Source organism: Malus domestica, chromosome 07 (genome assembly GCF_042453785.1).
Source record: "Malus domestica chromosome 07, GDT2T_hap1".
Lineage (NCBI taxonomy): Eukaryota > Viridiplantae > Streptophyta > Magnoliopsida > Rosales > Rosaceae > Malus > Malus domestica.
In genome coordinates this window covers 1,343,810-1,487,988 of record NC_091667.1, presented here as the reverse complement: position 1 = coordinate 1,487,988, position 144,179 = coordinate 1,343,810, and the positions used below count along the sequence as shown (strand labels likewise).

General features: G+C 39.0%; 4 protein-coding genes, 4 long non-coding RNA genes and 3 pseudogenes across 15 annotated transcripts; 8 read left to right on the top strand and 3 right to left on the bottom strand.

The window, feature by feature from the left end:
• The first annotated feature begins 6,622 nt into the window (after positions 1-6,622).
• Positions 6,623-7,317, top strand: LOC114825756 (protein HIGH CHLOROPHYLL FLUORESCENCE PHENOTYPE 173, chloroplastic-like). Its single transcript, XM_029104786.2, has 3 exons — positions 6,623-6,662; positions 6,823-7,026; positions 7,111-7,317. The coding sequence occupies exons 2-3, from the start codon at positions 6,838-6,840 to the stop codon at positions 7,222-7,224; spliced, it is 303 nt and encodes a 100-aa protein (XP_028960619.1). The 5' UTR covers positions 6,623-6,662; positions 6,823-6,837; the 3' UTR covers positions 7,225-7,317.
• Positions 7,318-8,319: 1,002 nt separating this feature from the next.
• LOC139197522 (uncharacterized) lies at positions 8,320-12,038 on the top strand. The gene is made up of 2 exons (XR_011582971.1): positions 8,320-9,133; positions 11,225-12,038. It is a non-coding gene; the product is annotated as an uncharacterized lncRNA (long non-coding RNA).
• Positions 12,039-13,321: 1,283 nt separating this feature from the next.
• Positions 13,322-18,986, bottom strand: LOC103428381 (disease resistance protein RPV1-like; annotated as a pseudogene).
• A 1,223-nt stretch (positions 18,987-20,209) lies between these two features.
• Positions 20,210-22,720, top strand: LOC114825732 (uncharacterized). The gene is made up of 7 exons (XM_029104754.1): positions 20,210-20,437; positions 20,543-20,573; positions 20,665-20,728; positions 21,095-21,138; positions 21,267-21,392; positions 21,761-21,920; positions 22,563-22,720. Exons 1-5 carry the CDS (start codon positions 20,210-20,212, stop codon positions 21,317-21,319), a joined length of 420 nt encoding a protein of 139 aa, XP_028960587.1. The 3' UTR covers positions 21,320-21,392; positions 21,761-21,920; positions 22,563-22,720.
• A 101-nt stretch (positions 22,721-22,821) lies between these two features.
• LOC103428393 (mitochondrial metalloendopeptidase OMA1-like) lies at positions 22,822-24,018 on the bottom strand (annotated as a pseudogene).
• A 15,977-nt stretch (positions 24,019-39,995) lies between these two features.
• Positions 39,996-45,168, bottom strand: LOC103409969 (putative disease resistance protein RGA4). Of its 2 annotated transcripts, XR_011582970.1 has the most exons (3): positions 44,691-45,168; positions 40,344-43,211; positions 39,996-40,212 (listed from the first exon to the last, which is right to left on the bottom strand). XR_011582970.1 is itself a non-coding variant. In XM_029105033.2 (2 exons), the coding sequence occupies exons 1-2, from the start codon at positions 44,994-44,996 to the stop codon at positions 40,608-40,610; spliced, it is 2,910 nt and encodes a 969-aa protein (XP_028960866.2). In that variant the 5' UTR covers positions 44,997-45,168; the 3' UTR covers positions 40,219-40,607. The 2 variants fall into 2 exon arrangements, 1 of the variants encoding a protein (XP_028960866.2); XM_029105033.2 differs by lacking the exon at positions 39,996-40,212 and having other exon boundaries at positions 40,219-43,211.
• A 2,908-nt stretch (positions 45,169-48,076) lies between these two features.
• On the top strand, positions 48,077-50,433 carry LOC139197633 (uncharacterized). Its single transcript, XR_011583206.1, has 3 exons — positions 48,077-48,367; positions 48,451-48,503; positions 49,527-50,433. It is a non-coding gene; the product is annotated as an uncharacterized lncRNA (long non-coding RNA).
• Positions 50,434-57,870: 7,437 nt separating this feature from the next.
• Positions 57,871-108,059, top strand: LOC103420493 (cysteine-rich receptor-like protein kinase 10). 7 transcript variants are annotated; one of them, XM_070824296.1, is made up of 8 exons: positions 58,020-58,907; positions 105,220-105,293; positions 105,447-105,590; positions 105,703-105,824; positions 106,741-106,951; positions 107,034-107,271; positions 107,397-107,547; positions 107,630-108,059. In XM_070824296.1, exons 1-8 carry the CDS (start codon positions 58,204-58,206, stop codon positions 107,957-107,959), a joined length of 1,974 nt encoding a protein of 657 aa, XP_070680397.1. In that variant the 5' UTR covers positions 58,020-58,203; the 3' UTR covers positions 107,960-108,059. The 7 variants fall into 7 exon arrangements, with proteins under 7 accessions (XP_028960863.1, XP_070680398.1, XP_028960864.1 ...); XM_070824294.1 differs by lacking the exons at positions 105,220-105,293; positions 105,447-105,590; positions 105,703-105,824; ... (2 more) ...; positions 107,397-107,547; positions 107,630-108,059 and adding exons at positions 59,304-59,692; positions 61,045-61,176; positions 61,348-61,469; ... (2 more) ...; positions 62,238-62,391; positions 62,516-62,986 and having other exon boundaries at positions 58,089-58,907; XM_029105030.2 differs by lacking the exons at positions 105,220-105,293; positions 105,447-105,590; positions 105,703-105,824; ... (2 more) ...; positions 107,397-107,547; positions 107,630-108,059 and adding exons at positions 61,045-61,176; positions 61,348-61,469; positions 61,609-61,819; ... (1 more) ...; positions 62,238-62,391; positions 62,516-62,986 and having other exon boundaries at positions 57,871-59,692.
• Positions 65,555-67,932, top strand: LOC114821744 (uncharacterized). Its single transcript, XR_011582533.1, has 3 exons — positions 65,555-66,154; positions 66,740-66,814; positions 67,475-67,932. It is a non-coding gene; the product is annotated as an uncharacterized lncRNA (long non-coding RNA).
• On the top strand, positions 76,380-77,723 carry LOC108170462 (uncharacterized). Its single transcript, XR_011582534.1, has 3 exons — positions 76,380-77,028; positions 77,230-77,351; positions 77,524-77,723. It is a non-coding gene; the product is annotated as an uncharacterized lncRNA (long non-coding RNA).
• Positions 108,060-135,116: 27,057 nt separating the features above from the next.
• LOC103433811 (cysteine-rich receptor-like protein kinase 25) lies at positions 135,117-138,577 on the top strand (annotated as a pseudogene).
• The last annotated feature ends 5,602 nt before the right edge of the window (positions 138,578-144,179 follow it).

Genomic DNA, 144,179 nt, shown 5'->3' with positions numbered 1-144,179 from the left:
TGCCTTCGTTTATGTCGAAATGTGTTAAATGAATAAACAGTCATCATAAATATGTTCCTTAATACTCACACCATTTATTTATTTCATCTATTAAGATGCATAAACAATTTACGATTCAAAATAACTTCTTCTAAAAATTATCATTTAATAAAAATTAAAAAATAAAACGATTTAATTATAAAAATATACAATAGTTTTAGGATAATAAATAGCCCCGGGTTCAAAACAGCTAATATTCTCTGTTACGTAAAAAGACAGGTTTCCCTCAAAAAAGTAAAAAGACAGGTGTCACAAGGACAGTGTAGGAAGAGAGTGGGCAAAGGCTTTTTGGGCACAGCAGATTTGAACTCGAAGGATCAATTAATTAATTAAGCTGATGTTTCTTCTCGTCTGTATCTCATCATACAAGTAAGTCCCGCTTTTCCCTTTTTCTATTTTCCGTCTTCTGTTTGTTTTCCGAGAAAAATTTCCAAGGAAAACGAAACCCTTCCTAATTTTTGGTTTGGAATTCGAATGCAATTGCATTAAATTTTGCGTCTTTGATTTGGGTATTTGCAGAATTTTGAGAAGACTCATTGGATTATACAAGTTTGAAGGCATGGAGGATGTTTTTGGGAGCAGGAGCAGGCTCATCTGTGCCCCCTGTTTGGTTTCGGAGAAAAAACAAGCTCAAATTTTCTCGCACATTTTCTCAATTTTTGTGTTGGAATTGATAGGTTGCGGTGAAGGAGGTTATCGAGAAGGTTCTGGCTGGGCTGATACGGCCTCATTTCGTTGTGGCAAATATTGGAAGTGGGTTTGGATTATATGACATTTCCAAGTTTGTTTGTGTTCTTGCTCATATAAACCCCTTAATCTTAATTATGGATGAAGTGGAAGAGTGCATCCGGCGTGTTATGTGACCGCCGGATGCCACTGAAGCTCAAGGGAAAATTTTATAGGACGGCAATAAGGCCGGCGATGCTGTATGGCACAGAATGTTGGGCGGTGAAGCATCAACACGTACACAAAATGAGTGTAGCGGAGATGAGGATGCTTCGTTGGATGTGTGGGCACACGAGAAAGGATAAGATTAGGAATGAGGATATCCGGGGTAAAGTAGGAGTAGCCGAAATTGAAGGAAAGATGAGAGAAAATCGGTTACGGTGGTTTGGACATGTGCAAAGAAGGCCTACTGACGCTCCGATTAGAAGATGCGACTATGGGACAGAGGTTCAGGGCCGAAGGGGTAAAGGAAGACCTAGGAAAACTTTGGAAGAGACCCTAAGAAAAGACTTAGAGTACTTGGATCTAACGGAGGATATGACACAGGACAAAACACAATGGCGTTCTAAGATTCATATAGCCGATCCCACTCAGTGACTTGGATTTTCCAAGTCTCCAACCGAAAAGTCTTCCTCACTCGGGAAATTAAGGGAACACTACCTCAACCTACATGCTCCACTCACAAAGCTTCAACATACAAGCTTCAACAAAAGAAAATTCAAAGAACTTAGCGAAGAAGACTTTGGTGTATTTAACACAATACGTTGAAATGAAGGAAAGCTTATTTATTAATATCCCCGATAAGTTACAAATATGTACATATACTTGAGTCAAAATAAAAAAACAAGAGGGAGCCTTCACAAAGGTTGCTTAGGAGAAGTCTCAGCAGTCGGTAGAGCCCCAGAAATAGAAGGCACAGAAGGGGGATCATTCGGAGCCTCAGTACTGGACAGAACCCTAGAAGGAGGAGGCATCAGAGGTTGATCATTTGGAGCTTCATTACGCGGTACAGCCCCAGAAGACGAAGGCAATAAATGCCTTTGGAATAAACCCACAAATCTCTGATGATCAAGTAAAACCTGACCATCAGATTCCTTCATCTGGTCAAGCTTCCTCTTCATGTTTGTAGCATAGTCATGTGCGAGCCGGTGCAACTGTTTATTCTCAAGCTTGAGCCCTCTAATTTCCTGTTTGAGACTCATCACTTCAGCCACCAATGATTCAACTTGGCGGGTTCGAGCAAATAGGCGTTGGGCCATATTAGACACAGAACCTGCACACTGAACACTGAGAGCCAGAGAATCCTTAACAGCCAACTCATCAGACCGTTTGGAAAGTAGTCTGTTATCTTTGGGAGTGAGAAGGTTCCTGGCCACTACCGCAGCGGTCATATCATTCTTCATCACGGAATCCCCAACGGTAAGAGGACCAGTAGGGGAGACGAAGGATGGACGCCATATGTTGTCTGGAGAAGGCGAGGCTGCCTCTTCAACAAGGTTCAAGTCAAAACGACGGTCGGAGGGGCCAGACATTTTCAAAGGTGTTGAAGAGAGAAGAGGTCGGACAAATCAAGATCTTAGAAGTGCAAGAATGGAGCTTTTACTGGTGGATATTCAAGTGTGCTTTGGAACTTAATGTCAGCCCCTATAAAAATCTGCACTCGACGAAGCTTCAGAAATCGAAGAGGCGCCTGCTCAGAAATCGAAGAGGCGTTTGCTTTCTCAAAAGCTGGGCTGCTCAGAGACCACGAGGGTCGATCTCAGAAATCGAAGAGGTGTTTGCTCTCTCAAAAGCTGGGCTGCTCAAAGACCACGAAGGCCGATCTCAGAAATCGAAGAGGCTTGCTTTCTCAAAAGCTGGGCTGCTCAGAGACCATGAGGGCCGATCTTAGAAATCGAAGAGGCACCTACTTTTCCAGCCTTGTCAGCACCTGTCACACGCACACTCAGCTTTATGGGCATTCTGTCGAAGATTTCTGGCGAAGTAGAAAGCACATGAATCGTACTGTTCAATCACCCACTTCCCACACGCAACAGTAGCTCATGGGTACCACAGATAACTTTGCCAAAGTTCTCTGACAAAGTTGAGAAACGTGAAGCTTGCAGCTCCCACTACATCGCTCTGACCAAGAAGGGTAAAAGAATAGCAAAGAAACAACACTAACAAAGTTTAGACACATAAATTTTGAAGGTCTAGCTACCATATTATTACCCACAAGGGTAAAGGAACAGTACCACTGCTGGATAATTGGAAAGTCCCGGTGTGTTAACCTCTGTGCTTCGTGGCAAGGTAGACTATCAAACATGCCCAACCTTTACTCACATTTGAGAAAACACTCCCAACAAGATTGCTTGCCCCAAAATCGAAGAGGCACCGCCCTCCGAATCTCGAGAGCCAGACTCCCAACATGATTACTTTCTCAAAAATCGAAGAGAGGGTAAAGGAACAGTACCACTGCTGGATAATTGGAAAGTCCATGTGTGTCAACCTCTGTGCTTCGTGGCAAGGTAGACTAGCAAACATGCCCAACCTTTACTCACATTCGAGAAAACACTCCCAACAAGATTGCTTGCTCCAAAATCGAAGAGGCATCGCCCTCCGAATCTCGAGAGCCAGACTCCCAACATGATTACTTTCTCAAAAATCGAAGAAAGGGTAAAGGAACAGTACCACTGCTGGATAATTGGAAAGTCCCTGTGTGTCAACCTCTGTGTTTCGTGGCAAGGTAGACTAGCAAACATGCCCAACCTTTACTCACATTCGAGAAAACACTCCCAACAAGATTGCTTGCTCCAAAATCGAAGAGGCACCGCCCTCTGAATCTCGAGAGCCAGACTCCCAACATGATTACTTTCTCAAAAATCGAAGAGACACCGCTCTCCGAATCTCGAGAGCCAGACCCCTAGTAAGATTGCTTTCTCAAAAATCGAAGAGGCATCGTTCTCCGAATCTTGAGAGCCAGATCCCCGACAGGATTGCTTGTTCGAAAACCGAAGAGGCACCACTTTCCCAACTTCAAGAGCTGGATCTCCTTGGATAAAGCTTGTCTGTAATCTTCACACACAACATCAGCTTTCCAGATACCACAGACCACTTTTTCAAAGTGCTCTGACAGAGTTAAAACATGTGAAGCTGGCAGCTCCCACTACCGTGCTATGACCAAACAGGGTAAAGGAATAGCATTATTACTTGATGTTAGGGAGACTCCTATATATGTCGACCTCCATCCCCAACGGACAGGCAGACCTGCAAAAATGCTCAACCCTTCATCTTATCTGAGAGGGCACTCCCAACGAAGCCTTTCGAAATATTCAGCTTTATTTCCCCCCGATAATACCTCTGTAAACAAGATATACTAGAGCAAGAATATCTCATATCATCAGGGTTAAAAGCAAGAGTATCCCATATCATGCGTTTTCCCTGTCTTTTTCTTTGACCTTGTTCTTACTTGCAAGACAAGGAGAATGAGAGCAATCAGTCAGCACTTGGAATCAAGCTTCCAGCCAGGAACTGACTGCCTGGAACCCCTTACCTGATTACTTACCTGGCATTGCTCTCGAGTACTCATCTTCAACATCTTATGCTTCCAGGGAAGATACCGCATCTGTCTGAGGAACAGATAGAGCAAGTGAGAAGGATACAAGGAAGCATGTGGAGACAAGCGTAACAGCACACGTGCCGATACGTCCACTACTCTGTCAAAAGCAAAAGTATCCCATATCAGCAGGGTCGAACGTACTCTAGATTTGATGGACTTGTTTTGACCCTCAAATTCTTCAATCGGCCTTATACTCTGGAGGAAACCAGAAAACCCTCCAGTCCAGTTCAAGAATAAGCATGTGGAAAGTTACTTCTTCAAAAGCAAAAGTATCCCATATCATCTCTTCTCATTTTTCTTCTCTTTATCCTTCATGTTGCCTGCAAGATAGGGAGAATGTGAACAATCAGCCGGAGCTCTGATTGCTTACCTTGTCTGTCACCTCTTTCAGCAGATCCCCTAACTCGGCGACTTGGAGGACTCCTACTACATGGTTTGTATCGCGCTTGACCAAGCCTGAAACTACAAGTAAGCTTCAAGTGAAATTGATACATTACCTTGTGCATCTCCACCAGTTACAGATACCACCCCTGGATGGAGGAAGAGTACTTCCAGAGAAGATGCCACATCTACCTATGAGACAGATAAGGCAAGTCAAGACGATACCACACTCCGGTACTTAGAAGTTTCGTGGTTACGAGATCATTCTCCCACAATATTTCCTAATGTCATTGTACTAAATCATTCACTTGTACTCACTAAAGGAGAGCTTGAACCTATGTATTTGTGTAAACCCTTCACAATTAATGAGAACTCCTCTATTCCGTGGACGTAGCCAATCTGGGTGAACCACGTACATCTTGTGTTTGCTTTCCTATCTCTATCCATTTATATACTTATCCACACTAATGACCGGAGCAATCTAGCGAAGATCACAAAAAGTGACCGTTTTCGCTACCTAGGATCTATCTTGCAAGAGAACGGAGAATTAGATGGAGATCTCAACCATAGAATACAAGCTGGATGGATGAAGTGTAAGAGTGCATCCGGCATGTTGTGTGACCGTCGTAGGCCACTGAAGCTCAAGGGAAAATTTTATAGGACGGCAATAAGGCCAGTGATGTTGTATGGCACAAAATGTTGGGCGGTGAAGCATCAACACGTAAACAAAATGGGTGTAGCGGAGATGAGGATGCTTCGTGGGATGTATGGGCACACGAGAAAGGATAAGATTGGGAATGAGGATATCCGAGGTAAAGTAGGAGTAGCCAAAATTGAAGGAAATATGAGAGAAAATCGGTTCCGGTGGTTTGGACATGTGCAAAGAAGGCCTACTGACGCTCCGGTTTGAAAATGTGACTACGGGACAAAGGTTCAGGGCCAAAGGGGTAGAGGAAGACCTAGGAAAACTTTGGAAGAGACCCTAAGAAAAGACTTGAGTACTTGGATCTAACGGAAGACATGACACAAAACCGAGCGCAATGGCGTTCTAGGATTCATATAGCCGACCCCACTTAGTGGGAAAAGGCTTTGTTGTTGTTGTTGTTGTTGTTGGGTTTGTGGGTTTTAGAGATTTTTCGGTGAATGCCTTGATTTTTATATGATTTTTGATAGTGGGTTTTGATGCAGATGTGATCAATTTGAAGAGGAGGAGGAAGAGGGCGATTCCGTGCACGAGTCCAATCCCCAGCCCAATTCTGTATGATCCTCTAATTTCAAGTTTCCTTTCTCTTCTGATTCCAAAAGCATGTTTGGGAACGATTAGGGTTTCAATTTTTGCTTTAATCTTAGCCGAAGGAACATACAGGTTGTGGTGTTGTCATTGCGGTGGATGATTTGGATGAAAGTATGTATCTTGGAATTTTTTTGCTTGCAGTTATTTAGGCTTAGACTGAAGAAAGTTTAGTGGAATGAGATACTTATGAGTAGTCAATTTTAGTAGGATTGTTGTTTCAATCTGGATAATGAACGATGTCGTTTCCTATTCGGTCCGTCCTTTGATGTTGTAGCAGATTTGGAATTTTGTGAAATGTTCTTTATTAAGAATGAAGTGCCACAGATTGAAGACGGTCGTCGTACCCAGTGCACAAGGCTCCCGCTTTACGCAGGGTCTGGGTGCTTTACCGATATTTTTTGTTGTTTTCTCTGTGTTAACTCTGCTTTTACTCCTTTAAACGGTGGTTGTTGTCATTTTCTGTCTCTCTCATATCTGTCTTGCCATTGACTGGGGATGTGGGTGATCCTGCTACCCTGTCCTGTACGCCGCAGTACAAGGCTGTAACAAGAATATCTATTGCACTACTGCAAGACTTCTACAGGGTTGATCAAAGGGGTCTACCATCTTACTAAAGCATTTCAGGTGTGATCATTATTGCCATATCCTTGAAATACTCCTTTTTGACATTTAGTAATCTGTTTCGGTTTTGATGTCCTTAAGTTCATGGGTTGGTTCAATGTTGGATTTGAATTTTACCCTTCAAGAGTTGCTTATGTGAACCTTTTGACTGTTTGCATTGCAGGACTATAACAACAAAATGGCGCAATTACGAGCAGGAAAGAGTAGCAAGAGCAAACTTACAATTGTAAAGTTCAAGACTCCGGAGTCAGTGGATGGATGGGAAGTTCATCAGGGGACTTACTTCAGGATGTGGTTGCTTCTAAGTATGATGGAGGAATGGATGCCAAGTTCGAATTCACTTTCACCGGAGATGCTGTTTTCTCCGGTAAGAGAGACTAAAGTAGGGTTTTGAGGTTCGAAATGGAAACCAACTATTATTCCTTCTACTCTAGTTCTTGCTGCATTGTAGGATATGTTTTCACCAGAGGAAGGTATTGAACTGTCAAAAAAGCTTTCACTTCCTTTGGGTCGGACCCTTGACTGGTATGCCATATTTGCATTCTCAAATGGATCTACTAACTAAAAGCAGCTTTCCAAAATGAAATTCATGGTATTTTTCTTATTATTAATTACAAGATTTGGGTAATAAAATTCATGGTATCCTTCTTATTATTAATTACTTGGAATTTGAACACAAAATGAATTCGTGTGATAGAAAATCATTGGCAACAGAAATTACCTGATGAATTTGCCGTGCATCTACGACATTCTAGCAACATTTCATGAATTTGAGAAGCAAGCTGTGCAAGTTCAGTTGCATTCTGTTTACTTAATTTTTTATGTTTTTTCTTTTGCTGTTTGGATTTAGGACGTAAAATATTTTTCTTTTGCAATATTTGTAGGTGGATGATGCTATCTGGGCTGTTGAAAGTGCCACATTGACAGCTGAGATGGGTGGAAAGAAGCTAATGCACTCATGGAACAACTTAAGCTCAAGCCTCAACTTCAGACATTCAAGTGTGGCTTTGCGATTCTGCTACTGTATATACACACTTTCCCGGGTTTGAGGATTATCATGGTGCTTAGGGTTTGAGTTAGGTGTTTGAATTAAATAACTTTGGGTTTAACCATTCTATTAAATCAGTAAGTTTGTTTTATGTATCTTATGGTTTTAGAATTGCCTGTGTACAAAGGATTATCATGGCAGCAAGATCATGTCGCTTTTGGGAAGCTCTTTTGACGGCCGCCGTTGTTGGAGGTCAGTCTCTTCCTCTGCTTCCACTCGACTCCATTCATTTTATTTTTTATTTTTCATCATAAAAAATGAAAAATCGCTCGGGTTTTTTATTTTCCAATACTATTACGTATACTTTTTTACTTTTGGAAATGAGTTCTGATTTTCCAGTTCAGTGGAATCACCGACGCCCCAAAATCACATCTCAAAGTCTTCGAATTTCAACCCGCACAAGCACTGCCAAACAGGTAGCAAATCGCTTTGACATCTCTCTCTCTCTCTCTCTCTCTAAACATGGGTTGTTTTGTTGTTTTGGATCTAATTTTGTTATATTTTTTTTTCTGGGTTCTTTTAAAAGTATGGATTTAGCGTCTGTGGAGTAATATTTATGTCAATATTTCTATCAGATTAAGTAGACCTTCTTCTATATATCATTGTGCAGGAGTGGATGAGCTTAACGATGGTAAGTTGTCGAAGGACGATATGAGAATCAACTATGTACCATGCCGATCATCTTTCATTTGTTCATAGTGCTGTAAAGTAGGATGTGACTGTTTGTTTTGGGTTTGTTTTGGGGTTTTTTGTGATTTTCTGTGTTGTTTTTGGTGTAACAGATCTGAAAAATGTGTAGGGGCATGTATGACAGAATGTGAAAATTGGGGTTCGTCGGTTTGGGTGTTGTTGCCAACGATCCCGCTTCCGACAAGTCTCTTATCCAATCCGTCTGTCCCTCACTCTCTCCGCATCTCATCATTTTCCTAACTTTCTGTTTGTTTCCCGATAAAATGATTGAAAAGCAAAGAAAAGAAAAATGAGCTTAAATTTCTTTTCGTTTTTCTGATTTAAAGAGGAAAATTTGGTTCTATTTTGCTTGATTAAATGCCGGTTTCGCTCCTGCTCTTCTGTTGCAATGCAATTTCCTCCTGGGGAAAAATGAGGTTTGTATTATATGCATATTAATGCTTTAGCTTAGAGTTTGCGGGTTCCAGGGGACAAGATATTGTGTCTGGCAAAATTCTTCCTTGGAGTTGGCATTCCTGGCTATGCTAAAGACTTACTCAACCACATCGTTTTCAACAATAGATGCTAATAGTTTTCTTTAACACTAGGGCCTTTTAACTGAAGGGCCCACTTGACAACCATATCGTTTTTTTGTTTTTGCAGAGTTTGTAATAATTTTTCTTTGACTGATCTGTTGATAAGTTTGTTTTTGTAGATGCCAGAGAACTACATGGAAGATCTCTGTGTGAATATCAAGGTCTGTACTTTTCCCTTTTTAGTTCTTGGCAATACTAGCATCTTCAGACTTCAGCTTTTCAAAAATAAACCTATAACATATTATAAGTATGAACTGGTGTGGGTTAATAATGAACTTAGATATGCGGGATAGAAGATGGAAAAGAAAACTTAAGAAACCAATAGATTCTGATTACAAATAAGTAAATTTTTTGAAGAAAACTTAAGAAAGCAATAGATTTTGATTGCAGATTAAAAAAATTTAAGAGACCGGTTCAATTGGGTAGCTGAAAAAAAAGGAAAGAGAAGAAAAATATTAGTAAACATTCGGTACGTTTTAAGAATTTGTTTTGAGTTATGGAGACCATTTGATTGCTAAGGAAATCGAGGAAAAGAAAACAAAGAAACTAAGAGTTGTCTGAGTTGTTTATAGAGAGAGGACTTAGAAAAGACAACAAATATTTTAATTTTTGTAATGGTTGTCATGAATTTCCTTAGGACTAAACAAAACATAATCAGTTTATTTGCTTTACTGAGAATAGTGTTTATTGCGATTAATTTCGGGTATGGGGTGCAAATATTGGTGTCCTGAGCCGTATCTAGAGTAGATTTTGGAGTTCATTCGGTCGAATATTCGGTTACTCCAGTGCATTGACAATTAATAGACGTAATTCTTTTTACCATTGTTTGTGTATAATTATGCGACTTATATGCTAACAAAGGTTGTTTTGCTTCCAATACATCAACATATATTAAAAGGAAATATTTAAACAGTAGAAGCTAGGAGGCTAGCCCCTCGTGCCCATATTATGTTACTTGAAGAAAAAACATACAACCGCGCGGGGGGAGGGGGGGGGGGGTGGGCATAGTACCTAAAGCCCAAAGATCAAAATCAAAATGATGTAGATGTACAACCACTCTAAGTAGTCAACATGGCCATCACATATTGAATCTAAAAGGCTGACACCCCATTCACTGCATATAAGACTATAAGGTCGTATCCAGTGCACAAGGCTCCCGCTTTACGCATGGTCTGGGAGAGGTGAATGTCGGCTAGCCTGACCCCCCCATTTATGAGGAGGCTGCTCCCAAGTCTCGAATATACTGAAAAAAAAAAATTGAATATTTCATAGTTTATATTGAATTAGGCAAGTGTAAATTGAAACAAGTTAGAAAATGAACCTTAATCAATGGCAATGTTTGGGATGTGAGCAATCTTTGGCCAGTCCTCACCTGTTTCTTTCTTGCACCTTTCGCTTAACATGGGGCAACCAGAAATGTACAATGCATTTAAACAGGGGAGTCCACGAGTCCCTTCTGTGAAGTTAGATTAGGACAATCCCAGATCCTCAATGTAGAAAGACAGGGAAAAGAAGGCAACGACAGATTTTTCATTGAAGAAGAAGAAGAAGCAGTGTAGAGTGTCCGCCTTCCACCATCCCTTCAGAACAGGGCACTTATATATGTAGAGGGACTTCAGGGAGGGAAAGAATGAGATCCTCATCATCTCATCACTCATACTGTTACTGCTCTCATTCCTGATATGTACTCCAACTTCCACAAATGTGAAAGATGAAGAGACTTAAGGGAGGGCAAATGATCCAAGGGTGGAAGATGTTGGCATCTCTCACATGTATACAATTAGAGATTAACAATATTTATGAGAGAAGAAAACCAACTCGCAAACCTTACACCACCATAACTTGCCATGATCAACTGCTTTAGATTTGAATGGGGTTGCAATACTTACATTGACATTATAATATCCTCCTCATCAACTGCCTTTACATCTGCTTTTTTATGCTTATTTTTTATTTAGTATTTTAGGATGTCAATTTTATTTAAATGAACTAACAATGTATTTTTCCTAATAGATTACATATTTCTATATTTATGTATAATTTATACTCTTAATAAATATTTATTAGATAATATGAGAATATTAAGGGGGTAGTGTAGCATACCGGGTAGCAAGCGTACAAAATGCTGAAGAAGAAAATTCGACGCCTTTATTGAGTCATAAAGTTGTGCCCTTTTGTTCTGTGTTGTAATACTGTGTTTAGTTATTTGGGAACTGTACCATTGTTGAATAAGTCCTTCACTTTTGTTTCAGATGCTGACAGTTCCAAGCTAGGCAAAACACCCATTGTATCGGGGAAGTATCCGAATAAAGTGAGCAATGGGATTGCTGGGCCAAGCCAGGAACCTGCATGGCTGAAATCAATATACACAGAGAAGGTCCCTCGGTTGGAGACTGCAGCTAACATTCATCCTAGCTTTAACTACGACCAGCATGAGAAACGCATTATGGACACAGAGTTGCACACAAGTGCCCAAAAAGAACCTCGTTTCGATGAGTTGGAGAGCATTGTGAGGATCAAGCAGGCCGAGGCAAAAATGTTCCGAACACGAGCAGATGACGTAAGAAGAGAAGCTGAGGGGCTGAAACGCAGAGCAATGGCAAAGAATGAAAAAATTGAAGAAGAATTTAGGAGCAGGATAGCAAAGTTGCGCTTAGTGGAGGCAGAAGAAATGCACAGCAAGAAACTTGAAGAACTACAAGCTTTAGACCGAGCGCATCGTGAATACTCCAATTTGAAGATGAGAATGGAAGCGGATATAAAGGATCTTTTGTTAAAAATGGAAGCGACGAAGCGGAACCTTTCTTTGTGATTGGCAAACGAAGAGGAGGCCCTGTAAGAGTTTTCGATGTGGCAAGTAACCGTAACCTCATGTGCTGATAGTTTTATGTTGTACCTTGCAATGTAGTGGTTTTATAGCTCCAATTAGAGTATTTTTCATGGTAGTTTCTATTGTATTTGTTTATTAAACCACTAACCAGAATCTGTACAGAGAGACTGCCTTATTTCTTTTATTAAGTTATAAAGCAGTGCACCTATTTATGGTTTTTGGAACCAATTCCCTCATTCTGTGCTCCTTCATGTTCGTTGTCGTTGATTCTTTTTTTATCAATTCAATTAAATATCTCAAAAGGGCAGGAATCACTTTCAACGTGTAACTACAAACGTCATGTCGTATAAAAATTCAGTTGGTTGTGCTGCTTTGTGTTTTCAATCTCCTGTCTGACTTCTCATGTTACTTTTGAGTCTTTACTTTTGAGTCTTTGACGTCGTATCATTTCTTTAATCTAAAGAAAGGGATGGAATTGCATACCCAGCGACAGTGTTTTGGGTTTGATTTCTGCGTTTGTGCCTGGTGCCCACGCGTCGATCATCGTGGGATGCTCCGCTTCGACTATGCATCGCCTTCTGCATCTTCACCGCTTCTTCCCCTCTCCCTCCTTGCCTCATCTGCTAAACGACAACCTTCTCGACGACACCCTCTCTCTCCTACCCGCCTGAAAATATATAGTACGAGATACAATCGTAGACAACTAGACAAACTGATGTCATAGTATCAATCATATGTCTAGATAAAGTAAAAGTGGAAATTGCTTTAGTCAAGCCACTCATGAAAGCGGAGAAAACACCATTGGCCATCAAAGTTAGAATATTGTTCCAAATTGTAGAACAAATCATGGAACAGTAATCTAGAAGTCTAGTGCAGTTTGCTGCAACCTGTCAATTGTATCAAAATGGATTCCCCAATCCGTTTGGTCCAAATTAAAACCTAACGCATTCAAAATCCTCGTGCTAACAGATTTCCCCAAGCAGCATGTCAAAAAGCGATATATGAACATAAATTGTTGTGTGTTGAATATATCCAAAAAATTGCAGAGCACTAAAAACTGCTAGAATCAGTAGGGGATTAGTTAACTGAATGAATCCGAAAGACTTACAAATGCCATTGTCCTGTAAATCCTTGGAAGAAAGTAAAAGTCCATTTTGTTGTTCATGGTGAGCAAGCTCCATTAGCTCTGCTATCGCAACAAACATCTGTTTTGACTCAAAACGTGAGGAACAACGAAAGTATTAGCCAAAGAAAAACGCAATTGTAGCCAATCCAACTGCTGGAAGTATTCCAGGTTGTGGTCATCCCAAAAAATAACCGCTTAATATGACAACAAATGAACCTTCCTCGAAATACCGCTCATCCAAAAGTGTCCATAGAACACAAACTTACTCATCCAAAAGTGCCAGTCAACAATGCTTTTTTTTTTCTTTTTTTCTTATTTTTTTTCTTATACCAACACAACATAATTACAAGAAACGAAACCCAATTACAATATGCACACAGCCAAAATATCGGCCACCAGGGAGAAAAAAAATAAAAAAAAATAAAAAACAGACTGTTGAGCCCAACACAGAAAAAAACAAAAAAAAAACTAAAAGAACCTAGTATCTTTCAACCAACTCCACCCCGGAACGCCACTTTCCACCCATCTGAAACCAGATTCCCCTGCAATTATCTAAAATCAAACCAAGCTGAACCTCAAAAAATGGCCACGAGCAACAGGTAAGGGGGTGGTGTAAACACCCATGCCAGGAGCTCTACACACCTTATGAATTCTACAATGCTTAGAATCACCTCAAACTTTGTACAACCAGAAGGAGATAAATCAGGGATTTAAGTTGACAAATGCTGACTGGTAGACCCCTTAGTATTCTAGGCCCAAAATACGAAGCCCAGTTAGATTTCTAATTGACAAGGGCAGTTCTTTAATTTTTGGCCCGGATAAATTAAGCTCCGATAGTTTCTTCATAACTTCTAGAGGCTCTGGAAACATCTCAAGATTCGAGCAGCCAGAAAGATCAAGGGTTTCTAGAGATTGCATACGTATGCTGCTGGCTAGAATCTCAAGTTTTTTGCATCCATTCAGATTCAATAACACAAGGTTTGTAAGGGTCGAAATAGATGGGTGAACCTTAACTAAACTTGTACAACTTCGAAGAATTAGCTTCTCAAGATTGGGCATCTCTGTGAAGTTAGGGGTTTCCTCAAGGTATAGACAATAACTTAAATAGATGAACTTCAACTTCTCCAGCTTCTGTCAAAACATTTAGGAAAACATGCATTAATTGATAAGACATCTCATAACCCAAACATTTAAAAGAAACATATATATGTAAATGATGATTGTACGTACCTGGATTCCTTCCCAAAGTCGTTCAATGTGACTATATCGCATGTCAATGTCAACAAGATTTTCGAATTGACAACTGGATGGCAAAGACTTGCGAGGGAATCCATGCCAGGAGAGGCACCTCAACTGACTAGAAAGAAACTCTAAGTGCCCATTCAGGTGTTGTTTGCCATAATGAGGTCTGGAATACATCTGACTGATCTTAAGAAGTCTTAGTCGAGTCATTTTAACAAAAGCTGCAGCATTTAAGTATTCATCATTTGAGATCGACATGGTTATGCTTTCAACTGCTTCGGTACCCTACGCAAATCAAAATGAAGGAAAGAACAGAGAACCATAGTTTAGAATAGGAAGTTAATGCTTGTTTCTTAAGGAGCTATTTGATAAAATTTCGTTTTTAGATTTTACCTTTTGTTTTGATTATTTTCCAAAAATCTGAAAAATTGAATACACATAACTTGTTTGGTAAATGTTTCCATTTTTCAATTATTAAAGAGCCGTTTGATAATTATTTCGTTTTCATTTTTCAACTTTTGTTTTGATTATTATTTTTTTTTGAAATTTGAAAATTGAAAGCACATACCTTGTTTGGTAATTGTCTTCAATTTTCAATTATTAAAAAATGAAAACTAAAGATTAAAAATTGAAAACAAAAATTGTTATCAAACGGGCCTAAAAAATAGATTTTGATCAAAAGTTGCAGCTTTCTACTAACAATTGCATAAGAAAAATATTTCTCACCGTATTTTGAGTTAGCACATGATAAACATCTTCATAACTTCACAACCTACTTTGTTTCCCAGGCTCATTGGATTCTTGGCGGACAATTTCCCTACCCATTTCCACTAGTAAATCATGAATCTCCAATTTCCCCTCCTTTGAGACAGTTATGAGAGCTCGATCGAACAGAACTCTTATTCCTGTATGAGGATATAGAAACCACAACTGTCCAGAATTTCGGTTGCATAGTCTTTCTTCATCCCTTTAAAGAAACATGCAATATCTAGAAAGATGTCCTTCTCTGTGTCATCTAGTCCATCGAAACTTGTTTTAAGCACATCATGAATTCCCCTTTGCGGGATTTTCCTTATTTTTTCTAACACATTCTCCCACTCGGGTACAATTTTGTTATCAAGAAATGCTCCCAAGACTTTGAGTGCGAAAGGCAGACCTTGAGCATATTGTATGACACGACTCGAAAGATTGTCATAATCTCTGGTGGGTTGGTTTGTTCTGAAGGCGTACTGCCTAAAGAGTTTCAAAGCTCCAAGATCACTCAAAACATTAGGCCTATATACAGCATCAGCTAATCTTAGTAAATGCCCCACTCTAGTTGTTATAATGATTCTACTTCCACCATAAAAGGAATGTTGCCCTCCAAGTAAAGCTTCAATTTGATCTAATCTGTCCACATCATCCAGAACAATAAGAACTTTTCTCTGACCTAGGCTATTTAACATCACCTGGAAACCTTTCTTCGAAATGTCGGAACTCTCCACCTTGTTGTTCGAGATACTAGATAGAAGTTCTGCCTGCATATGTAGTGTGCCTTGCTTCATGAAACCTTCCCTGATATTTTCAAGGAAGCAACTAGCTTCAAATTGACATGAGATTTCATCATAAACAGCTCTAGCGATGGTTGTTTTGCCTAAACCACCCATACCCCATATTCCAACAATGCGAACATCATTCGTTTTAAATCCAGGATGATTTAATAATACACGCATTTCAAGCATATGAGAATCCATTTCAACCAAGTCATTATCTTTGCTTGATGTTGATGAGATGTGGATCAATTTTCTAGAAACATCTTCCACAATCTCCTCAATAAGCTTCGCATCATCCCTGTCACGTTTAATAAACAATATAATAACAACACCGAATAACAATTAATGGGTCCTTTTGGTAATTATCTCGTTTTAAATTTTTTTTAAAAAAAGAAAATCTAGATTTTGAGTTTTCAAATTTTGGGTTTTCAATTTTTAGTTTCACTCAAAATAGTTATCAAACAAGTTTTTCAATTTTTCTTTCATGGTATAATACAGTTCCAAAAATCAACAATTAGATCTTGCAATATAGGAATCTAATGGATCTTTAAAAAAATCTCAAAAAATAATAGGAAATTAAAACAGTTTAGAATTTACCCAAAGTCTCCCGAAACCCAGCCGGGTAGATGGGGGGTCGTTCTAAGAGCGTGTCTCCAGCTCCGAACCATTTCCACTTCGGCATTAGAATCGAGATCATGCTGAGCAAAAGCTTCCGCAAAACTTCTCTTGAGTCCACGAACATCAGATGGATTAACTTGGTAGAAAATGGGGAGCACAATCTGGTTCTTGGTGTTCTTGGATTTCCATATTTCCACGAGTTCTTTCAAGCTCCAAGTGGAAGAAGCATAGTTTTCAGATAAAACTAGAAGCGAAATCTTTGACTCTTGAACGGCAATCAGGAGCTTGGTAAGGGGGTCGCCTCTTCTGAGCTCTTTGGCATCAATGTAGGTGTTGATTGATTTCTGACACAGAGCTTTGTAAACATGGCTGACGAAGCCCCTGCGAGTGTCTTCCCCTCTGAAATTGATGAACACATCGTATTTGCTTAATGTTGATGAGAATTGCATCAATTTCGTAAAAACATCTTCTACAATTTCCTCAATAAGCTCTGCATCATCCCTGTCAAAATTAAAATCAATATAATAACAACACCAAATAATAATTATTGGGGCGTTTTGATAACTATTTTGTTTTTAAATTTTTTTGGATCTAAATTTTTAGTTTCATTGAGAGTAGATTTTAAATAGGTTTTCCATTTTTTTCTTTCATGATATATAATAGTCTGAAAAACCAACAATAGATCTTGCATATGGAGATCTAATGAATTTTTCATCCGTTTTGCACAAATTTAAAACAAAATATTTATGCCTAAACATTACAAAAATCTCAAAAATTAATAGGAAACTAAAACAAATTAGAATTTACTTATAGTTTCGCGGGTCCCAGCCGGAAAAATTGGTGGCCGTTGTAAGAGCGGATCTCCGACCTAGTTTGGGAGTGAGGTGCTTAAAAAAAAAGCACCTATGAAAAAAAACTGTTAGGGTTTTAGGTGTTTGGTAAACTGAAAAAAAAGGCTTATTTTGGAAGCTGCTGTGAGAATAAACTGAAATCAAAGGAAAAAGCTGAAGCTGCTATTTGCAGCTTTGGAAAACTGGCTTTTTTTCAAAGCACATGGGGCTACAGTGCTCCTTTAATGAAAAGACCCACTATCAGACTGTTTTTTTTTTCAAAAGCACTTTTACAAAAAAATTTACCAAACGCTCTGCTGATTTATTTCACAGTCGCTTATTCTCACAGCAGCTTTTTTTCAAAGCACAGCAATACCAAACCAGCCCTCCATCTCCCAACCTCTAACATTTTGGAGTTAGAATCGTGCTTATGCTGAGACAAATCTTTGGCGAAAGTTCCCTCGACTTCACGAACGTTAGCCTGATCAACTTGGTAGAAAATGGGGACCACAATCTGGTTCTTAGTATCTCTGCATTCCAAGATTTCCATGAGTTCTTTCAAGCAGCAAGTGGAACGAGCATAGTTTCGAGAGAAAACTACAAGCGAAAGACTTGACTCTCGAATCACCGTCAGGAGCTCGGGAAGGCGGTCGCCTTTTCGGAGCTTCTCAGCATCAATGAAGGTGTTGATCTGTTTCTGCAGCAGGGCTCCTTCGAGATGGCTGATGAAGCCTTTGTCAATGTCTTCCTCTCTGAAATTGATGAACACGTCATATTTGCTTGATGTTGATGAGAATTGCATCAATTTCGTATAAACATCTTCTACAATTTTCTCAATAAGCTCTGCTTCATTCCTGTCAAAATTAAAAACAATATAATAAAAACACCAAATAATAATTATTGGGTCGTTTTGATACTATTTTGTTTTTAATTTTTTTTAATCTAAATTTTTAGTTTTCAAATGTTGGCCTCTAGTTTTTAATTTTTAGTTTCATAGAAAGTAGATTGTAAATGGGTTTTCCATTTTTTTCCTTCATGATATATAATAGTCTCAAAAAGCAACAATAGATCTTGCATACAGAGATCTAATGAACTTTTACAACCGTTTTGCATAAATTTAAAACAAAATATTTATGCCTAAACATTACAAAAATCTCAAAAATTAATAGGAAACTAAAACAAATTAGAATTTACTTATAGTTTCGCGGATCCCCCAAGCCGGAAATATTGGTGGCCGTTGTAAGAGCGGATCTCCAGCTCTCAACCTCTAGCATTTTGGATTTAGAATAGAGGTTAGAATCGTGATCATGCTGAACAAAAGCTTTGGCGAAAGTTCCCTTGAGTTTACGAACGGTAGCCGGATCAACTTGGTAGAAAATGGGGACCACAATCTGGTTCTTAGTATAGCTGCGTTCCAAGATTTCCACGAGTTCTTTCAAGCAGCAAGTGGAAAGAGCATAGTTTTGAGAGAAAACTACAAGCGAAAGCCTTGACTCTTGAATCCCTGTCCGGACCTCGCAAAGGCGGTCGCCTTTTCTGAGCTCTTCGGCATCAATGAAGGTGTTGATCGGTTTCTGCAGCAGAGCTCTGTAGAGATGGCTGATGAAGCCGGTGTGAGTGTCTTCCCCTCTGAAATTGATGAACACGTCGTATTTCCAACGAACGTCAGAAGAAGAAGAAGCAGCCATTAAACGATCGCAACTGGTCAGCGATGATTGAGCAGCTAAGACTAAGAGTGATGTAAGAACAGAAATACTCAATTGATCTACAAATTGGATCACCGAAAATTGGTCTAGTAGATATGAAGTCAATGAGTCGATGCAAATTAGATCACTCGTTTTCACTTCTTCCAGGAATGGACATAGGAAACTTCACTGTGAAAGGAATCTGTATACTTTGGTTTTGTCCCAAGAAAATGCAAGGGAACATGGGCGGCAAGTGGGCGATTAAAATAAAATATAAAATATAAAAAGCAAAGCAAAATTACACATCCAAGCTTTAATCCAAAGAATTCTCACCTAGTAGTCCAAAGCTAATTGATTACTATTCTGTTAGTCCAAAAACACTCAACTTATCCAACTATTTTACGACATTCTCAAAGATTACTTCTACTACTACTTTACAGGTGAAACATGAAAGGGTAGAGAAAAAAAAAAGGTGATTCACTAGATTCACTACAACTGACATACCGAGTAATCTAACAGTAAGTATCAACTAGACCAATCCCAACGGTATCACAGATCATATGATGAAGCCTTCAGTAAGATAACATTGGAGGTCACCATCATCTTTTCCGAGGAAGCATCATTGAAAAAAAGCTCTCAAATATGATCACCACAATACTAAATTTTTTTGTGATAGGGACTGTCAAGTGTCTTTATATAAATACAATTCCCTTTCTGGAACCCAAGAGTTAATGAATGGTTCACTTGAGCAAGAGACCAAAGTATTTTACCAACCAAGTAACCGTCGTCATAAATTTATATAGTAAACAATTCCCATTGAAAAATTTCGAGACGATCATCAATCCATTGTTTGGAACAATTAAACAGGGAACTTTATAATCATAAAAGCTTTTATCTTTTCGATGAACTGGGGGGAATATCATGGAAGCTTTTTCACATTAAGATAAACTCTTAAATATTTCCCAAGGCTCTTAAAACATTTCAAAGAGATTCCACGAGCTTATATGTCTTAATAGGACCAGACCACTTAGTGGGATAAGGCTTGGTTTTTGTTGTTGTTATTGTCGTCCTAATAAAACAACCAATTTGTTCTAACAAACATAATTGCAAAATTTGCATTTTAATTTTCAACTCGGAAGAAAATTTGGTGTAGGACGGCTTTCTGATTCACATAATACCGTGGAGTGGGGAAATTATGAATCAGCAACAATAGAAACTCGTGAAACATGGCGCCCCACACCCCCACACCCCTTATTTGCAACCAGAACACAGATGCATCCTCATTAAGCATCAGAACAAGAGAGCACTAACAAGAAATGTTCAGAAAAATCATAACATCTCTATATACTAAAACCCAACCACGAGGTACTGTGGATGACCAGTGGGCGGACTGTTTTGCCCCTCTGTTTTATATCGATTTCCCTTGCTGCTCCCCGCGTCCTCATCGTGCAACTTTTCGTTGGATTTTCTTCCTCCTATAGTGTTATACACGTGTTGCTCATCGTGGAAGGGAAGAAACATGGAAAAGCGGGCTCTTCCATTTGCTTCCACAGATTTCTCGAGCTCTCTCTCAAGCTCCGAATCGCTGGCCTCCGCAAGAAGGTATTTGTCTCTCACTTTTTTTTTTCAATTCGAATTTTGTTTGAATGAATGTTGGATCTGTTGCCTTCGGGAAGAAATTTTAACCTAGAAAAGCTTGATTTTCAGGAAATCGCCAATTCGAAAGCTTGGTTTCCTGGTGAGTTCTACGACATATTTGTTGAAATTTATGTGATTTTAATTTTAAAAATCTGGGTTATTTTGTTCAATGGTTTGCTCCATCTTCTTAGCTTTCTCGCTAGAGATCTCTACCAAGGCTGCTCCACCATACTTGCGTCCGCTCTTTCAAACCAGGTACGACTTCTTTCATTTTCTTTTGTTTCTGGGAAAATTTAGGGCTTGAAAATGTGTAGAATTGTAGAAGTTAAAGCCTGTCTCAATCTCTATGTTGGTCTATACACAATGAAATTGAATTTTGTGTTTCAGCATACCCTTACTGGAATTTTATGATTTGGGATAGTGGCGATTTGAAACCGTTAACTGGGATGAGAATTAGAGTGATTTGAAAACGGAGAGCAAGGAATTGCAGGTGGGTAGTGATAAATGATAATGGTGGGGATACTATGATGATAACACAAATTCACTATTTTGCACAGAGTTTTGAAAGTTGATTTCTTTTCTTTTTTCATTTTGATTTTTGATTTTTGTATTTTTGAACAGGTGGTGTTCTGGTTTGTCATTCCTTCTCATCACTTCTACAAGAGGTTAGTTTTCTTTTCTGCATTTAAAGAGTGTTTAAAGAAAAATTGTATGTAATTGATTTTCTGCTATAATGTTTTGAAATTCCTTATTTTACTTGAATGTATTAGTGCTTGCTTTTGCTTTCACCCAGGTATCAAATTCGGTTTTGTTTGTATGGTAACATGGATTGCTCAGGTTACGTAGGAGAGGATGGAGGTGAGAAATACAATTGGGAAAGATATGCTGAGAGGTTTACAAAACACCTTTGAAGCTGTCGGTGAGGATTCTTCTGTTTAGAAGTAGGAATTTTTTAATTTTTGTGGAATCGATGTTTTGTTTTTTGACTGAGTTTATAAAGGATTGCTTGGACAAGTACAGGGTTTGGGATTGAAAGGTTGGGAGAGGCCACATATGGGTTCAGAGAGAATATTTTTTTTTAATCTCTATACATGCAATTCCCTCTACATTAGAGGATATTTTCATATTATTTTGCACATAATTTTATTGAAGGGTTTGTGTATAAAGGTTTCATTAATGGGGATTTCTATGCAATGACTACTTGGGATTGAAAGGTTGTTCCAGCGTTTATTTTAAACTTACTGCAATGACTGTTTGCAAATTTACAAAATTTGTGTTTAATTTCAGTAGCTTGAATGGAAGACACAATTCCAACACCTATCAATCAGGTACAACCGTATAAAAAGGCAACAAAGATTAAAGTCCACGTGTGTAGAATGTGGAGACCGAGAATTTCATGAATGACTAATAAAATTACAAGTCTGCATTGTATACTGGTTGACAAAAGGTGAGCAATCATTATGTAATGATTTTAATTAATAAACCATTAGTTTTGCCCATTGAAAATTGTCGGAATAAGTTAAAGGTAAGGGTCACCAAATCATACTATTTTCGTTGCTATTTATTTCCTTGCTGAACATGATGAAGTGAATCTCTTCATTTGCATTCTTGCATTTAAATTTGCATGTCAGTTTATGGTAAATAATATTCAATTTTCATTGTCTTAGATTCTACTGAGTTACAGTTTTATCATCTATTTATAAAATCCATTTAGACTCACAATTTTTTTGTGTGGTAAAACATAAACTGAAACATTATGTATATCCAAGATTGAAGAAGAAATTTAAGTTAAATTAGATGGACATCCAATACTACGGGTGATGTTGTCAGGGTTGTAACCATATCAGTAGTCGATTTTATAAATAAAGTGAAATACAAGACTAACCCAACAGGTATTATAAAATAATGTAGAACTACTTTTTTCTCTCTCTCGGTACTCAACATATCATTCCTCACTTGGCCAAAAACGATAGATTATCCCTCATGATGTGCTTTCCATGTTTGAATATTTTGTTCATTCAGTGTCAAGTGTTTTCTTTTTGTGTATAAGAATATCTCAGGTACTCATTTGTTTTTTTCTTTCCTGTAGGTGGTACAATAGTTCTATCCGATGATGGTCGCTATTTTTCAAAGGATGCTGTGGAATTTCAAGATTGAAAACCGCTGGCTTTCAATCTTTTAAAACAAATTACCTTTGTAAGGTATCAAAACTATAATTTTTCTATAGCAAATAATTTTTTTCCTTCACTATGGTAATTTTGTTTAGATTAATTAATGTTACACTGATACTAACTCAAATTTATACATTGCTATAAGATCAATTTGTAATCCCGCAGCAACGCGCGGGCATTACTAGCTAGTTTTAACTAAAATGGACTAGAAACTAAACTATAAAGTACTGTAATGTACCTTCGGGAGAAAGGAAGCCTCAAGAAAAGATTGGACATTGTGTTGAAAACATCAGGCGTAACGAATTGATAAAGTACCAGTTGCAGAGTTGCAAACCACAGGTTCTTTGTAATAGTATCTGCACAAGGAAAAAAGATCAACTTTTTAATCTTATCTTCACACAATTCTACAACTATTAACCAAACAAATCAAATTACACTTCAACACAAAAACTGCTTTTACAACATTAAAGAACTAAACAACATCAAACAATGAAATCTCCCCACCTCATGACCAATGATCGTCGCTATCTCGGCATCACTTCTAAAATGCTTGAGCAATCCCGTGAAGACAACAATCTTCCCACCCGGCAAGCAAAATGCATTGATAACAGGCCGATCCACTACCAAAACCTCCCAATTCAATTGATCCAAATGTGAAGTGGCAGCTTTCAAACCTCTCTCCGTACTCGTCCTCCTACTCTTCTCAATCCATTGATCATCAAGAATCTCATCCTCACGGGACCAATTCCCCTCCTCCGGAGCGTCCTGCAGTGCCATCAAAGTATCCTTCCCACCACCTTCATGCACTAGCTCCACTTTACCGGACGCATAGTCCACGTCAGTCCAGGTCACCTCATGGCTCAACCCTCTCTGCAAAACCTCAATTATATCCTTGGCAATCAACCGAATCCGCACGCTATCCGGTTGTATGGCGGGCAAAATGTCCCCCTTGAAACTCTCTTTCATTTTCTGGAATTGGGTCTCCCCCAACCTCTTCTCCAAGGCTTTCGACAAAATTATAAAATGGGTTCGCTTCGTGTACGGAATCGTCTCCAAATTCCCAAAATACAGTGATAAAAAACCCAGAACCTACAAGACCCACAATGAAAACGTTCCTGGGATTCTCAAACCACTTCCGGGGGCCTCTCGGCTTGAAGTGGTGAACCCGGATCCGGTCGACATAGTAATATCTCTTAGTGCTATCAAGAAAGGGGCTTTTGTACTGTGTTGTTCTTGTCATTCTACCAAGTTGTGGAATTGATTGGTGTCAAATTGAAGAACTGGAGGAAAACCCAGAAAACTTAGCTGTGCTGGATGCAAGAAGAAGAACCAGTTGAAAAAACGCGAGAGATGGGCTCTCTGCCGGCGGCTTTGGGGGCAATCCTCGCTGTGAAGCCGCGGAAGGCGTCGAGTGCGAGCTTTGCTCTTCTGTAGGATCCCATCACGGATTGGGTGTATCATACAAACGAGAGAGATGAAGGTTTTCTTTACAAAGATTTGAAATCTTGGAGAGAAATAGGTTTTGGATCGGCGGGTTTTGTGGGTTTAAGCTTTGGGATGAGCGGGAACTAGGAACTTGAGAAGAAGCTAGGACTCTCCATGTTGCCGCGACAAAGGGCTACAAGAAGGAAATGCGGTGAGAGGGTGCCAAAACGACGACGTTAACGTCTCATAATATAGTTTACTCGTGTAGCACTGCACGTGTACCTTAGGCCATTTGATTTCGGCGGTTTATAATCGGCTTTTGTATTTGAGTTTTTGCCAATTTTCTTTGTATTCTACTTCAAACATATTTAGTTTAGAATATTACTTTGTCAAAATTTTAACGTAAGACCAAATAGTTATTAATACTAGTAAAAAAAAAACATAAAATGAATCACCTACAAACATGTAAGACAATGTAAAAATTGTCGCATATGATAATAAATTATGGTTTTGAAATATTTACAATATCACGTCTCTTCTTAATGATACAATGTCACATTGCACCGTTTTCATCAGTTGCTAGCATCAAACGCTTCACTAGCTCAACCTTTTCTTTAGACAACATCTAGCATGTACACAATCGTATGTCGATACTCCAATACGGCAACCTTCCGATAATTGGTTGTAGTTCTACAGTTGTACATTCAGCGTATGCGATTACACGTAAGGAATACAATTTTATAATAGCATTTGTGCATGCATGATTATATCGGCACCCTAAAGTAAACTTACAGCAGAAATAGCATTAGAAGAAAAGAAACGAACACTTGTCTTTCTCACTAGTAAATAGAAAAGTTACAAAAATTAGATGGTGTTCTTACACTCCAAATAAGTGCTCTTACACTATTAAGGGCATAAAGAAAACAGAAAAACAAAACTGAACAAAATTGAACAATAAAGTAGAGAAAAGGGTCGGCGGAATACGCTATACGCATAAAAAATGATATCGTTATAACGAGCCAAACGGGGCCCACAATAGCTTTTAGTACCTACACTAAGATCAACTGGCGTTTAGTACCTACACTACACCAGTTGAAACCACTGTGAATGCAACCTTTTGATATTATTTGTTGCCCACAACAGCTTACTTGAAAGGAGCCGGTTTATATCGCGCGTCACCATCTGTTGGCGCGACCTCTCCCACCACCACTACCACCAGCAGATCGGTTGTTGGAATACCTATCATTTCGAAAACCTCCTCCACGACCACCGCCTAACCTTCCACCACCGCCAAATCTTGTATTCCTTGATTCTTTTTCTTGTAAATCAGGCAGTGATTTCAACACCGTTATGCTCACATTAGCTGCATTTTCCTGACCTGCACCCAACATAATACGACCACAACAATCAGACTTCAAGACATCAATACAACAAAATGAATGATACGTTCCATCTGTAGAGATGGCTGATGAAGCCGTTGTGAGTGTCTTCCCCTCTGAAATTGATGAACACATCGTATTTCCAACGAACGTCAGAAGAAGAAGAAGCAGCCATTAATCGTTCGCACCTGATCAGCGATGATCGAGCAGCTAAGATTAAGAGGAATGCAAGAGCAGAAATACTCAATTGATCTACAAACTGGATCACTAGAAAATGACCTGATCTATACCAAGTCAATGAGTCAAAGCAAATTAGTTCACTCATTTTTTAAATTTATGATTGCGCAAAAAGAACAAAAGAAAGTTATATATTTTCACATCTTCTTCCAAGAAAGAGCTGTCTCGGTCAAAGAGATACTCAGATTGGACTTAGGCTGGTTTGGTATTACTGTGCTTTGAAAAAAAACTGTTGTGAGAATAAGCGACTATGCTATGAGAATAAGCAGCTGTGAAATAAATCAGCAGAGTGTTTGGTAAACTTTTTTGTAAAAGTGATTTTGGAAAAAAAAGCAGTCTGATAGTGAGTTTTTTCATTAAAGGAGCACTGTAGCTCCGTGTGCTTTGAAAAAAAATCAGTTTTCCAAAGCTGCAAATAGCAGCTTCAGCTTTTTCCTTCGATTTCAGTTTATTCTCACAGCAGCTTCCAAAATAAGCCATTTTTTTTTCAGTTTACCAAACACCTAAAATCCTCACAGCTTTTTTTCATGGATGTTTTTTTTTTAAGCACCTCACTCCCAAACCCAACCTTAGTGGAGTGTGCCAAAATGCACACTGAATTGTTGATAATTTACCGAAAAGTCACATTCCATTTTACTTTTCATACGTCTTTTAATTTTTGACCGTTGGATCGAAGAAAATGTGAAGAAAATCAATAGATATAAATTAACAGAGAGTGTGTGAGAAGTAAAATGGAATGTGTGGAGCCTTTACCAAAAGTTTCTGATCTTAATCACGTGAAGTTTCTTAGTGAGCGTGCTAAAACGCGCACCTACACTCGTTTTCAAATATATCATTACGCAAAAAGACAAAAGAAAATTATGCTTTAGGTGCTTTCACATATTCTTCCAAGAAATTTCGGAGTAAAAAGAATCTTCGTACTTTGGTTTTATTTACCGAAGGAAACGCTAAGGTCTCATTTGGCAGTTCAGACTGTACTGATTATTTTTGTCGAATATGATTAATAGTCACCTGATAGAACTGATTAAATTAGTTGGACGTTTAGTGCAGTATCGAACTAATAACTGTATTATTTATACTATGTTTGGTTTTATACCGGATAAGAGGAATCAAACTTAAAAAAAAAATTAAACTAAAAAAAAAAAAATGAATCCATCACTTTTGTTCCCAGTTCTCTCCGCCGCACCCCTCAAACTCCCTCCCTCTCTCCCCCTTCTTCTTCTTCCCCGACTGTAGAAGAATCTCAAATTGAAATCATCTCTCCGCCGCACCATGCTTCTTTGCAAGACCCAGTTGCAGGGGAGGACGGCAAGTAGGCGATGAGGAAGGCCACAAGGAGAGGACGACGAGGAAGGCAACAAGGACTAGGAGAGTAGAGATGGCGAGAGAAAGCGACGGCGATAGAAAGCGATGGGGAGGATGGCGATGGTGAGAGAATGTGACAGGGAGTACAACGACGTCGAGAGAAGGCAAGAGAGAGAGAGGGCTGACTAATAATCCGAGCCTTTTGATTGGTTTTATTAGTCCAGCGTATACCGTATTAAATAAGCAGATCGGTTAATTTAATCTGCCGCTTATTTAGTACGAGTGAACGCCAAACACCTGCATTTGTATAACTAGTCCTATCCGATCCTTTATAATATCTGCCAAACAAGGCCTAAGAAATGTTGGGCACTGGGTCAAAGTACCCGGCTAAGTGTACACTTGCCTACCTAACAACACTTGCATACTCGGTCAAAGAGATGTTCAGATTATAACTTAGTGGAGTAGGCTAAAATGGACAATGAAACTGGTGTTAGTTGGGAATGTATAGGCCTAAGGCCCACGAGCGTGTCCGACCGTAATTCCCTCGTCTTCTCTTGATAATTTCAGTTGCAACATATTTAAAATAACTTTTTGATACGAGTGAGGATCCTCGCCGTATCCTCTTTGTGAGAATTATGGGGATCTTCAAATTACATTGGTTCATCGTATATCATGCGATCAGAAATTATTATAAATTTTTTAATTAAAATTGAATATAAACAGTACCAAACAAAAACTGACCGCACAAAGCCTGATGAACAGATGTAATTGGAAAATCCTCGGGTCATGACAAAGAGGATCCATCGAGTATCCTCTCTCCTTCGATACATAATTTTTATGCCTAATTTTTAGTATCACCGTATCATATCATAGTAAATTCAAAAATTATCTAATAGCATCCAATGTCTAAAATATCAAATGCATTACTTTACATTTAAAATTTATTTATCCAAAAACATTAATAAAACACACATTGAAATTAATTCACGCCAAAAAGACAAAAAAGACTCCAGTGCATGATTCACGGTGGAGGTAGCCACACTACAACAATAGGGATAAGAAAATTATGTTTTATGTGTTTTCACATATTCTTCCAAGAAAATTTGGTGTAAAGGAATCTGCTTTGTCTCGGATAATGGATATCAGTTATTCATTACCCCTTTGCAACTGGTCTTGGGTTCCAAGATCAGGGAATCAGGCAGTGGATTTTGTTGCGTCGTTTTGGTCTACGGTGTCACGCCCCGATCCAGACATACGTCCAGGATCGACACGTGACGACACCAAACCCGTATATCTAACATACTCCGCCTCCTGAATATATACAAAGTATCATTCAAGATCCAGATGTACAATAATTTTTCGTATACTTTATGGCTGCATCTAACCTCTTCGTTAGACTGCCTACGTACCCTCATTAGGGATCAAGCCATTCGTAGTTCAACATTTCACTATTCTCGAACATTCATCACATAGACCACTAGGTCTCAACATAACACCACAATTCAATTATGCGGCACCTCAAGGAACATTTAAATAAGCACAATAATAATCTCTAGTCATAACGTCATTCATCCTCACATATGCATTCCAACACCATCCAATTATCACATCAATCAATAATGCCAATCACCATATCATCAATAACACATACAATTCATTGGAATGCCGAGCTAGAGCGACACAGTTCGGCCGAAGCCTACATCTCTGAAGCTATCTTAATCCAAACTCAATAAAACACAAGGTGAATACGATCCGGGACCATCACTCAACAGAATCGCGAAAGGCCAACAACCATAATGTACGACGGCTCAAAGAAATAAGACAAGCACAAATTACTTAATTCACAAAAGCTCAACAAAGGGAAATTAAGCACAAATACTAAATTTAGAACTAATCAACAAAGCAGGAAATGAAACAATATCGAAGCAACAAATCTCCATCACAATGGTTAACGGTCCATTACTAGTCCTTACCTTTCATCACAACATGCCAATCATACAAGTCAAACCATATTTCAAATATACATGCCAAACCCCATTTCATAAACATAAATCGATGTCTAAGTATTGGAAATAACAATTCAATAGAAAACATATTCATAAAACCAATTCATATCCACACAGGATCATAATTATGAAAACATAGGTAATCACCAATATCACCTATATTAAAGTCACTCACATATGTCACAACCATCATCAGTACCAAGCCAAATCATGTAAATAAACATATGTCTACGGCTAAATATATAAAAATCACATTTCACTAGAAATTACCTTTATAAGACCAAGACATAATCACATATGATACTAATATAAGAATCAAGGTAATAGCTATATCACATATACACAAGTCATGCTCTAACCAATGTAGCCTCACTAGACTTCACTTAATATTCCGTAGTACTAATTTTATTAATTAGGACGTTTCATGACATGTTGCCTAAAAGTCAACTCTCGATCAACAGTAGGGTCCACAAACTTACGTAATTTGATTCGAAAGATCCGCACCTCGGATTTCCAATCCGTAACTTTCCAAAGTCCACATTATGCTCAAATAACAACATACTAAAATCTCAACGCGATATGATGGTCGGATCTATGCCAATTTCAAAATTCAAGTGGTGGTGGACATTTTATTTTACGAAGTTACAAATCTAATTCGGAAAGATCCATACGTCGGATTCCTGATCCGTAAGTTTCTATGATCCAAAAATATTATGTTTTATCACGTATTAAGGTTTGGTGACGATCCAACGGTCGGATCGTCGAATCATATTTTGACCTAACCACATATCATAATGAAATTAGGTTCACACAATCAAACCATATCATAAGGATATCAATTATGAAAACAGGGTATCTAATTGAACTTAAAAGGATACTGTCGGCCCACTGGCCAAGCCGCGGCCAAACGCGCCGCTGCGGGTGGCGGTCGGCCGCCCCGACTTGCAGGAAAAATTCAACCATTTTTAAAAATTACCAAAATTTACAGAAATGAAGATCTCAATGAGTAGAGAAATTTTTATACCTGTGGCCAAGTCCAATTTTTCCTAGAAAGGCTCCAATTTTGCTAAAACCGCACGAACCCTAAAATTGGGTGTGATTCGATTCGACCTCCAAACTTGCTCTGACGACTCCACCACTGCTTGGGCTTTGTTCCTGGGTTCTAGGAGAGTGTATTGATGGTGGCAATTAGAAGGAATTGCTTCAGAAATGGGAGAATTGACACAAGACCCGCCGGTGTCACCATTGCCAAATGTCACGGATTTAACCCAATTTCCATTGAATATTAATAGGAAAATGGAGGGGAAGAGGTATAGTGATGATTGCTAGTGGAAATGGAATGAAATTTGCATGAAAAATGGCTCACAACCGCCGGAATTTCACCGGTTTCGAACCTGGTTAGCACGGGTCAAGTGGGATCCGGCCGATCCCCTTCCTCTCTTCCTCCCTCCATTCCCTCCTTGCTCTCTTCTCTGGTTGGTCCCTCACTTCCCTCCTCTTTCTGATTGGGCAGTAGCCCTTCTTCTTCTTTCTTTTTTTTTTCTCCCCCTCTCCTTCGCTGCCATTAGGTAGCCATCCTCCCCCCATCCTTTTTTTTTCTTTCTCTTTTTCTTTCTTCCTAAATAATTTCTCCACTCCCATATAAAAAAAAAGGATATTATATATTTATGCATGGTTGCCAACTATATATAAAATTCTAAAAAAATAAATCTTGAAATCAATAATACGAAAATACGTAATTTAAGTAGTGAAATCCGGGGACGGGATTTCACATATGGAGATGAGTGACTCTGTTTGAGTTTAAAGACCCCCATCTTCATTTGTTAGAATCTTGAATAAAGATGGTTTGCCTTGTCCTCCGTAGGTTGTTTTTATGGATTCATGGGGGAGGGTAGACGTTGGTGCCATGCTTGGCGGTGTCCTTGTATGCCTTGTTCTCATATTTTAGCGTTGTATTTGCCGTCTTTTTTTGGTTTTCATTTCTTCTTGGTTAATCTATCCAGCTTTCTCAAAAAAAAAAAAAAAAAAGGAATCTGCTTTGGTTTTGACCTAAAAAAATGTGAAGGGTCAAAGTAGTATGTTGAATCTACAGTTGCCTACCCAACAACTTCTTAGTAAACCGGAAATATATCCCAACCTTCCTAGAGTGCCTGGAAATAATAAGAGATTAATAGTTGTTTGGCTTCTAATTTGATGTAGTGGTAGTAAGGGTATTTCTCTGAAAACTTTGATGTATATATGCTTTTGGCTACAAAACTTCTAGAACTTCACAAATCGCTTATGAAATAAAAAAAATAATTGACTAGATTTGAACTTGCATAATCTACGTTTCCACTACACGTCATTGTTTCGCTCGTGTTCTAAGGTTGAAACTGGATTTGAACATCGCAGCAACAAGTAGAGGAGGCTAAACTATTACAGAAAAATGTGTTTATTCCAAAGCATTAATAAAACAAATATTGAAATTACTTCACGCCAAAAAAAAGTAATACAGTGAAGGATTTACAGTGGTGGCAGTCAGACTACAACAGTAGGCCTTTTCACCCTATACGTTCTTACATTGGCTTTTATGTTACCAGTTGCAACCACTTCAGTTGAAATAGCGTTTTCTACTATGAATATTGTCAAAACACCAATGCGTAACAAAATAGGAGCTCAATGATCAAGTGATGGCTTGATTGTTTACATTGAGAGAGATGTTCTTGCTTTTATTGTTAATGAGCTTATTATGTGACGTTTTCATGGCATGAAATCTCGTTGGCAACAATTGTAACTGTTTGTATTGATAAATAATGAATGACATTAATATTCTCTAAAAGGATTTTGTTGTCTACATGTCACATCCCAACCCAGTCCGCAAAGTAAGATATTGTCCGTTTTGAGTCACGCCCTTACGGATTTGTTCTTGGGCTTCCACCCAAAACGCATCTTACTAAGGGAGGTGGGCATGTACCTATATAAGGCACATCACCTCCTCTCTCTCGGACGATGTGGGATCTTACAATCCACCCCCTTAGGGGACCGACGCCCTCGTCAGCACACTTCCTACTGGGAAGTGGCTCTAATACCAAATTGTCACATCCCAACCCAGTCCGCAAAGTAAGATATTGTTCGCTTTGGGTCACACCCTTACGGATTTGTTCTTGGGCTTCCACCCAAAACGCGTCTTACTAGGGGAGGTGGGCATGTGCATATAAAGCACATCACATCCTCTTCCCCGGGCGATGTGGGATCTTACACTACATTTTCTTGGAACCTTTACCTTTTTAAATTTCGCCCTTTCCCATATAATTTCTGACTTCACCACTACTTCAGTCAACTCAAGTCCTAGTGGTTCTTGTCTATAATAGCAATATCCCTGCTGTAAATGGTGACTTCAATATAAGATACACTCAGTATAACAAAAAGCATATATAGAGATGATATATGTATGAAAAAATGGCAATGGTTGTGTTGCCGGATGATACTGAAATACTTAATCCAATTCAAGCTCCTTCAGTCCATAAAAACAAATATTTATAATATAATAATGTTGACATATGGACTTGAGAAACGACACACCGCCAACCAGGAAGGTGCAGTGAAAGAGAGGAAAAGAGGAAAGAAACGAACACAAATGACAAAGATTATCCAATAGATTATAACAATGACTATTCAACTATCAATAATGCGTTATTTTTTATTGAAATGTGGAAGCATATGAGAAGTAGCATGGCAACAACCACACAATAAACAAAAGTGTTTAGAGAAGATATATGTATGAAAAAATGGCAGTGGTTGTGTTTGTGTTGCTGAACAAATGATACTGAAATACCTAAATTCAAGTCAAGCTCCTTCAGTCCACAAAAATAAAAATTTATAATATAATAATCTTCGCATATGGACTTGAGAAATGACATACCACAGGCCAAGAAGGTGCAATGAAAGAGAGAGGAAAAGAAGAAAGAAGCAAACACGAAAGGATAAAGACTATTCAATAGATTATAACAATAACTTATTGGAGGCGATTACAGCTATTCACCTATCATTGTTTTAGGTTGAAATGTGGAAGCATCTGAGAAGTAGCATGGCAATACTTTGTAAGTTGTGAATTTGTTTGGTCGTGGTCATGGGTAGGATGCAATTCTTAACCATGGTTCGCCTCCAGTTGCCCCCTTTTTGGAAAAAAAAAACAATGGAGTTTTAACGAAACACTCCCTGTACTGTTCATTTTTAACGAAAACCCACATTTTTACCTTTACTTGGTACTATTCACTATACCTTTAAAAAGGGCTTTTCTTTAAAATGAAAGGTTTTTTTGGACTTTTCATTATTTTTTCTAAAAAACAAAAGTGATTAGAGAAAAATCCCAAATGTGAAAGGATAATTAAAAACAATAGTCAAGATCGGCGGTAAATGATTCAGCCATTTACAAAATTCAAACTTAAGACCATGATCTATTAAATCTAGTATTAACTATTAAGTGATGCTCTAACATAATTCTTAGAAATTTCAAAGAGGCATATGTGGGTGGATTAATTTTTTTTTTTTAATTCGATGGTGTTGACCCTAAAAACTACTGAGTCTATGTGACGCGCAGACCGAGTAATTAATGAGCTAACTACGTCATTCAGTTATATGCGGGGCGTGCCAACTCGACGGTCGAGCTTGGCCGGTGAGTAAAATTTGCTGATGTGGCGTTGAGTGCGCTATTGACTCCTGAATCTTGCGATTGCGGCTGAGGAAGGAACAATTCTCGGCCTTTGGGTTCTAGAACCTGAAGACAAGACTGCTAGTTCTGTGAAGTTCACAAATCGTTGATGCCGGATTCGGTCACGGTAATTATGTTCGTAAAGGTATAAGCACGTCGAATCTACTCCAAAGTATTGGCGTAGAGGGCGCCGAAGGGGATGACCGTCTTGAGGTAGAGCAGAGGTCACGGGAGATGAAGACGGCGCCGACGATGCGGAAGATGCGGACGAGAAGGAAGGCAAGGGAGGAGCAGAAGGAAAGGGTGTAGAGGGCACGGATGGGGATGACCGACTTGAGGTAGAGTAGAGGTCACGAAAGATGGAGACAGTGCCGACAAGGTGGAAGACGCGGACGATGAGGAAGGCGAGGGAGAAGCAGAAGGCCTTGTGGGAGAATGATCGAGAGATTGAGGTATCTGTGCTTGTGTGTGGGAGAATAGAGAAGAGAGAATGATCAAGAGATCTGTGTGTGTGTGGGGGGGATAAGGGAGAAGAGAGAAGAGAGAAGGATTGAGAGACTGAGGACTCTGTGTGCGTGTGTGGGCTCTCAAATCTTGATCTCTGTGTGCGTGTGTGGTGGCGTGTGAGAGTCTCTGACTCTGTGTGTGTGTGTGTGTGGTGGCGTGTAGAAAAAAAAAAGCATCCAAATAATTGTGTGTGGTGGCGTGTAGAGAAAAAAAGCATCCAAATAATTTAAAACCGTGTCTCTGACTTGACAACTTTTACAACTTTTAACAAGATAAAAAGTAATGGTGGTTTCATCAAGATTCAAAACCGTGTGCCATGCGTGATATTCTTTCACATTCTCAGAGGTGGAGTATCAGATCATCACACATTTTTTGACCCTTCGAAAATTGAAAAACCTCTATTACACCTTTTCGTTTCTTCTTCTTCAATTAGCCCTTTCAGAGCCATTCCAGAGCCATTCCAGAGCCATTTCAGAGCTTCAAACTGAATAAATGGATCTGCAGCTCGCGCCACTCCAAATTAAATGTTAAATACCTTCTTTCTCTCTCATTTATTCACAGACGGCAAGCTGCAGAGGATCGTCGAGGTTTTCCTACTACGTACGACATCGAAAGTTCCATATTTGTTACATTTGTGTAATTATTATTTTATTGTTGCTCCATGCAAATTCTATTTAGCCTTTACACAAAGGGTTCCATATTTAAGGTAAGTTTACAAACCTATATTTTTATTATTGTAATTTATACAACAACAAAAAAATTTGTGTGGACCCGTGCATGTGATCTAAGAACCAAATAATACTTGCATGTTAATTTTTTGAAGTAATTAAGTAATGTTGTATAATTATTCCCTAGAATAATTTTAATATGTTTAATGTTATTTATTATTTTATTATCAAATTGGATTATTATTCATTAATATTAGGTTTTATTATTCCATATTATTTTTATAATTACTTAAATTCTTACAATCATTTTCTTTACTTCCTATTTAATACTTCCTATTTAATTCTTTTGTAGAATAACTTTACTTCCTATTTTCTTTACTTCCTATTTAATATGTTTCCGTCACTACTATATTTTTTGGCCAAAAAATAATTGCCTAATTTCCATGAAAAATAAATATAGGTACGTTTAAGATGTCCAGTGGAGTTACTAAACGTGATTAAGCTTGGGAACATGGAAACCCAATAGACGGAAACAAACATGACACAATTTGCAAATATTGTGGTCGGGTAATGAAGAGTGGTGGAGTGACACGACTTAAGTACCATCTTAGTGGATTAGATCCAGGAAATAATGTCCAACAATGCGATAATGTCCAACAATGCAATAATGTTCCCCCTATAAGTGAAGGCATTCATCACCACATTATTAAAACAGAAAAAACACCAGAAGGAAAAGAAAATACATGGAATGGAAAATATTTGAGCTGGGCTACGAGGAGAAGTCATTGGCCAAGCGGTTGACAGTGATGATGATGACGATGAGGACGAATGTGATGATGACATGGGACCTGAAGAACGACGCAGTTTCAAACAAGCATTACGTGCCTCCAAACAGTCAACATGGGAAAGAGAACACCTTCATAAAATTCCTAATAGAGCACAAGGTTCTGGGACAAGTGGTGGTGCACAAATGAGATGGGGAGCAAGTGTTAGAGAATCATAACCAACACCACCAATAGCCCCAAGTTTATATAAGTCATCCAAAGCACGTCAAAAGAGTGTTTGGAGTTATTTCACTGGAGGTAATGTGAATGAGAGAATGAGGCGTCTAATTAGCAAGTTCTTTATCTTTGAAAATGTCCCTGCTGAGAAGGTATCATCACATCATTTCAAAAATATGGTATTGGGATGTCAACAGACCGGTGTTGGAGTACAACCTCACACTCCCTATGACGTAAGAAACAAATATTTGGAAATGGAGTATAAAGACATTGGCGAGTATGTTAACAAGTTGAGGTCAAAGTGGGAAACTAGTGGTTGCACAATCATGTATGACGGATGGACTGGCCCGACCAGATTGTCTATCATAAACTTCATGGTATACTATCATAAACTTCATGGTATACTCCAAGGGAAAGACAATTTTTTTGAAGTCTGTTGATGCTTCAGACCATATAAAGAACTACAAGTATATTTACAAATTATTGAGGGATGTAATCATGGAGGTGGGAGAGCATAATGTTGTCCAAGTCGTGACCGACAACGGTTCTGCATTTGTCAAAGCTGGAAAAATGTTAATGAAGCATCATAATGTGTTTTGGACATATGTGCAGCACATTGTATTGATCTCATGTTTGAGGCAATGAGGAAGAGAGAGAATATTGCTACTGTCGTAAAAAGAGCTAGAACGATCACAAATTATATTTACAATCACGGTCGGTTGTTGGCAAAGATGCGTGAATTTTGCAAAGGAGAAATTATTCGTCCAGTTACCACTCGATTCGCCACCAACTATTTGCATTAGACAGCCTACTTAAGAAGAAAGCAGGGTTGAATCAACTATTCACTAGTGACGATTGGGCCAACCACAATTTCAGCCACTCAAATGCAGGTCGTATGGTGGAAAGTATAGTGCTTGATCATGCTTTTTGGACTCAATCAGAACATGTGTGCCAAGTGTTTGAACCTCTTTACAAAGTTTTACGGATCGTTGACACATAAGTGTATCCTACTATGGGGGTAATATATGAGTTGATGCGTGTAGTGAATGATGACTTGGAAAGAAAACATGGTGCAAGGTGGGTCATAAAGATAATTGATGACCAATGGCATAAAACATTATACCACGATTTGCATGCAGCAGGTATAAATTATGTGATAATTTGCAATTCATTTCTTTAGTTGCATAAGTATTATTTCTCTTATTAGAGTATGTGTTTCTTTGAACAGCATATTATTTGAATCCTCGATACCAATACAGACCCGGTGTTGGAGATGATGGTACCCTTATACGTGCTGTACATAATGTATACTCTAAATTAGACCCTGCATCACCAGCAAATGGCCAATTTGGAAATGAGGTACACAATTACTTAAATTATAATAATTACATTATTGGATTAAACTAACACGATTTATTAAATTCAGCTCACATGGTTTAAAGATGCAAGAAGAACTTTTGGAGAACCAACATCAGTTGCTGCTCAAACAAAAATGTCTCCTAGTGAGTGTAAACATATTTCACTATCAGTTTATAATAGAATTTGTTGGAGTTATTAGGCTTATCAACATTGTTTTTCATTATAGCTGAATGGTGGATCATGTATGGGACTGATGCACCAACTATGAGAAAGTTAGCAATCAAAGTATTATCACAAACAGCTTCCTCATTTGCTTGTGAAAGAAATTGGAATACATTTGCACTCATACACACAAAGCAAAGAAATAGGTTGGCTCATAGTAGGTTGGAAAAATTAGTTTATTGCTACTACAACGTGAAGCTTCAAATTCGAGATAAGGAAGCAGAAATAGATCATGTCGACCGTGGTGACCCACTAGATGTGTTTGATATTGTTGTTGAAGATGATGATACAGAGGGTAACCAACTTTATCAATGGATTAAACCTCTTCATTTAGATGATGATGAAGGCAACCCAGCTCCTAGAGTTATTAAAGAAGCACATAATGAAGGGATAAATGTAGAAAGAGTATTAGAGGAGGAGGTGGGATCTAGCAGCGCTGACTTTTTGGAAGAACTTTTGCACTCAAGACCAAGAAACACTGGAATTCCACCTTTTTCCAATCCTACACAACCACAAGATTATGCTGATAATAATGATAGCTCTAGTACAAGATCAGGAGACTCACCTACCACCGGAGGTGGGAATAATGAAGGATATAGTGGAGCTGGAAGTAGTGGTGGATATGGAAACTATGTTAGACCACCTCCCGGATTTATGAGCCCCTTCACTGGTGAGGCAAACTTCACGCATGCAACACAGGATGAGGACCATGGCAGTAGGCGGGCAGGACCAGGAATTGGTGCCATAGGGAATGACTATACTCGTAGAGAAAGAGGCAAGGGGATTTTGTCAAGTCAAGAAGAGAACTTGTTATCTATAACTTCGGACTCTGTTGGAGTGGGAAGTAGTAACTATGGTTATACTCATAACCAACCATTTCCCTACCCTTCATATCCCATTCTTGTTGGGATGGAATCGAGCGACTCATGGAAAGAATCCGAGACTCAATCTTCAAATGATTTTGCTTATGGACAACGTCAACCAATCTCGGATCCATATGGGCGGCATGTTAACAATTACATGCAAAACTATTTTGGGGATTTATCATTTGATGACTACTCTTCACAATACACTTACTCTACACATAGAGATGATGAAGATAGTGAAAAATTTGAACCTCATAGGAACTCTATGTGGTACTAAGTGACTCATGTATCTTACCATGCAATGTATAAAGTGTAAAATATTGTACTAATTCATTATATATAAATTATTATGGCGTGTTTAAACTTCTTTCATTAATTACTACATATTTTCTACACTCACAATGTTTGCCAGCTCGCTATATAATCAACTTAAATCAGTTAAATCCATCATGCAATGCATTTCCTTCCATTTTTTGTGATAAACTAATAGATAATTGACTAAATAAACATCCTGCAAAGTTTCAATAAAAATTTCCAAGTTTTTCTTACAATTTCCGTGGTTTTTATTCAATTTTTATCGATATTGATAATATCCCGATATTTTCGTCAAAATTTCAGTGTTTTTGGACTACCGATATTTCTGATATCATCAATATTTTATACCTTGGCTCTACCTCAAGACGGTCATCCCCATCGGCGCCTTCTACGCCCTTTCCTTCTGCTCCTCCCTCGTCTTCCTCCTCGTCCGTGTCTTCCGCCTCGTCGGCGCCGTCTCCATCTCCCGTAACCTCTGCTCTACCTCAAGACAGTCATCCCCATCAGCGCCCTCTACGCCTTTTCCCTTTGGTTCTCCAATTCCGCCTACATCTTCTTATCCGTCTCCTTCATCCAGATACTCAAGGCCCTCATGCCCGTCGCCGTCTACTCCATTGGCGTCGCCTTCAAGAAGGACGCAATAATATCGCGAAATATCGATATTATCTCGATATTTTGACGATAATCAAGTGGATAGGTGTAGAAATATCGGACTCTCACAAAAATGATAATATTGGCGATATTTCGCCGATATTATCGATATTTTAGACGTTGATGTGGAGGCAAAATAGGAAGCATATTGTTTAACAGTGTTTTAGGCAAAAATGTGTTTATAATATATATATTGTTGTAGTCATATTTAGAATAGGAATGTGATTGTGTAAATCCTTGGGAATCTGGGAATGTATCTTATATTCCTATTAGGACTAGATTACCTATTAAATGTTGTAATCCTAAAGGGAAAGGTCTTACCCTTTCTACTACTATAAATAAAGGCACAATAGAGTGAATCAAACACACCTCACAATTAAATCAATCTCTCTTCTCCCTAAAGCTTGCCACACCCCTCTCTCTCTCTAACCCTACATCGCTCAATCAAATAGGCCTACAACATATATATATATATATATATATATATATATATATATATTTTTGCTTTCATATCGTAATCTTTTTACTGTTCTTTGTGTATAATTGTGTCACTTATACGTTATAACGTGACAAAAGTTGTTTCGCATCCAATATATCAATATATATTAAAAATAAATATTTAAAGAAGGCTGGAACCCAGTCGAAGCTGGGGGGCTAGGCCCTCACACCCATATTATATTACTTGAAGAAAAAGAAACATACAATGGGAGAACATAGTACCAAATTCTAGATGATCAAAAGCAAAATCATATACAACCACTCAAAGCAATCAACATGGGCATCACATATTGAACCAAAAAGGATGGCGCCCCATGCACTGCATATGAGACTATATAATTGAAAAGAAGGAAATTACATCAACAAAAAAAAAATGAAGTTAGTGGGTGAGAAAGCAAAAGTGTGGACGACGAAATCTTTGCTCCATATTGTATGTCATCTAAAAAGAAAAATAAAATGTTGGTGATGATGAATGAAGAATAAAATTTAGAAACGAGATTCGCATTTTGAATATTTCATAGTTTATACTGAATTAGGCAACTGTAAATTCAAACAAGTTAGAAAACGCACCTTCAATAATTTGAATGTTTGGGATGTGAGCAATCTTAGGCCAGTCCTCACCTGTTTCTTTCTAGCATCTTTCGGGCAATCCCAAATTTGCAATGTATTTAAACAAGGGAATCCACAAATCCCTTCTGGCAGCGATGCCAAATTATAGCAATTACTAATTCGAAGTTGTTGCAGTGACGTGAGATTGCTTATTTCTTTTGGTAGTGATGCCAAGTTCGGGCACTTTCCAATGGAAAACGATTGAAGTGATGTGAGGTTGCCCATCTATTCCGACGTTATACATTCTAAATCTTCAATTCCATCAAGTGACAAATGCGTTAATTTGGAGAGATGAGGGGAAGAAGAAGAGGCAGAAACATCAACATCAACACTAACATCATGTGTAATATCAGATGCTCCTCTAACAAACAAGGAATGAACAACCCTCGAGCTGGGTCTACTGAGATATAATGTATGCACATTCGAATACAGAGGCATGGAAGTTAGATTAGGACAATAAAAGATGCTCAATGTAGAAAGACAGGGAAATGAAGGCAACGGGAACGGCAAATTTTCCGTTGATGAAGAAGAAGCACAGTTATGAGTGTGCGCCCTCCACCATCCATTCAGAACAGGGCAATTTTCTATGCGGAGTTTCTCCAGGGAGGGAAAGAATGACGTCCTCACCATCTCATCACTCATACTATTACTGCTCTCATTGTCTGATATGTACTCCAACTTCGTCAACCTTTCAAGTTTAAGAGACTTAAGGAATGGGAAATGATCCAAGGGTGGAAGATGTTGGCATCTCTCACAGGAAGCCAACGTGAGATTAACAATATTAATGAGAGAAGAAAACCAACTCGCAAACCTCACACCACCATAATACCGCACGGTCAACCCCTTTAGATTAGAATGGGGTTGCAATACTTCCATTGACATTATAATATCCTCCTCATCAACTGCGTTTACATCTTCTCTTTTTTTCCAATACAAACCCAACGAACAGAGATGTTGCTTTTCCTTCAGAAGTGCACCACCATTTGATTCTGACTTCACATCTTTCTTGTGGCCCAAATTTCTAATAACTAACTTTCTCCTTAATTCCTTAAGCCTCCCCAGTTCACCAAGACCAGCACTGTCCCTCAACAAGGAATTGCTTTTGCTTAAAACAAATCTATCCAATGTGCAAAGACCATTCAACTCACCAAGTCCACGTGGCATTCGAGTCAAATGAGAACAGCCTTCCAAGATGAGATGCTTTAAGTTGATCATTTTTTTAATGTCTCTAGGCAATTCCACAAGCTTCCGACATCTTGTGAGATCTAGTGTTTCCAAATTCGAAAGTCCAACTATCCAATTTGGAAGTCTTTCGATGGGATTATCACTAAGATCAAGATATCTCAAATGTTTCACTTTTTTAAGACAATTAGGTAATGTTGTAATTCCTAATGTATTAAGACTCAACATACGTAATGACTTAAAATTTGAAACAATTGTAGCACAAAACGAATTACATAATGACCCATCTCTATCAATCCAATACTTTTGGCAAGGAAAAAGAAAAGTTCGCATCTTATTTGCTTTTAGCAACAAAGTTGGCACTTCCCATTCCAACAAATGAATATTAAAATTGAAAGATACGTGACAAAGTTTTTCATGAAAATTCTTTTGGTTCATATCAACTACGGCGCTTCCGACCCCTGACACTAAGATTGCAAGTTCATTCATGAGATCGTGCATTTTACAAGTTATTATTATACCAGACTCATGTGTTTTTTCTTCTTGAAAAAATGATCTGCGCAACAATTCCTTGTAATATTCAAACGCAACATCCTCCAAACACTCGTTTTCGTCAGATGACTTAATGAACCCTTGCGCCACCCAAAGTTTAATCAATCTCTGTACGTAGATCTCATAATCAGGTGGGAACAAGCTACAATAAGCAAAACAATGCTTCAAATGTGATGGGAGCACATCATAACTCAATTTAAGTGTTGGTAAAATTTCATTTTCTTTCTGGCTTATTTTTGAAAGTTTCTTTTCTTTGAAATTCAACCATTCTCTTTCGTGATGTTTGGTGCGCAACATCCCACCTATCGTCCTTATAGCGAGTGGAACTCCCTGACATTTTCTTGCAACCTCCATCCCAACTTCCTTAATTATTGAATTCTCTAGCTCTTTTCCATCTATAAAAGCCATTTCCTTAAATAAAGACCAACTTTGCTTTTCATCCAAGCCCCTTAAGGTGTATGGTTTAGCTGTGTCTGATGTCGTCGCAACGATTTCACTACGAGTGGTTATTAGGATTCTACTACCTTTTCCACCACCCATTAACAAGTACTTCAAGCTAAGCCATTTCTCTCGCTCCTCATTCCACACATCATCCAGCACAAGTAGGTACTTCTTCCCATCTACTTTTCTCCTAAGTTCATTTTGCAACTGCTCTATCCCATTATGTTCGGATTGAAGGATTTTCTTAACAACTATATCCAACTCAAATACATTAGAGACACATGACCATATTTTCAAATCAAAATGATTTTGAATCATCTCATCATCGAATATGAGTTGGGCAAGTGCAGTTTTCCCCAATCCTCCAATTCCAATTATGGAAATAGTTGACACATTCTCAGTTGAGATGGGATCCAACAAGAGTTGGATAATTGCCTTTTTATCTTTATCTCTCCCTATAATAATATTTTCTTTAGGGACAAATGAGTGAGTGACCCTCTCTCTCCTTTTAAATCGTGTATCTTCACGATCTACTTCTAAGTGAAAGGTTCTACGAGATGCAACCTCACGAAGCCTCTCATTAATATCTTTTATCTTATGACCCATCTTTAGCCCAAAAACAAGTTGATTTGAGCTAGAAAAGAAAAGGCCCACCTGTAAGAATTTGAGGAGACATAATCATTATTTCGATAAAATGGTATTAATTAAGTTAATAGAGTTTTGTAACGGTAGGTTATATAAAACATTCTACAATAAAACTGTATTAATTAAGTTAATAGAGTTTTGTAATGGTAGGTTATATGAAACATTCAAAACAATAATGTAGAAGATTTATGACTTTGGATCCAGTTTGACTCAAACCATATTAGTTTTCATTTTTTTTATTTTATAAAATCTCTTGATTTTGAAAATTCCTTAATTTATGGACTTCAAATTTTATAATAAATTATTCCTTAAAAGGTATAAAAGACACAATAAATAGTAAAATTTGAAACCAACAGAACATTAATCTACTAAAAATCAAGTGGTACATTCGAAACACATAAAAACAATGTACACATATAATTGGGTGCTCATAGACACGAATCCATATAATTGTTATATATATATATATATATATATATATATATATGAGTACATTTTGCATAGAAATGTATCAATGAGACTAAAAAATGCATTCAACTCAGACAAAAAAAAAAAAAACAATTGCAATTTGTTCCCATTACATTGATACGGATGATATAATAGTAGTTACTTGTTAAAAGAATGTACCCATACAATTGCCATATATAATTATGGTACAATTCCAACATCCTCCCAAAAGAAAATTGTTTTAATATGTGTGTACCCCTATTTTTTTTTATAAAAAGAATGTACCTGTATAATTAGATGAGTACAATTATATATAAGTTTCAAAAGAATGTACTCATTTTGATTGAAAAAAAAAGAGTATCCATATGCGCTCTAGCAAATATAATATACTCATGATTAGGATAAAATATGGAGTAAATTCAGCCATAAGAAATTCATATTTAAATTTCAAATTAAAAGGATTCTAGGGATATCAAGCCGCAATAAAATTCCTTAAATTGTGTAAATAATCATTTATCCTAAACAGAAATGACATAAAGGGAAATGAATAAATGAGTTTTTTAAAATTAAAAAAGAAAAAGGAAAATCTGACATGAAATTTGATTAATTTTGAGAATTTGATGTGGACATAAGTAAAAGGACTTCAATAAAAAATTTAAAACCAATAATATTTCAATAAAAAACATTTGTGACTAGGAACCGATCCTAATTATTCCTATCTTTTATCTTATGACCCATCTTTTACCCCCAAAAGACATTGATTTGAGATAGAAAAGAAAAGGTTCATGTAAGAATTTGAGTAGAAAATCATTATTTCGATAGAGCTATATTAATTAATTAAGTTAACAAAGTTTTGTAACGGTGAGTTATATACGAAACATTCAAAATAAAAATGTAGAGGACTTGTTATAGTTAATTATGACTTATTGAGAGACATATTGTATTCCTAATAGGTGGATATAGGCTATGTGACTATAAAAGGTTCTACGAAATTCAGCGGCTCTAAGCTTCTTGATTTGAGCTAGGGAACAAGAGGCGTACCTTTTTTAACAACTTTGTATTGCCACGCATAACTTGTCTTCGCTGAACTTCAGTATTAAACTCATCGAGCACATCATCGGCTTCATAAACTGCATCTTCTACGCTTTGGAGCCACAATTTAACTTCATTATTGTTGGCTTGCTTTTGCTCAGCGTCAAGAAGAACAATTTGGAATCCAACAACTGTCTCCTTAAGCTTCTGGAGCTCATCTTTGACACCCCAAACCAATCCAATCTCTTGGAAAGCAAGGGAGCCTAGCCTCTGGGTGATCCGTCCTGCAATGTTGAAGAGAACTCCTTCCGCCATTTCTTGGATTCAAGACAAGCAAAAACACATGCAATGTCAATTAAACGAGAATATGGTTTTGCGTAGTGAAAAATGTATCCTCCTTCTCGTCTTTATATGCCCTTCTCATCTGACAATCCGTGCACCATTCCATGTATAAAATATAAACAAATACTTGTAAATATGTACTGCTCTTCTATGTAATTGAAAGTTTGACTTTTGGAGCCATTTGCAATTTTATAGCTATCTTCAGTACTAATATTTGGATTTGGATCCCATCTGAATTCAAATTGTGCGGATCTTAGAGATTTTTGTATTTTAGCCGTTCATGGTATATCGTGCGGTTAGAAATTATTTTAAATTAAAATTAAACATAAATAATATCTAATTAAAACTGATCGTACTATCTACAATAAACAATTAGAATGTAAAAACCCCTAAAATTCCCCAAAATAAAATCCGTAAAGCATCCTCAGCCCTAATATTTCATCTATTCTCACAAATTATAGCCGTTGGTTCACTTTCCTTTTCATTTCGTCCACTTTTGTGTTCCCACGACCACGTGGCCACCCCATAAATCCAGCTCCCCCGTGTTCTCTCTCCCACTCCCGGGGGGCCCACACGCTACTATAAAATCAAAACAATGACTTGTGAATATATTACTGCTGGTCTTTATAATTGAAAGTTGACTTTTAATGCCAACTGGGTCCTTCACATTGTGTTGGTATTTTTCAATTCCATTTTTCGAACTTTGGTTCCCGTAGAAAATTAAAATTTAGACCAAATTAGATTAACTATCGTCGTGGTCATAAGATACTTGCACGATGGCTCATGGGATAAAAAAAATTAGTATTAAACTCGTATGATCAAGACTGTTAACAAATTTAATCTAGACGTAAGTTTCTATTAAAGATTTGTTAAAATGTTGGGTAGAATTGTATTTTCATGTCCACACCAACCAAAGAAACATTTTACCATTGCTAATAAACTACACCCAAGGTCGTCTCTAACATTTTAAGGGCCATGTGCGAATTTATTAAAAAAACCCTCTTTATTTGAAAAAGATAAACTTTGTTCGACAATATATTCATAAGGAGTTCAATAATCAATATTCAAACTTAATTAAAATCAGCATCTCATTCTTACTAATTGAATAATTTTTCAATTACCATGAAATCATGATTTAGGGTTTATTCACGAAAAAATAGAGCAAGATAAGGAAATATGCTTGTTTTTGTTGAAGAAAATAACACACAAGTTAGTTTTTGTTAAAAAAAAAAAAAGTGGAAGACGGTTAATACAAGTAATACACATATGATAGAGAAAAGTGAAAATTTAATATATTAAATATAAGCTTTACTTAATCAATTGTAGTATAGATAAAATCACATCTTGTTGATTTTTCTTTTCAGTTAAGAACTTTCTTATTAGAAAATTTATATGTAATATTTAGGAGAATCCAAAAATTTGAGCCCCGTATCATTGCACTTTTTATACACCCCTAACGCCTCCTCTAGCTACACCCTGACATCTTTAACTGATCGACAACGTGAACTCCGGTACCATCGACCGTCCCCGCTTTTCCCAATCTTTTCCTCTGTCTCCCTCTCTTTCTCCTCTGTCTCCTCGGTTCCCTCCCTCATCTTCTCATCCTGCTCATGGCAGTCCCTGAATACAGATCAGGATTCAATTCTGCAAACAAATTAGCCCTTTCGATCTCCTTTCTGCTGTTTTGCAATGAAAGCTTACTGAGCTTTGTTGTAGTGCCATGCCAAGGATTTGGTTTTCCCCAAAATTTGGCTGACTAAAATCTGCAGAATTTCCGATGCTTTTACACATTTGGTCCGATAATGCTCAAACTTCTTGCAATCAAGTCTAAGTTTCGCTTCAAAATAATCAAAAACAAAAGACCCAAAAAGCACCAAATGTATTAAAAAGTTAGGACTAAAGAAACAGAAAATCTCGCTGCCAAATCGACAAAGAACCCAAAAAACTCGCTGCCAAGTCGACGATGAAGCACGTGGCCACCCCATAAATCCAGCCCTGCCCTCCCCATGTTCTCTCTCCTACCTTCGGGATAAAATTTGTGTGGAATTTGATTTGGCACTGAATTTTATTAAGTAGCATCATAATCTCCGCACAAGTTTTTCTCATTCCGAACCCACATGCTATTATAAAATGTAGAGGAGATTCCTCCTTATCTTATGTAACGGACAAAAAAGAACGATGCCTTTTGTTCCCAAATAGTTTTAGGTGAGGTTCGGAAAAGTTCCTCCTAGGCCTTTAGATATGTGTGTATTCTATGTAAGAACGCATACTTAAATGAAAAATTAGTTCTTTGTATGAACTTCTCTTGTTGAGTAAATATCCTTGCTTGAGTCATTCTTAATTTGTAACGATCCTAATTAGAGTAAAGCCTTTAGTTTCTCTAGGTTCAATCACAACACGAGCCTGAGCACCATCTGAGAACTCAACAAGGGACACTTGAGAGTGGGGTGTGAACCCATGTTCTCCAAACAACAAAAATACCACAATTTCGTCATGCTCCAACTTCATCATTTTTGAGCCAAAGGAGAAAGCTAAGGGCAGCAAGGAGATTGCATATAGCGGCCTCAATCCTTTTGACAAAAAGCACCTGATAAGGGTGAAGCCTGGATTTAGGGTGAAGAATTCCTAATCCTGTGGCCAACAGCAGTGGTAGACAAGTAAGATGCACTGCAGGATATATGGGGTGTAGCTGCAGAACCAAGAATTGAGGGTGCACCTTGAAATGGTTCTCTTGGAACTTAAAACAGAGCATCAACTTTGTAGCTGTAGTCAAAGCATCTCCCGGATCCCATACAGGCCAAAGGTCAAGGCTGGAAAAAAATCCCAAAAATCCCAAACCAAACCGAAAAAATCCCGATCCCAAACCAAAAAAATCCCAAACCAAAATTCCCGAAATTTTCGGTATGGGATTCGGTTTTGCATCTCCATTTTTTCGGTATTACCATACCGAACCGAAAATAAATATTATATTATATATATATATATTATTTTTTAATTATAAGAAAATTATTTCAACCGTTCATTGTTTTGGATTTAATCTATGCCGTTCGTTTGTTTTTAGGTCTGATCTCCATTCTCACATTTCACTTCCGTGTTATTCCATCGAACTCGAACGCAGCCCTTGAGCCTCCCTCACCGAGCGCTCATCTCCAGCCCTTAACCCTCTCTGTGTCGAATTCCGGCCAGTCACCAGCCCACCACTACACCATACTATCGTCTCTGACTCTCCAGCCTTCCTTCACCACACAGCCACCGCCACACCACCGCTCTCTCTCGCGATCTCTCTCTCTCGGGGCGATTTTCTCTCACAGACAGAAGTCATAGAACTCTCGATCCCAAATTAGGTAATTAATTTAGTGTTTTGAAATCTAATTTCTGTCTTCCTTTTGAAATTTAATTTATGGTTTGGAATTAATTTTGTTTGCAGAGTTCACTTCTATTCAGTTTTGGGATCGTCTGCGGAAGCCATACTAACTTAAGGTGAGACGTCAACATATCTCTGTCTTCTCCTTCTTCAATTTTTTATTTGTTGGTATTTCTCTGTTTTTGCTAAACTTGATTTTAGGGTCTAAAATTCAGAAGTACAAACCCATTTTAACTGCTAATACTAGGAATTGCTTCCTGCATCATATGTATGATCGATTGCAAGACTAAAATAGTCACTTCTTAACCAATGAGCAAAAATTTTTTCATTTCGTTTAATGCATTGTTAATTTATAAGTCCTCACGTTGATTTCTTGAATTTAGCTTAGCATATCAAAGAAAATAGACGCAAAGTTACTTACAAGAGGCATATCCACGTGGTAGTTCATATGGTTGAATGCAAGTGAAAGGGGCTCGAAGGGCAAAACCATTCCTTTTTTGGCTTGATTTCTCACTTGCTTATCAGTACGTGACATTGGTCATTTTGTATTAGACAATGAGATGTAAGTTTTATGCACTAGGTTTTGTTATAATGCTTATCTAGCAATTCATTGTTTTTACAGCTAGGTGTGGTAAATAGATGAATGAGAGATGGAGTAATTCATTATTTATAATGCATATGAAAATTAAGATCCACAAGAAATATAACAGTATACCTTCTGGATTGGATTGTCGCTTGCTCTTATTTTCAACGTCGTCATTATCGATTAAGGTTTTATTATCTACAATTGCTGCAATTTAGTTAAAAGAGAAAGCAAATAATCAGAACTTAAACCAATGATCATGGTTTACTAGTAGTACCAATGAGTAACTTAGCACATGGATTTGTAGAGGTTCAGAGGTTATATATTTTAATGATGCAGGACAAAGTTTTGGAGTATTTATTTGAGTTTCATTTATTTAGCATAAATATACTTCTTCGCTTCATTCGGCGATCTAATTTGTGGTAGAACCCTTATGAACCTTTATGCAGGACAAACCCTTATGAACCTTTGCAGTGATGTTTTTTTACATATATCTTGTTTTAAACTTTTATATTTGTGCATACAAAATTGAATAGGCAGATGCTATTGTGCACAGATGGGCAGTAGGCGGCAAATTGGTTATATACTATGGAAGTATGAAACTATGTCAAATTTGTGCACAGATTAGTAGAAACGCCTTGCCAGGTTTTCAATTCGAATAGAACTCGGCCAGAAAAGAAGAAATCACGGAAGAAGCAAAGATGGAAGAGATCACGAAGCAAAGATTGAAGAGAGCGAAGCAGAGATTGAAGAGAGCAGAGATGGGAGATAAAGAAACCCAATCCGAAAATGGGTCAAGAAGGTAAGAAGGAAACTGGGTCGAGAGGTGTGGAAGACTGTAGAACAAGCAGAGCATTATTAAAAAATAAAATAAATTTACAAAATTACCCTTGAGTTATTTTATGCATTCATTTTTCATTTTTTTTTATTTTTATTTTTAGGCCGAGGGGCAGTTTTGTCCAATTCATTTTGTCGAACCCGGTGACACCAAAACTGGCCTCCGACTTTATACATAAAAGATTATTTTTAAAGCTCCCTTCTCTCTCTATCTTTACATTCTCTTTTTCCCTCAAACTCTCTCATGTCCTCCGCACGCATAGAGAGGTCGAGAGTATAAATAAGAGCAAATGCTCCCGGTTGTTATCATGCAAAGGAATTAGCTAGTGTGCATGCAAGCTAAAGTAATATGTTTATATGGAAAGAGAGAGGAAAATTAGGGGTTTGATATGTGGAGGTTTGAAGTTAGGTTGTTTTGTCAAAGCTCGAATTATCGAGGTGAGTGGTTTATGTAATGTGTTACAAATTATTTATATTTTCAAATATCTCTATTTCAAGTTAACCATGTTAGATTTGTTGAAATGCTCTCGGAATTATTAATATAGTGATATGTAGATATTTGGAATTGTTCATGGAATATGAGAACTTTAGTGTTGCATTAATATGAGGGATAAATGTAAACTGCACACGAGGATATTAGGGCATAATGGCCAGTAGGGGTCACGTGGTGGGTTACTATTTATGAAGGTGTTTGGACCCAAAATTACACCTTCAGCCTGTGGTATCAATGCCGTTAAGTGGGCAGGGTTCTAGACCATTAAGATAATTTTGTTGGCATTACTATTGATTTTAATCGTAGTAATTATCTTGAAAATATCCTTAAAGCTTGCAAAGATACACGTGAGATTTTATTACAAATAATTAAGGATTTTATCGGGTTGTGGAGAAATTAAAAGAGATTGCACAGCTGGCTGCTTGCTAACCCCTTACAATTAATACAGCAGTAGAGAGAGTCATGGAAGGCTTGCCGTGCAGCTTGATATCTAATCAGTTGCACAGTTCCATATTTGAATGGATTTGCATACAGAACCATGTGGAATAATGGGATAAAGGAAAATTATGGTCTTGGATAATGATGACACAAGGAACCTAAGAAGGCTAGGCCTTTTCTATGATGTTTTGATGATAAGATAAAGCATGGCTACTGATGGGTTTTTTATGAAGAGATGAGAAGCCTAGGTGGGCTAGAAGTGTGATGTGATAAGCCTAGATAGACTTTTATTAGGTTTGAAAAGTCTTGGAACAAATCTCACGTCTCAGTTTGAAGGATATGCCTTGGTTTCTGATGCGATAATCATATTTTATTCAACGAGTTAGAGTTGCAGTCGGACTTTACACAATTATCTAGCCGTGCCAAGCAAGTACTTCAGTCCTATAAATACAGCTGCAATGGCAACGGAAAAAGTCATCTCTGATTCAACACACAACTGTCCTGCGCAAACCCTCGCTCCACGCGAAACCTCTCAACAACCTTGAGATTTTTATTTTCTTTCTCCACCAACACACCTTCAATTTGGATAAACAGCACTATGAAGGCAATCGGTGAACATCTTTAGTTTGGATAAACAGCTCTGTTGCTGTAAAATCAGCTGTCTGTGGAGCACATTTAATTTGGATAAACAACACTGCGAATGGGCCGAATGGTTACCTATCCAAGTCTTGGTCAAGAAAGATTTTCAAATCCTTATTGGCAGAGGTCGTCTCATTAGCCTTCTCGGCAAAGTGAGGTGTTACCAGGTTACTACATTCACCACATTGACAGCTGAATTTGATATTGAACTTCGCAGAACTAGCAGCCTTGTCTTCAGGCTCTAGAACCCGAAGGCCGAGGCGTGTTCCTTCCTCGGCCGCAGTCACAAGATCAAGAAGTCAGCAGCGCACCCAACGCAACATCAACACATTTTACTCCTCGGCCGAACTCGGCCATCGAGTTGGCACGCCCCGCACACAACCGAATGACGTAATTACCTCATTAGTTACTTGCCCATCGAGTTGGCACGCCACGTAGGTTTGGTAGTTTTTAGGGTCAACAGAAGGATATAATGAACATGTAAAGGAATGATGTGATATGACACTATGTGCATAATGATTTGATATTACTATTGTATTTTTTATAGTGACTAAAATAGCATCGCTTGACCAACATATTACATATTTTACTCACTAAGTGACGATGGTTGTTGCTCACCCCTCATCCTTTTATTTTACAGATAAGTTATTTGGCAAGACAGGTGCTAAATGAGTTGAGATTGTGTTAGATAAAGGATTTAAGAGTTTTCTTATTTTGATCACTTTATAAGGATTTTGTAATAATTACTTGTATAAGATAACCTTAAGTTTTTGTTTTTCGTTTTTACTTTTACTTTAACTTGCGCGATGAGCGTGAGGTCTCATCTACCTCGGTCCGGGGTGTGACATTTGATGATAAAGACAATGACCCACCGAGATGCCTTCAACACCAACTCACATTTAATATGACACCACAAACAATAAAAGTTGGCAATTTGGGTGGGCTTAATCAAATTGGTTAACGCTTTTCTTCTTTGCATCCCAAATGGATGTCTCTTTTATAATTTCAATTAATTTACTTTAGAATTTTTTAGGAAATTTGGAAAGAGATTTAAAAAAAAATATAAAATACTTAAAGCTAACAAAAGGTTTTGACGTAAAATATAGTGCATTGTTTTTAAGGTTCGTACAGTCGATCTCGCTTAATACGATAAAGCTCAGTTATTATTATATCAATTTTATAAAAAATTTAAACTTGTATCAATAGTAAGTAGTAAATTGTTGTAGTGATTAGAGCATTTTTTGCAACTCACTACTTATTTATTTCTTTCGAAATTTTATACAATTTCTTGGTAAGTTCGTCCCCTTCGTTTCCAAATTTGACTGAGCATGTCTAGTGACATACTTGTCAACGCGAAAAATTAAAGTTGATGGACTTTAGACTTTCCAATAAAGACCATCTGCCCTGACGTTTCAGATTGCAAAATATTACAGATTGATTTTACGGTAGAAATTCAATTTTTTTATTATTATATTAGAATAGGTTGTTCAACATGTGAAGTTAAAATGATCACACGCGCTCCATGTCACTTCGTTGTGTTTGCTACGTGTTAGGCTTGAAAATTCAGCATACATGAAGAGACATTTTGAGAATGAGTCACACATTGTTGGGAGAAAGAACTTTGCATGAGTTTATAAGTTAGACTACTTTGATCTTCATATTGCTAATTGGTTGTATGATGAAACTTCAACTTTCTTCATAAAGTTTTGTTTGTACCATACTTAGGGTCTCCGTATTTAGATCTCGTATAAATACTCGGGGGACTCAAATGTAATTATGTAATAAATGAATGGGCAAATATGTAATAACTGAAGAGCCCTTATTCTATAAAAGGACCCCTCACTCTCCTCATTAGGGGAAGCCAATTCTTAGGCCATGAGAAGAAGCTATCACCCTCACAATCCTCTCACAAACAGAGAAATACAATATCAGTGTGGATGTAGCCCGAACATTGGGATGAACCACGATACATCTTGTGTTCTTTACTTTCTTGCAGATTCACGGTCGGATTTACGTTGTTATAAGACCTCCGGTTTTGTGCATCAACATTTGGCGCTGTCTGTGGGAAACGATACGAAAAGTTGTGTTGGTTCTCTTTCATTTTTTTTACCTCCGCCGTGAATCTGCAAAATCCAATAACCCAAAACCTCACATTTTGGCTTTTCCAGAAAACTTTTCGCTCAACTATATCTCTTTCTCCCAAATTCTATCTTGCTCTTTCGTCTCCATTATGATGTCGTTTTGCGAGGTCGCCAAGCTTAACACCAGAATCTTCTACAGAACGTACGGCCGCAGACCGACTAAGGTCCTCCTCATCATAGGATTGGCAGGGATGCAGGACTCGTGGGGTCCACAGATACATGGCCTGACGGGGACCGTTATCCTCAATGATGACCAGAGAGCGGTAGCCGCCGATTGCTCCGACAATGAGGCTGGTTTTAGCGGCGGTAGCATCGATATGTGCGCCTTCGATAACCGGGGCATGTGTCGGAGCTCCATCCCCACCAAAAAATCAAAATAATACACGTTCTGGATTCCACCGACCCTTTATTTTGTTTATTGCTGTACCTTCCTTGTTCCCTGTTTCTGGCTTTTTAGCAGAACCACCGCTGCCTCCGTCAGCATTTGGGATCTGGGTTTTCTGCATAAGACATGGGGAGCTTGGACGAGAAGGTGGTTGCTATGATCATGGTGGGTGGGCCCACTAAAGGAACTAAATTCTGGCCATTGTCACTGAATATACCGAAGCCGCTTCTTGATCACCTATATTATGTGATCCATCCCCTTAAGGTTTCTTTGAAAGATCTCTACAATGGAACATCCAAAAAGCTTTCTTTCGCACTCAACAAAATCTGCTCCAAGTGCAAGGGTAAGGGGTCGAAGTCAGGTGCTTCAATGAAATGTCCTGGCTGCCAAGGTTTTGGAATGAAAGTCTCTATTAGACATTTTGGCCCCTCGATGATCCAGCAAATGCTACATCCTTGCACTGCTAGGTCCCGCAATCGCCGAACCCTTCCAAGCCCAACCTCTTCTTTATCCCCGGATTTGGCGTTAACGCAACATGGCAGTTTGTTGACCTCATCTGCCATGTCACCCCTCACTATGACGTCTAGGTGCCGGATCTCGTCGTCTTCGGCAGCTCCTACAAGGATGGCAGTTCGTTTTTCAAGCCACCTCCAGTTAGGTTGCTGCCATCTTGCTTGCTTATCACTGGCAGCACTAATCAGACCACCCACATGGATGACTTTTGTCGACCACCCACAGAAAAGCTATGGATATGTTTGATGTAAAGCAAGTCTGCATAAGCAAAAGCAAGTCTGCCAGAGAGGGTGGAGGTGGAAAGACAGAGAGAGAGACGCAGTGGAAAGAGAAAAGAAAGAATTATGCTTTCTTTAATTGAAAGCTAAAACAATTCGATAATAGCGGTTGGTGCTTTTTTATTTTGTCGACCACCCACAGAAAAGCTATGGATAGCAGGCACGCAAATCTGCAAAAGCAAGGAATAAAGGGAGCAGATCATGCCTGCTGACCAAACCCCATGCTGTAAACCTGCAATAGGAAGAAAAGGAATATATAAAGGAAAAAGATGTCTGAAGGGGGAGAAAAACAAAAAAGGGTGTCGACCACTGGAAGAAGATAAAGAACTCTATTATCTTTGTCAGGCAAAATGATGTGATTTATTTTTCTTATCTTTCGGAGACATCTGTATAACCCCATCAGGGGTAATAAAAAAAAAAAAAAAACCAAAACGGCAAGCCCAAAATAATAGGCTGGAATGTTATGTGGAGGGCCAAGGCCCATATGCCTATAAGAGTCAGGCCCTATGGCTTCAAGTTTATTTTGCACCCTGCCACTATTATCACCAACCAGGTGATCAAAAGTACGTCCAGTACTCCAAACTTATTTGGCACCCTGCCGCTAGTATCACCAACCAGGTGATTAAAAGTACGCATAGTACTCCAAAATTATTCGGCACCATGCCGCTATTATCACCAACCAGGTGATCAAAAGTACGCCCAATACTCCAAAATTATTCGGCACCCTGCCACTATTATCACCAACCAGGTGATCAAAAGTACGTCCAGTACTCCAAATTTATTTGGCACCCTGCTGCTAGTATCACCAACCAGGTGATCAAAAGTACGCCTAGTACTCCAAAATTATTCAGCACCCTGCCGCTATTATCACCAACCAGGTGATCAAAAGTACGCCCGGTACTCTAAAATTATTCAGCACCCTGCCGTTATTATCATCAACCAGGTGATTAAAAGTACGCCAAGTACTCCAAAATTATTCGGTACCCTGCCACTATTATCACCAACCAGGTGATCAAAAGTACGTCCAGTACTCCAAAATTATTCGGCACCCTGCAACTAGTATCACCAACCAGGTGATCAAAAGTATGCCTAGCTCCAAAATTATTCGGCACCCTGCCGCTATTATCACCAACCAGGTGATCAAAAGTACACCCAGTACTCCAAAATTATTCGGCACACTGCCGCTATTATCACCAACCAGGTGATCAAAAATACGTCCAGTACTCCAAAATTATTCGGCAGCTTGCCGCTATTATCACTAACGAAGTGATCAAAAGTACGTCCAGTACTCCAAAATTATACATAAGCATCACTCATGTCAATCATACATAACCATTCATGAGTATCACTCATGTCAATCATATATAAACATTCATGACCATCATTCATGTCAACATTCATGAGCATCACTCATGCTAACATTCATGAGCATCACTCATGCTAACATCCATGAGCATCACTCATGTCAATCAACATAAACATTCATGAGCATCACTCATGTCAATCAGCTTCGAAAGCTCCAGCTTCAAAAGCTTCATTTACAAAAGCTCCAGCTTCATTTACAAAAGCTCCAGCTTCAAAGCTTCACTTGCAAAGCTTCACCTACAAAGCTTCACTGTAGGGTATACAAATACCGCCTCCGAACAACCGCCACTTCGGCCCATACATGGATTGAATTTGAAGTCTCCAGCCAATAGCCTCTATTGACTGAAGACTTGGGGGACTACACTATGTATCATATATTGGGCTTCCACAACTAGACCTCATGAAAAATACTTGGAGAACTTAGCATATTATTTATGTATTGAGGAGCGAGCCCTTATTCTATAAAAGGGACTCCCTCACCATCATTAGAGAGCATCGCCGCCAGCTGAGCAACCGCCTCGCCGCGAGCATCACTCTAGCCCATCACTTATGTATTGAGGAACGAACCCTTATTCTATAAAAGAGACTCCCTCACTTTCATTAGAGAACACCCATTACTTATGTATTGAGGAGCGAGCCCTTATTTTATAAAAGGGACTCCCTCACCATCATTAGAGAGCATCGCCGCTTGCTGAGCAACCGCCTCGCCGCGAGCATCACTCATAGCCCATCATTTTTGTATTGAGGAGCGAACTTGTATTCTATAAAAGGGACTCCCTCACCTTCAACGCCACAAGTCGAGCCAACCAAGGCAACATAAGCCACAAGCCGAGCAGCCTTACAACATGTGCTACTTCTAGTTAAGCATCATTTCACATTGAGCACCGCCTCATATCGAGTATCAGTTCTAGACGACATCTAGTTACTTCGACCCACACATGGGCTGAATTTCAAGTCTCCAGCCAAAAGACTCTATTAACTAAAGACTTGGGGGACTACTGTTTGTTCCATACTTAGGGCCTCTGTATTTAGATCTCGTATAAATACTCGGGGGACTCAAATGTAATTATGTAATAAATGAAGGGGCAAATATGTAATAAGTGAGGAGCCCTTATTCTATAAAAGGACCCATCACTCTCCTCATTAGGGGAGGCCAATTCTTAGGCCATGGGAAGAAGCTCTCACCCTCACAATCCTCTCACAAATAGAGAAATACAATATCAGTGTGGACGTAGTCCGAACATTGGGGTGAACCACGATACATCTTGTGTTCTTTACTTTCTTGCAGATTCACAGTCGGATTTACGTTGTTCCAAGGCCTCTGGTTTTGTGCATCAACAAGTTTCATTTATTTTTTGCTACTTTGTAATTTTTATTTTTCACATATATGAATTTTGCAAATAATATGTATATAGTTTCCTTTACATTGTTGGGAGGAGGGACAAACTGAATCATAGCTTCATTTTTCTAATATTGTTTTCTTTTATCATCTATGTCTTCATTTTCTCTCTTCTTGTATAAGAATCAAGTGCTTCATGAATTGCCTCAGTTGACAAGTTTTGACAATCTTCAATATTACTCGATAGTTTTCTACAACTTCTCTTGACAAGCCTCTACTGATAAAAGTTGTTGTCAATATTCGTTTACGTAAGCTTTTTGCAAATGCCAGTAGGAATCGGCAGATGCTTACCAAGTGCTCGACGAAATGATCAAATGAATTTTTTGTTGTTGAAATTATGATCGAATTATTTGAAAATCTAGCTCCACCCTTGCAAACACGTATATAATGTGAACTATAAGTAATGGATTGCCTTACTGATTAGAACATTTTTTTGCATCTCACTACTTAATGGATTCAGACCTTTACACTCTCCTGGTGCAGTTTAGAATAGCAATACTGTTTCTTATTGAATTTTTTTTACCCAATAAACAACTAAACATATGGTCAGTGGACAGAATGGTGCAATTTTTGAACAAGTTGCAAGCACTTACTAGACGACAATGGCATTGAGACTAAAACCCGTTTGTAAGAGAGGAACTCTTCTGGTCAACACTCAAAATTGAAAGTCAAGCTACCACCCCTGCATTGCTTTTGTTGATGCTCAATACAAAAACCCTATGATTTTATTATCAATTATCAAAAAATGAAAAACATGACTTCCGTTCTTTTGATTTTCTCCATTTTTACTCTGCCCAGCTTTCTGACCAGTACGGAAGCAGAATATCTCTACCACGTATGCCCAAACACCACCACCTTCACCCCAAACTCCACCTTCCAGTCCAATCTCAACCGCCTCTTCTCCACCCTCTCCTCCAACGCCTACCGCTCCACCGGCTTCTACAACACCTCCGTCCAAACCCCAAACAACGCCGTCTACGGTCTCTTCCTCTGCCGCGGTGATGTCTTGGGAACCGACGCTTGTGAAACCTGCGTTGCCAATGCAACCAGCGAGGCTCCCCAACGATGCCCCATCGAAAAAGAGGCTGTGATCTGGTATGACGACTGCATGCTGCGCTACTCGTACGTGTCATTCTTTTCCACCTCGGCCGAGAACCCTGGCGTGTTCCTGATGAACACGCAGAACGTAACGGAACAGACTCGGTTCAACCAGGTGCTGGCGGCGAGTATGAACGAGGTGGCTACCGAGGCTGCCAACGACGCCTACAAGTTCGCGACAAAACAAACGAAATTCAGTGATCTGATTACGTTGTACAGCCTCGCGCAGTGCACGCAGGACCTGTCCGCGGCCGTTTGCGACGAGTGCCTTAGGGATGTCATAGCGCTATTGCCGTCTTGTTGTAGCGGAAAGCAAGGGGGACGAGTTCTGCTTCCGAGTTGTAGCGTTAGGTACGAAATCTACCCCTTCTACACCCAGAACGCCACAGCACATGAGCCCACCCCTACCAAAGCTGTTTACCTGGACGAGTACTGCCCACCCACCACCACCTTCACCCCAAACTCCGCCTTCCAATCCAACCTCAAACGCCTCCTATCCACCCTCTCCTCCGAAGCCACGCGTTACACCGGCTTCTACAATTACACCGCATCCTCTTCCCAAAACCCTTATGACACTGTGTACGGCCTCTTCCTTTGCCGCGGCGACTTGGTCTCCACTGACGAGTGCAAAACCTGCGTTGCCACCGCAACGTCGGAGGCCCTCGAGCGCTGCCCCAATAGAAAAAATGTTATAATCTGGTACGTCGACTGCATGTTGCGCTACTCTGACGAGTCCTTCTTTTCCAGACTTGACGACATCCCTTTAATGTACTTGGGGAACAAGACGAAGGTAACGGCCAACGAAAGCCGCTTTTACCAGGTACTGGAGGCGAGTGTGAATGAGTTGGCCGTTCAGGCTTCCAATAAAAGCAATATGTTTGCAACCAAAAAAGCGGACGTTTCAGGGTCCATTTCGCTGCAAGTGCTTGGGCAGTGCACGCAGGACTTGTCCCCTAGAGATTGCTATTTATGTCTTCAGGGAGCCATAGCAGAAGTTCCCAGAATACAACAAGGGGGACGACTTCTATGTCCCAGTTGCCGTCTTACGATTGAAGTTTACCGCTACATCCTCCGCACCCCCTCCTTCCCACCTCCGCTTCCTCCTCCGCCAGCCTCCATCAGGGCAAGGCCTAAAGGTGCCTTAAACTTATTAATTCGCTTCCTCATCTATCATCTCCATCTCCATCACCACTATTAGTCATGGTCATCATTCCTTAATAATTTGTTGAGAAAATTAGGTTCACATCCTTCTTTTTATTACTCCATTGATTAAAATCTTATTCATTTTTAATTTTTGATCAAGGTCCTTGAGTATTAATAACATCATTAATTATTTGAATAATAAAATATTTTTATTTTTAAATATATTTCTTTAGTGATAAAAATATTACAATTAGTATATTTATATTTATGGCTAAATTTTTTTATCATATATATATATTTTTAGTTTGTACCTATTTTTAATTTGCAAATATTTTTTAATTTGTACCAATTTTCTTTTCATTTTTAATTTGTACCCATATATTAGTTTCTTTTTGTGCCCATATTTTTTGAAGTTTTATTTGTGTTTGTATCCATGTGTATACCGTCACGTGACATTGTATATTTAATCAATAATAGAAAAATTACATATGGTATATTTATGTTTTATGCCTAAACTTTGTATCATATATTTATATTTTTAGTTTGTACCCACTTTTAATTTGCAACATTTTTTTTTAAATTTGTAGTATTTTCTTTTTAGTTTTATTTGTACACATGTATTAATTTCTTTTAGCGCCTATATTTTTAAAAATTCATTTGTACTCATAATTTTTAATCTTTTATCTGTACCCTAATTTATTTATAATGTACCCATTCTCCTTTATTAATGTACCACTTTGTTATATGTGAAATGTACCAAATTTTTTAACACTATGGATACATTCTTTTGCCATTTATTATTTCTTATTTTTACATAGTTTTTATCCATTTATTCAATCAAAATGTTTGAATTTTTTTATTGTAACCGTTTCTAATAGTATTATAATGAGGGATTTTAAATTTATAGGATTATAAATCTCATAAAATATCAAACAATTAATGTCCAAACTATAAAAATATAAATATTAATAGTAATATAATGAGGTGTACAAAGTCAAGGGACCTTGATCAAATTTTGAATACTATTAAGGTTTTAATAAAAAAATGTTAAAGATTAGGAACCGCATCCAAAGTATCCCTTTGATTTTTCATTCCTTTGTTTCGTCAGTTACTTTGATTTCTTCCTTAGTTGTATTCGTTTATTTTGCTAGTTTACATTTCTTTGTCATATTGTTTCGCATAAATATTGGGTTTTGCTCCTATAAATAAACAACAAATTTTCACCCGAATTACAACTAAATTCCACCAAACATTCTCAGAATTAATAAAATTGATAATCGTGTTTAACAATTTCAACTAAAGAAATTAATAATTCCAACCTTGTGTAATACTTTTGTTCATACAGGAAGAAGCAGATTATCTCCTTACATAATCATTATTGGCAGTATTCTTGCTTTTATTGCTGTTACGGTCGTATTAGTCTACTGCTTTGCAAGCAGAAGAGCAGTAAGAAATAATGCTCCAAGTCAAGAAAACGGTAAGAAGTAAATAACATGTACTTTAGTTTGTCATATGAAATCAGAAAGAGTGTATATTTCCTTCACCAATTAGAAAGAAAAAAATGTACTTCCCTATTTCTTAATTAACACTATATTTATATGTTTTTCTAGCTAGTTTCTTACATGTAAGAAACACATTATTTTCTTAGTTAGGGACGACACAGAGACTCTTGAGTCCTTGCAATTCGACTTGGGAACCATTGAAACCGCTACAAACAAGTTCTCGGACAATAACAAGTTAGGTGAAGGCGGATTTGGTGTAGTTTTTAAGGTATGAAAATGTGAATTTATATATACCTTCATGATTTTGTCGTAGAAATTAGTGATTAACGACTTTTACCACACTGTGCTTAATGCTTAGTTCAATTTATAGAACTCTAAACAAGTTTTCTGATGATAAAATATTTCAGGGAACACTTGCTAATGAACAAGAAATAGCAGTGAAGAGGTTGTCAAAGAGCTCCAAGCAAGGTGTACAAGAATTTAAGAATGAGGTTGCATTGGTAGCCAAACTTCAACACAGAAATCTTGTTAGGCTTCTGGGATTTTGTTTGGAAGGAGAGGAAACCATACTTGTTTATGAATATGTGCCTAACCAAAGTCTTGATTATTTTCTTTTTGGTAAGAGTCATCATTTCAGAATTTCTTTGCAATTTCTATCTTAAATTATATACTAATAATAGTATTGTATTTAATTTATGTGAATAGAATCCAAGAAACGTGAACAGCTGGATTGGTCAAGGCGTTGCATGATAATAGGAGGAATCACTCAAGGAATTGTATATCTGCATGAATATTCAAGGCTTAGAGTTATACATCGTGATTTAAAAGCGAGTAACATTCTGTTAGATGAAAATATGAATCCAAAAATATCAGATTTTGGTATGGCAAGAATGTTTGGAGCCGATGATCAAACTCAAGGAAACACCGAAAGAATTGTCGGCACCTAGTAAGTTGCAAGTCATATATATACCTTCCTCTATTTAGTTAATTATCTCTTACATATTCCAATTCTTATCTGTTTATGCATGTAATTTAGTGGTTACATGGCTCCAGAATATGCAATGGAGGGATTGTATTCAATAAAATCTGATGTATTTAGCTTCGGAGTACTTTTACTTGAGATCATAACGGGGAGAAAGAACTTTTTAGGTTTTCATCTGACAAATGGTGCACCGACACTTATAGGAAACGTACGTAAAGTTTTTACTTGAGTTAGCTTATACAAAAATATCTCAAACAAATTAATGTTGGTATATAGAAATTTATAATCAATATATTACTACATTCTTAATTAGCATGAAATTATAATTGCAGGCTTGGAAATTATGGAATGAAGGGAAAGTGTTGGAGTTGATGGATCCGTTGTTGAAAGGCTCATGCAGTCCAAATGAATTCCTGAGATACGTTCATATCGGATTATTGTGTGTTCAAGAAGATGCAAACAACAGGCCGACCATGTCATCAGTTGTTCTTATGTTGAAAAGTGAAACCATTGGTCTTTCTAAACCTGAGCGACCAGCCTTCTTTACAGGGAGATGTATTGATCACCATGATCAAGTAGCAGTAAGTGCTCACAATTGCTCGGTCAATGGCTTGACGATTTCTAATGTTGTGGCCCGTTGAGCAAGAGATGAGGAAATTTATCATTGGAATCCATTAACTGAACTTAGAGACGATTAATTGTATATGGAATGTGTAAACCCAATCTCAAATTACTGTATAGTACTTACTTTACATATGACGAGTTTGGATGCCAATGAAATATATATTCACACGTTTTTAGCACTCGTCACTTAATATTCCGGTTAAATGCAAGTTTCTCGCAAGAATCAGAGCTTTCAGTGAAAACAAAATTGCGTGTAATTTTCATTATTTTGCAGTTTGCACCATTGTATATTTAGCCACCATTCTTAATCCTCTCGATTTAATTAAATAAATTATACAGTACAGTTTACAAACATATCTTTTTCTTGTACTTTTTTTCCATAGCTTCTTGTACATATATGTTTCAAGCAGTGGCGTAACCAGAAATTTACATTAATGGGGTCACGAACAAGAAGCTTCCGACTAAATATACTTTCATTTATAATTGGTAAGTACATGTTCTCATATTTTAGAACGCCGTATCACAACATCATTATTAATAAAGTCAAATACATTTTTCATTGTATATAACCAAGTAATCATTAAACCAGTGATTTTAATTCATTTTTCATTGTATACAACCAAGTTATCATCCAACTATTGATTTTCCATATGATGTGAATTCTTTGCAACATTGATCACTAAACAAGCTCTCCCTATTTTGTAAAGGTTGTAGTTTTGGTAAGTTTGAATTAAAAAAATTATTAATATATGGTGTCTTTGTTTTGTTTGCCTTAGCTATTATAGGGCTTATATAAAAATTCAAGGGGGAGATATTTGAAGTTATTAGGGTCAGTAGCAGCAAATGCCCCTGGCTCCGCCACTGGTTTCAAGTTTGGTTTTTTTTTTTTTAATTTTAACACACATTTATTTAATAATGAAAAAAAAAACTTGACTCCTGTGAAAATTTTCTTAAGCTAATTGATACTGTTTAACATATACATTGTCAAGTTTCTTTGTTTCAAAAATTCAAATCTTTAGTAAGGGAAGAAACAGAAATTATATTTATCCAAGATCAACAGAACAAGTCTTATCAGCAGCAAAATCAACAGACTTTATGTAATTATATTATTATTGAAAAATCATGTTTAAAAGTATATTATATGGTACCCTTTTGGACTTACGTCTCCTAATATAAAAATACTTGATTATTTTGAAATTTTACACAATTTCTTACGTTTCTTCAACGAATTTGACTGAGATAATGACATATCTAGTGAGATACTTTTCCACACGGAAAATTAAAGTTGTTTGACTTCAGACTCAAAGACTATCTGCCGTGACTTTTCAGATTTCAAAGTTTCAATTATTTTTTCCAACATTGCAATTTTTATTTTTCACCGATATGAATTTGGCTAATAATAATATGTATGTTGTTTTCTTAGGCGAATGTTCGCGGTTATTTTAAAGTACGAAATTGCAATGGCATAATTAATATGGGGTCATTGATTGCTTATGACCCCTAACAGCTTTAAAATCTCTATATATATTTAATTGTATATTCGTATTGATCTCTATAAACAGTTATGACAAACTAAATCATAACTTTCTTCTTCTAATTTTGTTTTGTTTTAACATCCATTACTGTGGATGCAAATATTCTTCTTCTTGATCTTGGACGATTTTGCACCTACAAAACAACTAGCACCTTAGGTTAAGGCCAAAAGCCTTACGTGCCCACGATGAATGGGGGGGCTTTGGCCGAAGAACCTCCGATGCCAAAGTTAGAATTTTAGAGAGAAATAGTGTTTAGAGTATTTGAGATTTTTTGTAAGAGAATTGAAATGACTTTTTGGTGAGAATAGGTGCCTATTTATAGGATTAAGCTTACCCATTTTCCCCCTTGGTGTGGCCGGCCTTGATGGTTTTTGTGGTTATGATTTTGGCTTAATTAGCCAATTTATTGGCTAATTAAGTATGAAAGAAGTAAATGGGAGGTTATAAAATTATTTATTTGTATAAATGGGATAGTAAAATGGGGAAAAGTAAGAAAGACTAAGAAGAATGTGAGGTGGCCTGCCACTACCTATTTTTAGGGTGAATGGGATATATTTTGTGATTGATTGGGTAATTTAATTGATGTTTAATGGATTAATTGGGTAATTAATCCATTAATTAACCAATTAACATTATTTTGTAGGTTACCTTGCAAAAGGGGATTTGATAAGATGGACTTTGAATTGGTTACCTCTTTTGGAGCATTTTTTATTTTGTTGAAAGATGATTCTCCGCTACTCGCGCGTAGGAATCTCAATGTGCCTCAAGGGTATTCTTGTCCTTTTTTTATCCAAAGGTCTACGTGTCGCCTTGTGATTATTTTTGGCTCCACAATTACTTTCTTTTCTCTTCTTGTATGTGAATCTATTGTGTGAACCAAATGCTCGATGAAATGCCTCAATTGACAAACATTGGCTGTGACGACCCGTCCCTAATTTTCCTATGTAATTTCTCCCCGAGTATGTGTATTGACGATTATACCTTTATTGGCAAGAGACGTGGACTTATTCTTATTGCTTTCCTTTTTATTTCTCGCTATCGCATTTAAATTGTACACGCTAGTACGAGTATGCGTAAATTTTAAAGTGTAAAATATCTACTTCGAATAGATTTCGATTTCCTTTTATTGTAGGAAATCTAAAAACCTATCCATTGGATTCCTTTTTATCACATCCTGTGCACCTCTCTTCATTATTTCACTCTCACCTATCCCATCTCTTCTTTATTTACTGTCCCCCTCTATCAGAAAAGGTTCTATCTCTCTTCTATCTCTTTCTCTCCCGTATTCTCTCTTCCTCTGCAACGCCATGAACGAACATCAAAGCTCATAGATCGAGCTTGAAACCAACCCCATTTTACTCCTCTCATCCTCACGAACACAACCATACCAACCAAACCAAGAATGGACGAGTTTTGACTCGCCAACTTGGAAGGTCCGAACTCGGACGAGTTGAGTTCGACGTGTTTTCAACCGAGTCACGATGTTTTAGGACTCGGGAAAGCCTCTACGCAACTCCCTAGGGTCTCTAGTCAAGGTTTGAGGAAGCTTTGATGTGAAACAACTCGGTTTTGAGAAGTTCAAGTCTGACATGTGCCTTTCGAGCCAATTTCCGGCCAAACCACGGCGAGTTGGCCATCATGCAAATCAATCTCTTTGTCTCGCTGAGTACTATAACTTTCCTTTTTGTTTCACCCAATTTCGTTGAGTATTGAAGAAGTTATACTCATTTGAATCTTACCCAGTTTCCGGCGAGTCCGACGGATTTCGAGGTGTTTTCCGGCCAAACCACCGAGAGTTAGACATCGTGAGAGGTACCATTCTCTTCGTCTCTTCGAGAACTACAACTTTCGTTTTTGTTTCACTCGATTTCGTTGCATAACGAGGAAGTTATTAACGTTTAAAGGTTGTTCAGTTTTTTGGCCGAATCCGGCCTTCCCTTCCGTTTAACTCCGGTGAGCTGCAACCCAAACCCAGACCCTTCGGGCCGTTCCTGCCAAGCCCAAGACCCTGGGCAGCCCAACCTAACCCTTTATTATTATTTGGTTAATTAAAGGCCTTTGGCCATTTCCTTTTGGGCTTTAAGCTCATGCATTTTAAATCTTAAACCTTTTAGTTTAGGCCTTTAGGCCTAAAATCCTTAAGTCCAACCTATTAATCTAACCCAACCTAATAACCCTTAACCCAGATGAAATATTCCGTTAGGGAATTTTCCATCCGTCAGAGAATATTTCGTCTTTCAGGGAATATTCATCCTGTTGACTTTTGTTGACTTTTCGGAAATTTAAGTAGGACCCTTCTTATGGTAATTCGACGTTCTGAATCCGTTTTTGACGTCTTTTTTTTCCAAATTCAATTGTTATAGTATAGTTTTATTAATTGTACCTTTATGTGCTTAGGGGCAATTATTAATGGCGTTTCCATCTTCGCTAGGTTGCGTGGCTCGTCAGCGGCGAAGTATCTATGAGTGGGCAGTTTGTTTTTATACCTATACATATTATAGTTTCCATAAATGCGTATTTACTTCACTTTTACGCTTATATTGCCAAGTATTTGATATTGTGATATGAAATGTGATAAATGCTGCTATATGGTTGTGATATTACTGTCATGGCATTCATACGTGCTTGTGTACATGCTCATCTTGCTGCACCCGGTGTTAGTACTCGCCTCAGGGCCAGGGCCAGTCCTTCACGTGTATGTTCACATCTGCACCGTTCGCTCACCTTGGATCCAAGTTTAGGTGCCAGTCTTGTCGGGTAGATTGCATTAGGCGATCCGACTTGTATGTGATGTGCTTTTGCACTAGTCTTCACGTGATCGTAGTACTAGAGCATATTGATTACACCCAGTCCTGTTCGTGTCAAAAACCATCTGTTCGAACTTGTGTGTCAGCTTAGATGGATGAGCACTTAGTTATATTGATTATCACATGATTATTATTGTGGCATTTGATATATCATGACTTGGCATATTTCTGGTTATATTGATGTTATATTTGATTACATACTTACGTAGTATGTTTTGAGGAAACTATACTTGTTTTATGGTGAGGGGTTAGTATATTCAAAAGTAAAGGTTTTCGTATAAGTATTGTTTTACTGACCCACTCAAATTGTTTTTTGCCCCTCCAGGTTTAGTAGCGGTGTTTACGCATATACGAGGATTTTGGCAAATCTCAGGAGATGGTTACCTTCAGTGGTGTAACCCTCAACTTATTACTATACTGTCTTATGCTCTGACATCACGTGTGAATAGGGTTCAAACCCGCTCACCTGCACACTCTCTTGATTAGGCACTTTAGGTTTAAATTTACCCAAACCTTCCACATCACTACACTTTATGGCTTCGTCACCCTTCAGGTGTCGGCCAGCACAACTCGATTTGGAGTCCAAGTGGACATTCCAGGTCGGGGTGTGTCATTGGCAGTCTTCAACATTACTCGATGGTTTCTCACTGCTGCCCTTGACAAGCCTTTATTGGTCATAGTAGTTGTCGACATACATTCGTGTAAGCTTTTGGTAAATGTTGGTAGGAATCGGAAAGTACCCACCAGGTGCTCGACAAATTGTCCATTGATTTTTTTTTTGTTGAAATTAAGGCACCATTATTTGAAAATTTTGACTCCACCACTGCAAACACGTATATAATACAATGTTCTAAAAATCGATAGGCGCTAGTCGGGCGGCGGGCAGGGGCCTAGCGCCTAGGCGGCCTAGGCGGATTTATGTAAATTTATTATATATCTTGTAAATAAGTGTCTATTTACACCTAAAAAAAACTATACTTGTATGAATAATAAAAAAAAAAGATAAAATGCAAAAATAGAAGTAGAATAATACACAAATTATATCATTAGTACTTTGATGAATTTGATGGAATAAGATACAAGTTCAAATGATACAAATCTGTAGTACCTTAAGAAAATTTTTCAAAGATGATATGAATTTATAGTGCATTTAAAGAAGAATAAAGGTGCTAAATATATGTTTAGAAATCATTTAATCTTTGAAAACAAAGTATTTGACAAAAATAGAAAGTATTTAATCAACAATTTAAAATAATTACATAAAAAATGGAGGGTGGAAAACTAAGATGCATAGAAGGGAGTGAGGTGGGGCACTATTCATAACGTTCAGACTTTGAGTGTGCTAGGCTGCTAGCTGTACGCCTGTACCCTCATTTTTTTATTTTTTATTTATAGTTGTATCCTCTTTTATATATGTATTCAATCAAATAGAATGCTAGGTGTCCCATTTTAATTGGACAACATTTTAAAATATGAAAAAAGTGAGTCATGACTCATGAATGGTCACGTGGGTGAGCTGAGCATCGAAGAGAGAGAAACTCTTCTTCTTCTTCCTCTCGTCTTCTTCGTTGGAATTCAAAACCCAGAACACCTATTGTGCTCTGGCATTCCTCCTTCCTCATTTTGAAAGCAGAAAAATGCAGTGAAACGCCAAGACCGCCTAGGCCATCCAGTCGCCCGCCTAGGCCGCCCAAGCGCCGCTCGGACTGCTTTGGCGCCCGCCTAATCCCTTCCCCGATTTTCCTCTCGACTATAGATTAATCGCGGTGGCTGACCACCGCCTAGCGCCTAAAAACCGCCAGGCTGATTTTTAGAACACTGATATAATACGAACATCTTGAAATAACTTATCACATGATAGATACGAGGGAGAACCAAGGTATAAAATATCGATGATATCGGAAATATCGGTAGTCCAAAAACACGGAAATATCGATGGAAATATCGGGATATTATCAATATCGATAAAAATAATATGGAAACCACGGAAATTGTAAGAAAAACTTGGAAATTTTTATTGAAACTTTGCAGGATGTTTATTTAGTCAATTATCTATTAGTTTATCACAAAAAATTGGAAGGAAATGCATTGCATGATGGATTTAACTGATTTAAATTGATTATATAGCGAGCTGGCAAACATTGTGAGTGTAGAAAATATGTAGTAATTAATGAAAAAAGTTTAAACACACCATAATCATTTATATATAATGAATTAGTACAATATTTTACACTTTATACATTGCATGGTAAGATACATGAGTGACTTAGTACCAAGGTTCTAAAAAACGCTATGCGCTAGTCGGGCGCGGGTTAGCGCCTAGGCGGCCTAGGCGAATTTAGGTAAATTTCTTATATATTTTGATGAATTAATTAAATTTACTATATCAAATGTAAATAATTATTGACTAATATGTTATTTCTTATAGAAGAAAGTTTTATGTACATATATAATATGCTTGCCTTAAAAAAAAACAAAATATTATCTAAATAATTTATAATGTATATAACATTTATATATATATATATATAATATATCTTAAACTTTTAAAAATATAAAAAACCCACATAATGGGTGGTCTTCATTATTAAAACCATCACACCTCACCCGTTCACCACCTTGGGTCTATGGCTTCAACATAAAATATATATTTGAGATCCCAGTCCATCAAAACCACATCACCTGTCCACCACTTTGGGTCCATGGCTTCAATATAAAAAAAATATATATATATTTTGGACGAAAGCTTCAATATAAAATATATATTTGAGATCCTTCCCAGTCCATCAAAACCATCAGCGCCCATGGTTTTGACAATTAAAACCATCAGCTTTTCCCTTATTTGAGATCCCAGTCCTCAGACTCCTCGCCCTCACATATTGAAATGTTTCAGACTTTCAGTCTCTCTCTCTCTTCGCACTCTTCTCCTCTCCTCTTCATAGACGAGCTTCAGAACATACCACATATTGAAATGTTTAATTCTCTCTCTCTCTCTCTCTCTCTCTCTCTCTCTCTCTCTCTCTCTCTCTTTTCACACTCTCTTCCCTCATCTTCACAGAGAAGAGTTGCAGAAATTCGCCGATAATCTCTCTATCTATCTCTCTTCGCACTTTCTCTTCCCTCAGATTCGTTGTGAAAATTGCTGCAACTCTCCTTCCCGGAGCACAGACACACCACACCCACATCCCACCGTGACCTCGGCGACGGAGCTTCGGCGATATTATCTAATATCGTGATATTTGGATGATAATCACGTGGATAGGTGTAGAAATATCGTACTCTAAAAAATATGATAATATCGGCGAAATATCGGCGATATTATCGATATTTAAGACATTGGGGAGAACAACCTAGTAGTGTAGCGCTCCCATTAAGTGGGGCTACATTTCTCAATTGGTCAAACGTAACACTTAATGGGCCATATGACAAGATAAAATTACTACGAAGAATGTCATTGTAGTGATTTTTCAAATCAATAATACATTGTTCTGTATTTTAAGTTTTTAACTTTTTCACATTGTGGTGAATGAGATATTACTCTAGTAAATCCCAATATGTCGTACTCTTGAAGTTTAAGGAACTTCTAACCTTGTGGGTAATAATCAATAATTTTTTTTCAGGACTTTTTTGTTCGTTGATGCCAACTAAATAATCCTCAGAAAAATTCACACCAAGCTGAATTCCCCATACATAACTGGCGAGTCTGGCGTCACACTCTACCACTCCCGTCCCCATTGCATTTTACTTTGCTTCAAACTACTACTATTTTATATTTGTCTATCTCTCCCTTTGTATTTTTTTACTATGCATTTGATGATAAAGACAATGAACTATTGAGACAGCTTCAACACCAACTCACATTTAATTTGACACAGAAGACAATAAAAGTTGGCGATTCGGGTGGGTTTAATCAAATGAAAACTAACGAAAAGTCTAAAAACATCTTTAGTTTAATGAAAAATAACAAATAAAGGTGTAGTGAATAGTACCAGGAAAAAGTAAAAAAGTGGTTTTTCATTAAAAATGAACAATACCGGGAGTGTTTCGTTAAAACTCTCTTTAATCAAAGATAATATTAGGACAACTAAAATTTTAAATTAAAAGACATGCTATCAATTAAAAAATAAGTACATTAATTAATATAATTTAATTATTGACAACTATATCATTTAATTTTTTTTTAAAAAAATAGTTTAAAATTTTCATCTTTCTTGATCTTTTTTTTTTTTTTTTTTTTTTTTTTTTTTACAATTCACCACTAAATAATTGGTCATTGGACATAATAGTGCACTTTTTGAACAAGTTGCAAGCACTTATTAAACGATAACGGCATTATCTATTCTAAAATTATGGAGGCATTTGAGTGTAGCTTAGTCAAATGATTGACACTTGATTTTGCTGTATTTACACCACTGCCACCAGATATGTGCTTGGGTTTAGAGGGTAACTATGAAAAGTTAGGAGGGTAATTTTGTCTCTGACCAGACTTTGATATATTTATGGTTTTGCTAGTCTATTTATGTTTGTTATGAGATGGGCTCTCGATTTTAAATTATTTACATTTTTGCTATTGCCAAGAGCATGGGTTGCAGAGACAGAGAGGGGGAGATAGGCATGGGATGGTGACACGCCCCGACCCTGATATTCCTCGAATACAAGGATAAACACATGCTGGCCGACACCCGAGGGTGACGAAAGCCATTAATTGATACAAAAGCTAAGAATAAGAAATAAATAAGAGTTAGAAATTTAAAATACAATGAATTAATAATTTAGGAACGTATTCAGAGCATACAACTAAACCTAATCACTAAAAAGAATTAAGATAAAATTGAATGAATAAGGAAGTGGGTCCTACATCGAGAGGATTCAAAGATGCTGCTGCGGAAGTGTCTTGACGTCGGGATTAGGTGCCTTGATCCTAAGTCCTGAATGGGGGCGCAAAACAAAGGTGAGTAGACCAAGTTCATATATAAAATAATAATAAAACAATTATCAAGGTACTAACCCCCACAATTTATATATAATGAAAACTACTAGCATAATAAGTGATGGATTTAATAAAAATTCTAGCATGCCAAAAATATCTCAAAAGTCATATCGCGGAATATCATCGCAGAAATCAAAACAGTAAACGTCTCATAGATCGTCTTGTAAGCGCGGTGTGCTGCTAGAAAGATCACTGAATAAATATAACTCTCGGCCCAATGCCTGCTCTGTGGTCTCTGCGCCCGTAGCCAGAGATTACCAACTCCCGGCCCAATGCCTGCTCCATGTCCCTCAGCCCATAGCTAGGATTATTTCTCCCGGCCTAAATGCTAACACCAGATCCTCGCCCCAAGTGGCTTAGTGTCTACTAGGTACACACAAATAGTTACGCCTCTCATAAATAACCACTTCATATTATAAAGTCATCCATCGTCTATACTATAAAGAGGGGTTTCAAAAACATGTTCTAGCATCCTATCGTCATCCATCGGATAGTCTACCAGATCATAGTTTTTATAAAAAATACGATATATCAAAATATAGCTCAATATAGGCCAACAATTGATTCCTCACAAAAAACACGAGACGAAAATCAATATATTTAATAAACAGGCTTCACATAAATCAAATCATAAACTCGTAAGGCATGCTATTCATTTATGCAATTAAACTATAAAATCATGTAATTTTAGAAGGGGTCCACTCACAGTACTTAGTTGCCAAAAGCTGCGCCACTAGTGAAGACGGAAACGTCACAATAATTGCCTCTAAGCACATAAAGAGTCCAATAAATGAAACTATATAATAGCAATTGAATTTGGGAAAACGGACATTGGAAACGGATTCAGAACGTCGAATTACCCTAGGGGTCCCGGACGAAAACCCGAAAAGTCAACCCTAAAGTCAACGTTGACTGGGGGTCAACGGTCAAATTAGGTCTAACGGGTTTTAAGCTTGAAATCCGGATTAGGGTTTAGGTTTAGGTTTTTAAACTAAAAGGGTTTAGGGTTTTAACAAATAAGGCCCAATGACTTTTTAAACCAAAAATAAATAAAACAGAAAATAAAAAAGGTTGGAGGGTTTTAGGCCCAAAGGCTTAAACAAAATAAAAAGAGAAATGGGTTTGAGTTGGGCTCGGCAGGAAAGGCCCAAAGGCCTTGGGATTTTTTGGGTGGCCGGACCCAAGGATGAAGAAGGCCGGAAATTCGGCCAGAAAGTGCACAACCTTTAAATGGTCATAAATTTGTCAAAACTTAACAAAATCAAGTGAAACAAGAACGAAAATTGTAGCCCTCGAAGAGACGAAGAGAATGGTACCTCACACGACGTCTAACTCGCCGTGGTTTGGCCGAAAAATTCCTTGAAATTCTCGGAGGTCGCCTGGAAACTGGGTAAGATTCAAATGAGTATAACGTCTTCAATACTCAACGCAATTGAGTGAAACAAAAAGGAAAGTTGTAGTTCTCAGCGAGACGAAGAGATTGATACCTTGCACGCCGGCCAACTCGCAGTATTTTGGCCGGAAATTTCCTCGAAAGTGGCGTTGCTGGCCGGAAAATTTGGAAAAGCTTTCCTGAGCTATTTTCTGTGATTCAAACGTACTTAAAACAAGCTTCGATATAGCCCTAAAGCACAACCTAAGGGTTTCTAGAAGCTTACCAACATCGGAACGATACAAAGCTCGACGGAGAAGATGATGAACAGTACCGGCCGAAAGGAAGAGAAGGGTTTAGGGTGTTCTTTCTTCGATTCTAAGCTCACTAGGGTGCTAATGGAGATGTTGATGTTGTTATGGTGATGTTTGTTGGTAAGAAAAACCCTCGGAGGGGCTGAGATAGAGAGTGCTGAGAGAGAGTGAGGGAGAGAGAGTTGTGGGAGAGGTGAGGGAGAAGAAAGAACTGAGAGAGGAGATAGAGAGACCGGAAAACATAAAAAAAAATAAAACAAGGTGGGCCCCACGGGCTCACCAATTAAGGCTTTAAAATTTTTTTTAAATAAAAATGGGGTTGAGGTGTTTCAATCTACAATCTACCACTCACATCCCGGCCTGGGTCCACCACATCCCGGGCCCGCTTTACCACCGTAGCACGATATTGTCCGCTTTGGGCTTACCATTCCCTCACGGTTTTGTTTTTGGGAACTCACGAGCAACTTCCCGGTGGGTCACCCATCCTGGGAATGCTCTGGCCTCCTTCTCGCTTAACTTCGGAGTTCCTATGGAACCCGAAGCCAGTGAGCTCCCAAAAGGCCTCGTGCTAGGTAGGGATGAGAATATACATTTAAGGATCACTCCCCTGGGCGATGTGGGATGCCACAATAAATTATCATATCCCGGCCCGGGTCCACCACATCTCGGGCTCGCTCCACCACCGTAGCACGATATTGTCCGCTTTGGGCTTACCATTCCCTCACGATTTTGTTTCTGGGAACTCACGAGCAACTTCCCAGTGGGTCACCCATCATGGGAGTGCTCTGGCCTCCTTCTCGCTTAACTTTGGAGTTCCTACGGAACCCGAAGCCAGCGAGCTCCCAAAAGGCCTCGTGTTAGGTAGGGATGAGAATATACATTTAAGGATCACTCCCCTGGACGATGTGGGATGTTACAGATGGCAGGGAGGGGAAGGGAGAGGGAGGAGTTAGGCTTGCCCAAAAAGGGGGTTAGGGTCGATTTTTTTCTGGAATTGGATCATCTTCGAGGCGAAGCCTTGGGATTCTCTTGGCCCACTAACATGGATCATTGCCAACTAAATAATCCTCAGAAAAATTCACACCAAGCTGAATTCCCCATACATAACTGGCGAGTTTGGCGTCACACTCTTACCACTCCCGTCCCCATTACATTTTACTTTGCTTCAAACTACTACTATTTTATATTTTTCTATCTCTCCCCTTGTATTTTTTTTACTATGAATTTGATGATAAAGACAATGAACCATTGAGATAGCTTCAACACCAACTCACATTTAATATGACACAGCAAACAATAAAAGTTGGCAATTCGGGTGGGTTTAATCAAAGGAAAACTAACGAAAAATAATAAATAAAGGTGTAGTGAATAGTACCATGGAAAAGTAAAAATATGGTTTTTCGTTAAAAGTGAATAATACCGGAAGTGTTTCGTTAAAACTCTCTTTAATCAAAGATAATATTAGGACAACTAAAATTTTAAATTAAAAGACGTGCTATCAATTAAAAAATAAGTACATTAATTAATGTAATTTAATTATTGACAACCATATCATTTAATTTAAAAAAAAAAAAGTTTAAAAATTTGATCTCTCTAGATCACTTTTTATTTTTTATTTTTTTTTAACCAATTCACCACTAAATAATTGGTCATTGGACATAATAGTGCACCTTTTGAACAAGTTGCAAGCACTTATTAAACGATAACGGCATTATCTATTCTAAAATGGGAGTTTTAACGAAAAACCCGCGATACTGTTCACTTTAACGAAAAACCATATTTTTACACTAAAAAGTCAATCTCGATACTATTCACTTTACCCTTTATTTTGTACTTATCGTTAAAACTCAAAGCTTTCAAGTGTTTTCATTAGTTTTCCTTTCTAAAATTAAAGAGGCATTTGACTGTAGCTTAGTCAAATGATTGACACTCGATTTTGCTTTATTTACACCACTGCTACCAGATATGTGCTTGGGTTTAGAGGGTAATTATGAAAAGTTAGGAGGGTAATTTTGTCTCTGACCAGACTTCGATATATTTACGGTTTTCCCAGTCTATTTATGTTTGTTCTGAGATGGGCTCTCGATTTTAAATTATTTACATTTTTGCTATTGCCAAAAACATGGGCTGCAGAGACAAGGAGAGGGAGATAGGGGTGGGATGGCAGGGAGGGGAAGGGAGAGGGAGGAGTTAGGCTGCCCAAAAAGGGGGTTAGGGTCGATTTTTTCTGGAATTGGATCCTCTCCGAGGCAAAGTCTTGGGATCCTCCTGATCCAATAACACGAGTCGTTGAATTTTGATCTAACGACTACAATTATTATAAGTTTAAAGGAGGCTTTCTATTTGTAACCGTTGGATCAGAAGGATCCCGAGGATTTGCCTTGGAGAGGATCCAATTCCATTTTTTCTCCTCAAATCAAAGGGTTGGTGTCGTGATTAAGGTGTCTAAATTGCCACTAGAAGCTAAATTAATGGGTAGCTGTCGGTGATTGAGAGATTGAGAGGGATGGGAGAGAAGGACAGAAACAGACCCATTTGGCTTTCATTTCTCCTTTCTCAAACCTTAAGCAGCCAGAACCCAAAACTGAGCCGATCTCTGCAATAGCATCGACTCCTGCTTCCCAAAACCAAAACCAAAACCATACAAACCTGGCCTCCATTTCTGTAACTCGGAACTTCGTCTCTCTGGATTTTCAAAATTATCGGCTTCGATCATCTCCCCAACAAACCCAGAGCTTCGTCTCTCTGGATTTTCATTAAGTTGTACGGACTTGGGCAGTGCACACAGGACCTGTCCTCTGGAGATTGCAATTGGTGTCTTCTGGGAGTTGCAACACAAATTGGTAGAAGAAACGCTGGGGGACGACTTCTATATCCCAGTTGCAATCTTAGGTTTGAAGTTTACCCCTTATACTCCCCCGCCCCACCGCCGCCAGCCTCCAACAGGGAGGGGCCCAAAGGTGTACACTAGCCCCCAAAAAGATATTAATTTTAATTCAATAACAATTCCAATTTATGGTGTCGTGAACTTTTCGTCTCGCCAGCAAATATTCCACCTCCGGTTCCAGCAGCACAGACGAGTAACACAAAAGTAATTATCATCATCGTGGTGGTCGTGGTTTTGGTTGCTTTTGTTACCATTATCAGCAGCATATGCGTTTACTCGAGAGTCAAGAAACGAGAGGTACAACTTGAAGTTGAAGGTAAGTGCAACGCTTATTGTCACACTATCTCATCTCATGTTGGAACTTTTGCCAATTTAGTTTCCTGAAAACTGTAACATTAGTTTATCATGAAATAGTTTTCGTTTGATTTATTCAATTCGATGAGTGTGCATGGTTATCATTTGCTCACTATGTTTTTCTGGTCCATTACATGTAATATTTTGAAACTGACCGTCTTAGCTAAGGATGATACAAAGACTGTTGAGTCCTTGCAATTCGACTTGGGAGCTATTGAAACCGCCACAAACAAGTTTTCCGATAATAACAAGCTAGGTGAAGGCGGATTTGGTGTAGTTTTCAAGGTATGAAAATTGAAAATGCGAACATATATCTTCCCTTATTTTGTCTTTGAAATTATTGATTCTTAATATACAGTGCTCAATTCTTAGAATCTCGGGTTCAACTTGTACTATTCTAAACATATATAAGATACATGTTAACGAAATTGATTGGATAAAATGCCTCATATGTCAGGGAACACTTGCTAATGAACAAGAAATTGTAGTGAAGAGGTTGTCAAAAAGCTCTAGACATGGCGTCCAAGAATTTAAGAACGAGATTGCATTGGTAGCCAAACTTCAACATAGAAATCTTGTTAGGCTTCTGGGATTTTGTTTGGAAGGAGAGGAAACCCTACTTGTTTATGAATATGTGCCAAACAAAAGTCTTGATTATTTTCTTTTTGGTAAGAGTACATCATTCTGAAAAAAATTAGTAATTTCGAACATAGATACGATATTATTGTATATATTTAATAAATTGAAGTGAGTATATAGAATCCAAAAAACGTGAGCAACTGGATTGGTCAAGCCGATGCATGATAATAGGAGGAATCACTCTAGGAATTTTATATCTTCATGAAGATTCAAGGCATAAGAGGTCGCACTTGGTGCGATGGCAAGTGCCTTCGCCCATGAGCGGTAGGTCTCGGGTTCGAGACTTGGGAGCAGCCTCTCCATAAATGGGGGTAAGGCTAGCCGACATTCACCTCTCCCAGACCCTGCGTAAAGCGGGAGCCTTGTGCACTGGGTACGACATTTTATTTTATTTTATGAAGATTCAAGGCATAGAGTTATACATCGTGATCTAAAAGCGAGTAACATCATGTTAGATGACAATATGAATAAAAAAATATCAGACTTTGGTATGTCAAGAATGTTTGGAGTCGATGATCAAACTCAAGGAAACACCAAAAGAATTGTCAACACCTAGTAAGTTTCAACTCATATACATAATTTCCTCTATTTAGTAAATTATCTTACTGTTTGGGCCCAAAATATTAGTTTGGGCAGAGTATAGAATCATTCTCAGCCCGGAAGGCCTTGGGACCAGGGTACCATGGATCGTTTAGTTCATGGGCTTCCAAACCTAGCCCGGTTAGGTCATGCTGCAAGACGAGTCGAGTCCTGGCGCAATAAGGAGTCTCGGCAAGATTAATAACCCGGAAGTGAATCTGTCTCAATAAAGGACTAGGTTCACAATTATAGTGAAAATAGGACTGGTCGAGTTGGTGTTTGATCAGGAGAAGAAGACCTAATCCGAGTAGGGTTCTAACTCGACTTTAAAGGTATACAGTGCTATAAATAGAGGAGGCTGTGCATCATTCAAGCCATCTCCAATTCAACACACAACTGCCCTGCGCAAACTCTCTCAACAACTCTGAGATTTTTTATTTTCTTTTTTCGCGGATACATCTTCCGTTGGCATCAACAACACTATGAAAGCAACCGGTGATATCTTAAGTTGGCATAGATAGCTCTGTCACCGTAGAATTGGCCGCGCTCGCAACATCTTCCGTTGGCATCAACAACACTGCGGCGAGGACGGTTGGTTACCTATCCAAGTCTCGGTCGAGAACGATTTCCGAATCCTTATTGATTGAGGTCATCTCATTAGCCTTCTCGGCGAAGTAAGGTGTTGCAGTTTACTGAGGTCGGCGCATTGCACGCCGAGTTATTTTATGATTAGATACTCTCAAGTGGGATTTAGAGTTCAGCATTCAGACGGCCGAACCACTTTCACTATTAAGACTTATATTCGCTTTGGTATTCGTGCCATTACACTTTGGTGTCAATTCGGCGTGAGTTTACTCTGACGAATAACATCACTGTGACCGAATTCGACGACGACGATTCGTGAACTTCGTAAGAATAGTAACCTTGTCTTCAGGTTCGAGAACCCAAGAGGCCGAGACATGTTCCTTCCTCGGTCGCAATCGTAAGACGCAGAAGTCAGCCGCGCACCCAACGCAACATCAACAAATTTACTCCTCGGTCGAGCTAGGCCGACGAGTTGGCACGCCCCGCATTCACCGAAGGATGTAGTTAGCTTATTGATTACTCGGCCTGCGCGCCACGTAGGCTTGGTAGTTTTTAGGGTCAACATTTTGGCACGCCTAGTGGGACCCAGTGCTAAACTACGAAGTTCATGCCAATTGAAACGCGATCGGTAAAAAAGAAAACAGCTATGGGAAAATCAACAACCGATTTGCCAATTCAGAACATAAGACAAAATGTGTCACAAGCGCATAATCCCCTTAACGCCGTGACACCTGAGTCCACAAGCGCGACTCACCGAGAAAAGGAAGTTAATCTCGGCAGTCTACTTCGCGGTCTAGAAATCCCTAACACAAACACCTGCGTTCTCCATGAAGGGATAGTGGAGGAATGTGACGAGGATGGTGGTAAAGGTTCTGATCCACCAACAAGATCGTTTCTTCGAAAACGACTTGACGAGCAGTCTCGAACGGTTGAACAGACGCTTAGTCGAGGAATCGATAAACTGCATGATGTGATACGCAGTACCAGTGAGACACAAACCAGATTGCTCGAAATACTGGTTAGTAAGGTTAGCGACGACATGTCTTTCGATCTTTCCCAGCACTTGCCACCAAGAAATAATATGTTACCAATTGTACAGGTCGAGTCAATCCCTTCTCGGCTCAAAGCAATTGACATGAAAAAAAGGGAGGATCAAATAGTAGGTCAGACGGATCCGACCAGAGAGTAGAAGCAACACCCGTTGATGTGACCGAGGTTCAGCGGATGATCGATTCGGCCATGAAAAAAGGGCCGAAGTTCCCTAAATTTATCCATCCGTATCCAGCTTATGTGGAAACATTCGAATACCCTAAAGGTTTCAAAATCCCAGATTTTAGCCTTTTTGCTGGTGAGTCGTCCCTGTCTTCGTTGGAACATGTGGCTCGTTTCACCGCGCAATGCGGAGATGTCAATAGTGACTTTCATAAGCTACTGCTGTTCAACTTTTCATTGACCGGCTCAGGATTTGCCTGGTATATCAACCTCTCTCCTAATTCCGTCCAAAGCTGGGAAGAGTTGGTCGAGAAATTTCACGAGCAGTTTTATCGGCCAGGGATAGAAATGTCAGTTTCTTCATTAGCGAGGATGGCTCAAGCATCTGATGAGTCACCAATGGATTATCTTACCAGATTCAAATCAACCAGGAATTGGTGCCGAGTGCCTTTACCCGAAGTCGAATTTGTCAGACTTGTTCTGAACGGCGTCGATGTGGAATACAAAAAGAATTTCTTGGGGGAAAACTTTCGAGAAATGTATGAATTAGCCCAGCATGTCGAGCAATATGACTATTTGCTCCGAGAGGAGAAGATCTCGAAATTCCTATCTCGATGGATGATTTACAAAAATCCCACGGTAAGTTATGCTTCGACTGAAGGCGAAGAGTCTCAGTACGTCAGCGTGGACGCGGCCGAGATAGTAATTGATAAACCATACATTTGTAAGGCGTTGACTCAAATTAATTCCAAGGATGCCAAAATTCGCTCAGCGACGGAAGGGACAGCGAAAACTTCAAAAGTTTACACCTTTGATATTACAAAGGCCGAAGTAATTTTTGATCAATTGCTATCGACAACGATCATCAAACTTCGGCCAGGGCATAACATTCCCACGGCCGAAGAGCTTAAAGAAAAGACATATTGTAAATATCATAACTCGACCAAGCATGCCACAAACAATTGTGTCATATTTTGTGATGATATCCAGAGCTGGATTGACAAAGGCAAGTTGAAATTTCCTGAAAAACACATGACGGTCGATACGGACCCATTCCTTTCGGCAACAGTTGGCATGGTAGATGCCCGTTTGCCCAAAAGCAAAGGGAAAGAGAAGATCGAGCTTGCCCCAGTGCAACACATCCTCAAGAAAAATTCTCAGCCTCGACTCAAGATCGATCTATTTTCCAATGCATTGCCTACCGAATTCTCAGGACCAGCAATAGTTCAATCCATGTCAGACTCCAACGATGAGGAAAATGGCGGGCCGGTAGTCTTGTGCAGTAATTGTAAAGCACGCGTTATTTTAATCGAGCCCAAGGAGAAATTGCCTCAGACGTCGACGCCTTGGCAACAATCGGCGATCTCGGTAGCACCTTCAAAGAAACCGAGTGAAGGCCAATGCGTCAAAGTATTCGAAAGGCTCGGTCCTAAGCAACAGACGGATGGCTCTACCTCGGTCAGACGGCGCCTTGATTTCGACGCACCATTTTATAACGAGGAGTATTATTCACGTAACTCCAATAGCTTAAGTTCATCAGCGAATCAAAAAAGCTTCAAGCCGCCTGAACCACGCGACCAACGTTGGTATAGCTATAATTCTCCCACTGGTATGTATACCTTGCTGTCCAAGTCTCAGAAACGTCGACGTCAGCGAATAGATTGCTTGGCTCGACGGCAAGTAGCCCAGCCTGTTTCGGCCACTAAATGGCAGCCGAAAGGGACAGCAGGGAGTGGAGATGATCGTCCAACCCCAACAATCATGGCTGAACTAAAAAGGCAAAAGGAAACCAATCGAGACTTCGAAACTACCATTGAAGCAGCCGAGATGCATATCAAACTTCTTCTTCAGCCCGGGGAAATGAAAGCTCGTTTCGAGCAATTCAAGAAAGAGGCCGAAAGCCAACTACCCCCATTACCGTCAAAAGAACCTCTAATCAAAGTTCGGTAGAATTTGCATCCCCCATTCCTCGGTGAATCATTAGAATATATGAAAGAATTTCACAAGAAATATTCCGCCAATGATTTATATGGGTTGCCAAGGCCTGCCAAGAAGCTCTTGACCTGGCATTAACTTGCCCTGATGTTGAGCAGATCATCCAAAAAACCACCGATCCGATGATAAAAGCTAGATTCCAGCACATTCGAGAGGCTAAGGTTCTCGGCTTCGAGGTCGATCCATACATGGACATTGACATAGCCGAGTTTCCTTTTTCTTTCGAAGACCTTCAACACCTTCGATATCACTTCGAAGTCTTTTCGGCTGTCTCCTTGTTCGGTTTAACAGCCGATGAGATAAAACGGGTGACACGTCTGGACGCTTACCTGGACACCAGGAATGCCCGGATCGCCTATGAGGAACGAGCTCGCCAAATACGGCAGGAACAAAATCCGACGCCAGACATATGCAAGTCCAAAGACAACAGTCACCAGGACACAGTGTCGGCTTGTGTGACTCAAGCGCCTGACTGTGTTGAGACACACAGTGAATTGGTCGCAAATGCTCCAACACACAATGATTTAGTCCTCCCCACTCCGAAAGATGACGACCAGGATCCAATGGGCTCTTCAGTCCTTGAAAATATGGAAATCAGCATGGTTTATGTTCTTCCCGCCGAATTTCAACTGACTACGCACCAACCAAGTTCCTTAGACGGCGATGTTGTCACCGAGGAGGCATCACAAGTTGATTTTGTCACTACTCTTGAGGACGAACTAACTAATGGCGAGGATAAACTTAAAACAGCCTTGGACATCTTGTTTCCCCGTTCCTCCTCGACTAATCTTCAACATTTAAAACCGTTGTATGTCACGGCCTATATTGAAGGCTACCCAATCTCCAAGATTTTTGTCGATTGCGGAGCAACAGTCAATATCATGCATGTATCTATCATGAAGGCCTTACGACGATCCACCGACGAACTCATTCCTTCAGGAATAACCATGAGTAGTTTTGTCGGTGACAAGTCTCAGACCAAAAGAATGCTTCCTTTAGCGATAAACATCGCCGGCCGTAATCACATGACCGCCTTTTTCATCGTCGACTGTAAAACCGAGTATAATGCACTGCTCGGTCGAGACTGGATTCATCAAACCAGCTGTATTCCTTCGTCATTATATCAAGTGCTCATTTTTTGGGATGGTAAATCGGTCATTGTTCACCCGACCGATGCTCAGCCTTTCGAAACTAACATGATCCAAGCACGGTATTATGATGACCACGTCGGCTACATCACCCTACAAGGTTTCAATGATGAAGGACGACCGACTCAGATTTCTATTCAGAAAGCTATCGAGGTTGGTGCCGAAACTGTCCACCAGGATTCGACGAGACTTGGGTTAGCTGACTTCATCTCTGATCCCGATGTCTGACACCGATCGGGAAAAACATCGGGCCGCGGTTTCATCTACTATGGAACGACTGCTGGCCCATTGGTATACCATCTCTAAACAACCAAATTCAGGCGTTAACCTCGTAGAGTTCCTCGCCGAAGGAGAAAACAATCTTGTTTTATCTCTTGACAAAATTCAAGCTGCCCTGGCCGAGCTTGAAGACACTCGGCCCCAAGTCAAGGACCCATTGGAAGAAATTAACGTTGGAACGGCCGATGACCCACAACCTTTATTTATTAGTGCTTTGCTCCCCCAACCTATGAAAGCCGAACTTCGTGCTCTGCTTAGGAGTTCAAAGATTGTTTTGCTTGGAGCTACCACGAGATGCCCGGCTTAGATCGCAATTTCATCGAGCATGAGTTACGCATTAAGCCTGGGTGTAAACCTTTCCGTCAACCACCTCGACGATTCTCGACCGAAGTGCAACTCGGCATCAAGGATGAACTCGTTCGTCTCTTAAAAGCAGGGTTCATTCGGACAGCTCGATACGTTGAATGGTTGGCAAATATCGTTCCTGTTTTAAAGAAAAGTGGTGCATTGCGCATTTGTATCGACTTCCGAAACCTGAATCTGGTAACTCCCAAAGATGGGTATCCAATGCCGATTTTGGATTTGTTAATTGATGCTACAGCGAATCATGCGATCTTATCTTTTATGGATGGACATGCTGGGTACAACCAAATTTTCATTGCCGAAGCCGATGTCCACAAGACCGTATTTCGCTGCCCGGGGGCACTCGGCACATACGAATGGGTTGTCATGCCATTCGGCCTCAAGAACGCCGGTGCCACGTACCAACGAGCAATGAACACCATCTTTCATGATTTAATTGGCACCATCGTCGAAGTTTACATCGACGATGTTGTAATCAAATCTAAACGCTGGCAGACACATCTGGACGATCTCCGACATGCTTTCCTCCGCATGCGTCAACACAACCTCAAAATGAATCCTGCCAAATGTGCCTTCGGTGTGTCAGCCGGTAATTTTCTCGGTTTCCTCGTGCATCACTGTGGGATTGAAGTAGATGAAAATAAAGCATGTGCAATAATCAATGCCCCACCCCTGATGACGAAGAAACAACTCCAGTCCTTACTCGGTAAGATAAATTTTCTCCGCCGATTTATCGTTAACTCGGCGGGAAAAATGAAAGCGTTATCTACGCTTTTGAAACTCAAGGACTTATATAAATTCGAGTGGAACGACGAGCATCAGGCGGCATTTACGAAAATCAAAGTCTCCCTCACGACACCACCTGTCCTCGTCCCACCTCGGCGCGGTAAGCCTCTTAAGCTCTATATCTTGGCGGCCGAAGAGTCCATCGGCTGCCTCATCGTGCAAGACAACGACACCGGACAAGAACAGGCTATTTTTTATCTAAGTCGAAATCTCAATCAACCAGAGATCAATTATCCCGTCGTCGAGAAGCTGTGCCTAGCCGTATTTTTTGCCGCCTCCAAGCTTAGGCATTATATGCTCCTATCGGTCACCCAAGTCATTGCTCAGACCGACGTCATCCGCTACATGCTCACCCGACCAATCGTAAAAGGCCGAATCGGGAAATGGATAATGGCGTTGTCCGAATTTAGCTTGCAATACGTGCCCTAGAAAGCGGTCAAAGGCCAGGCACTAACTGATTTCCTTGCTCAACACCCTTCCCCATATGGTTTTGGGGGCAACGATGTCGAAATCGGCATGATTAAAACACGCGACAACCACTGGACGATGTACTTTGATGGCTCAAGTACTTCATCCTCGGCTGGCGTTGGAATTGTCATTCAATCCCCAAACCACGATCGTTAGTATTTTTCGCTCAAGTTGGATTTTGAATGCACCAATAATCAAGTTGAATACAAAGCCCTTATCATCGGCCTTGGAATCCTTCATGACTTACGGGCGACCCGTGCCCTCATCCTCGGCGACTCCGAACTTGTGATTAACCACCTTAATGGTTCTTTTCGATGCATGAGTTGTACCCTGGCACCCTACCACATGGTCACCAGCTATTTAGCCTAATCCTTCGACGGTATTACATTTAAACATATTTCCTGGAGTCATAATACCAACGCAGACGAATTGGCTCAAATCGCCTCCGGCGCACAACTCTTGGGGGGTAAACTAGGCAGAGAAATACCCGTGTTGCGACAGCTATACCCGGCCCTGGTTAACCAGTAAGTCATTCAACGCGACAACGTGATACGTATAAGAGTCATGTCCTTACCTTCGTTGTTAGATCGACAAGACCTTATAGATGTTTGCGCTGTCGAGGCAATACCAGATGATTGGAGAAAACCCATTATGCAGTATCTTGACAATCCCAATGGCAAACACGATCGCAAGACAAGAGTTTACGCCACGAACTATGTCATGTATCAAAACGAGTTATACCGAAAAGGCGAGGATGGTCTATTACTGCTATGCCTCGGCCCCCAAGAGGGTGCTCAGCAATCACAGAAGTCCATGAAGGGGTTTGCGGAGCTCATCAGTTCGGACGAAAAATGCGATGGCTACTTCGACGACACGGCTATTTTTGGCCAAGAATACTAAAGGATTGTATCGAGTTTGCACGAGGGTGCATACAGTGCCAGATTCATGGTCCTATACAAAGGGTCCCGACCGAATCATTACATTCGGTCACTAAACCATGGTCGTTTAGAGGATGGGCCATGGACGTAATCGGCAAAATCACACCATCTTCTGGGGCTGCCAAGCACGCATGGATACTGGTAGCAACCGATTACTTCACTAAGTGGGTCGAAGCGAAATCATATGCCTAGCTAACATCTAAAGAGGTTTGCGACTTTGTGGAGGAACACATTGTGACCAGATTTGGCGTACCAGAAACGATCGTATCTGACAATGGCATAATCTTTACAGCCGAAAGGTTTAAAAAGTATACGGCAAGTTTGAAAATTCGGCTTCAACAGTCTACACCGTATTATCCACAAGCAAATGGGCAGGCCGAGGCAAGTAATAAAGTGTTGATTGGCATTCTTGAGAAAATAATAAAGGAAAGGCCTGGCATGTGGCATTTAAAGTTGAATGAGGCTTTATGGGCATATCGAACATCGCCCCGATCGGCGACTGGGACAACCCCGTATGCACTAACTTACGGACATGATGCAATGTTACCAGTCGAGTTAAGCATAAATTCGTTGCGACTAATTGAACAAAGTAGTCTGTTTAGTGCCGAATATAATCAGTCCATGAGACAGGAGCTAGAAGATTTAGAAGAAGCGCGACATGATGCTTATAACTTACTGGTGGCACAAAAACAGATTGCCGAGCGAGCCTATAATCAAAAGGTCCGACAGAAAACATTTAGCGAGGGAGAATTGGTTTGGCAAATGGTGTTGCCCGTAGGACTAAAAGACCCTAAGTTCGGCAAATGGTCGCCAAATTGGGAAGGGCTGTTTGTTGTACATAAAGTATACGACATCTTAGAGACCGGATCAGTTTAGTTCACAAATTACCAATCAATGGGAAGTTTTTGAAGAAGTATTATCCGGTCACATGGGAAATGCGGGCATAGAAAATCAGTTCATTAAGATCGATAAGAGAATACACAAATTGAGTAGGTCGATCAGTTTACATATAAATAAATTCAGGGTGAAGAAGGAAGAAGAGTGCCGAGAAGGGCCTTCAGCTCCAACCACCGCACTTCGCCTATTATGACCTCGGCCTGCCGGTTCTTCTTGTCCATTTTCAACTGCTCGACCCATTTTGTGCTAGCCGCATATTCGGTTAAACAAGCTTTGCCGCCCGATTCGAAGTCCTTCGCAAGCTCGGAAGCAATAGTCGACCTTCGTTTTGCCAATTCGGCCATTTGACGGTCAAGGTTGACCAAGGCCTCCCCTTTTGCCTTTAAAGCATCAATCTTCGGACGGAGAGTGTCTTAGACGGCCGTGGCAGCTTGCAGAACTTGTTCGGCCCTCAGAGCGTTCTCAAAGACACTAAAGGTTTCTCGAACTCACTTCAAGGCGGATGACGCCTGAACGATGCCTCGGCGCTCAGTTGACCATCGGCTCCGAGGTCGTTTAGACATGCACCCAGAAAATCAAGACCTTTGCACTCAAAGACTTACGACGCCGAGAGAGACAAGACTTCTTGCAACCGAACCAGAGCGGTCGAATCAGCGGGTTCAGTTGTAGTGGTCGAAGGACCGGCCGCTGCGGTAGTGCTCGACAAGCGAGCTTTAAACTCGACCTCCCATGAATACTGCACACAAAAATCAGTTTAGGCTCAAGAAAATCACGAAAAAGATAGCAAGAAGGTTTTGTTTTAAACCTGCCGAGAGGAGACTTCGGCCATGTCTTCAGGTTCGTTGCTCGAACCTAAAAAACTTAATGGCCGAGCCCAGTGTCTTAGATTGCTTCTGAGTTCACGCGGCCGATGGAGGTTATCTACGTTCGATTGCCACTGAGGCGGCCAAGAAATATAGACAACACCCGTCGGCGCATAGAATTTTTGATGAAAAGAGTGGGCAGGCACCTGACATTTAGATTTTCCTGGTTTAGAGTTCTAAGGCAGAGAAATAACCGAGGAAAGGCGGTAGGGGTACTTACGAAAGCCGAAGTGGCTTCCTGCGGAGGAATGTTGAGGTCCTGGTCCTGCGGATGAACAAGCATATCCGCCGTCGCATCTGGCTCTTCGTCAGGTCTTTTGCCACGATCGGCCGTAGAAGGGCCGACTTGGACAGCTGCCTCGGACACAGAAGGAGTTTGATGATGTGGTTGAGGGCGACTCGCCAGTGGAAACTCGTCGCTCCCGTTGCTCTCTTCCAGAACGAATGCCGTGGTTTTTGGATTTTCAGGTTGAGTTTTCTCAGCCACGGGGACTGCCTCTTCCAAGACAGATATAGCCTCGACCGGTGGAACAACAGCTGGTTTACCGACCTTAGAAACAGGCCGTACTTGGGTTGTTTCTTTGGCCGGAATTGGCCGTTTCTCAACCAAGGCTTGGGAAATGGGGGGAGAAGAGGAAACACTGGGAGTTGTCGCTCCCGTAGTTTGACTGGAGATAACGTGAATCTCCCGTTCTCCTTTCTTCGCCAGTTTTTTGACCCGTTTGGCAGGCCGATGAGGTTCGATGGCCAGCTCGGCCTGTTGACGAGATCGTTTGCTCAGCGAGGCCTGCACAATGGTCTTAGCATTCTTCGAGACGGCCGATTTTTTCTCGATCGCAGCTGCAGCAACTACTTCCACTTTCTTCAATGACCAACTACCTGGGAAAGTAAAAGCAAATCAGCAAAGCAGATCAGTAGTTCAAAATTAAAGGGAAAAAGGTAGAAATAAACCGTTACCTTGGGGTTGGGGGGAGAAGCCTTCTTAGGTTGTCCACCGAAAATTTTGTTTAGAAAGGCTTCGACCGGAACACCAAAAAACTGTTGGGTATACTCTTCCCACCAATCACCGAAAGTGTCAGTGCAAAGAGATTCTGGAGTGACCGGTCGAAGACGGAATTTTTGGCATCGCTCTTGGAACTCCTTTTTGGCGTCGTTGCATTCATTCTCTAACGAGCCAAGTTCGCGTTCGCAGCTTAGGACGAACCGTGAGGAGAGAAGGGGGACTGGGCAACCTTGGAGATAGCCAAGCTACCGAGCAAGGAAGTTGGGATGATACACTTCCCAACTCGCTCGGCGACCCTCACAGTAGAGAGGCAGGTCGCGGGCAAGCACGAAAGACCCCCAGGATTGACGAAGGTCAGCATCTTCGTCCGCGCCCCATGCTGATGTAGGAAGTCTGATCGACGAAGGGTATTCTCGACGACGACAGATTAAGAACTCGTCATTAGAAAGGTCGTCAAGAGCGAAAAAGTATATGAACACTTCTTCGGCTTGGTGAGGGGGGATTGGCCGAAAAGCCAGCTGAGGGCCGAGCGCTTCCTTAGGCGAGAAATCAACAATCGTTGGCCGAAGAGGAGCAAAGTAGACCTGCAGCCAGAGTTGGAAGACCCAGAGGGGACCATTCTGCTGAGGATCGACCTTATCTAGGGTCGCTTCGGGCAAGCAGCGTAGGAAATGGGCGAGAATGGCCGGGCTGAGTGCCAGAATCTGACCGCTAGCTAGGGTTTCGGCCACTAGCATATTCTCGACCAGACACTTATTAGATTTGGTACAACAGATAAATTTGTTAATAGAAGAGGAAAGCCTCATGTTCCCTTTCTCGCAGAGCCTCTTCTCCTCGGCCGGCAAAATGGAGATAGAGGGTGTTATAGTTGAAGAAGTTTTTGTGAAGCTTGTGAACCTCTTCTTTCGAGGGTGTTTGGCCTTCACCGCTTAGCGTCTCAAGGGCCCGTTTGTCGAAGAGCGCCTTCAAATTAAGGTTCGACGGGTACCAGAGAGGGCAGCGTCGATTGGGATTCTAGTCGGGGAAGTCCCCAAGATGGCAGTAAGGTCAAGGATGGTGGGGCTAATGGGGCCGACAGGAAGGACCATGGTGTTGGTGGCTGAACACTAGAAGCATAAGGCCGCTAGGAGGAGCTTCTTGTCTAGGATGACCTCCATGGACGAAAGGTGAATGGCGTCGTAGATGCCTAGGGCTTTCCATTGCTCGCCGAAGAGCTTTTCCATTCGTACAACCCAGGCTACCCAGGTTGTAGTGGTCGAGGGCCAAGAGCCTTGAGGCCTTGCCACATCCCATTTCGACCATTTAAATCCTTGTAGCAAGGGTGATAGACAGTGCTCCTGGAGAAGTCCAGTGATGGTTGATGGTACTGCCGCTTTAAAGAGAGGACCCAAGATTTGATGAGGGGTACTCATGTCACTTTCAAATCGGATGGTCTTGATTGAACTCCGATCGATGATTTTCTGGCATTGGACACATTCCTTAGAAAGCTTGGAGATAAAGGAGGCCATGGTGAATGGTTTGAAGGGATGACAAGAAAAGAATTTTCTAGGTTAAGGATTGAAGACGAAAATCTGGAAGGAAGGGATTCACTGGAGAGCGATGGCAAAAAATTTCAGAGAATTTGAAAGCGTAAAGTACAAAATGAGAGAATTTCGGTAATCGTTCGAAATTCAAAATGAAGGGTAAAATCGACCGAAGAATTCGCTAATCATTATGGACATTCAGATAATCCAGTTGAGAAGACCGAGGGTTTCATGTTTTTTGGGGCGCACGATTGCGTGTGGCGGCGAAATTTATGGCGAAAGACGTTTTGGCGTCTGCACGTGAGAATAGTTCACGGATCAAGGTGGCATGGTTATGCTCAGCAACAAGGTCACGATGGCATGACGGTTCAGGGAGCCGCATGTCGTAGACGTCATTATTAGGGGTTAGCCGTGTTAAAGGATGCCACGTGGTGTATTGGTCAGCAGGATCAAGATCATGCAATCGTGCTCAATAAATGCGCCTTGGAAATAGATTATTTGGATTTTGAGTATTAGTTTCGCTTCTTCAAGGTCGGAACTCGACCAAAGAATTTAGGCCGAAGACCTCAGAAGCGAGGGGGCAATGTTTGGGCCCAAAATATTAGTTTGGGCCGAGTATAGAATCATTCTCGGCCCGGAAGGCCTTGCGCCCAAGGTACCATGGATCGTTTAGTTCATGGGCTTCCAAACCTAGGCCGGTTAGGTCATGCTGCAAGACGAGTCGAGTCCTGGCGCAATAAGGAGTCTCGGCAAGATTCATAACCCGGAAGTGAATCCGTCTCAATAAAGGACTAGGTTCACAATTATTGTGAAAATAGGACTGGTCGAGTTGGTGTTTGATCAGGAGAAGAAGACCTAATCCGAGTAGGGTTCTAACTCGACTTTAAAGGTATCCAGTGCTATAAATAGAGGAGGATGTGCATCATTCAAGCCCCCTCCTATTTAACACACAACTGCCCTGCGCAAACTCTCTTAACAACTCTGAGATTTTTTATTTTCTCTTTTCGCTGACACATCTTCCGTTGGCATCAACAGCAAAGTGAAAGCAACCGGTGATATCTTAAGTCGGCATAGATAGCTTTGTCACCGTATAATTGGCCGCGCACGCAGCATCTTCGGTTGGCATCAACAGCACTGCGGCGAGGACGGTTGGTTACCTATCCAAGTCTCGGTCGAGAACGATTTCTGAATCCTTATTGATTGAGGTCATCTCATTAGCCTTCTCGGCGAAGTGAGGTGTTGCAGTTTACTGAGCTCGGTGCATTGCACGCCGAGTTATTTTATGATTGGATACTTTCAAGTGGGATTTAGAGTTCGGCATTCAGACGGCCGAACCACGTTCACTATTAAGACTTATATTCGCTTTGAGTATTTGTGCCCTTACACTTTGGTGTCGATTCGATGTGAGTTTACTCTGACGAATAACATCACTGTGACCGAATTCGACTACGGCGATTCGTGAACTTCGTAAGAATAGTAACCTTGTCTTCAGGTTCGAGAACCCAAGAGGTCGAGACGTGTTCCTTCCTTGGCTGCAATCGCAAGATGCAGAAGTCAGCCGCGCACCCAACGCGACATCAACAAATTTACTCCTCGGCCGAGCTCGACCGACGAGTTATCACGCCCCGTATTCACCGAAGGACGTAGTTAGCTTATAGATTACTCGGCCTGCGCGCCACGTAGGCTTGGTAGTTTTTAGGGTCAACATTTTGGCACGCCCAGTGGGACCCAGTGCTAAACTACGAAGTTCATGCCAATTGAAACACGATCAGTAAAAAAGAAAACAGCTATGGGAAAATCAACAACCGATTTGCCAATTTAGAACATAGGACAAAGTGTGTCACAGGCGCAGAATCCCCTTAACGCCGTGACACCTGAGTCCACAAGCGTGACTCACCGAGAAAAGGAAGTTAATCTCGGCGATCAGCTTCGCGGTCTAGAAATCCCTAACAGAAACACCTGCGTCCTCCATGAAGGGATAGTGGAGGAATGTGACGAGGATGGCACGCAGGCCGAGTAATCTATAAGCTAACTACGTCTTTCGGTGAATGCGGGGCGTGCTAACTCGTCGGCCGAGGAGTAAATTTGTTGATGTTGCGTTGGGTGCACGGCTGACTTCTGTGTTTTACGATTGCGGCCGAGGAAGGAACACGTCTCGGCCTCTTGGGTTCTCGAACCTAAAGACAAGGCTACTATTCTTACGAAGTTCACGAATCGCCGTCGTCAGATTCGGTCACAGTGATGTTATTCATCAGAGTAAACTCACGCCGAATCGACACCAAAGTGTAAGGGCACAAATACTCAAAGCGAATATAAGTCTTAATAGTGAACGTGGTTCGGCCGTCTGAATGTCGAACTCTAAATCCCACTTGAGAGTATCCAATCATAAAATAACTCGGCGTGCAATGCGCCGAGCTCAGTAAACTGCAACACTTCATTTCGTCGAGAAGGCTAATGAGATGACCTCAATCAATAAGGATTCGGAAATCCTTCTCGACCGAGACTTGGATAGGTAACCAATCGTCCTCGCCGCAGTGCTGTTGATGCCAACGGAAGATGCTGCGAGCGCGGCCAATTCTACGGTGACAGAGCTATCTATGCCGACTTAAGATATCACCAGTTGCTTTCACAGTGCTGTTGATGCCAACGGAAGATGTGTCAGCGAAAAGAGAAAATAAAAAATCTTAGAGTTGTTGAGAGAGTTTGCGCATGGCAGTTGTGTGTTGAATTGGAGGGGGCTTGAATGATGCACAACCTCCTCTATTTATAGCACTGGATACCTTTAAAGTCGAGTTAGAACCCTACTCGGATTAGGTCTTCTTCTCCTGATCAAACACCAACTCGACCAGTCCTATTTTCACTATAATTGTGAACCTAGTCCTTTATTGAGACGGATTCACTTCCGGGTTATGAATCTTGCCGAGACTCCTTATTGCGCCAGGACTCGACTCGTCTTGCAGCATGACCTAACTGGCCTAGGTTTGGAAGCCCATGAACTAAACGATCCATGGTACCTTGGTCGCAAGGCCTTCCGGGCCGAGAATGATTCTATACTCGGCCCAAACTAATGATTCTATACTCGGCCCAAACTAATATTTTGGGCCCAAACAGGTATATAAAAATTTATAATAATATATCACTACATTCCTTCTTAATTAGCAAGAAATTATAATTGCAGGCTTGGAAATTATGGAATGAAGGGAAAGTGTTGGAGGTGATGGATCCGTTGTTGAAAGGCTCATGCAGTCCAAATGAATTCCTGAGATACGTTCATATCGGATTATTGTGTGTTCAAGAAGATGCAAACAACAGGCCGACCATGTCATCAGTTTGTTCTTATGTTGAAAAGTGAAACCATTATTCTTTCTAAAGCTGATCGACCAGCCATCTTTACAGGGAGATGTATTGATCACCATGATCAAGTAGCAGTAAGTGCTCACAATTGCTCGGTCAATGGCTTGACGATTTCTAATGTTGTGGCCCGTCGAGCAAGAGATGAGGACATATATCATTGGAATCCATTAAATATATATTCACACGTTTTTACAGCAATCGTCACATAATATTACGGTTAAATGCAAGTTTCTCGCTGGAATCTGAGCTTTTGGGTAAAAAAATAAATTGTACATGTAATTTTCATTATTTTACAAATGTAGTCCATTGTATATTTAGCCACTAATTTTAATTCTCTCAGTTTAATTAAATAAATTATATAATACATTTCACAAACATCTCTTTTTTTTACACTTTTTTTTTCTCATCGCTTCTTGTACATATATGTTTCAAGTTTGGCTTTTTTCTGAATTTTAACACGTATTTGTTTAATAACGAAAAACTTGGCTCATCCTGTGAAAATTTTCTTAAGCTAATTGATCATGTTTAACATACATTGGTAAGTTTCTTTGCATCAAAGACTCAAATCTTTAGTAAAGAAGAAACACAAAGGGAAATGTTATTGGCATTCCAAAAATCTCATTCTGCAGTCATCACAAGTTTATTTTTCTTTCTAAATATATAAAGTTTGAAGTGTAAAATGAGAATTTTGGATAACCAATTTCCAAACACAAATTCTATTTATCCAAGATCAACAGAACAAGTCTCATCAGCAACAAATCAACAGATTTGATGTAATTATATTATTGTTGAAAATTCATGTTTAATAGTATATTATCGTATGTTATAATAAATTTATACTTAATTCTTTTGAAATTTTATATTCGTCCCCTTCGTTTATGTTTCTTCAACGAATTTAACTGGGATTGTGACATATCTAGTGAGATACTTTTCCACACGGAAAATTAAAGTTGTTTGATTTTAGACTCTTTAACAAAGGTTAGCTGCCGTGACTTTTCAGATTGTAAAATTTCAATTACTTTTTCCGACATTGCAATTTTTAATTTTCACCTGTATGAATTTGGCAAATAATATGTATGTTGTTGAAAATACTGCTGGGTAGTGAATGCCCACAGTACCTTGGAAGACTTTCCAATTCTCACACAGAATGGGTTTTCAACTTTGGCATAAGTTTTCAATACCCATGAAAATGGAAATTGACTTTGGATGCAGGAGATCGTTTTTCTGTCTGTTTGTTATAAATGTCAAATTGTAATAATACGAGTTGCTCTATAAATAGAGCACTCGAATGCAATCAAAATATACGGAAAGACATACAGAAGAACAGAAGAAAGAAATCTCTTCTCCATCTTTTATTTGTCATACACTTGAGCTATAGTTTTAGTGTGAAATTTTACATCTGCTTCGCACCTATCAAAAAGGTTATCCCTCTAATTTTGATATATTTATAACACGTTATCAGCACGAGTCTCTAAATATAACTATGTCTCATTTACATTCACCAAAAGAAATCATTCTCTCATTTCTCTCCGCCGAACGAAAAAAAATGTTTCCTCTAAGGTTTTTCCTGTTCATCTTCTTCCTCTGCCTCAACTGCGCGGTATACCCTCGCGACGAACTGTTTGCTCCATGCCTGCTCGTAGTTCTCCAACTAGCGGTTACATACATCTTTGATTACTTGTTTGGTTTGGATATTGATTACTAACCCAGTATTTATTTATGTTGATTTTACTGCAATCCAAGATGGTGCGGTACAATCGCCCATCTTGAACTGCAAATTTCATCTTACTGCGATCCAAGATGGTGCGGTATCATCGCCTATCTTGGACTGCAGATCTACTTTTACTGCAAATTTCAGGTGGAGCGGTATAATCGCCCACCTTGCTCTGCAAATTTAAATTTACCTGCTGTTTAATTTCATTGAAATTTTAGGTGATGCGGTATAATTGCCCACCCTGCTTTGCGTATTTCAATTTTCTTGCTACTTGAGTGGTGCGGAATAATCGCCCATTCCATGTTACATTCTTTCAATGAGAATGGTGCGGAGAATGGTGCGGTACAATCGCCCTTCTCATTCACCCTGAAAATCTCAAGCCAGAAGTTTCGAGTGCTTATCATTTTGGCCTGAAGATCAAAATGAAAAATTTGTAAGAACCAGAAGTTCTAACATTATATTCCTCCAGGAATACATATTATTGCAAGTTCTTACACATCTCATTTTCTTTCAGAAAAGAAAATGGCGAACTTGGCGAACTTGGCGAAGCTTGAATATGCTGCCCTGGACATTACCGGGAAGAATTACCTTACCTGGGTATTGGATACCAAAATCCATCTGGAGGCAGGGAATCTTGGAGATACCATCAGGGAAAATAGCAGCTCATCCTCTCAAGATCGGGCGAAGGCCATGATCTTTATTCGCCGCCATCTTGATGAGGCACTAAAGAACGAGTACTTAACAGTTGAAGATCCGTTAGCTCTCTGGGAGGCCTTGAGATGCAGATACAATCACTAGACAACGGTGATTCTTCCAAGAGCTCGCTATGAGTGGTCTCACCTGAGAATCCAGGATTTCAAATCAGTGGCAGAGTACAATTTTGCATTGTTCAGGATTACCTCTTAGATGAAGCTCTGTGGGGATACCATTACTGAAGAAATGTTGTTGGAAAAGACTTACAGCACATTTCATGCCAATAACGTGCTCCTGCAGCAACAGTATAGAGCGCGAGGCTACACTGAATACAACCAGCTGATATCTGTGCTCCTGGTAGCTGAACAGAACAATGAGCTCCTGATGAAAAACCATAATTCCCGACCTACTGGATCTGCACCATTCCCAGAAGTGAATGCTGCTTCCCTCGAAGTGAACGCCACATCTTTTGGTGGCGATAATCATAAATGAGGACATGGCCACAAGCGAGGTCGATGGAATAGGAAAGTCAGGAACCATGGTGGTCAGTTTCACAACTAGGTTTTGAGGCATAATTCAAGCCCCAGCTTCAAAAATGTGAATCGCCACAAAGGCAAAGCTCATATGAGCAATGCTCCCAGGAACTCTAATGGAGCATGCCATAGATGTGGTGGCAATGGGAATTGGGCGCGTACCAGTCGTACCCCAAAACATCTGGTGGAGTTGTATCAAGCCTTCTTCAAGGGGAAGGAAGTCGAGACTAACTTCCTCGACCAGGCTAAACCAATAGATATACCTGATCCAGTGTTTGATTTATCAGGGCAATTGGACACAACTCACCTAGATGTTTCAGACTTCATTATGGAAAGGGGAATGAAGCATACAGGTTCGATTGAATCATTTGCGTTTAATGTACTTTTATTATGCTGAACTTGTTGTCTAAAACTAGTTTTTCAGATTCAATAAAAGTGGCATGTAAATTTCTTGTTATAAATTGTTTGTTAACTGTGATTCCATTTACTCAGAAAGCATGGATAAAAAATGTGGTTATTCTCAGAACATGATAAATGGCGGAGATATTTGTCTTGCAGACAGTGCAACCACACATACAATACTTCGTGATCGAAAGTATTTCTCAAGCTTAATGCTTACAAGAGTAGGGGTAACAACAATATCAGGACCTTCAGATGTAATTGAAGGCTCAAGGAAAGCCCAGATTGTGTTACCAAATGGAACAATATTGTCCATACAAAATGCATTGTATGCTACTCGATCTACTCGAAATTTGTTAAGTTTCAAAGACATACGTCCAAATGGATACCACATTGAAATGAAAAGTGCAGAAAATGTGGAGTATCTATGCATTACCTCCAATGATACCCAGAAGCGTATATTGGAGAAGTTGCGTGGTTTTTCGAGTGGATTATATTATACATACATAAGGACAATTGAATCACATACTATCATGAACCAAAAGTTCATTGATTCAAAGGTTTACATGCTTTGGCATGACCGTCTGGGTCATCCAGGATCCACCATGATGCGTAGGATCATTACCAACTCTAATGGACATCCATTATTGAGCAGAGACATTGCTATCTCAAATGATAACCCTTGCAAGGCTTGTTCTCAAGGGAAGTTGGTAATTAGACCATCACAACTAAAGGTTGATGCTGAATCCCCATCATTTCTGCAAAGAATTCAAGGGGATATTTGTGGACCTATTCAACCATCATGTGGACCATTTCGATATTTTATGGTTTTGGTTGATGCATCCACCAGATGGTCACATGTTTGTCTCTTGTCTACTCAGAATGTAGCTTTTGCGAGACTTCTTGCTCAGATAACTAAGCTACGAGCATAGTTCCCAAATTATCCCATTAAGTCAATCGGACTGATAACGTTGGTGAATTTACTTCTCAAACTTTTGATGATTACTGCATGACATTGGGCATTGATGTTGAACACCCTGTTCTTCATGTCCATACTCAAAATGGTTTAGCAGAAGCATTGATCAAACGACTTCAGATAATAGCCCGCACTCTGCTTATGAAAACCAAATTGCCAGTTTCTGTAGAGGGACATGTCATCCTACATGTTGCATCATTGGTTCGATTGAGACCTATAGCCAACCACCAATACTCCTCAATACAACTCGTGTTTGGACATCAGCTAAACATTTCACATTTACGAGTTTTTGGTTGTGCTGTTTATGTGCCTATTGCACCCCTGCAATGCACTAAAATGGGACCTCAGCGTAGACTGGGAATTTATGTGGGTTTTGATTCACCATCTATCATTAGATATTTGGAACCCTTGACAGGTGATATGTTTACAGCTCGCTTTGCTGATTGTCATTTTGATAAGACAGTCTTCCAATCGTTAGGGGGAGAAAAGACCGTTCCAGAAGAACGGAAAAAGCTGACATGGGTTGTTCCCACCTTGCTTCATTTTGATCCTCGAAGCATTCAATGTGAAAATGAAGTAAAAAGGATCGTTCATCTTCAAAGCATTGCCAATCAAATGCCAGATGCATTTAATGATGCTATGAAAGTGACAAAACCGCATATACCAGCTGCAAATGCACCTGCCATAATTGATGTTCCTGTTGGACAAAATAAAGTGGCAGCAAATGATTCATCTGGTGCACGCCTGAATCGTGGTAGACCACCAAGTTCAAAAGATTCAGCCCCTCGAAAGAGAAAGACAAGGGCATAGCTGAATCCAAATGAAATCATTCAGGAAGAGAGAATGAATGACAAATCCACAATTCATGATTCCGGACTTCCAGAAGAAGAAAATGTCCTTGATGAGACACATGTCCCTGAAGAGACAGTAGTACATGAAAGCAAAGAAATCTCCATAAATTATACATGTACTAATGAATTGTGGGATCAGAATGAAATAATCATTGACGATATGTTTGCATTCGCAGTAGCCACTGAAATCATATTAAGTGATGATATTGAGCGCCGCTCTGTTGATGAGTGCAAACAGAGACATGATTGGCCTAAGTGAAAAGATGCAATCCAGGTAGAATTAAATTCCTTGGAAAGGCGAAGTGTTTTTGGACCAGTATTCCAAACCCCGCCTGATGTAAACCCCGTGGGTTACAAATGGGTATTCACAAGGAAACGCAATGAGAAAAACGAGATTGCTAGATACAAAGCACGACTCGTTGCACAAGGCTTTTCACAAAGACCTGGATTGATTATGAGGAGACATACTCTCCTGTAATGGACGCAATTACGTTCCGTTACTTAATAAGTTTAGTGGTTTCAGAAAAGCTTGACATGCGACTTATGGATGTCATCACTGCGTATCTATATGGAGAATTAGATACTGACATATACATGAAAGTCCCAGAAGGACTTAAGTTGCCTAAAACAAGTAACAAACCACGAGGTATGCTCTCGATCAAATTAAGGCGATCATTGTATGGGCTGAAACAATCTGGACGAATGTGGTATAATCGTCTCAGTGAGTATTTGATCAAAGAAAGGTATATCAACAATGTCATTTGCCCTTGTGTGTTCATTAAGAAATCCAACTCTGGATTTGCTATAGTAGTAGTATATGTTGATGATATGAACCTAGTTGGAACTCCTGAAGAGCTTCATAAAACTGCTGAATATCTGAAAAGCGAATTTGAAATGAAAGACCTTGGGAAAACAAAATATTGTCTCGGCCTGCAGATCGAGCATTGTGCTAGTGGAATTTTGGTCCACCAATCAACTTACATTGAAAAAATTATGAAGCGATTTGGCATGGATAAGGCTTATCCACTCAGCACACCAATGGTCGTTCGTTCTCTGGACATTAAGAAAGATCCATTCCGTCCAAAAGAAGAGGATGGAATGGTCATTGGTCCAGAAATACCATATCTGAGTGCAGTAGGTGCTTTGTTGTATTTAGCACAATGTACTAGACCAGATATAGCTTTTTCAGTCAACTTGTTAGCCAGGTATAGCTCTGCTCCAACAATTCGTCATTGGAAGGGTGTCAAAGATGTATTGCGATACCTTCGTGGGACAACAGACATGGGTCTCTTCTACTCAAAGAACTCCACAAATGACCAGGTTCTTGTTGGATATGCAGATGCTGGTTTCCACTCCGATCCGCATAAAGCTCGCTCACAAACTGGATATGTGTTCAAGAATGGAGATACAGCAATTTCATGGCGCTCAACAAAGCAAACCTGAGTTGCTACATCTTCAAATCATTCAGAAATACTTGCTTTACATGAAGCAAGTCGTGAATGTTCTTGGTTAAGATCAATGATCCATCATATTCGGAATTCATATGGTCTAACTTCGAAGACAGATAATCCAACTGTCATTCATGAAGATAATACAGCCTGTGTTGCTCAACTTGTTAGCCAGGTATAGCTCTGCTCCAACAATTCGTCATTGGAAGGGTGTCAAAGATGTATTGCGATACCTTCGTGGGACAACAGACATGGGTCTCTTCTACTCAAAGAACTCCACAAATGACCAGGTTCTTGTTGGATATGCAGATGCTGGTTTCCACTCCGATCCGCATAAAGCTCGCTCACAAACTGGATATGTGTTCAAGAATGGAGATACAGCAATTTCATGGCGCTCAACAAAGCAAACCTGAGTTGCTACATCTTCAAATCATTCAGAAATACTTGCTTTACATGAAGCAAGTCGTGAATGTTCTTGGTTAAGATCAATGATCCATCATATTCGGAATTCATATGGTCTAACTTCGAAGACAGATAATCCAACTGTCATTCATGAAGATAATGCAGCCTGTGTTGCTCAAATGAAGGAATGATTCATCAAAGGCGATAAAACTAAACACATATCTCCAAAGTTTTTCAGTGCACATGAGCTTCAGAAGGCTAAAGTTATTGAAGTCAGACAAATCCGTTCTAATGAAAATCTGGCAGACTTGTTCACCAAGTCTCTACCAAAATGCACGTTTCAGAAGTTAGTGCAAAGTATCGGATTACGTCGACTTACCAAATAGCTAAATTTGGAGAATGCGGAATGAGGGGGAGATACATCTCAAGGGGAGCATCCATGATACATGCTTGTTGTACTCTTTTTCCTTCGATTAGGATTTTTCCCACAGGGTTTTTCCTATCAAGGTTTTAATGATGCAACATAAGCATACTTAACACTATATCAACAATCCAAGTAAAGTTGTACTTTTTTTCCTTAGCTATGGTTTTTCCCACTGGGTTTTTCCAAGCAAGGTTTTAACGAGGCAACTGATGTTGATATGTGGGCATCCAAGGGGGAGTGTTGAAAATACTGCTGGGTAGTGAATGCCCACAGTACCTTGGAAGACTTTCCAATTCTCACACATCATGGGTTTTCAACTTTGGCATAAGTTTTCAATACCCATGAAAATGGAAATTGACTTTGGATGCAGGAGATCGTTTTTCTATCTGTTTGTTATAAATGTCAAATTGTAATAATACGAGTTGCTCTATAAATAGAGCACTCGAATGTAATCAAAATATATGGAAAGACATACAGAAGAACAGAAGAAAGAAATCTCTTCTCCATCTTTTATTTGTCATACACTTGAGCTATAGTTTTAGTGTGATATTTTACATCTGCTTCGCACCTATCAAAAAGGTTATCCCTCTAACTTTGATATATTTATAACATATGTTGTTTTCTTAGGCAAATGTTCGCGGATATTTTAAAGTACAAGCTTGCAATGGCGGAATTAATATGGAGTCATTGGTTGTTTATGATTTCAAAAGTTTTCAAATATTTATGTATATTTGACTTTGTATTTGTATTTGACCATTATAAACAATTATGACAAACTAAGTCATAACTTCTTCCTTCTAATTTTGTTTTCTTTTATCATCCATCTCTTCTTGTATGCGACTCTATGGTGCAAACCAAGTGCTTGATGAAATGCCTCAGTTGACAATTCTTGGCAGTATTCAACATTACTTGACAGTTTCCTACAACTACCCTCGACAAGCTTCTACTAATCATAGTAATTGTCGACATATGTTCACGTAAGCTTTTGGCAAATGTTGGCAGGAATCAACAAGTGCCCAATAGGTGCTCAACGAAATGCTCCATTGAAGTTTTTTTTTTTTTTAAATTAAGACCCTATTATTTGAAAATTCTAATTCAACCACTGCAAACACATATATAATACGAACATCTAGAAATAACTTATCACATGTTGGTGTATGAGGGAGAACAATATAATAGTGTATCTCTCAATTGGCCAAATGTAACACTCAATGGGCCATTATGACAAGATAAAATAACAATAAAAGATGTCTTTATAGTGATTTTTCACCACAATAATGCATTGTCCTATATTTTAAGTTTTTAACCTTTTTACATGACGGTAAATGAAATATTACTATAGTAAATCCCAATATTGTACTCTTGAAGTTTAAGGAACTTCTAACATCCGCGTGGGTAATAATCAATAATTTTTTTGAGGACTAATCAATAATTTTTTTGAGGACTTTTTTGTTCCTTGATGCTAGAACTAGATAATCCTTGGAAAAATCCCCACCAAAGCTGAAATTTCCCATACGTAACTGGCGTCACACTCTTACCACTCCCGTCCCCATTGCATTTTTCTTTGCTTCAAACTACTACTTTTTTTTTTCCTCTCTTCCTTTGTGTTCTTTTACTATGAATTTGATGATAAAGACAATTACCCACTGAGATAGCTTCAACACCTACTCGCATCTAAAAGTTGGCAATTTATTAGGTGGGAAAAGAATTCTCGCCGGATCATTTTTCTGGAGATCTTAAGTACCCAGTGATCGTGATCGTTCATCGTACATCGTGTGGTCAGAAATTATTTTAAAATTTAAAATTAAATATAAATAATACCTAATGAAAATTGACAGTACAATGTACAATGAACGGTCGCAATTCCGGGATCCCTAAGATCCAAGGATTCTTTTCCATTTAGGTGGGCTTAATCAAATTGGTTAATGTTTTCTTCGTTGCATCCTAAATGGATCTCTCTTTTATAATTTAAATTAAATTAATTTAGAATATCACTTATAAAAATAGTAATTTAAACTTGTCAACCGGAAGCAGTGATTACTTTTTCGGTAATGTTAAGGACATTAAAATTTTAAATTAAATTCCAAACAAAATAATTTATTATTAATAAAAAATAAACACGTTAATCAGTATAATTCAATTATCAACAACATCATTACATCTACCAATAGGATCACCCTTGCTTTTTGTATGAATAAACAACAAAACAAGTGGTCAGTGGACAGAATAGTGCAATGTTGAACAAGTTGTAAGCACTTATTAGTAGGGGTGGGTTCGGTTTAAATCGGTTCGGTTTTTTGCCAAAACCGAAACCAAACCGAAATTTCGGTTCGGTTCATTTTTTTTTCGGTTTTTTTCGGTTCGGTTTATTTTCGGTTTTTTTTCGGTTCGGTTTCGATTTTTTTGTTTTTTTTTTCAAAAAATGAAAAACATTGAAATTTTAAATTTTAACATATCCAACACAATCATAACATAAACATTCTAACTAGAATCAAAGATAATGAAAATAAACATTTAAAGTTGAACTAAAATCATCAATCAAGTCTTCCAAAGTCCAAACTAACAACCTCACAACACAAAAATCGTACAAATGACTTAAAAAAGTTCAATTGTATGATGTTGTTCAAAGATCAGGGTTGTTTGCTTATAACTGCATGTTGACAACTTGATTAGTAAAAGTAATGCGTGGGTGGATTTATTTAGTGTGTGTTGGATTTTTTTTCCATAACAAATTACCCAAGTAATCTACCCGAAATAAATGTTTATTGATTCTGTTACATGTTATATGAGAGTAGATTTGGAAAAGAAAGCTGTGGCAGAAGTAGACAGTGCTATGGAGATGGATATAGGTACTTCAGGAGGAGGTTTGGTTCCGGAACCTTATATGGGGGAGAAATAATAGGTTAGGGTTTAGAGTTTTTATAGGCCTTTTTTAATATTTTGAGCTTAAAGTTTGGCAACACATTGGGTTTAACACATTTTAATTTACAAATTGGGTTTAGAAAATAATATCCAAAACAAATAATTAAATAAAAAAATTAATTTAATTAATTCGGTTCGGTTCGGTTTGGTTCGGTTTCTAGATCACTAAAACCGAACCGAATCAAAAGAATTCGGTACGGTTCGGTTTTTTCAATTCGGTTTGGTTTTTTCATTCGGTTCGGTTTTTTCGGTTTCGGTTCGGTTTGGTTTTCGGTTTTTTTCGGTTTTCGGTTTTTTGAACCCACCCCTACTTATTAGAGGTTGATGGCAGTGAGGCTAAAACCCGGTTGTATGAGAGGAACTAAAAACTGGAAAGTCTTGCTACCACCCCTGCATTGCTCTTGTTAATATTCAGTTAAAAAACCTATGATGTTACTATGAATCACCAAAAAATGAAAAGCATGACTACCCTTCTTTTGATTTTCTCCATTTTTACTCTGCCCAGCTTTCTCACCAATACGGAAGCAGATTATCTCTACCACGCCTGCCCAAACACCACCACCTTCACCCCAAACTCCACCTTCCAGTCCAACCTCAACCGCCTCCTCTCCACCCTCTCCTCCAACGCCAACCGCTCCACGGGCTTCTACAACGCCTCCGTCCAAACCCCAAACAACGCCGTCTACGGCCTCTTCCTCTGCCGCGGTGACGTCGTAGCCACCGACGCTTGCGAAAACTGTGTCGCCACCGCAACCGCCCAGGCCCCAGAACGCTGCCACATAGAAAAACAGGTGGTGATCTGGTACGACGACTGCATGCTACGGTACTCCAACGAGTCATTCTTTTCCACCTCGGCCGAATCGCCTGGCATGTATCAGTGGAATACGCAGAACGTAACAACGGAACAGACTCGGTTCAACCAGGTGGTGGCGGCGAGTATGAACGAGGTGGCTACCGAGGCTGCCAACGACACGGACAAGTTCGCGACAAAACAAGCGAAGTTCACTGATCTGATTACGCTGTACAGCCTCGGGCAGTGCACGCAGGACCTGTCCGCGGCTGCTTGCGACCGGTGCTTTAGGGAGGCCATAAGGCGATTGCCGATTTGTTGTAGCGGAAAGCAAGGGGGACGAGTTCTGTTTCCGAGTTGTAACGTTAGGTATGAAATCTACCCCTTCTACGCCGAGAACGCCACAGCACCTGCGCCTGCACCAGGGGCTCCTCCGCCTAAAGGTATAGTGAACAAACATTTTAAAAGCCCCAATCAAGTGATTCTTGTATTATCAGATTAGTTTATTGGGTAGTTTATTGGAACAGGGGAATATGGTGTTGTCCTGTGGCTGTTGATTTTACCAATTTCTCAATATATATTTTTTTATTTTACAGGAAAAAGCAAAATCCCAACTAGTACAATTGTTGCCATTGCTGTACCAATATCTGTATCTGTGCTACTTTTCGTTGTGGGTTACTGTTGCATAACTAGGAGAGCAAGAAAGAAGTACAATCAAGCAGCAGCAGACGAACCAAGCGGTAAACAAATATATCCTTCTGCGATCCTCCTCTTGTTTATTCTCGTTGATTCTCCTTGCATTTATTCCTCGCCCATAAACATTATGCTTCTATGGTTTGGTTGGTTGTGCAGGTGAGAATGACATTACTACTGTCGAGTCTTTGCAATTTGATTTTGCTACCATCCAATCAGCTACGAGCAATTTCTCCGATGATCACAAGTTAGGCGAAGGTGGTTTCGGTCAAGTTTACAAGGTATGTTAATCAGTATATTGTTGGAGAACAATTTAGAAACAGAAATAACAGAAATACAGAACTTAAAATATTTATACTTTATTACTAAAAAATACTTACAATACAGAATGATACACAACGACTACAGAAAATTAAATATAAGAATATCAAAAGTACTAACTTGATTACAGAAGGTAGAGGCTAGCGTAAAAGCTATGTCCTTCGAACAGTAATTCCGTCCCACACTTGTGCTTGTGGTTCTACAACGTCTGCTCGACTAGGATACAACTACCTAATCCTACAACCCGCACTGGATTATAGAATTCTAGCGAATTGCTTTGTGTGTTTACTCTCTCTGGAAAGTTTGTACGGAAGAAAAGGAAGAAGAAAGGATGATTGATGATGAACTGAGGACTCCAGTTATATAGGTTCTTTCATACCTCTTCAAATACCTTTTGGATGTATCTGAAGCTTTACAACTCTTTACAAAAGGTTGTATCTTTAATCAAAATGTTTTTAATTAATTTAATTAAAAACTTAATTCGAAATTAAAACTAATTGATCAGATTAATTTTAATTCTTAGGCCCCAAGTGCCCCAAGGCCCTTGTCTTGATTAATTAATATTAATATTATGGTATAATCATCAAGCCCAATCCACAGAAATGGTGGCCCAAGCCTCAATTCCCATTCCAAGTGGTCCAACACATAACTAATATTGTAGAAGACAAAAAGTATATAAAGGTACTTTGGAATCTTGTTTTCACCAATGTGGGACAAGAGTCTCAAAACTTCCAACATATATGACATGAGTGCTCCTTCAGGTCTACAAAGTTCCAACTTTTATGCATGCAAAATCTGAATAATTTTGGAGCCTCATAAGCCGTCCATGAATGCCATGAGTGGACATTCCATTGTTTGATTGAAGTTTTCTCGCAGGGTACACTTTTTAACGGTCAAGAAGTAGCTGTGAAGAGGCTATCAAGGAACTCTGGCCAAGGCACAGAAGAGTTTAAGAACGAGATGGTATTGGTAGCCAAGCTTCAACACCGAAATTTGGTTAGGCTATTGGGATTTTGCTTGGAAGGCGAAGAAAAGATTCTTGTTTATGAATATGTGCTCAACAAAAGCCTCGACTGTTTCCTATTTGGTTTGTACACTCAAACATCTGATAATCTTTCCCTATTGCAATAGCAATTCGTCGATGATAACTTGATTTTGATGATTTGCAGACCCTGAGAAACAGGGGCAATTGGATTGGTCAAGACGTTACAAGATTATTTCAGGAATTGCTCGAGGAATCATGTACCTGCATGAAGATTCCCAACTTAGAATTATACATCGTGATCTTAAAGCCAGCAATATATTGTTAGATGGGGAGATGCATCCAAAAATATCTGATTTTGGCATGGCCAGGATATTTGGGGTTGATCAAACTCAAGCAAGCACAAATAGAATTGTCGGAACATAGTAAGTTACCTATTTCATTCTTTTGTCACGACCACTTTTGTTTTGCAATTATCGAATTGAATCTGAAATGTTTTCTCGTTACATCTTTGTTATAATTTCTATACTGATGGTTATGCTCCTTGTAGTGGTTATATGTCTCCTGAGTATGCAATGCACGGACATTTTTCTATCAAGTCCGATCTGTATAGTTTCGGTGTTTTAGTTCTAGAAATCATCAGTGGCAAGAAGAACAGTTACTTCTTTCAGACTGATGCAGCTGAGGACCTCATGAGCCATGTAAGCTTGAAATGAAAAGTGTAGTGTTCTGTTCTCCTGCATTGACATAGCATCATGAATTAAACTTTTGAATTTTATGCAGGCTTGGAAGTTATGGAGAGATGGGGCACCTTTGGAATTGTTGGATCCGTGTCTGTGGGACTCTTATTCGAGGACTGAAGTAATTAGATGCATCCACATCGGCTTACTTTGTGTTCAGGAAGATCCAGCTGACAGGCCGACAATGCAATCGGTAGTTCTCATGCTCAATAGCTACTCTGTTACTCTGCCATTACCTCAACAACCGGCATTTTTCCTCCAAAGTAGAGCAATGGGAAACATGTTAGAGGCAACGCTGGACTCTGCTCAATCTATCAGCAAGTCATCTCCGTCCGTTTATGAAGGATCTATCACTGAAGTATACCCTAGATAGTGTGAATAGATAAGCTGTTACTGTTACGTATTGTAATATATTCTTATATATACAATCATCTCTAGACAATAACAAAATTTACAGACATGGTATCAGCCGTGTACGATATTTCTGAAATCATAAGAACAACAAAACATTAGGATCACGGATTTGATAAACCATAATCACAATAAATCATTTACAATTTACTTATCTTGGGAATATAGAAAACATGACTCTTGCGGATGAGAAATGGGTCTTCTACTTTCAACAAGCGGAAGTGTTCCAGCAATAATAAGGTTTGCTCGGAATGGAACGTGTATTTTGTGAAAGCAGGGACACCCTTAATATAGTGATTAGGGTTCCTCCAATTCCGCCTATTATTGTAATTAGAGGAATACACCAAATCACCATTTATTCTTAATGTTGTCCCACCAAGGCATGTACAATATGTCTTACTTAATTAGGGTTTCAATTAGTCAACTAATTATATCTTGGTTCCATGATTCTTGCTAACCAATATTCAATCACGTTAAAAGCCAAATATCTTGAAGATCAAGTTATTTGTCTTTCAAGTAATTCAATTCATAATAATTGACAACTCAACATGAATCTTACATTCTCCCACTTTGAGTGTCAATACCAACAATTTGATTGCAACAAGAATCACAGTGATCACTGAACCAAAGATACAACAGTTTTCCCTCAAAAGACAACTATTACTCAAACTGAATGTAGAACTATAGAAATCCAAATGCATATTTTTATGCATTTGTGCTCTATAATCACATGCACATTCAATCCAAGCATATAGCTGCAGACTATGCCATGGTGTCTGAAACTGATGAACCAAATATTTGTTTCACTAAACAAAATGAACTCTAGCATGAGTTCCTTGCACGAATTTCTGTCAATTTAAACAATCTGATATAATAACAAAATTAGGATTTCTCATTAAAACTTATGAACAAAAGTTTAAACAAGATTACCCTTAAAGTATCAACCACTCACACTTCAATATTTCAAAACAAAAGGCAAGCTTTTACTCCCACTAACCAAAATAGTTAAATACTTCAATTTTTCAACTTTTACTCCCACTCATTAAGAGAGTAAAAAAAAACTTTGTAAATGTCTACAAAATGAAACAGATACCTTTCAAATACTCCCGTTAGCAAAACATTAGTCGTGGGATCTAAAACATAAAATTTGTGAGCTCAACATCTTTATGCTAGATATCTGTAGGGAAATGACTCTTGTGATTAAAAAACTATACAAAATCTTTTGGTCAATTTTGTTCATCTAACATTTGACAGAAATAAAAACTTTAACTAAATCTTTTCTTATTGCATCAAAAGCATATAATTCCATAATCATCTTTGGACAGAAACTAATTATATTAGGTTTGCATAGCTAAAACATAAAATACAAGGGCAAACGTATATAACTTCAACACTTTTGAGCAGATGAAGTATATACAATCTTGTCAATTCTATGCTTCACTATACATTGATTTATAGTTGTACTGAATAAGAAAACACTTTTGAGCAGATTAATTATCCATCAATAACATATAAATCACAAGTCCGATTTCTTGAACAACAAACAAGAATTAATAAGCAAAACACTTTTGAGTAGAATATACTCATTAACCCTTCTTAAATTTCTTGCAAGATTAGTTACATATATAACAAATAAAATATAAACAAGTATGATAATGTATGTTTTATCTACCAAAACTATGACCATTAAAAGCATGCAAAATTGATGAGTGTGAAGCTCATAATACATTATTTCTCCCACTTGGGCAAACACTCAAAATTGCAAGATTAACCACTAGAGAAAGTGGTTTTCATATAACAAAATATAGGCTAGTTGAATCAATAAAGATCAAATACATAATTTTTTTTTAAAGTAGGTTAGAATTAAAAAGTTCCATAAATAAAAAAACTTATGCAATGACTACAAATTTTATTTTAGTGTATGAGAGAAGACTCACATATACGTTAAAGATTAGGTCATACATTAAAATGAAACCTAATAACAGAATCCAAACTCAAAATTTATGTTTTAATTCTAAAACAAAGTCGATTAAAATAAAAACTTAGATATCTCAATAACATCAAATTTTCAACAATAATTTTAATCCAATTTAGAACTCAAAGAAAATTAAGGCAAAAGATTTTGCAAATTTACCTACTCATTCTCGATTCTGCAAGATTCATCATGGAAGTATTCGAGTTGTGGACGATCGAACCAATTGCAAATTGCATGATTGTTACACCTTTGGGCAGAAACTAATCATGCAAAGAAAATACCTGCAAAGCTAGCCAAAACATAAAATACACAAAATAAATATAGCTTCAATAGCTTTGGCCAGATGAAAATATGTTATTAGAAGTACTTTATGATTTGCTATAATACTAATTTATAATTGGTGAGTGATTTCCTGAAATTCCCATTGGGACAAAAGTATTCACCATATAAATTAGAATTCTGATTTTTCAAAATAATCCTTTAGAACATTATTAAATAACCGTTTTGTTGGATATTCAATGATTCTCAAAAGATTCAATCAGACACAAAAGTATGTCGTTGTTGAAATTGAACAATAGAGTTCTCGAAAGAGGAAACATGGTTATTTAGTTATTCGATAGAGACCAAAATGATCAATTAATAAACTAATGTAACCTTCCAATTTTCTCTAAAAAAACAATTATCATCATAATCAGAATTGATGACCCAACAAAACATTGGTTTAAGCAAAAGAAACCAATACATCTTTAAATCAAAATTTAATCAGTGTTGTCTATAAAATTCATTAGTATTGAGAATTTGCATAAAATAAGGACATATTGGAACCATAAACTTGTATAATAAGTGGTACCAATTGATGTGCACAAATCAGTGAAACAATATCACATAACAAAACTAGTTTTGAAGTACCAAAATTCGGCAATACTACTCTAGTTTGCAAATTCACTAAAAAATCAATTCTCTTTAGATTGTCATGAAAATTTTTAGGTATGCACTAGACATATATGGTTACTATTTCACAAAATTTCATGATTTTTAAAATTTTAAGCGAGCCAAAAATGAATTTGAAAAGAGAGGTGCTTTAGAAACTGCAGAAAATGTTCAGTACACCTGAGATTACAAATTCACCAAATATTCATTGTTCATCCGATATGCATGAAAATTTTCAGACATAAATTAAAAATAAAAATCTGTTAATTCCCAAAATTTCATAATTTTTTAGACTTTACAAGTATACTAAAAGAAAATTAGAAATGGGATGTGCTGCAGAAACGGCAAAAATTCTGCAGTACATACTGGAGACTAAACAATTCACAAAAAATTCAATCTTCCTCCAATATGCATGAAAATTTCCAGAAATGAAGTACACATAAATTTACTGTCACTAAAAATTACATAATTGTTTTTCGATTTTACAAGTGGGCTAACAATAAAATCTAAATGGAATGTGCAGCAGAAACCGCATAAATTCTGCAGCTTGAGATTAAAAATTCACCAATAATTCATTTTCAAACCAATGTTCGTGAAAATTTTCATATTAAAAAAAAACAAACTTCTCAATGTATATCATACTAAAATTTCATGAATTTTGGAGTTGCGTAGGTATATCAAAATAATATCACTAACATATTATGCTGCAAAATTCCAGCAACATAGTATCACACTTAAAAATTTAGCATAAATGCATTTCTTGTACAAAAATGATGAAATTTTTCTGTGTATACAATCCATTATATAATACAACATGAAAAATTTCACAAAGTTTGGAGTTAGGAAAATCTATCAAAATCGTAATCAAATGGGACACGTTTCAAGGTATGCAAAACTCCATCAATATTTCCCAAGCTCTACCAAAATTTTAAATTTATTCATAATTTAAATAAAACCAATTTACAATCTTTAATATGCTCAAAACACTAAAATTTCTTAAATAAATTAAAGGTTCATTTCATTAGATAAATAACCTTTAATATGGCCAACATTAAAATTTCTCAAACAAATTTGTTGAGTCACAAAATAGTTGGTTTGGACAAAATAAACCAATCTATGTATCAAAATTAGGCTTATATAAGGAACAATATCTCAACATTATTAATCGATCTCAACCAATAGTGTGAAATCCCGTCCCCGAAATTTCACTATTCATTATGTATCTCGTAATTTAAGTTCGTATTTCACGTTTACGTTATTTTTATTACTTAATTTTAATTCTGTAAATTTTGGGAATTAAATCAAATAGTTATCAGGTTTGAATTTTCGAAATCAATCTTTATCTTCCGTTGACTTTTCGAAGTTTTAACTAGTGTTTTTAAATAGATCTCGAACCCACGAACACATAGGCGAAAGCCGTTTGCAAGTCCGAGTTATAACGGTATAATTATCGACGTTTGAAGGTGTGTTGCTTTAAAAAAAAAAAAAAAAGACAAAGAAAGAAAGCCACAGGAGTGGCGAGTGAAGAAAGAAAAACAAAAGAGGGAAAGAATTCCCCCCCCCCCCATTTTCTGTCAACCCGTGCACCCAAAAGAAAAAAAAAGGGGGGGTTTCGACCTGGCCAATTTCAGGCCAAAATCCTTTCATTTTTCAGGTCTTTTGCACCCATTCACCACCTGCAACTTATTCCACAACCTCTCATCTACCTTATTCGCTCAAATTGAAGGGCTTTTAAGGCCAAATTCGGGTAGAGCTCCCGGGGGTTCTCGATGGCGATTCGTCGTTCCGGTGAGTATCACCATTCACCATCACCCTTGATCAACTTCTCTTGGACCCAAGAACAAGACCCAATCAGTTGTAGGGGCGTTGGAACACCGAGGAAGCCGAATTGAAGAACACCCACCTTAGGGTTTTCGACGGGTGCGAGTCAATCTGAGGGCCTTCCCGGCCAAATTGGACTTGGCCATATGTATATAGTTTACTCTACTTGTTGAGATCTTTATTCCTGTAAAATTTGAGAATTTTTGGAAAAAGTCGAATTTCCCGGTGTGTGACATCCGATTTATGAAATGCTGATGGTTAACATAATGTATGTATAGTCTTATTTGAAAATTACCCTTTTATCATGTTGCATTTGTTGCTTTAAAGTTAGTGAATGCATTAATGTAATGTTGATGATGGGGAATCGACAATTATATTATTCCATAATGTGAAATTGTTTCTCTTCATATTTGGTACAATTTTGCTAGAGTTGTTAGTATACATTTAGTCAGACGTGGTCCAGATTTTATCCTTGTGATAACAGTGAATAGCCATTGTTGATGAGCATATTGATTCCATCTTATTGGTTTAGCATTATCAGACCTTTCTGCTTATGTTTGAAGTTGAACGAATCCTTATATGTATGTATAAATTAATGAAGGGATGAAATTGTTTCCTTATTTACCGTATACATATATCTATGTATGCTTATTCAAAGGAGCTTACTTATATCCCTGGATATATATATATATATATATATATATATATGTGTGTGTGTGTGTGTGTGTGTGTGTGTGTGCACCAACTGCCAAGGCTTTTATATACAGGTACATCTACAGAAATGGATGGTGTATGTCCTCATGTTGTAAATCATAAGTGTGGAGGTAGGAGGTAAGTTGTGCGTTGGTTTGATAGCACCATTTCCATGATGTAGGCACTTATTTCACATGCGATAGGTCTGGGTAAATTATGAGAAACCGTTTGATATTTTGATTCCGTTAAGTAGTCCAGAATCCTTGCTCTTGCTCTTTTCCATAAGGTTATCTTAGAATCCTAGATTCGTGTGAATGGGAGTTACCCACGATGGATCTTGTGAATACAATTTAGAATTACCATGTTATTATCCATAACCCAAGTAGGGAATTATGTAGAGTTCTTTAATTAAATTTGTGAAATGATATGTTATCTCACTGATTGATTAACGTGATTAAATATTAATATTGTGCTTCGTGATTCCTTGATATGTTACAAGCTATGGATTGAGATATAATGTTGGAAGCATAGTGATTGGTATGATGTAGTGAAATGTGATTTGACTTGTGTATTGGAAATGGTTGTGACATGTGATTGAAATGCATATTGAATTGCTTGGGAGATGTGAGGTCTAGTAATGGACCGATAACCCATTGTGATGGGGATTTGTTGCTTGATATTGTTTCGTTTCGTTGAGTCTTTGTGAATTGAGTAACTTGAATCATGTCTTATTCTTTTGAGCCGTTGTTATGCTTCCTAGACTTCCGTTCAGTTCTGTTAAGTAGTCCAGAATTGAGTTCTGATTGGATTCCGTTGAGTGATGGTCCGGAATGCCCTTTGGTGCCTTGGTTCCGTTGGGTGGTCCAAAATTCCCTTTTTCAGAGATGTAGTCTTCGGTCGAGCTGTGGCGCTCTAGCCCGCATATTGACGTGTTGTATGTGTTATTGATGATGTGATGGTTGGCATTATAGATGGATGTGATTATGGAATGATGTTAGTTATGGTAATTATGATTGTGCTCCGTCGTTTGTCCCTTGTAATGTTGCATGTTATGCATTGTGATTTATTGTTGAGACATAGCGATTTAGTTGATGAATATTTGAGTGTAGTGACATGACGAACTACGAATGGCTTGATCCCTAATGAGGGTACGTAGGCAGTCTAACGAGGAGGTTAGATGCAGCCATAAAGTATACGAAAAATTCTATGCAATTCGAGGCATGGCATGTGCTTGATACATATCCCGGGGGACGGGTATGTTAGATATGTGGTTATTTGATGACGTCACGTGTCGATCCCGGACGTATGTCGGGATCGGGGCGTGACAAATAGTCATAAAATCCAAAAGAAATCACTAGCTTTGTGAGTGCATGATACATATCCAAATTTAAAATATGGAAACATGAAATCCAAAATACGTAACTCCTTAATTCTAAAAGATTCTTTATAATAGATTTTATTAGTAAATGAAATGAGTTAATTCAAATCAAATACAAAACGGGTAATTTAATTGCAACATTAATCTAGCTTAAATTCCCATAATAGTTGTATTGTGATGCACAACCCAAATTCAAGGAGACTACTAATTTCCCTTTTAAGAAAACGTATTAAAATAATTTCTCTTTATATGGGCAATATCAATAATTATGAAAATACTTTTAATCTCACAATAAAACAATTAGTGGAATATATTTTAAATTTAGAATCTCCTCCAATTTAGTTGATAATTACCAATTAATTTTAAAATCAATTCCATAAGGAAATCTACATACTGACGAAATTGGGATTCCACCATAAATCCAATTGGCAATATGGAGAGTAGCTTAAGATCATATAAGCACATAGCAAACCTTGTCCCTCACAGATGTGGGACAACTCTCAACACTCCCCCGCACGTGTGGCGGATTTTCAAGCTTACACGTGGACAATAACTGGGTGATGTGGAGTGCGTGTGGCCGTTGGGCTTCACACGTGGACAACCTTGCTCTGATACCATGATGAAATTGGGGTTCCACCATAAAACCAATTGGCAATATGGAGAGTAGCCCAAGATCATATAAGCACATAGCAAACCTTGTCCTTCACCGATGTGGGACAACTCTCAACACATACAACACCAAAATAAATTAGTAAACATCAAATTAAATTGATTAGGAGATTGCTAACATAATTAGAAAATTGCAACATGTCTAATGCAATTATTCCCTTCAATAGAATATCATTAGGATTACTCATATTAAGAATAAGAGTAAGCGGAAGCATATAATCCCAGAAACTAATAGCAAAAGAATCGATACTAATTCGTAGGAAAATTTGTATTCGAAAACAATTATAATTCATGTAATTTATACAAAAGCAAAATTGATACAAATTGTAATTCAAATTAAATCTTACCCAAGTTGTCTCCTAACAAGAAGTTTTTCTCGTCAGAAAGTGCCGAGAGAGCAAAAACCATAAGGAAAAATTCGAGCTTCAAATATTACATTGTAAAGTAGTGCTCGAAAAATATATAACCAAAAACCCAAATATTTTTTTTTACTAAAATATAAATAAAAAATAATTTATCTCATATAATTAACACCAATTTCATATATGTTATTAACCACGAAAAAACATTGCACACCAACACAAAATTGCTGAAGCATCAAAACCAATTTTCATGAGATAGAATAGTAGAAGGCATCCAACCAAACGATAAGCAAATTTTCTTTAGTATGTGAATCATCTTCAATTAACAAATTTTTTGCTTATACCTTTATATTGGACCCTAAGCTTGTTGTGCGGCTCTGATACCATATGTAAGATATTTCTGAAATCATAAGAACAACAAAACATTAGGATCACAGATTTGATAAACCATAATTACAATAAATCATTTACAATTTACTTATCTTGGGAATATAGAAGACATGACTCTTGCGGATGAGAAATGAGTCTTCTACTTTCAACAAGCGGAAGTGTTCCAACAATAATAGAGTTTGCTCGGAACGGAACGTGTATTTTGTGAAAGCAGGGACACCCTTAATATAGTGATTAGGGTTCCTCCAATTCCGCCTATTATAGTAATTAGAGGAATACACCAAATCACCATTTATTTTTAATGTTGTCCCACCAAGGCATGTACAATATGTCCTACTTAATTAGGGTTTCAATTAGTCAACTAAGTATATCTTGGTTTCAGGATTCCTGCTAACCAATATTCAATCACGTTAAAAGCCAAATATTTTGAAGATCAAGTTATTTGTCTTTCAAGTAATTCGATTCATAATAATTGACAACTCAACATGAGTCTTACAAGCCGTCCTTAAAAAGATGAACGTTCTGCACATACAAGTTGTAGGCGAAATTTCTGTTTGTTTATATGAAAATAAATCGCATAAAATTCTGCAGGTGCTCGGACTCTTCATATATGTTTATATTTATTTGTTAGAAAACATGAAACTTGAATTTCGTTTCCTATGATGATCAACCATTATTAGGATAGAAAACATCAAAGATGTAAATCTAATCTGTATTTTGAATTTCTTCAATGTCTTGATTTTCCACATAACTTGATTGACACGGTTTAGTGAGTCTTTTAGTCTATAATAACCGAATTAAACATTTTGGTACTCACTATCGTAACGATCATTTTCAAGTATCTTCCTCAAATTGTACATACTACTTTTTTCATGTATTATTTACAACATATAGACGTACAAAGAGCAGAAAACGAAGATTGTGTTCTTTTATGCAAATTCATAATTATTTTAGTACATTGTAAATTTATTATGCGACAAAAAACTTTAAAGGGGTAGGTAATCAGAGAAGATTCAACTCAGACCAGGTAAACGGAGAAGATTCAACCCAAACCCACAAATGAGGAATATTTTCCAAGATTTTGAAATTGGTCAATAGTAGAAGTTGATTAGGTCGGTTGGTCAAGACAAATTCGGCCCCCTTAGACCCAAGTTCAAGTTTATGAGTAGTAGCCTTGTAAAAAGAAAGAAGAAAAAAAAAATTTCAAAGACGTAATTGTTGAATATTTGAGGAGGAAAAAAAAGGCAAGAACTGTTTGGCTAAAATTTCCAATCGACTCAACTCTTAGGACAAACCTTGTCTGCCTGTTCAAACACTCTTGTCAATTCACGGCTACATTTCAATCATGAACAGATCACTTTGAAAAACCAAAAGAAGAAGAAGGCGACAACGAAGAAACCATCAAACACGAGTTAAAGGTTTATCAGCTGACCTAAACCTTTCTTATGGACACAAGGTACGTACAAGGTGGGCTTAATCAAAAGATAATATTAGGGAGACTAAAACTTTAAACTAAAAGACGTATCACTAATAAAAAAAATAAGTGCGTTAATTAACATAATTTAATTATCAACAATTATGTTATTTAGTTTTGGGTTATTATACAAAATGGTCCCTAAGATTTGCATGATCAATAGAAATGGTCCCTGAGGTTTAAATTCAATAGCATTGGTCCTGAGATTGTCCACCATCCATGATTTTGGTCCTTTTGTTAAAAACTCTTTGGGCAATTTTCAAAGCTTCGTAACTCAATCGATTCTTAACCAAATTCGACCCATAATATATCAAAATGAAGATAAGAAAGTGTAGAACAAGGTTATACCTATTTGGAATCCCAATGATTGCTAGAGATGGCCGGAAAATAGCCTGAAAGGTGACTGGTCCACGGAAAACTGGAAAACTCGCCAGAAACTGGGGAAACTTTAAATGTTCATAACTTCTTCAATACTCAACGAAATCGAGTGATTCAAAAACAAAAATAATACTTCTCGACAAGAGGAAGATAATTTGATCTTTCTTCACTGCTAACTCACCGTGGTTTGGCTGGAAAACTGCTCGAAAGTGGCTAACTCGAAAATGGTTAGCCACTTTCGAGCCGTTGTCCGACCAAAACACGGCGCGTTAGCCTTCGAAAAAGGTACCATTCTCTTATTTTCATCAAGAAGTTTGATTTTCAATTTTGAATGACTCGATTTGGTTGAGTATTGAAGAAGTTATGAACGTTTAAAGTTTACCCAGTTTCCTGCGAGTTTTCCAGTTTTCCCGCAGACCAGTCACATTTCAGGCTATTTTCTGGCCATCTTCGGCAATCATTGGGTTTCCAAATAGGTATAATCTTATTCTACACTTTTCTATCTTCATTTTGATATATTATGGGTCGAATTTGGTTAAGAAACGATTAAGTTACAAAGCTTTGAAAATTGCCCAAAGAGTTTTTAACTGAAGGACCAAAATCATGGATGGTGGGCAATCTTAGGGACTATTTCCATTGGTTTTAAATCTCAGGGACAATTTCTATTGATCATGCAAATCTCAGGGACCATTTTGTAGAATAACCCTTTAGTTTTTAAAAATTAGCTTAAAAATTCGGTGTCCCCAAAATCACCTTTGTTTTTTTTTACCAATTCACCACTAAACAATTGGTCAGTGGACATAATAGTACAACTTTTGAACAAGTTGCAAGTACTTATTAGGAGAAAATTTTAATTGTGACAGGAATACGAGTGGTACACCATGTGTTTTTATGTAAGTGGTGGGAAATTTTATTTTTAAAGTTATTAACTTTTTAACACACAAATCCCACCATTTGTATAGTGACACATGGTGTACCACCTCGTGTGCCGATCATACTGAAAAATCTCTCACTTATTAGAGGTTGATGGCACCGAGGCTAGGTCAACACTCAAAACTGAAAAGTCTTGCTACCACCCCTACATTGCTCTTGTTAATACTCAGCCCTGGTTTGGTATTGCTTAAATTTTTTTAAAAGCTGGGATGAAAAAAAGTTGAGCTCAATATTGTGTTTGGTAACTCTGCAACAAAGCACTTATTTCCAAAATTGCTGTGAGAAACAGCTATTTGCTACTTTCAAAAACCAGCTTTTTATCATAGAAACACAGGTGAACAGTAACGTTTAACGAAAGTTTTCAAATGCCGATCCTACCCTCACCCCTTGCGTCTCACTTCTCTTCCTTGCTCTGGCATCTCACTTCTCTCCTCCCTGTCTCACTCATCATTCACTCCCAACTCGTTGCCCCAAACCCAATCCTCAACCTGAAACTTCCTTCCTCCCAGCGATCTCTCTTGTTCTCCAGGTCGCATTCTCCGGCTCGGCATCCTTCCTCTGGTAAGCTTCTTTGGTCTAAAATTTCGTTATTTATTTGTTTGGATTTTTAAATTTCGGGATGGCAGAGTGAGTGAAAGAGGGGTGGGAAGAGCGAAGGGATGAGTGTATGGGTGTTGGGAAAAAAATTGGGGAAGGAGGGTCAGGAAAAAATTAATTGGGGAAGGTGATATGATTTGTGGAAAAAATTAATTGGGGAAAAAATTAGGGTTTGTGGAGGAAACAAGAAAATTTGAGAGAGAAGTAAGAAAAATTGATTACTTCTTTTCCCACAACGAAGCTTGTCGTTCGAGCCGCTCGAACCAAGTCCAAAGGGGTCTCTCTGGGGTTCCGAGCTCCCAATTTTGAGGCACCACATATATACTTGTTCTTTTTAAATTTTGTTTTGAATTATGTTCAAGATTTGTTCTTTATTTTGATTGTTTGGGAATTGGTTTTAGATTTTGGAGCCACTTATTGGGAAAGTTTGGAAATTGGAAGATTTTGAATCACATCCTGCTTTACTGGTGAGTTCTTACTTTGTGTTTTTGTTCAATGGTGTTTTGGATGGTTATTGTCTGTTTGATTTTCTCATTATCTGTCATATTATATGTCATGTATTGGATATTGGCAATTAGTTAGAGTGGATTTTTAGATTAATTAACATGAATGATGGGTTCTTAAATAACAACTACAACTGCAACTGCAAATGACATGACAATTGCTATTTTAGTGGAAATCAAAGGACATTAAACCTCTCTTTGCTTTTCCAGACTATCACCATTTAAAACAAACCAGAGGTTTCCCTTCACAATGGAATAACTACACGCCTATTTAACAATCATGTCACTGTACAGTTTTTAAAGGCTCTTCCCTCTCCGTTTGCTCTTTCTCCCAAAGGAATTGGTCATTGGTTGAATTGGCCATATTGTTTCCATGTAAAACCATCTCCATTGGAATGGAGACTATCAAACAATTTGACATCAAAGTGAGGCATGTAAAAGCTAACATATCACTAAAAAGTCATTTTTGTTTCTTAAAGCCGATAGGAGGTTTCCTTTATTTCGTTAATGAGGATTCTAGGTCTTATCATTGCTTCGAAATACTTGTACATCAAGTACATAGCTATAGAAGTTAGTTTGTTCATTCAAGTCACTTTCTCATCATTGCCAGATATCCCATTTTTTGGAATGTTGCAAGCTTTATATCACTAAAAAAATGAGATGGTGCCTCGGTATATTCCACACACAGCAGGCTTAGCATTTGATTAAGCTGCGGTGAGAGCATAAACAACCTACTAGAATACCATTTGTTGATGCACAAAATCAGTGAGGACTTTGGTACAACATAAAGTGTTAAGTTTGTGACCTTCGCTAGATTGCTCTGGTCACTAGTGTGGGTAAGTATGTAAATGGATAGAGACAGGGAAGCAAACACAAGATGTACGTGGTTCACCCAGATTGGCTACGTCCACAGAGTAGAGGAGTTCTCATTAATTGTGAAGGGTTTACACAAGTACATAGGTTCAAGCTCTCCTTTAGTGAGTACTAGTGAATGATTTAGTACAAATGACATTAGGAAATATTGTGAGAGAATGATCTCTATTTATAGAAGAGAGTTTCTAGTTTCATTCTGACATTAACACGTGTCGTGTTGTGATTGGCTTCTGATGTTAACACGTGTCGCGCTATGATTGGCTTCTAATGTCGACAGGTGTCGCGCTGTGATTGGCCTCCTAGTTGGAGGGAAACTCTTCTGGGTCCTTGACGGTATAACGTTGATCGGTGCTCAGTAGTTTCAGGATTGGTCAAGTATGGTACAAACAGTGCTCCCCTAAGTTCCCGAGTGAGGGAAGCTCCTTGGTTGATGACTTGCAAGATCCAAGCCATTGAGTAATCATGAAACTTCTAAGTACTGAAGTGTGGTATCATTTTCACTTGCCTTATCTGTCTCATATGTAGATGTGACATCTTCTCTGGAAGTACTTTTCCTCCATCCAGGGGTGGTATCTTTAACCGATGAAGATGCACAAGGTAATGTATCAATTTCACTTGAAGCTTACTTGTAGTTTCGGGCTTGGTCAAGTGCGATACAAACCCTATAGTAGGAGTCCCCCAAGTCGCCGAGCTAAGAGATTTGCCGAAGGAGGTAACAGACATGGTAAGCAATTAGACTTCCAAGCAAGCAACCTGGATCGGAGGTTCGACTTCGGCTTCCGGTTGATTGTTCTCCTTCTCCTTGTGTCGTAAATAGCACCAAGGATAAGGAGAAGCAAATGGAGAAGAGATGATATGAGATACTTTTGCTTTTGAAAAAGTAACTGTCCACATGCTTATTCTTGAACTAGGCTGGAAGGTTTTCTGGTTTCCTCTAGAGTATAAGGCCGACTCAAGAATTTGAGGGTCAAAACAAGTCCATCAAATCTAGAGTACGTTCGACCCTGATAATATGGGATACTTTTGCTGTTGACAAAGTAGTGGATGTATCGGCACGTTTTCTGTTACACTTGTCTCCACATGCTTCCTTGTATCCTTCTCACTTGCCCTATCTGTTCCTCAAGCAGATGTGATATCTTCTCTGGAAGCATAAGATGTTGAAGATGAGTACTCGAGAGCAATACCAAATAAGTAATCAGGCAAGAGGTTCCAGGTAGTCAGTTCCTGACTGTAAGCTTGATTTCAAGTGCTGACTGATTGCTCTCTTTCTCCTTGTCTTGTAGGTAAGAACAAGGCCAAGGAAAAGACAGGGAAAAAGCATGATATGGGATACTCTTGCTTTTAACCCTGATGATATGAGATACTCTTGCTCTGGTGTGGCTTGTTTGTAGAGGTATTATCTGGAGGAAAAGAAGCTGAGTATTTCGAGAGACTCTGCTGAGAGTGCCCTCTTGGATGTGAAGAAAAGTTAAGCATTTTTTTTTATTTGCAGGTTTGCCTGGCTATGGAGGATGGAGGTCGACATATATAGGAGTCTTCCTAACAACAAGTAGTAGTGTTATTCCTTTACCCTTCTTGATCATAGCAATGTAGTGAGAGCTGCAAGCTTCACGTGTTTTAACTTTGTCAGAGCACTTTGAAAAAAGTGGTATGTGGTATCTGGAAAGCTGATGTTGCGTGTGAAGATTGCAGATAAGCTTTATCCAAGGAAATCTGGCTCTCGAAGTTCGGAGAGCGGTGCCTCTTCGGTTTTCGAACAAGCAATCCTGTTGGGGATCTGGCTCTCAAGATTCAGAGAACTGTGCCTCTTCGATTTTTAAGAAAGTAATCTTGTTGGGAGTCTGGCTCTCGAGATTCGGAGAGCAGTGTCTCTTCAATTTTTGAGAAAATAATCATGTTAGGAGTCTGGCTCTCAAGATTCGGAGGGTGGTGCCTCTTCGATTTTTGAGCACGTAATCCTGTTGGGAGTCTGGCTCTCGAGATTCAGAAAACGGTGCCTCTTCAATTTTTGAGAAAACAATCTTGTTGGGAGTCTGACTCTTGAGATTCGGAGAGTAGTGTCTCTTCGATTTTTGAGAAAGTAATCATGTTGGGAGTCTGGCTCTTGAGATTCGGAGGGCGGTGCCTCTTCGATTTTTGAGCACGTAATCCTGTTGGGAGTCTGGCTCTCGAGATTTGGAAAGCGGTGCCTCTTCAATTTTTGAGAAAGCAATCCTGTTGGGAGTCTGACTCTTGAGATTCGAAGAGCAGTGTCTCTTTGATTTTTAGAAAGTAATCCTGTTGGGAGTCTGGCTCTCGAGATTCGGAGGGCGGTGTCTCTTCGATTTTTGAGCAAGCAATCTTGTTGGGAGTGTTTTCTCGAATGTGAGTAAAGGTTGGGCATTTTTGCTAGTCTGCCTTGCGACGGAGTACGGAGGTTGACACACATTGGGACTTTCTAGTTATCAAGCAGTGGTGCTGTTCCTTTACCCTTGTGGGTAATAGTAGGGTAGCTGGACCTTCAAAATTTATGTGTCTAAACTTTGTTAGAGATCTTTGGCAAAGTTATCTGTGGTACCCGAGGAGCTGATGTTGCGTGTGGAAAGTGGTGCCTTTTCTGAATCCGGAGAGTGGTGCCTCTTCGATTTTTGAACCAACGACCATGTTGCCCTTTCTTTTATAAGGGCACCAATTGTGTGCAAGAAATACATTCAAAGAGTTATTGCTTGTAGGAATTTTCCCCTTACTTCAGAGATTTATTGCACCTCATTTCTCCTTCATCATTTCTAAGAATGTCTGGCCTATTCGACCGTCGTTTTGACTTGAACTTTGGTGAAGAGGCAACCATGCCTTCTCAAGACAACATATGGCGCCCATCCTTCTTATCCCTTACTGGTCCGCTTACCATTGGGGACTTTGTGATGAAGAATGATATAACCGCTTCAGTGGTGGCCAGGAACCTTTTCACTCCCAAAGATAACAGACTATTTTCCAAACGGTTTGATGAGTTAGCTGTTAAGGATTCTCTAGCTCTTAGTGTTCAGTGTGCAGGTTATGTGTCTAATATGGCCCAACGCCTATTTGCTCAAACCTGCCAAGTTGAATCATTGGCGGCTGAAGTGATAAGTCTCAAACAGGAGATCAGAGGGCTCAAGCATGAGAATAAATAGTTGCACAGGCTCGCACATGACTATGCGACAAACATGAAGAGGAAGCTTGACCAGCTGCAGGAATCTGATGGTCAGATTTTGCTTGATCATCAGAGGTTTGTGGGTTTGTTCCAAAAGAATTTATTGCCTTCGTCTTCTGGGGTTGTACCGCGTAACGAAACTCTGAATGATTAACCTTCGGTGCCTCCTTCTTCTGGGGTTCTGCCTAGTACTGAGGCTCCAAATGATCACCCTCCGGTGCCTACTCTTTCTGGGATTCTGCCGACTGCTGAGACTTCTCATAAGCAACCTTTGTGAAGGCTCCCTCTTGTTTGTTTATTTTGATTCATGTATATGTACATATTTGTAACTTATCAGAGATATCAATAAAGAAGCTTTGCTTCATTTCAACGTATTGTGTTAAATACACCAAGGCCTTTTTCACTAAGTTCTTTGAATTTTTTCTTTTGTTGAAGCTTGTATGTTGAAGCTTTGAGAGTGAAGTATGTATGTTGAGGTAGTGCTCCCTTAATTTCCCGAGTGAGGAAAACTTCTCGGTTTGAGACTTGAAAAATCCAAGTCACTGAGTGGTCGTGAGACTTCTGAATATCAAGGTGCAGTAGCATATGGTAGGTGTCCCCCAAGTCTCCTGTCGAGGGAGTTGACGAATGAGGCATTTCCTTTCTAAGTGGTAGCCCAAAACTCCTCCTCCATATATATTTGTTATGAAAGTTATTAGGCCCAAAAAAGAGGAGGCCTAGGCAATTTTTTTTTTTTTTTTGAATTTTTGAATTTCCGAATTTTTGAATTTTCAAATTTTCGAAAAAAAAAAAATATATATATATATATATATATATATATATATATATATATATATATATATATATATATTTTAAAGCTTTGTAGGTGAAGCTTTGGTGTTGAAGTTTTGTAGGTGAAGCTTTGAGGTTGAAGCTTTGTTGGGCACCATGAATTGATTTTGCTTCACACTATCTTGATCAAGATAGTGTGAAGCTTTTGTAGGTGAAGCTTTTGTGTTGAAGCTTTGTAGGTGAAGTTTTTGTGGGTAAAGCTTTTGTGGGTGAAGCTTTTGTAGGTCAAGCTTTTATGGGTCAAGTTTTTGTAGGTCAAGCTTTTGTGGGTCAAGCTTTTGTGGGTCAAGCTTTTGTGGGTTCAAGCTTTTATGGGTCGAGCTTTTGTAGGTGAAGCTTTTGGTGATGCTTTTATGGGTGACGCTTTTATGGGTGACGCTTTTATGGGTGACGCTTTTGTAGGTGAAGCGTTTGTGGGTCAAGCTTTTATAGGTCAAGCTTTTGTGGGTCAAGCTTTTGTAGGTGAAGCTTTTGTGGGTGAAGCTTTTGTGTTGAAGCTTTTGTGGGTGAAGCTTTGTGTTGAAGCTTTTGTAGGTGAAGCTTTGGAGTTGAAGCTTTGTAGGTGAAGCTTTGAGGTTGAAGTTTTGTTGGGCACCATGAATTGATTTGCTTCACACTATCTTGATCAAGATAGTGTGAAGCTTTTGTAGGTGAAGTTTTTGTGTTGAAGCTTTATAGGTCAAGCTTTCGTGGGTCAAACTTTGGAGTTGAAGCTTTTGTTGGGTACCATGAATTGATTTTGCTTCACACTATCTTGATCAAGATAGTGTGAAGCTTTTGAGAATTTGTAGTTAGCCTCCATTGATGAAGCTTTTGTTGGTGAAGCTTTGGAGTTGAAGTTTTTGTTGGTGAAGCTTTTATGGATAAAGCTTTTGTTAGGTACCATGAATTGATTTTGCTTCACACTATCTTGATCAAGATAGTGTGAAGCTTTTGAGAATTTGTAGTTGTCCTCCATTGATGAAGCTTTTGTTAGTGAAGCTTTGGAGTTGAAGCTTTTGTTGAATTTCCTCTTTTTTTTTTTTTTTTTTTTTTTTTTTTTTTTTGGAAAACTAGAAATTTGAAAATGTCGGAGAGACAACATATACAAATTTTTCTTCCACACTGTTGAGCAAGAGATTGTGATGCAAGCCACACCTTGTAGTAGTCGAAGGTTTGGATGAACCATATAAATTGAATTTGCTTCGAAGGTTTAAGAATTGTAGTTGCCCTCCATTGATGAAGCTTTTGTTGGCACTATAAATTGGTTTTGCTTCACAATGTCTTGATCAAGAGTGTGTGAAGCTTTTGAGAATTATGGTTGAACTCCTTTGATGAAGCTCTTATTGGCACCATAAATTGGTTTTGCTTCACACTGTCTTGATCAAGAGTGTGTGAAGCTTTTGAGAATTGTGGTTGCCCTCCATTGATTAAGCTCTTGTTGGCACCATAAATTGATTTTGCTTCACACTGTCTTGATCAAGAGTGTGTGAAGCTTTTGAGAATTGTGGTTGAACTCCTTTGATGAAGCTCTTGTTGGCACCATAAATTGGTTTTGCTTCACACTGTCTTGATCAAGAGTGTGTGAAGCTTTCTACAAGTTGTAGTGTTTGCATTGTTACAGAGGGGAAATGTTTGAAGCAGATGCAAGAGGGCTGAATAGCTTGATCTTCGTATGCCACGCACTGAAGTTGTTGTTGGCTTGCAATAAGACTTTGTTGGTGACTATAACTCTTGTTGGGCATAAGTGCTCCCCTAGTTGAGTTGTCAAGCTTGAGGGTTTTTGATTATATGTGAACGCTAGGAGTTCACATGTACAAGTTGTACCACTCGTCTTTTGGTAGATGGAATGAATGGTGAGTTGCTTTCATCACTTGGTTGTGGTACGAAGGTGAGTTCCTTCATCACATTTCATCACATTTCATCTCCTGGTTGGTGGCACGAGGATGAGTTCTTTCTTCCCCTGGTTAGTGGCATGAATGGCAAGTTACCAAATGATATTAGAGTACGAGTTGTACATTTCATCACCTGGTTGGTGGTATGAGGGAGAGTACGGGTTGTACATTTCATCACCTGGTTGGTGGCATGAGTGGCAAGTTGCCAAATGATATTAGAGTACGGGTTGTACATTTCATCACCTGGTTGGTGGCATGAAGATGAGTTCCTTCTTCACCTGGTTGGTAGCATGAGTGGCAAGTTGCCAAATGATATTAGAGTACAGGTCATACATTTCATCACCTGATTGGTGGCATGAAGAAGAGTACGAGTTGTACATTTCATCACCTAGTTGGTGGCATGAATGGCAAGTTGCCAAATAATATTATAGTATGAGCTGTACATTTCATCACCTGGTTGATGGCATGAGTGGCAAGTTGCCAAATGATATTATAGTATGGGTTGTACATTTCATCACCTAGTTGGTGGCATGAAGGAGAGTACGGGTTGTACATTTCATCACCTGGTTGGTGGCATAAAGGAGAGTGCGGGTTGTACATTTCATCACCTGGTTGGTGGCATGAAGATGAGTTCTTTCTTCATATTTCATCACCTGGTTTGTGAGAATAAGGGCAAAGTGTCTAGGCACATTGTAGCAAGTGTCAAATGACACAAAGTATGTTGAACCCTTTCAAAGCACAATTAGCTTATGTACGAATGTGTTGGAATGTATGATTGAACGAATATACTGTGAAGCTGTTCGTTTATTTGTATAGTCTTGTTGACATATACTTAGAATTTGTTTCATGTTGAAGCTTTAAACCTAAGTGTTTCATTGCTAGGAATGTAAAAGGATTAGGACCGAGTTGTCTAAATCACCTTTTTATTGAATTCATGCCACATAGTATTCGTTACATAGGATGCCGAACGGCTGAAGCTTAACACTTGTACAATATGAGTTTACTTGTAATAGTACTTCAAGTGATCAGCGTTCCATGGATGGCCAAGGGTCTTGCCATCGGAGCTTCTAAGCTTGTAGGAGCCAGGGCGACTGATGCCAACAACTTCAAACAGTCCATCCCAGTTTGGATTAAGTGTTCCTTCACTCGGGACTCTGTTGCAGAGTAATATTTTCTTCAATACCCAGTCCCCCACTTTGAAAGAACGAGGTTTAACCCTGGAGTCATAGTAGTTGGAGATGCGCTGCTTGTAGGCGACATTCCTCAAGTGAGCCTGGTTTCTGTGTTCCTCGACTAGATCTAAGTTGAGGGTAAGTTGTTTATCATTTTCTCTTTACATGTAGTTCTGGACTCGGAACGTTACTTGCTCAAGCTCAACTGGGTTAACTGCCTCTGTACCAAAGGCAAGTGAGAATGGGGTTTCTCTTGTTGATGTCTGATACGAAGTGCGGTATGACCAAAGAACTTGGGGTACAAATTCTGGCCAACAACCTTTAGCCTTGTCCAAGCTGGTTTTCAATGTTCGCTTGATTATTTTGTTGATAGCTTCAACTTGTCCATTAGACTGGGGATGAGCTGGGGAGGCAAAACATAAGTTGATGTTGAACTTAGAGCAGAACATCCTGAACTTATTTTTGTCGAACTATCGCCTTTTGTCAGTGACTATCGCATTGGGAATGATGAATCTGCAAATGATGTTCTTCTATACGAAGTCTTCTATTTTTGCCTCAGTAATGGTTGCCAAGGGTTCTACTTCGGCCCACTTTGTGAAGTAGTCAACTGCAACGATTGCATAGCGAACTTTGCCCTTCCCTGCAAGCATTGGGACGATCAAATCAAGTCCCTAGTGGGCCAAGGGCCAAGGGCTGATCATAGGAGTGAGCGGCTTAGAAGGGGAGTGAGGAATAGTTGCATAACATTGACACTTATCACATGAGCGGGATATTCTGATGGCATCTTGGTGGAGTGTTGGCCAGTAATATCCTTGGCGAAAAGCCTTGTGTGCTAGGGATCGAGATCCAGCATGATCTCCGCAGACTCATTCATGTATTTCTCGAATGACAGTTTTCACCTCTGCGGGCGTAAGGCATCTTAGGTATGGTAGGTTAAAACCCCGCTTGTAGAGTTGGTCATTAATGATCAAGTAACAGGTAGCCTTGTATCGAATTTACTTAGCTTTGACTTTTTCATTTAGAAGGGTGCCATGAGTAAGGAATCTATAAATCGGGGTAATCCAACTATCCCCATGTTGTAAGTTGCACACTTCCGCAGCCATGGTGCTTGGTGCTGCCAACAATTCGACCTAAATTTTTCTCCCAATCTTGTCTTCCACCGCTGAGGCGAGGCGAGCCAAAGCATCTGCATGACTGTTTATCGCTCAAGGAATTTAGGTGATCTAGTAGTGGAAGTGCTTGAGCAACAATTGTGTTTGTGCCAGATATGCTGCCATGGAGCTATCCTTAGCGTCAAAGTTGTTGGTGACCTGGTTAACCACCAATTGGGAGTTACTAAAGATATCAATTCGTTTAACCCCAAGGTGTTTGGCCAAACGTAAGCCTGCTAGGAGGGCTTCATATTCGACCTCATTATTCGGCGCCTTGAATTTGAAACGAAGAGCATACTCTATTGCCACTTTGTCAGGGGTCGTAAGGACTAGTTCTGCTTCACAACCCTGTTGGTTGGACGAGCCATCAACATATAAGCTCCATGCTGAGGCTGTTGGTTCTGTTTTCTGAGCTTCCGAGGGTAATGAAACCACTTCTTTAGGCGTAGAAACAATGTTAACAAGATATGTGAAGTCGGCGATGAAGTCTGCCACTGCTTGGCCCTTCTCAGCTGGCTTTGGTTGGTAGGAGATGTCAAACTCACCCAATGATATCGCCCATTTGATCATTCGCCCGGAAGTGTCAAGACTTGGAGTATCTGTCGAAGAGGATGATTGGTAAGCACGATGATGGAGTGTGCTTGGAAGTAAGGGCGAAGTTTTCGAGCATACATGACCAATGCTAGAGCCAATTTCTCAATGTTGGAGTATCGTGTCTTCGCATCTTGTAAGACCTTACTAGCGTAGTAGACAGGCCGTTCGACATTACCATCTTTTCGAATGAGAACAGAACTTACTGCTGAAGCCGATACCGACATATAGATAATGAGAGTGTCACCAACCTCAGGTTTGGAGAGCAGATGGGCTTTACTCATGTAGTCTTTGAGGTTCTTGAATGCCTCGGTACATTCATCAATCAATGTAATGTACTTCTTACTTCCCTTAAGTGCTTTGAAGAAAGGAGCACATCTGTCTGTGGCTTTAGAGATGAACCTAATTAAGGCTGCCACCTTGCCAGTAAGGCTTTGGATGTCTTTTGAAGTTACTAGTTCCTTCATGTCGAGGATTGCTTTGATCTTCTCTGGATTAGCCTCAATGCCTCGTTGGCTTATCATGAAGCCTCAGAATTTGCCAGAGTCTACGCCGAAGGCACATTTGTTGGGGTTCAACCTCATTCGATACCTCTTCAGAATGGTGAAAGTTTCAGATAGGTTGGTGATGTGTTGGTCAGCATGTTTGCTCTTGACTAACATATCATCAACGTAAACTTCCATGCTCTTCCCAATTTGTTCGACGAACATTAAATTGACCAGTCTCGGATAAGTCGTTCATGCATTCTTTAGGCCGAAGGGCATGACTTTATAGCAATATAGTCCCCTGTCAGTAGTGAAGGCTGTGTGTTCTTGGTCCGTAAGGTTCATGAGGATTTGGTTGTATCCTGAGTAAGCATCCATAAAGCTCAAGAGTTCACACCCTGCTATATAGTCTATAAGTTTGTCTATGAGAGGAAGAGGAAAGTTATCATTTGGGCATCATTTGTTTAGGTCAATGTAATTGACACACATTCTCCACAAGACCTTTTGGAGAAAGAGACTTTCCTTGGTCGGATTCTTCTTAACAAGGACAACATTTGCTACCCACGTTAGATAATTGACTTCGCGGACGAAGCCTATGCCTTTGAGTTTTTCAACTTCTGTCTTCATTGCCTCATACCGTTCAGTGTCATAGGATCTTCGCTTTTATCTCACTGCATTGGTCTTGGGGTCAATACTTAAGCGATGACAGATGATATTGGGAGAGATGCCTGGCATGTCCTCGTATGACGAGGCGAAGACCTCAGTGTTCTCTTACAAAAAAGATATCAATGCCAACCGAATGGGTGGTGACAAGGTGGTGCCAATCTTCACCATGCGATCCGGATAATTTTTTGAGATAGAAACCTTCTCCAACTCTTCAGCGGGTTGTGCTTGCTGGGTGAAAGAGTCATCTCGAGGATCGTCGGGTTGACTGTTGCCACCGTGAAGATCCAAGTTGGCTTCGTCTGGGCTAGTCTTTATGACTTGGTCATGTATAGAAAGGGTTTCCTTGGGCACAGGCAGGTGATGTTGCTTGACCAAAATGTTGTAACATGATCGTGCACTAAGTTGATCTCTTCTGATGTAACCATTGCCATAGGGGGTTGGAAATTTCATCAACAACATATGTGTAGATACCATGGCCTTGAGATCATTTATGCCTGTACGTCCAAAGATGACATTGTATGCCGTTGGGCAATCAACCACTAGGAAGTTAGTGGTAATGGTAGCTGTGTAAGGGCCTGTACCAATGGTGAAAGGTAAGTGTATGCTCCCCAAATGTTGCACGATATCACCGGAGAAGCTTATCAGATGGGAAATCGAGCGATTGAGCAAGTGTTCAGCTACATTAAGTGCCTTGAAAACTTCAGCAAACATGATATTGACCGAAGCCCACGTGTCTACCAGGATTCGTCGTACTTCAAAGTTGGCTATGTGAGCTTCCACGATCAGTGGGTCGTTGTGAGGGTAGATGATACCTCTTTCTTCCTCAGGGTAGAAACATATTGGATCCCAGTTAGGCTTTTGATACTTACCTCCTCTAATGTCTTCCACGTGAAACACTTGGTGGCCAGACCTTAAAGCTCGTTCACTATTTTTCATGGCCTTGTTGGAAGATTTAGATATGGGTGTGCCACCACTTATGGAATATATCACATTCACCTGGCGTTGGTTACGGTTACCCCTTGGAAGGTGAATGAGGAATTGATCAATTTTTCCTTCACATGCCAAAGCTTCAACATGATCACGAAGGGTGATACACTTCTCGTCGTCATGGCCGTTATGCTCGTGGTAGCAGCAAAACGTGCCCGTGTTCTTTGTTGGCTTGTAATCCGAGTGCCTCGGCTTTGGTTTCGGTATCAAGTGTGCTATGCTGGGGTAAATAGCCACACATGTGGCGTTCAAGGGTGTGTATGCCTCATACCTGGGGGTAGGGGCTGTTCTGACATGTGCTTGACCCACTGTGTTAACTGCCTAGGGTCGGGATTATCATGGCGATACCCTTGGTTATCGCGGTAGTGTCCCTTACTCATTTTACTAAAATGAGACTGGTGAGAATGGAAATCTTTCCTTTTGCCCTGAGATTAATATGTCTGTTGACTTGGCAAAGTATTAAGTAAGGCAGGGGGAGGCACCGCTGCCATTTAGAAGGTCGAGGTCTTCTCATTTGGTTGGATCTGGCTTCCACTCCCTACTTGCTGATAAGGGGTGGCTGTGGGGGGTTTCCCTTGCTATGTCCTTGCCTCGGCGGAGGCGTGGTTGTAAGCATGTGCCATCACCTCAGAGTAAGTCTTCCAAGTGTTAGCATTGATCATGTACTTGAAGAAATAGTCACGTAGGCCTGCCGTGAAGGCTTTGAGGGCAGTCTTGTCGTCTGCCTCGGCACAACGGGAATACTCATGGCTGAAGCAGCCAGTATACATACGTAATGACTCGTCTAGCTTCTAGCGAATAGTGTACAAGTCATCTGCAGAATGCAAGCGATCGGTCTGGAAGATGTGTTGAGAGACAAACAGTTTCCTCAGTTCCTCAAATGAGTCTACTGTCTCAGGTGGAAGATGGCAATACCAGTTTAGAGCTCCGTCAGAGAGGGTGGAGGGGAAGAAAAGACATCGCTCTTCGTCGGTGTGCATCCGAAATGCCATGGTGGACTCAAAGAGGTTAAGGTGTTCAATTGGGTCTTCCCTTGCAGTATAGAGTTGTAAACCAAGCTTTTGTTTTGTCTTCGCTTGAAGGGGGTGTCGAGGATCCTCCTTGTGAGAGGGCCAGGCCTGGGTTGGTTCCAGTCAGGTATCTCGGCCTGACGTTCGGCCTTCAATTTGTTTACTTCCTCAAGGAGCTGTAGGACAAGAGGGTCATGAATGGAGTCATGTACCACTGGAGCTTTCTTTCGTAAATCTCCATCTCCTCTTGGAAGTAGGAAGGTTTGATCAAGAGCATGTGATTTTTCCCTGGACTCGCCGTACTGACTTTCAAGGTATGTCTGTCGAAACATCTCTGAGTCCCCTATACCTTCGTGTTTCTCTAGGACTTGTTACCCCTTCCCCAAATTGGTAGCTGGCCTGGGACGTGGAAGGGGACCGAGTCTTTCAGAAACCCTTGAGGCATTGATCTTTGAGCTTATGTGGAGGGGATTCTCTCGACGTTGCTTTAGGAAATCTCAGCAGTCACAATAAACGTCTTTCGATCCTTCCAACCTTTCTGCAATGAGGTGTCTTCCTCCACTTCTGCTGCTTCGGGTCGAAGCAGCTGGGTTGAGAGAAGTCTCATGTTGATCAATGTTTTGATGATTAGCTCGCTCCTCATCAGGGATACCCATGTCGAAGGAAGGTGACCCTCCTTGTTGGGAGGCATCCAGATGATGGTTGATGTCCACAGGGGTAACAAGTTCGCGTGTTTGAGTACGCCTAGTTTCGTGGAGCATCTCAAAGAGCTTCTCATACTGCTCTTGGAGGACCTCATTCTTCATTGCTATCTTGTTGTTTTGAGATTCTAGCTCATCGACTTTAGCTTGAAGAGAAAACCTCTTTCCTTCATTCTTTCGTTGCTTCGCACTAGGTGCAAGAGGGGTGTCATTCTGTGTGTTGTGGCTTCCTTCACTCCCCATGTCGGAGAGGGGTGCCTGGTCAAAAGAGAGTGTACGAATGGTGGAAACCAATTTGACAAAGATGAAAAGAGTGGGAATAAGTGTCGTTCCCACATACGGCGCCAAATGTTGATGCACAAAATCAGTGAGGACTTTGGTACAACAGAAAGTGTTAAGTTTGTGATCTTCGCTAGATTGCTCTGGTCACTAGTGTGGGTAAGTATGTAAATGGATAGAGATAGGGAAGCAAACACAAGATGTACGTGGTTCACCCAGATTGGCTACGTCCACGGAGTAGAGGGGTTCTCATTAATTGTGAAGGGTTTACACAAGTACATAGGTTCAAGCTCTCCTTTAGTGAGTACTAGTGAATGATTTAGTACAAATGACATTAGGAAATATTGTGAGAGAATGATCTCTATTTATAGAAGAGAGTTTCTAGTTTCATTTTGACATTGACACGTGTCGTGTTGTGATTGGCTTCTGATGTTAACACGTGTCACACTATGATTGGCTTCTGATGTCGACACGTGTCGCGTTGTGATTGGCCTCCTGGTTGGAGGGAAACTCTTCTGGGTCCTTGACGGTATAACGTTGACCGGTGCTCAGTAGTTTCGGGATTGGTCAAGTATGGTACAAACACCATTGATATCCCAACCTTGAAAATGAATGAATTCTCTGGAGTCCTAAATAGTTTGATCACTATTATTTGGTTGATAGAATACCACTTTAGTTCATTTCTATAGTACAAGAAATGCAACAGTCTACATATAGAAATTTACATAACTATTGGCCAATAGATTATACTGAGCAAGATACTACCACAGAGCTTTTAGTTGAATATTCGTTCTAAGTGTCATTCCTTGTCCGGTTCTTTAAATTACAGAGACTGCTTGTAGTCACTAATTGCAGTCACCAACATTACTAACAATATGCTAACTATAAGATGTTTGTTTTGTTGTCAATGTACTAAACTGCTCCCTGTCCAATGTGTTTCACATATGTATATACCTCAAATAAGACCATTTCAGGGATAGATCCACAACGTTTATCCCTCAAATAAAACAATGTCACGTATATATTTGTGTGTGTGGGTACATAACAATGTCATGGCCCTGCTTTATTTCTTATTAACTAAACCTTTTATCTTATTAAGTTAGCCATGGCCCTTATAGACAATCCAGGCTCCTGCTGTTTGATTGTTCTGTGAATTGCTGTCATTTGTTCTTGTTTTAATATATATATATATATATATATATACACACAAATTAGTAATTGGTATCGATGGCAGAGAAGGGGGCATCTTCGTCAAGTCCTTCAGCTACATGGAATGCCCACAATATATCTATATTTTGTGATGTTTGCATCAAGGAGGTTCAGGCCGGATATTGTCTGGGCACTCACTTTAACAAAGAAGGATATGCAAATATTAGAGCTAATTTCAAGGCAAAGACAGTGTCACGTCCCGATCCCGACATACGCCCAGGATCGACACGTGACGTCACCAAAACTCATATCTCAAACTTATTCCGCCTCCGGAATATGGCAAATTACAACTCCAGAATTGAATTTCGTAGTGATTTTTCGTATACTTTATGGCTGCATCTAACCTCCTCGTTAGACTATCAAGTCATTCGTAGTTCGTCATTTCATTACACTCAAACATCCATCACATAAATCGCTATGTCTTAACAATATATCACAATGCATACCATGCAATATGTCAAAGAACCAATGACGAAGCACAATATTCTTCTCAAGCCACATTGATAAACTAAAATAATCATAATAATAACATCCATATCCAAAGTCATTCTACAATCCCGTCAATTAATCAATTCATGAATAAAAAATGCATGATTTAGCATTTATTTACGTTAATCAATCAACGCGATAACTTATCATTTCACGAATTTAACTAAGGAACTCTATATAATTCCCTATTTGGATTATGAGTAATAAACATGGTAATTCTAATTTATATTCACAACGTCTATTAGGGGTAATTCCCATTCACTCGAATCTAGGGTTCTAGACTAACATTATGCAAATGAGCAAGAGCAAGGATTCCGGACCACTCAACGGAATCCAAAATATCAAGAGGTTTCTCGTAATCTACCCTGACCTGTCACACGTATAATCAGTGCCTACATCATGGAAATGATGCACAGGCCAACCAGAACTCGGATAAACTGCGAAGCTCGGGTGAGTGACAATAATACAAGTATGTGATATTCAATAAAAAAAAAGACCATCGATCACAGTATATAAACCGGAGACTGGTTTATCACATGTTACGCTATGGAAACGTGTCTTTCTTCCGAAAAATGGATGAAAGCCCTTCTGCTTATTTCTCGAACCAGTTCAATGCTACAGCCAAATCGGTTTAACCAACTGGTGGCTGAAACTGTCGCTGGCCTAGTGCCAGTAGCTGCAAATGCACAGACCGGTGCTAAAAAGTTGGCAATGAAACAAGAAAACTTTGATGGGCTTGGGCTTGAGCAGCTGTTCAGCCTTGTGCAGTGCACGCCTGACCTATCGAGCACCGATTGTGATCAGTGTCTTCGCGGAGCTATCAAACTTTTACCGAAATGCTGTGACGGGAGGAAAGGGGGAAGAGTTCTGTTTCCTAGTTGTAATATTAGATATGAATCGTATCTATTTTTTAACCTTGACACTTCCATACCTCCGCCAACACCACCACCTCTTCCTCCTCCACCTCAGCTTCCAGGCTCAGTTCCAAGGTCTCAAGGTAAATATAATTTATACGAGGCAGTTAAGTGTTTAGAATTTTTACACATAAATTTGTGTACTAAAAAGAATATTATTTTGTTTAGGAAATGATGAACAAATCTCATCATGGATCATAGTGGCGATTGTTGTTTCAATTGCCATTTTGCTTTCCTTGGTAGGCTGCCTTTCTTTAGAAGAAGAGCGATGAAAAAGTACAATGCGATACAAGAACAAAATGGTAAATCTAAAAGTTTATTTATTCTTTTCCCGATCCAGTGAAATTATATAATTTCATCTCTTAAACGATTTGATTCTGGATCATTCTCTTTATTTTACTAAATCAAGATTAATAAATTTCTGATCTTGATTGTGTACGCAGTGGGGAAGGAAATAAATGCTGTCGAGTCATTGCAGTTTAGTTTTGGTACAATTGAAGCAGCCACAAACAAATTCTCTGATCATAACAAGCTAGGGAAGAGTGGCTTTGGTGAGGTCTACAAGGTTGTGATTTTCACATAGCAAATTTTATGACTTTAATATGCCAGAGTTCCAGAGCCGAGCGTAGCTAAGTTGGCTAGAGCAATGTGATAAGTTGATGTCATGAAATCACAATTTGATGCTTGTAATGACTGGTTAAAATGTTTTCAGGGCACACTTCTTGATGGGCAACAAGTAGCCGTGAAGAGGTTGTCTTGGGGATCCGGGCAAGGCAGTGAGGAGTTTAAGAATGAGGTTGTTTTGGTAGCTAAGCTTCAACACAGAAACTTAGTGAGGATACTAGGATTTTGCTCCGAAGGTGAAGAAAAGATGCTTATTTACGAATTTGGGCAGAACAAAAGCCTTGACCACTTTCTATGTGGTATGTACCCTTCTAATCAGATTTAGGTATCATGTGTGATATCGTATGCTATTTTATTACACTTGGATTTGTAACAAACCAAGGAAAATCTTTGTTTTCAAATGTCTACATAGACTCCGGGAATCAAGTGAATTTGGACTGGCCAAGCAGATACAAGATTATCAACGAGATTGCTCGAGGGATTCTCCATCTCCATCATGATTCACGGCTTAAAATCATACATCATGATCTTAAAGCGAGTAATGTATTGTTAGATGGGGAAATGAACCCAAAAATTGCTGATTTTGGTATGGCAAGAATATTTAGAGTTGATCAAACTCAAGGAAACACACGAAGGATTGTGGGAACATAGTAAGCAGTACAAAACTTCGTTCATGGTCACATAATCTATTTGAAAAGTTGATTGATTTAATTCTCAACCTAAAATGTAATTACTGAAAAGAAAAGATACCAATTAACAACTCAAAAATTCATCTCCTCATACCTTATTCAAACTAACATTTACTAATGTTGCTGGTTTATAGTGGTTATATGGCTCCCGAATATGCGATGCATGGACAGTTCTCTGTGAAGTCTGATGTGTACAGTCTCGGTGTCTTGATCTTAGAGATTGTCACTGGCAAGAAGAACACTAATTTCTATAACTCAGACAATGGCGAAGACCTCTTGAGCCATGTGAGTATAAGTTGAAGATTGTGATGTGCATTTCTTAGTTAATTCTATTTAAAGTGTTGAAAACATTTTTGTTGCAACGTTTGAACGAGTCTTTAATTTTTTTTTGCAGGTTTGGAGACATTGGAGGGACGGGACGCAGTTAGAATTGCTGGACGTAAATCTAAGAGATTCATATTCAAGAAGTGAAGTAATTAGATGTATCCATATTGAGTTACTCTGTGTTCAGGAAGATCCAGATAAAAGACCGAAAATGCAAAAGATACTTCTCATGCTAAGCAGCTACTCTTTGAGTATGCCATCACCTGAAAGGCCAGCATTTTTCCTGCACAGTAGGACAGATCCGAACATGCCATCAATGAATTGTAGCTCGTTTGATCAACCTGCTAGCAACTCATTGTCATTATCTGTTAATGAAACATTTGTTGGAGCAATATTAGAAAATATGAAAAATAACAATATAATTCCAATGATAATGTAAGATCTCGCATTTTAAAAATATATGTTTCTTATTATTAAAAAACAAAAATTAAATATATATATATATATTTATTTATTTATTAGGTATGTTTTTTCATACTGAAGTTTCAGTACGTTGTTGACTCACCATATTGGTTTACCATGAAGTGGGATGATTGCAGCCATGCACGTATCAACTCTCCTTGCACCGCCACCAGGCAAGACATGCATGTTAGAATCAATTAGCCAAGATCAAGATTTAAGCCATAGAAAACACAATCAAGAAAGCATAAAACCTTTTACATATGAACTAATGCATTTACACTAACCTGATGAACCTCCATTGGAATATGCCATTGCAGCAGCTGTCCAAATTCTGTATGCTGCAATTCTTCTCCTCTCTGGTAGAACTCTTAATGCTCTAACTAAGAATAGGACTTAGTTCTTGACTGAGCGTGTCTATGAGAGCAGAGATTACAGCATATATATATATATATACATATACCTCTCCTAAACCAATGAGGATTTCCTATTACAATCCGATTAGGAAACAACTCATGTTTCCTAGTGTATGTTGGTTCTTCTCCATGATAGATTCCTCTATCAACAAGAACTCACATTCATCTTCCTATAAGGCTTTCTTATACTAATTGGACCAAATAAGTGACACTTGTTCACCGAATACTCATGTTCATATCTTTACATTCTCCCACTTGAACATGAGACATGAACAAGCACAGCCTTTACCAATTATAAGAACTGATCACATAGCCTTATTCAAGATTTTATCATCATGACCAACGTCCCATTGCATTTCAAAATACAGAAGCCAAGAATCTCAGATTACTACCAAAACAATCATTGATTCAAGACTCACATGTATCCAATCTGCAATTATGACACATGATTAACAACACTAATCCAGAACATGCTCCCACTTTTCAAAAGATCACAATCTATATCAATCTTCAATGAAAAACAGCATTTCAATAACTGAATAAAATTCATGAAACATATAAACTTTTAAAACAAACAAATTGTCCTTGCAAAGTACCATATGAATCCAACAAGTCTATTATCAAAACCACAATACTCCAAAACGGAAGCCTTAGGTTTTGAAGCAAAGACTCTTATTAAAATATAAAACAAACTAACAAACTAAACATAACTAAGTAAGCTAGCTCAGACTAAAATGTAAACAAGGTCCCAAATTGAATTACTCACATAGCAGCAACCTTCAAACTTTCTGAAACAGATCAATTACTCCCACTGATCTAGAGTTTCCAACACTCCCATCCGAGATACATGTTTCTGAAACTCTCCAATAGGCAGTGCTTTAGTCAGAGGATCTGCAACCATCAAAACAGTGCTGATGTGCTGAACTTCAATCATCCCCTTCTTCACTTCCTCTCTTACTTTAAGAAATTTTACATCCATTAACCTTGAGGCAGAAGTTCTTCTATTATTTTTAGCAAAGAACACAGCAGAATTGTTATCACAAAACATCCTTACTGGTTTCTGAATCGATTTTACAATTTTTAAATCAGTCAGAAAATTCTTCAACCACACAGTTTGTTTCATCCCTTCAAAACAAGCTACGAACTCGGCCTCCATAGTGGATGTGGCTATCACAGTTTGCTTAGCACTCTTCCAAGAAACTGCACCACCATTTAACATGAAAATATAGCCACCGGTCGATTTTCTATCATCTATATCACCAGCCAAATCAGAGTCAGTATATCCTTCAAGTTCCAAAGATTCGCCATTTCCATAAACCAACATGAAATTCTTGGTTCTTTGTAAATATCTTAGAACCTTTTTGGCAGATATCCAATGTGCTTCACCTGGATTTGATTGAAACCTTCCCAACATTCCAGTTATAAAAGCAAAGGTCAGGCCGTGTACATATAGTTGCATACATGAGACTTCCCACCAGAGAAGCATAAGGCTTACCCTGCATTTTCTCTGTCTCCAAGTCAGTCCTCGGACATTGACTCTTGGAGAACTTATCCCCTTTATTAACTGGAACTTGTCCACAACTACAATTCTCCATATTGAACCGGTGTAATACTCTATCAATGTAACCCTTTTGCGATAAGCCAAGTAGTCTTTTCTGTCTATTGCGTACAATCTCAATCCCCAACACATAGTGTGCCTCTCCTAGATCCTTCATATCAAAACTTTCACTGAGCATCCTCTTAGTTCTTTGTAATAACTGTGGACAAGAACTTGCTAGAAGAATGTCATCAACGTAAAGTACCAAAAAAATGAATTGAGAACCAGAAAATTTAAGATAAATGCAATCGTCCAATTTGTTTTCTTCAAATCCCTGAGAAGAGACAATCTGATCAAACTTTAAATACCATTGTCTAGAGGCCTGTTTTAACCCATAGATGGACTTATTGAGCTGGCAAACCATGTTTTTCTTCCCCCTTTCAACAAATCCAGGTGGTTGTTTCATATAGATGCATTCCTCTAAGTCGCCATTAAGAAAGGTTGTTTTGACATCCATTTGATGCAGCTCTAAGTCAAAATATGCAACCAATGCCATGACAACTCGCATTGAATCTTTAGAAGAAATTGGGGAAAAAGTATCGTTGTAATCAATACCTTCTCATTGAGTGAAGCCCTTTGCAACTAATCGTGCTTTGTGTCTCTCAATTTTACCAAGAGCATCTCTTTTGGTCTTGTACACCCACTTACAACCTATAGGCTTGATTTGAGGGCTAGACTCCACAAGTGTCCATACATTATTTTTATACATGGAATCTAGTTCTTCTTTCATAGCATTCTGCAATAGAGTTGACTGTGAACTTTCAATGGCCTGAAAGTAAGAGATGGGGTCATCCAAATCACCAATGTCAAAATCTGCTTCTTGCAAGTAAACATAATCACTCGTAGCAGTTGATTTCCTGACTCTTGTGGACTTTCTGGGTTCATTTAACACTGGTTGGTCAGAATTTGAAGCAGGTGCAGGTGCAGGAAGTTGATCATCGATTTCCATAGTGTGGTCAGTGGGAGAATCCGAATATGCAAGTGTTTCTTCTCTTTCATTAATTGATGGCTGACTGAATAATGGAACCTGAGAGTAGTTGAGGGCTTCTGGGATGTCATGTAGCTGATCCATCTCTTCAAAAATGAAATTTTTCCGCGACAGATCTGTAACATCTTGATCCTCTAAGAATACTGCATTATGCGTTTCTTGGATCCGAGTGTGATGTTGAGGAATATAGAATCTGTAGCCCTTTGACTTTTCAGGATACCCAATGAAGTAACAAGATTGAGTCCTTGAATCTAATTTTCTTTCATTAGGATTATAGAACCTTGCTTCTGATTTGCAACCCCAAACGTGAAAGTATTCAAAATTAGGTGTTCTGCCATGCCATAACTCAAAAGGTGTTGAGATAACAGATTTGCTCGGTACTCTGTTCAAAATATGATTTGCTGTCTTCAAGGCTTCTCCCCACAAGAAACCAGGCAATTTGGATCTTGACATCATGCTCCTCACCATACCTATAAGAGTTCGATTCCTTCGTTCCGAGACTCCATTTTGTTGAGGTGTCCCCGGTGTTGTATACTGAGCTACAATGCCGTTTTGCTCTAAATATAGTGCAAATGGTCCATTTTGCTGTCCTGATTCAGTGTACCTGCCAAAGTATTCTCCTCCCCTATCCGATCTAACAATTTTAATAACTTTACCTAACTGTTTTTCAACCTCAGTTTTGTAAACAATAAAACATTTAAGGGCATCAGATTTTTCTTTAATCAGAAAAGTATATCCCAGTCTAGAGAAGTCATCGATAAAGTTAACAAAATACTTGTTTCCACATATGGTTTTGACTGGAAAAGGACCACAGATGTCAGTGTGTATGATTTCAAGTAACCCTTTGCTTCTTTTGGCATCTAGTTTTCTAAAGTTGGTCATTTTTCCTTTCAAACAATCAACACATTCTGTTACAGTGGCAGAATCTAGTTTGGGAATTAGTTCAGCTTTGCAAAGTTGAAGAATCCCTTCTTTAGAGATGTGCCCTAACCTTTTATGCCAAAGAATATAAGATGAATCATGTTCTAACATTCTTTTTGAATTGACATTAAACACAGACTGATCAACAAACTCAACTATACACTCTAGTCTCCAGAGATTTTCAGACAAGAGGGCAATGCCCAAAATTTTATGAAAACCGTTTTTCTTAAAAAATTTCAAACATACATCATCAGCAGAGAATGCATAACCATCTTTTATTATTTTAGAAGCAGAGAGCAAGTTTCTTCTCATTTTAGGCACATAGAGCACATCTTTCAGTTGTAACACAAAACCAGAATTCAGTTTTAAGTTTACTACTCCAATGGAATGCACTGCAACCTTAGTCCCTTCTCCCACATAGACATGATACATAGTATTTCCAATTTCCTTTTGTTTTTGAAAACCTTTCAAAGAATTAGTTATGTGAACCGAGCATCCAGTGTCAAACCACCAAGAATCAACAGGTACTTCACAAAGATTTGACTCAACACAGACAAGTACTTGTTCCTTTTCTTTGCTCTTCACAAAATCTTTAAAAATCTCACAATCAACTTTTAAATGCCCTTTAGTTTTGCACCAAAAACACTTAAGTTTAGACACATCTTTAGGTTTAGCTTTAAATTTGATAGATTTTCTAGGGGAGTCATTTACTTTAGCAGATATATTGAATTTGTTAGAATTCTTAGTGAATTTAGAATTCTTACCAGGACCTGAAGAGCTGCCTTTATTGAATGCTCTCTTCTCTCGTCCAGGTTGCACATAATTTGCTTCTTCGATCTCCTTGCCTTTCTCTTGCTTTTGCCGAGTTTCCTCTTGCACACATTGTGCAATCAATTCATCTATGCCCCAGTTCTTGTCCTGAGTGTTGTAAGAGACTTTTAACTGACTATACTTGGTAGGGAGGGCTTGAAAAATCATGAACACAAGCTGCTTCTCTCCAATGTTTATCTCCATGGAGTTTAGCTTCTCGGCAGCATCTGACATTTTCATTATATGATCCCTTATTGAACCAGTATCTTCAATCTTGTATTGAGTCAACACAGACATATACTGGCTTACTTCTGCCTTCTCGGACTCCTTAAATTTCTTTTCAATTGCAGCCAAATAATCCATAGCAAGCTCTGGTTTCTTAATTCCTCCCCTGATAGTGTCAGTCATTCCAGCTTCTATGATGGAAAGTGCTACCTTGTTAGCTCTTGACCACCTCTCAAAATCTGACTTCTCAGCTCCGGTGCTTTGATCACTAATTACAGGCTTGGGATTTTCAATTGCTATATCAAACTTATTGAGAGTCAATAGCAAGTTGATATCCCTCCTCCACTTCTTGTAATTGCTACCACCAGTAAGGATCAGAATGTTTGCTAAGTTTAAGGTCTTCATTGATATTGCAGACATCGATGAACCTGATATCACCATATGAACATTCAAACTTCTGATTTCGTTTCACAGTCTATTGCACATCAAAGCTTTATAACCAATATCCATATATACAATCTTAACAACAACCAGTTGATAGGCGCATATAGGATTATTGATTTCAGAATAGATCATGAACTGATCACCGTATAATAAGAATCAACCATCACACTGATTTGTTCCA

Bases quoted from the DNA above. Each gene is read 5' to 3' on its own strand.
- LOC114825756 (XM_029104786.2), top strand. From the start codon at position 6,838: ATGGCGCAATTACGAGCAGGAAAGAGTAGCAAGAGCAAACTTACAATT. The intron at 7,027-7,110 runs GTAAGAGAGACT...GCTGCATTGTAG, and splicing joins CGGAGATGCTGTTTTCTCCG to GATATGTTTTCACCAGAGGA.
- LOC114825732 (XM_029104754.1), top strand. From the start codon at position 20,210: ATGACCAGTGGGCGGACTGTTTTGCCCCTCTGTTTTATATCGATTTCC. The intron at 20,438-20,542 runs GTATTTGTCTCT...CTTGATTTTCAG, and splicing joins TCGCTGGCCTCCGCAAGAAG to GAAATCGCCAATTCGAAAGC. The intron at 20,729-21,094 runs GTACGACTTCTT...ATTTTTGAACAG, and splicing joins CGTCCGCTCTTTCAAACCAG to GTGGTGTTCTGGTTTGTCAT.
- LOC103409969 (XM_029105033.2), bottom strand. From the start codon at position 44,996: ATGGCGGAAGGAGTTCTCTTCAACATTGCAGGACGGATCACCCAGAGG. The intron at 43,212-44,690 runs GTACGCCTCTTG...AAATTCTTACAG, and splicing joins ATACAAAGTTGTTAAAAAAG to GTGGGCCTTTTCTTTTCTAG.
- LOC103420493 (XM_029105030.2), top strand. From the start codon at position 58,204: ATGAAAAACATGACTTCCGTTCTTTTGATTTTCTCCATTTTTACTCTG. The intron at 59,693-61,044 runs GTGCCTTAAACT...TTGTTCATACAG, and splicing joins CATCAGGGCAAGGCCTAAAG to GAAGAAGCAGATTATCTCCT. The intron at 62,392-62,515 runs GTACGTAAAGTT...TTATAATTGCAG, and splicing joins CACCGACACTTATAGGAAAC to GCTTGGAAATTATGGAATGA.